The sequence below is a fragment of the Eulemur rufifrons genome, chromosome 21 (assembly GCF_041146395.1).
Source record: "Eulemur rufifrons isolate Redbay chromosome 21, OSU_ERuf_1, whole genome shotgun sequence".
NCBI lineage: Eukaryota > Metazoa > Chordata > Mammalia > Primates > Lemuridae > Eulemur > Eulemur rufifrons.
Window position 1 is genome coordinate 21,019,299 of NC_091003.1, and position 144,179 is coordinate 21,163,477.

The 144,179-nt window shown below is 48.4% G+C and overlaps 2 protein-coding genes across 5 annotated transcripts; one reads left to right on the forward strand and one right to left on the reverse strand.

Annotated features, from left to right (window-relative positions):
- Positions 1-2,330: 2,330 nt before the first annotated feature.
- Positions 2,331-5,848, forward strand: LHFPL7 (LHFPL tetraspan subfamily member 7). The gene is made up of 3 exons (XM_069497639.1): positions 2,331-2,531; positions 3,486-3,624; positions 5,586-5,848. Exons 1-3 carry the CDS (start codon positions 2,331-2,333, stop codon positions 5,846-5,848), a joined length of 603 nt encoding a protein of 200 aa, XP_069353740.1.
- Positions 5,849-14,096: 8,248 nt separating this feature from the next.
- SGSM1 (small G protein signaling modulator 1) lies at positions 14,097-73,865 on the reverse strand. 4 transcript variants are annotated; one of them, XM_069497103.1, is made up of 24 exons: positions 73,787-73,865; positions 70,909-71,071; positions 68,243-68,395; positions 64,702-64,769; positions 64,282-64,427; positions 64,034-64,165; positions 60,876-61,000; positions 56,559-56,626; positions 55,178-55,341; positions 54,870-55,002; positions 49,929-50,093; positions 47,884-48,022; positions 45,436-45,500; positions 42,568-42,713; positions 39,278-39,406; positions 34,921-35,103; positions 33,575-33,643; positions 31,563-32,153; positions 26,802-26,926; positions 25,229-25,311; positions 21,239-21,348; positions 17,490-17,586; positions 16,171-16,338; positions 14,097-14,185 (listed from the first exon to the last, which is right to left on the reverse strand). In XM_069497103.1, exons 1-24 carry the CDS (start codon positions 73,848-73,850, stop codon positions 14,097-14,099), a joined length of 3,375 nt encoding a protein of 1,124 aa, XP_069353204.1. In that variant the 5' UTR covers positions 73,851-73,865. The 4 variants fall into 4 exon arrangements, with proteins under 4 accessions (XP_069353204.1, XP_069353205.1, XP_069353207.1 ...); XM_069497104.1 differs by lacking the exon at positions 49,929-50,093; XM_069497106.1 differs by lacking the exon at positions 34,921-35,103.
- Positions 73,866-144,179: the final 70,314 nt, after the last annotated feature.

Consider the following 144,179-nt stretch of genomic DNA (forward strand, 5'->3'; position numbering starts at 1 on the left):
TACAAATGAGGACGTGGCAGCCCAAGTCCCTAGCAGACACTTCTAAACTGAATCTCCGCTCTGCTCCTAAGATTCTGCCTGTGGCTGACTATGACCCCTCTGGAACCATCCACGCTCCCTGGCCAGAGCAAGTGGGGGAGTTGACCATGTCCTAACCCTGGGCAGCCCTGGGAAGCTACTGGGGTATTTGGCTTTTAAATTAATCTCCTAATATCACTCTGGGCTTAGGGCCCAGAGTTGGAGCCTGATTCCCTGAGTCCCAGCTCCACCGCTCACTTCCTGAACCTCAGTTTTGTCATCTGTAAAATGGGAATGCTGATAGGAGACTCTGCCCTCATCAGGTGGCCGTGAGGCTTACACAGAAGAGGCACTGAAGGCGCTTAGAGCGGGGCCTGGTGAGTGCTCAAAAATTGCTGGCTGCAGTTAAGAGTTAAGTACTGAGCCGGAGAAGAAAATATTCAGTTCTTTCACGCTTCCCTTAGGTGGATTCCAGCGAATTGGAGCCTGGCCGGATGTGGTTTCGGGTTATAGTGCCTCATTTAGGTTTCTGGGCACCTGGACGGTTGGCGTGATTTTCCCAGGTGACATTGAGCATTATCTGGAGAACAAAACTCCTTTCAAGGTCAGAAACGCCTGGAGAGCCACCGGTGCAGCCAGAGAGAGGCAGAACCACCGGTCTCAGAGTATTCAGCCCTCCCCGGCTTCCTGGCTGGAATTACACCCCTCGGGATCCTGCCAACCCTAAGGAGAGCCCGCTTTTGGTATAGAAGCGGGGGAAGAAAAGACCAACGAAAAACCATCCTCTCTCGCTCAGGGGAGCACATCTCACTTGCTGGCAAGCAGCCAGGAGGTTTTGCTAATCGCGGAGTAGAAAGCCCACGTGCAACTTGACCCTGGCCTACCTGCCCAGGCTTATCTCTGCCCCTCCCCCTGCAACACACACATGCATTTTATTCCCTGGAACCTTCACGACAACCCCGGCTCCTATTTTCCAGAGAGGTGAGTGTTCCCATTTTCTTAGCTCACACAGCTGGGAAGGGGACCCTCGGGCCTCTCTGCCTCTGTCCACCACATCCCCCTGCCCAGTGATCAAACCCAAAACTATCTTTCCCCGGGGATTTATAATCTCCTTGTACAGAGGGAGAAACTGAGGCCCAGGGCAGTGGAGCAACTTGCACCGGGTCCGGGATAGAGTGGTTGGTCGGCCTCCCAGCCAAGAATTCCTGCCACATCTGAAGTGCTGGCTGGGCTTAGATTGCCAAAGTGAAAGCCAAGGTTGTAGCCCAGTGGTCTGGGAGGTCTGCGTGGGTGCCCTCGGCATGGTTGGCGGCTCAGCTGCTTTTGACTCTGGCTGTCCTTGGGCAGATTACCTCTCCAGGCCTCCCTTGTGGCCATCAGTGACAGGCTTGGCTATTTTAGCAAACCACCTTCCAGCCTCAGCCATGTCAAACATCCACCTCTATTATTATTTAAGTAACACTTGACTTGAAATTGACCTGCTTGTTTATTAAAGTAAATTTTCCCTGGAAAACCAATATCATCCCCAAAAAACAGAACAATAAATACAAGGATCATCAAACCACATCCACAAATTCTCACTAGACTCTTGCTATGGACTGAATATTTGTGTCTTCCCCCAAATTTATATGTTGAAATCCTAACTCCCAAGGTGATCATATTATGAGATCTGCCTCTGGGGACCCCAAACCCATGCAGGTGAAATAGGTGTACACAGGAGAACATGTATCGATCCTGAAAACGTTATGCCTAGTGCCAAAAGCAGGAAAGAGAATGCAATACGTAAAATAATACTATTTACATACGTGAAAAAAAATGCATGCATATCGTACAATACCAATTTTGCAAAAATATCTCCAAACCAAATCATGCACATCAGACAATTCAAAGCTGATTGGGAGGCTTTAGCTAACAGGCAGGGGGGCTGCTAGAAGCAGGCTTGTGTGTGAATTAAGTGAAACCACTGCCCTCAGGGTAGAAGCAGCCGTTTTGGACAGAGAAGGCTTGATGGGCAGAGAGAATGAATGAATGACCCAATGAATGAATGAAACGAGAGGGGTCTGGCACGGATCAGGGATGATGATTGGCTGTGCGGAAGGTGGAGGTCTGTTCCAAGCACTAACGTTTATTCTGGGATTTTGGAGTTCTACGTCCAGAGCGTGTTAGGGCAAAGTACCCCGCCCGCCACCCCACTGCATCACCGGGTTCAAGGGGGGCTGATGATCTGGGGTCTGACCAGAGCCCCAGATCCCCGGTCCTGGCAGTCTCCATCACCAATCTTGCCGGTTGACCCCAGGTCAGCGACACTCCTGATGGTGAGCAGCGTGTGGGCAGCTCTGGGGCTGTCCCTCACCTGCATCTCGGCCCTCAGCCTCATCTCCCCTGCCTGGTTCCAGACCCCCACCTTCTCCTTTGGCGTCTTCACCTACTGCGCCTGGCCTCAGGGGGACAGCTGGAACCAGAGCTGTGTGACCTTCAGATCCCTGGAGGATATTCCTGACTTCGCCTGGAAGGTAAGACCGGGGCTCCCCAATTCACTGGGTCCCCTGGGGCACAGCCAAAACCCTCAGGGCAGGGAAGCCGGCTGAGTGGGAGTTGAAGGGCCTTTCCTTGCTGCCTGGGTGTCCCAGAACCTGTGAAGCCACCATTAGTCTCCCCTTTGAACAAAGCACAGAGGTTCCTAAGCCTGACAGCCCTTGAGAAACACCTGTGGAACTTTGCTGCAAAAATGCCAACTTCTGGGGTCCATCTGGAGCCTCTGACTCTAGGGGTGGGGTGGGGTCTGGCTACCTGTATTTTAGCAAACACCCAGCATGATTCCAAAGGCAGTCGCCCACCCATATAGCACCTCCGTGCACGTTAGGAAACAGCACCCTTTCTTCAGTACACTATACTGCCATCTGCTGGGAAATCGCTGTAATCAGTATGCAAATCTATGATGACCCCAAATGCGTATCTTAGAGTTGTGCAGTGTACAACCTGCACACTCCTACCTGGCCACCCTCTAAGCACTGCTAGGTTCAAAAATGAAAGCCAAGGTGTTCAAGTTCCTGTTATGATGCATATTACCAAGAGTAACAATGGGGAGAATGGGTAAGGACTCCCAGGCCAGCACTTCTAAGGAAGAATATACAGCCTTCAAAACTGACCGTTGCGAAGGTGATGTAACGGCACCTACCAGGTGCCCTTCCTGGTGACCCTGACATGTAGCAAGTACTTAATAAAGTTACGGTATGGTGGCCAATCTGGATCTTAATTCTGGCTCTCCGTTTAACTAGCTGTGCGTCCTTAGGCAAATGACTCCCCTTTCATGGACCTCTGTTTATTTATATGTAAAACAGAGATAATAATAGCACAGACCTCATGGGGCTGTTGTGAGGACTCTGCTGCTGGTCACATAATAAGCAGAGGCCGCATCCACCTGCCGCGTCCCAGCCAACACCCTTCCTCTCATGCCTTCCCGGCAGGTCTCAGCTGCGCTGCTTCTCGGAGGCTGGCTCCTGTTGGCCTTCGATGCAATTCTCCTCCTGTCCTGGGCCACAGCCCCCAAAGGGCTGTGCCCGAGGAGGGGCAGTGGCCCAATGCCAGGGGTGCAGGCAGCGGCAGGTAAGTCCACTGGCACATAGTTAAGTGCTATAGACATATTTATGGAATGAATGAATGAATGAGCCTGTGAGCAGAGCCTGGCCTCCTAGGTCAGATCTCAGAGATAAACCCTAGGATTGTCCACTATCCTGGTCCTTCAGCAAGCCAGAAATTGGGGGCAGGGAGAGATGGCATCCTTAATGCCATCCACTCCTGCCCTTATCCAACTCAGTCCTAATAATCTGTCCCCCTTGGTTTCTGTCTTATCCATCCACCTTGTGTCATCTTTACCAGGGCCACCATGGCTGGGCAGGCAGGTTGTGCACTGCACAAAAGTGCACAGCTGAGAGCTGAGAAGATGCTCAAATCTAGCCCATGCTCAGCTTACTAAACTGTGAACCTGCAAGGCTGCGTCTGCCGAGGAGGACTGCTTTTCTCTAACTCACACACAGCCTTCGGAGGCAGCAGCCTCGGTCTTGATCGTAACCCTCGTTCAATTAATTCTTCACCGTCTCTCACGAGGATTAGAGCAATAATCCACACAGATCTCCCCGCTGCCACCCTTGCCCCCAGCACCTGTCTGCCACACACAGAACAAATGGGTCCTGTTGAAACCGAAATCGGATCCTGCCACTCTGACTGGCCTATCTACCCCTGATGGCTTCTCGTCACCCTCCGAGTAAAACCCCAAGTCCTTTCCCTGGCCTGTGAGGCTCCACCTCATTCCCTCTTCAACCTCAGCTCTTCCCCGCCCTGCCAGGCTCAATACGCCCCAGCCGCATTTGCTCTCTGTTGCTCTTATACACCACGCTTGCTCCCGCTGCCTGGAATTCTCTTTCCCCGGATCTTGCATGTCTAATTCCCCGCTTCATTGAGGGCTCTGCTGAGATATCACTGCCTCCACGGGGCCTTCCATGCCCTCCAGCTGAGGGAGCTTCCCTCTCCTTGCGTTCTCCATCCTCTTACCTGGCTTTATATATTGCACAGTGCGCCACACGTCACAGATGCCCGATAGGCAAGTGCTGAGTCAGCAGGTGAAGATGCGCTCCTTGCCCTAGGCTTGCTTGCACAGTGTCTACTTGGCAGGGGTTGGGGGGATCAGAGAGTTGTAACTCAGTGGATATTTGACACCACGTGGATGGGCACAGGATGCTGGGAAAAACTCCAGGGGGGACCTGACCAAGTGCATGCAGGGTGTTAAGGTGAGCTTCCTGGAGAAGGTACCACTTGAGCTCAGTCTGGAAGGATGAGTAGAATTTAGCCTAGGGGACAAGGGCATTTCAGGTAATGGGAAGTTCAGGGGCAAAGGCATGGAGACAGGACAGCCATGCATGTACAGGGAATGGAAAGTGGACCCGTGTGGCTGGAGACAGCGAGGGAGGCTAGGAGTCATGTGACTCCTCTGCACCACCAGCAGTTCCTGGGAGTCCAGGAGGTTCACTTCGTTAGCATCATTAATGCCCACCACAGCACCTCGAACAGTTTTGATGAACGAATGCATGGATGGATGGGCAGGTGGTTTGGTCAATGAATGGATGAACTGATGGTTGGATAGATAGATATTTTAGCAGATGGATGGATGGGTGGATAGGGAAGATGGTAGACTGGAATATGGCTGGATGGATGGAGGATGAGGGATGGATGGATGAGTGGGTGGATGGATGGGTGGAGTCAGGTGGCTAAGTAGGCAGATGGATGAGTGAACAGATAGGCGGATAGAGGGATGGAGAGAATAAGTAGGAAGGAACATGGTTGAATGGATAGATGAGCGGATGGACAGATGGGTGGAAGTGTAGTTGAGTGAGTGGGTGGATAAAAGGAGGATAAGCCACTAAATAAGTAAATGAATGGATGGTTGGGTGGGTGAATGGACAGGTGGGTGAGTGGGGAGATGGTGGGTGGATAGCAGGGCGGACGAGTGAGTCCTGGGATGTAAGGTTAGCCCAGTGCCCCTGACTGGCTTTCCTTCCCACTGTCTCCAGCCACTGCCACCATCGTGGGCCTGCTGGTTTTCCCAATCAGCCTGGCCTCACCGTTCGCCAAGGAAGTCTGTGACGCCTCCTCTGCATACCATGGTGGGAGGTGCCAGCTGGGCTGGGGCTACATAACTGCCATCTTCAACGCAGTCCTGGCCAGCCTCCTGCCTGTGATCAGCTGGCCCCGCGTGACCAACGTCCAGGGGACGACCATCCTGTTCTCCAGTGACACTGAGAAAATCATCCTGGTGCCAGAAAGGAACAAATAAAAATCTCCCCAGAGGAGCAAGAGGAGCAAAAGCGCAATCCAGCATTGTACGAAAGCACCCATTTCGTACCCAGTTTCAGATTCCGCCCGTACTGCTTCCTTGCCGTGTGATCTCAGGCGAGACACTTCACCCCTCTGGACCCCAGTTTTTTTCTTCTGCAAAATGGAAGTTGAAATAATGCCCACCTCATAAGGCTGTTCCGGGAATTAACTTGAGATTCTCTGTATAAATAAAGCACTTCGCACCCATGTCTGGCACATGGCGCTCAATAAATGTTAGCTACTATTATTATCGTCTCTACCTCGCAAGACTGTGGTGGGAGTTACATGTATTTATGAAAAGTGCCCAGGCCGATTCTGAGTATGTGGTTGTCACTCAAATACTAAACCTTTCATTAGGCGCGTGCACATTCTCTTTCTCTTCCTTTCCTTTTGATAATTCCTCCTTTCTTGGATAATTTGAAAATTATTTATTTCCTCATCAAATATTTAGTGGTGCCTATTATTTACAAGATTCTGTGCCAGTGTTGGAGTGTGGGGGTGAGGAGGTTAAGGACCTATCTCACCCCTCCGTGCAAATGCAAACAATCCCGCTGATGTAGAAACTTCACCGTTAGTTGGGGCACATGATGCTCTTTACAATCCAGTTCCAACCACTCTCTTCAGCCTTTATTACTTGTCATCCACCCAACCCCTGTGCCACTCCCTGCAGCCACAACGAACTTCTGAGCCCACGGGAGGCCTCTCCCCACCTCCATACCTTTGCACCTGCTGCTTTCTCTGCCAGGGGTGCTGGGATCCACATGTTGGTTTTGCTTGTGCTGACCCATCGCCCCTCTTTGGAAGCAGTACCCCAATCTTCCCCTGGGGCTATTCCCTGGCCACCCCGGGCTTTGAGATGGACAAATGAGCCCTTCTGGAAAATCAACCCTGGTCAGAATGATTGATTCATGGGCGCTGTGGGAGCCAGCAGGCCAGCATGGAGGGGAGCAGAACCATGGGATGGAGGGAGGTGGAGCTTAGAGGACTTCATCTGAACACCTGGATCCAGCCATTCTTGACCCCTTCATGCAGGAGACATGGTCACAGGCAGCTCCAGGCTGACATCCCTAGCTTGGCTGCCCCAGAGGAAAGAGGGAACTTCCTTTTCCTCTCTTGGTATATGTAAATTCCAGGGAAGGAGTCTGATTGGCCAGCACTGGGTCACAGGTCCACCCCTGTGGGCATGTCAGCAGTCTCACTAGAAGGCCATAGTTACAGTGGAGAAGATATAGTTACCGATATCTGGGGGAAGGTGCTTGCTGGTACCAGAATGGGGAAAGGATGCTAAGCAGGCAGATACATGCAATGGCCAGCAGCTCTCTCCTTCAGGGAGGCTTTAGTACCCCCATTTCACAGAAGTGAAAATTGAGGCTCAGAGAGGTAAAGTCACTCACTCAAGGCCACAGAGCTGATCAGTGGCAGAGCTGGGTTTGAACTCAGAACTGTCAGACTCTATGGTAGATGCACAATAACTAGATTTGCTCCCTCTCCCCCCACCCACCCAGCTCATCTTGATCAAACTCTTGGCTTCAAATGCTCACCCAAGAATATTGTGAACTAAAATAAAATCTTAAATCTTTAGCATCCCCCAGCTGATTGAATGGATCCTCTCTTAGCCAAGGGGACCCCAGAAATACCCTGACACTGAGTTGCTGGCCATGAGAAGGGAGATCAGACATGCTTCCTCATTCCCCCTTCTTGGAGAGATCCTTTGTAACTCATTAACAAGCCTAAGGCCATACAGGGTGGGGCTTGAACCATACCTGCAGGTCCTCAATTTACTTAACAGATCACTTGAGTCTGAGTATATGTCCAGTGGCTTGTCTCTGATTAACAGACTTCCTTATCTTACCCTAAAATATCCCAAGCCTTGAGACAAAGCTTCATTTCTTTAACCAATTAAAAATCAAAGAATCTTGAAAACCCACCTATAACCTGTAACACCCCCCACCGTGCTTTGAGATGTCCAGCCTTTTCGGGTCAAACCAATATACACCTTCCACGTATTGATTTATGACTTTACCTGTAATCCCTGTCTCCCTAAAATGTATAAAACCAAACTGTAACCCAGCCACAGCGAGTCCACTTGCTCAAGGCTTCTTGGGCATGGCTCCGGGTCATGGTCCTCACACTTGGCTCATAATAAACCTCTTTGAACTATTTTACAGAGTGTGAGTTCTTTTCCATTGACAATGTCCACAAACAACCCCCAGGAGCGATTCTATTATTCCAAAAGCACATAGATCACACAGAACATACCTGGTATTTATCTTTCCGAAAGAATAATAAGAATGACTTTAGAACTTTTTTTAAAGTAATAAAATAATTGAATAAAGTATTAGGAAACCTAGGAAGCCACCACATGATGTTCAAATGGATTCAAAACCCAGCAGTTCATGTTGAATGTCATCAGAAGCGCTTCAACGCAAATCAGTCTCATGAGAGAATATTCCTTGAGCCCTGGGCAGATTCCAGTACCAAGAGCAGCAAGTAGAAACTACCAAAGCAGGAGCCCAAATCTATGTGTCATCCCTTGGCGCTTGGGATGTGCTGTTTCCTCTCTTGTAATCACCTCCTAATGGCCCCCAAGTTCCCTAATTTTCTGTTTGAACTGTTTCAGCAATGCCAAAGGGAGTGATTCTCTAGCCCATAAAGCAAAATCATTTACAGAAAGACTCTGTCTTTATTTGGTAATAGACAGAGAGGTCTCTCTGTTATTTTCTCTTCATCAAGAGACACCCACTGTTTACAAGGAGCCTTGTACCTACAAAGTTTGGAAATCATTGTGCACAGATCTGAAAAAAGAAAGCCAGGAAGATACTGGAGGGTTCCTCTACCACATCCTAATGTAATGGCTCGTCTCCAAGGAACTGCATGCTCCTGTTGGGTATTTGAGTTCTGCTAGGTTGACGGTCAGAAATGGATCATCAAGTTGGCGCTTCAAAAAAGGGCTCAAATTGTGTTCCTCTAGAGTCTGTATCTGTCCTGGGGGCAAGCTCTTAATGTACCCAGTGGCTTAAAAGCAAAAAAAAAAAAAAAACAAAAAACACCACCACCAGGAGACCAGGGCCCTTTCCTGACTCAGCAGAATCGGATGCAAACTGCAGAGTCACCGTGGATGCTGCTCCTGCCAAGAACTGATGGCCTCACCACACCTAACGCCAGTGCTTCTCCAAGACACAGACTTAGAGGGCTCAAGGCTCACCCCTTCCTGAGTTTTCCGCCTGGGGCCATATTCTCTTAAGTTTCAAGGACTCACCTGAGGACCTGAGACAGGAACTCTGGGAAAATGGGTTCCCATCCCCATCCCCAGTGATGCTGAGAGGCAGAGGTTCCCTCGAAAGAGCGGGGCTCAGAACTGAGTCCAGAACCAAGGGAGGCATTATTATCCCCATTTCACAGAAGTGAAAACTAAGGCTCAGAGAGGTCAAGTCACTTGCTCAAGGCCACACAGCCATAAGTACCAGATTTGAAATCCTAAATCTTGGCTCACCAAATATGTGGATGGAGATGGATGACACGATTTTAGGTGGTACATTTAGTTAGTCATTCGTGTTTTAATTCTACTTTAAGTTCCTCCAAGAAGAAAGGCTCTCTTGGCTGGTGGGTCTAATGTCTGCCAAACTTAAGAGTATCTGACGAGAAGAAAAGAATATAAATCTCATATTGATAGGTATATTATAATATATTTGAATACACTGATTTGAAATGTAAAGAAAATTCTGAGCCAGGTGCAGTGGCTCACACCTGTAATCTCTGCACTTTGGGAGGCCGAGGTGGCAGGATTGCTTGAGGCCAGGAATTTGAGAGCAGGCTGGGCAACATAGCTAGACCCCATCTCTACAAAGAGAGAAGAAAAATTAGCTGGGGGTGGTTGCGTGCACCTGTAGTCCCAGCTACTTGGGAGGCCCAGGCAGGAGGATCGCTTGAGCCCAGGAGTTTGAGGTCGCAGTGAGCTATGATTGCATTACTGCACTCCGGCTTATCACTTCCCACCCTGTTGCTGACCACACCCTCACCTCCCTCCCCCCCGGGACTACTGGGAGAGACAGAGAAAAGGAAAGAAAGAAAATGAAAGAATATGGCTTAACATGGCTTCCAGCCGTTCTGCAATGGAAAGTGAGGGCCTCCCGAACTCTTTGCAGAAGTTCCTCTCAGCAGCCCCGCGGCCTCTCCTGCAAGCCAAAGGGGAAGCTCTAGGTGAAAAGAAAGTGGAGGATGGTTTCAACGGAGGAGGGTGGGGCCGCCGGAAGGGCCTTCCCACTGCAGTCTTGTTCTGAACAAGACTAGTGTAATTCAGGTAGAAAACACGGGCACAGACACTATCCAAGTTACAGTTATTAATAATACAAGGAGAAGCAGCAGAAGGAGGGGAGAGAAGAGGGGGAGAAGGAGAGGAATAGGAATGAAAAGAGAAAGAGGTGGAGGAAACGGGGCTGATGAGGAGAAGGAAGAGCAGGAAGAGGGTAGGAGGCAGCGGCCTCGACGCCAACTACACACACGTGCGGGACTGAGACCGCTTCTCCAGCCCCACCGAGTGGTGGAAACGTGCCTTGTGTGATCCAAGACTTACCTTGTCACCTCTAGGCAAAGTTCAAGTGCATGCGTTTAGGAAAGCCTTGACACAAGCAAAAATGTTCTCTTGGGATTTTTTTTTTCCCCATAAGAGATATTATCAATGAACAGAGGCCAACAGTGCATGTAATCAGGCATTTGAGGCCACACGACAGGCACCCTGGTGTTCCCAGGTCTGGCAGTGCCAGGCAGCTGCAAGCAAGAGTGCAGCCATCCTGGAGGAGGGCCACGTGGGCCGAGTAAGGTGGAAGTCAGAGAAATGAGATGGTGACCTCAAAGGACAGCCGTGGAACATCAGGACCAGACTTTGCTCTGAGACGCTTCCCTCAGGAAGAAGCAGCGGAGCTCGCAACTAACACAGCCCCCAGCTGGGCTGGCAAAAGGACAAATCGCCACTGGCCTGCTTCTGCGAGTGGCTTCACACTTGCCTCTGCTGGGAATCTTCTGAGAAAGTGGTGACGGGCACAGCAGCTTCCTGGCGCCATCTGCAAACTCCTCCTGCACTTTGCAGGCTTAATTTGGAAAATCTAACTTTTTCTATATAAAACACGAAGTTTTGACGGGTGCTCGTTAGATGAAATCGAGCTTTGCTTCTGCAGTTGAAAACCAGAAGTTTCCCTCAGGCCGTGTTTAGAAACTGCTGGGGGCGCAGACCCAGGCAAGGTCCCTATTGCCTGATGACTGTGGTTCTGAGCGACAGCCACCAGTGAGAACCAGAGATGTCTTGGAGATGGGAGCGTGGTCTGTGGGAATGTGAGAGCTGAGAGATGAGCTAGCTCAGCAGTCAGGAGGCAGAGAGATGTCAACTTAGAGGGATGCTCCCATGTCCAATGGTTGACGGACTGGGGTCCCCAGTGGCACACCAGACCTTGGGGGATGTGGCAGACAGTTTGCAAACAATGGCCGCCATGACTTCCCTGCTTGTATCCATGCTCCTTTTCAATGTCATGTTTCAAAGCCTCCTATCAGGAAGTGGAGTCTATTTCCCCACCTCTAAATCCAGGCTCAGTCATGTGACTTACGCTGACCAACAGAATGTGGCAGTAATGACTTTATGCCAGCCAGGCTGAGGCCTTCAGAGGGGCGCTTGCTTCTGCTTGCTTTCATGGAATCTGCCATCACGGCCACGTCAACAAGCCTGAGCTGGCCTGCGGGAGGATGAAGGACACATGCCCCAGTTTCCTCCATCGCCCCAGCCAACAGCTGTCACAAGTGGAGCTGCCTCTCTGGCCATCACTTGACCACAGATGCATGAAGAAGTCAGGCTGAGACCAGAAGAACCTCCCAGCTGAACCCAACCCAGACTGTTGGTCTGTAGAATCATGAGCTCAATAAATAGCTATTTTAAACCATTATGTTTTGGGTGGTTTGTTACGCAGCATCACTTGTGGTAACAGCTAACTGATACAAGGGGTAAGGAGTGATTCACCCTTCTGGGGAAAGGCCAGGCAACTGTCACGACAATCTGACCCCATCTGGGTCACAAAGGTGGAAGTGTGAACATAACTGAGAAGCAAACATTTCTTTCTTCCCAATTAAAAAAAATAAACCCAAACAAAGAAACAAAAAAAAACCCCAGATTCACATATTTCTCTGTTTATAGATATTTTCTCTCCATATAGACACAACTCTTCAGTAAACATTTACAAGATATGTGGGCCACACTGAAAAAAAGAGGGCACTCCACAGACAGAACGACTCCCACGCACCCAATTCCAGGACACACACGCACAATGTACAGAGATCTGAATAAGCACGATAAACAAAATAAATATCAATTATTCCAAACCACAATCACAAATGCTCTCTGGAACACCACAAGAGAAGGCAGAGAAGAGATCTTGTGCTGTACTTTGAAAGACTAGTCAGTTAAAAAAATAAATAAGAATCCGAAGGTCTGGGACTTGGGACTTGGGTCTTGCTAAAATAACATCCTCTGTAGGGAACAGCTGAGTGGCAAAATAAGACTTTTATCCCGAGGGCCCTTTCGCACGTTTCTTCCCATCTTGGGAAGCTGGGGGGGGGGTTCGGGGGGAAGGTGGGGACATTCAACTCTAATGGCAGCCAGAACCTTGACTGTGTCCCTTTCTGCTTCCTGGCTTGTTCAGGGTGGGAGGACTAACTCACGCCCCTGCAAACACTTCAGTATGCTGCTGCTTTCCCTGTCTCCTTCCCTCTCCAAAACCCCAGCTGTCCTTCTTTCACCGCCCTAGAGGCAGCAGGTGGCCTGGGAAGAACCTTCCTCCCTGACACTCACTGTGTCCTCCCATTCTGGGTGCATCCTCAGAACAGAAGAACTGGCAAGACTGCTCTACTGAAAGGACAGGCAGGCAGAGTGAACTAGCCCGTTTAGGGTCTGTTTGCCTCTGTGTGAAGACATGGAGGTGGCTGTCCCCAGACCGAGCCGCAGCCCTGGCCCCAGTTCATCAACAGATGTTTCCTTAGGAAAACACACACCACACTCTACCCTGGCCGACCTCTTCCTCCTTCTCCTTCATCCTGAGTAAGCAACGGTGCTTAGAGGAAAGCCGGCCTCCCTGATCAAGTGGCTTCTGCCAAACCTACGCCTTTCCAAGACCCCATAGGTGGAAGAAGAGGCGAGGTCCCCCCTCGGAAGAAGGCATCAGGGTGTGGACTCCGCCCTGCCCTCTTTGGGCAGGACCCCAGCGAGCCTCGGACTATCTCATGCCTGACAGACACTTCTCTGGTTTTATCACTGGTGTAGGAAGATGCATTTCTTGAAAAGAAGAAAGGAAGTATCTCCTAGCATCAGACAAACGAGAAAATACAACAAAAGGAATCCTGGCCCCCAGGGGAGATGTGTGAAGGACTCGTGTGCCTTTTCTAACTGAGGGAGGGTCTCAGGACATGGGGGGCTTCGTACAAAGACAGTGGGCAGGGAGGCACATTTGTAGCCCTCCATTAAGCCAGGGGTTCTCCAATGGGGGCAACTGTGCCCTGCAGGGGGCATCTGGCAATGTCTGGAGACATTCTTTTTTGTCACGATCACAGGTGGGGACAGGGGATGGTGCTTCTGCCATCTTGTGGGTAGAGGCCAGGGATGCTGCTCAACACCCTACAATGCATAGGACAGGCCCCTCGAAAAGAATGACCCGGCCCCGAATGTCAGTAATGCTGAGGGGGAGAGACCCTGCTCGGAGCCAGCCTTCCAGCCATGTTCCAGAACCTCTCCAGAGGCCCCTTTCAGAGCACAGAGCTAGCCCCGTAGACCTCTCCTACACCAATTAAAAAAAAAAAAAAATCCCTCCCAAAGTCTCATCTGATGAGACAGTTTGGAAGGTTCGAGAAAGAAGAGGAGACCATTCTGGAGACCAGGAACGAAGATGCTTCCTCCATCAACGACAACCCCCAGCCCCCGCCAGGGAGAAATGCCAGGCATGGGTGGGCGATCTTTGGTCAAACAGGAAAACGTAAGGCTGAACTGAAGGGGGGCCCCCTCGATCCCACCCGCCCGGCGGCCAAAGTCAGGGCAGTTTCTCTGTGCTCCGAAGTCCACGCTCTTGGACAGACACCAGGACCCGGCTCCCGGGGCGGCCCTCCGGCCGGGAAGAGAAGTGGGCAGAAGGACAGGCAGGGGGTGGCTCGCTGACGCTGCCTGGGCCAGGGGTCCCTCACTTGTTCTCAATCAGAGTCTGCACCTTGTACACGAGGTCCCGGGCCAGCTTCAGGACTTGCTTGGTGTTGTGTCGCTCGGCCATTTCTGAAAGAGGAGAAGGCAAAAATCTCATGAGGCTCCTTCTATGTGCGGCCTTGGGACACACTTCTAGCCCCCGGGAGGGTCTCTGCAAGCAGAGACTTCAGGGAAGGCCTACACCTGCAGACCTCAGTTTCCTCATCTGTAAAATGGGGACTGTCACAGTAGCCACCTCACGAGGTTACTGAGGGGATCAAATGGGATGAGGCTGGTTCACAGCATGTGCCATAAAAGCAAGAAGTCGTCCCACCCCCTCCTACAAACGGAATGAGGGAGAGCAAGGCCGGGCACATAGCAGATGCGCAAATATATGAAAAGGAGGAAGCAATAGAAGGAGGAGAGGGAAGGACAAAAAAGCAAAAACAATCATTTTATCAAGAGCCACACAAAATGATCAGACCTGGAAACTAGAATAATTCTAAATTTGGACGTTTATCATAAAGAAACCACTCTGTAGACGGAAAACAAAACGCTAAGATCACGGTTCCCAAACTGGGTGCCGAGGTACCTTAGCGTGCGGCCGTGAACTCACAGGGGCACCGTGGGATATTTAGAAGTTTTGAGGGAAACACAGCTATCGATACTCCACATCAACTGCCCAGTGGAGTGAGTTCACAAAGTGCCCGACATTCCTATCCATTGCTTTGTATCTCTGCAAAGCTAGATTTTCAGGGGTTGTTAGGATTAAAAAAAAAAAAAAAAAGCAAGAACCATGTGAAAATCAATGTGGAACAGAAAACAAAGGTGGGAGTGTTCATTCTGATTCCAAGACTTGAGAAGTTGTGCAAAGCCTAACTGATGCACACATCCCATTAGTAAGTAATTGTACTTACTTAAGAGTGAAATAAAAATGTTATTTTCTTTCAATTCATGTGTACTATGTTTTCAAATAGCGATTAAGTTGTTAGGACATAAATACTTATTAGGGGGTTTGGAACTAACTAAGTCTTTGCTAAATGCAACTTTTGGCCTTGGGTGCCGTAAACATTTTAGAGAGACACTGAGGGTGCCCGGAATTGAGAAAGTTTTGGGAACCTCTACACTAAGATATGAATGGCTTTGGGTGCCCAATGACACCTCAAACTAAAAACAACCTAGATGCTGATGGCAAGGGATGGTTCCGTAAGTTATGGGACAGTCACTAGAGGTATATTCTGTAGTCTTATAAAATTTATTATATGGAAGACAATTTTTGAAATAGTAAATTTAAAAAAAAAAACGCTACACACAGCTGGTGAAATAAGAACCCTCATAATGTTTCAAAAGTGAGATCACAGGTGGGCTTTTACTTCTTTGGGTTTTTCCAGAACCTTCTTTAGGTTTTTTGATTTTAAATAGTGATAACAGTAGCAATAGCTTTCATTTACCGGGGCCCTCATATGAGCCAGGTACCATGTGACGCAACTTATCCGTGTTGTCTCATTTAATCCTTTGGACCTCCCTGGGAGGGGGGGGAGGTGCTGGCACCATTTTATCTCTGAAGAATTTAAGGCCCAGAGATGTGAAGTCACTTGGACAAGGCCACACAGCTCCCGAGTGGCAGAGCTGGGATCAGAATCCACATCTGTCCGGTTTCGAAGGCTGTGCCTTTCTCGTGTTACTGCAATTGCCTTTCTGTGCCCGCTTTCCCTACGCATGTGAATCTTCTGAAACAGACGCTGCTGCCCCATTTCACAGATGAGGAAGTGGGTGTTTAGAGAGAGGGGAAGTGACTTGTCCACTGGCATAGCTTGTCAGTGGCAGAGCCAGCTTTGCCCCTGAGCTGATTTCAACACCCAAGCTCCCTCTGCCAGGTCCCTGAGTAGACGCACCCTCTGCGTTACAAAATGTCAACTTATCCTTTTCAGAACAGCCCTGAGAAGTGGGAAGAACCCTCTTCATTCCCATTCACCGTGAACCAATTTCAGCAAATTTCCATCCCTCCCGAGGCCCCAGGAAGGGGCCTTCCAGAAGCCCACAGCCCTCAGAAGAGACCCGAGTCCTGCGGGTACCATTAAAGAATTTGATGATGTCTGTGAAATCCATGTTGTTCTCCAAAATGATGTCACGGTAGACTTCCACCAGAGCCAGCGCGATGAACAGGACATAGTGGGCGGATGAGACGTGTTTGGCGGCCCAGATGGTCTCCCAGACCGAGAAGACATCATCATAAACGAGTTCTACCGAAACACCAACACACACACACACACACACACACACACACACAGACGCACGGGGAGAAAGAGAGTCAGCGAGAGGGAGCATCGTGCTGCCCTTCCTTGTGAAAATCCCTCTGCGAAAATCCCAGGCCAGCTCTGCTTTATGCTTCTGCGCTGGTGCATTGGACAGAACTCAGGCCAGGAGGCAGGAGACCTGGACTCTGTCACTTGACCATTAGAAGCCTCAGTTTTCCCCATCTGTAGAACGGGCTGTGCAAACCAGGTGGGTTCTAAGTTCCTTCCAGCTCTGACATTCTGTGAATGGAGGAATGGAGCATGTGCAGGTTTGGTCTACGCAGGCCTGGCCCTGCCCTGCCCTTTGACCAGTGTCCACCCCTATCCCCGCACCTCCATCTCCGCTAGCACCCATGGAGTTATCTCTACCCCGACCCCCACACACAGGCAGAACTGGGGCTGCCTCGGACTCTAGAAAAGAGACAGAATAGAGCAGTGGTTACAAGCAAGGCTTCCTATGCCCAATACACTCAGTGCAAATCCTTCCTCCATCACTTGTGCTAGCAAGGGGACCTTGGGCTCGTTTCTTCCCCATGAACCTCTTTCTTTCCTCGTATGTAAGGTGGGTGAAGCTGATAGTGTAAGAGGACTGAAGAGATAATACATATCAATGGGTCAGCATGGTGTGTGGCACTTAATAAACACCTCCACATATATTAGATATTATTATTATTGTTAGCATCCCCCAAATTTGCCCAGTGGCAACAATGCACTGTGTTATACATCACTTCTAAGCCACGTTTGAAATGTGTACGAAATAACCCCTGCCCCGTGGGCTTTAGAGTTCCTGGTCTCTGATAAGCAGAATAACTGAATGGAAGGGAACTGGGCTTCGGGGGTGGGCAGAGGCGGGTTCAGATCCTGGCTCTCCTCATCCTAGCTCTGAATTTAATTCTTCCCAGCCGTGGTTTCTTCCCGGTAAAATTGGGATCCTCGCAGCACCTACTGCCGAGTGTTGTTGCAAGACAAGGCGGGTGAACGGATAGAGCTCTGCCGCCTTTGCCCCAGCCCCCCTCGGCTTCCCCTCCTCGGTACCTTTTCCCCTCGGGTTCTGCTGCAAACGGTCTGGAAAGAAGCCCCCAGTTTAAAGTCTGTACCTCGCTTGAAGTCCAGCAGGAACCAGCGGTAGCAGAAGTAGAAGTGCGTGTAGTCCCCGTTCTGATGCATCAGCTCAAACAGCTCCGAGTCCAGGATCTGCGGGAGGAAGGAAAGGGTGAAGCAGACGGCACAGCTGAGTCGACAGTGGTGCGTCCACTCGCCGGACCCCACCCAGCCCTTGGCAGACAGGGGGAGTTAAAAAATGGGCAAAGGATCTGAGCAGACATTTCTCCAGATTTACAAAAGGCCAACAAGCACAAGGAAGATGCTTAACATCATTAGTCATTAGGAAAATGCAAATTAAATCACAGGCCGGGTGCGGTGGCTCACGCCTGTAATCCTAGCACTCTGGGAGGCGGAGGCGGGAGGATCACTTGAGGTCAGGAGTTTGAACCAGCTTGAACAACAGCAAGACCCTGTCTCTACTGAAAAGACAAGAAATTAGCTGGGCATGGCAGCATGCACCTGTAGGCCCAGCTACTCAGGAGGCTGAGGCAGGAGGATCGCTTGAGCCCAGGAGTTTGAGGTTGCTGTGAGCTAGACTGACGCCACGGCACTCTAGTCCAGGAGACAGAGTGAGACTCTGTCTCAAAAAAAAAAAAAACAAAAAAAAACCACACACAAAAAAACACAAGATACCACTTCATACTCACTAGCATGGTTAAAATAAAAACGATAGACAATAGCTAGTGTTAGCAAGGATGCAGAGAAACTGGAACCCTCATACACTGCTCCTGGGAATGCAAAATGGTGCACCAGTTGTGGAAAGCAGTTTGGCAGTTCCTCAAAAAGTTAAACACAGAATTTCCATATGACTCAGTGATTCCTCTCCTAGGTATAGCCCCAAGGGAAATAAAAACATATAGTCGGCCGGGCGCGGTGGCTCACGCCTGTAATCCTAGCACTCTGGGAGGCCGAGGCGGGTGGATCGCTCGAGGTCAGGAGTTCAAGACCAGCCTGAGCAAGAGTGAGACCCCGTCTCTACTAAAAATAGAAAGAAATTATATGGACAACTAAAAAATATATATACAAAAAATTAGCCGGGCATGGTGGCGCATGCCTGTAGTCCCAGCTACTCGGGAGGCTGAGGCAGGAGGATCGCTTAAGCCCAGGAGTTTGAGGTTGCTGTGAGCTAGACTGACGCCACGGCACTCACTCTAGCCCGGGCAACAGAGTGAGACTCTGTCTCAAAAAAAAAACAAAAAACATATAGTCACATAAAAATCTGTACGTGAATGAATGTGTGTAGCAGCACTATTCATAACAGCCAACTTGAATGTCCATCAACAGATGAATGGATAAACAAAAAATGGTATATCCATATAATTTAATTTAATATTATTTGGTAATAAAAAGGAACAAAATTCTAATACATACTACAATGTGTGTGAACCTTGAAAACATTATGCTAAGTGAAAGAAGCCGGTCACAAAGGCCACAAACTGTATGACTCCATTTATATGAAATGTTTAGAAAAGGTAAATCTATCAAGACAGAAAGTAGATAGTTTCTTTTGGGGGTAATGAAAACGTTCTGAAATTGGTGATGGCTACATAACTCTGTGAATACATTAAAACCCACGGAATGGTACACTTTACAAGGATGAATTTTATGATATCTGAATTATATTCTATTATGAAAAAAATGGTGGTGGAAGAATACCTCCAGCTATTAGATATGCTGTTAAGCAAAAAGAAAAAAAAATCAGGTTCAGAATAGTATGTATAAAAATAATGGAAAAGTATGTAGAAGATGATTCTAATTATGGAAAAAAATTATACATATAAAATGGGCAAAACATATGAACAGGCAATTCATAGCAAAAGCACTCCAAATAAACAGAAAAAGAAAAGAAAAAAAAAGAAAAGATACTCAGTCCCACCGTTAATCAAGAACATGCAAATAAAATCCCAATGGGATGCTCTACTCACACCCAAGAGATTGGCAAACATTACGAAGTGTGACAATATCAAGTGAGGGTGGAATGTGTCAAAAACCCTTACAACACTGCTCTTGAGCATAGAAACTGGTGCAGTCACTTTGGAGAGTGATTCAACCGTGTCTGCTGAAGATGTGTATGCTCTCTCTAATCCAGCAATTCCACTTTAGGTACGTGCCCAAGCAACGCTCTTGCATAGATGCACAAACAGATGCATGCAAGAATTTCAGCGCACCATTGTTTATAAAGGCCAAAACCAAAACCCCAAATTCCCCCAGAGCAAAAGCAAAAAAACAAAACAAAATGGAAACCACCTAAATGATCACCAACAGGACAATGGATCCAAATAAAATGTGATATAATGTGTTATACTCCTCAAGTAGAAGACTGTACTTCTGGAAGAACGGAATGAACTTCAGTTTTGGAGATGAGCATCATGAACTTGTTACTGAGAATAAAAACAAGCTGCAGAAGAATTTATGTCATTTACAACTATTTATGGTAAGTGGGGAAACTTGAGAAACATTATATGTTATTTAGACATATAACATCTATATGTTATAAAAGAATTTTTCACAATGCATTTTAATGATAAACATCCCATTCTAGAAAATGCTTATCATTGGGAGGACAGAAGTAGGGAAATGCCACCAAGAAGGGGTACATGAAGGCTGGAAAATTTATAGTTAATATTTTTTTTTTTTTTTTTTTTTTTTTTGAGACAGAGTCTCACTCTGTTGCCCAGGCTAGAGTGAGTGCCGTGGCATCAGCCTAGCTCACAGCAACCTCAAACTCTTGAGCTCAAGCGATCCTCCTGTCCCAGCCTCCCGAGTAGTTGGGACTACAGGCATGCACCACCATGCCCGGCTAATTTTTTCTATATATATTTTTAGCTGTCCATATAATTTCTTTCTATTTTTAGGAGAGATGGGGTCTCGCTCTTGCTCAGGCTGGTCTCGAACTCCTGAGCTCAAACGATCCGCCCACCTCGGCCTCCCAGAGTGCTAGGATTACAGGCGTGAGCCACCGCGCCCGGCCAATAGTTAATATTTTATTTCCTGGGCAGGTGCAGGCAGAAACGTGGGTATTCATTGTATTATTCTTTCTACTTTTCTCATGCCCAAAATATTTTGTAATATTTTTAACTCCACCAAAGAAGCTTTCAGAGCTAATGTGATTATGGCTGTAGCTCCATTGCTGGTGCATAGATAATTATGCATCCCTATCATTTACTTGGCTTAATGCATTTCCATTCCTTCCACTCAAAGGGGAGAATGTCTTAATTCCTCTGGGGAGCAGATATACTAATCACTATGGACGCTAAAGAGCTAGCATTTATTACAGCACTTCTCAAACTTGAGCTTGCATGAGAATCACCTGGAGAGCTTCATACAGCACAGATTCCTTGGCCCAACTCTCAGAGATTCTGATTCAGTGGGGGAAAGTGCCCAGTAATTTGCATTTCTGAAAGTTCCGAGGTGAGGCTGATGTTGCTGGCCCATGGACTGCACTCTGAGAGGCATCGGCAGGCATTGGCTAAGCACCATAAATGCATTAGTTGGTCTCATTTCCATTATAACTGCAATGATGTATTGGGAATCCCATAAATGGGAAAAGAACCCATTTTCCAGATGAGGAAACTGAGGCTCGGGGAGATTAAAAAGCATATACCTGAGGCTAGACAGCTAGCGAGTAGCAGAAATAGGATTCGAACCCAGGTTGGCTCCAAAGTGCTCACTCTCAAGCCACTAAGGTATACTTATGGTTTCCCAAAAAAACTCCAGAGCAGGACTAGCCAGCGGGTCATACCTGGATCAGCGACCTCATGTTTGCAAAGTGCGTGTCCATGGCGCCTCCGTGGGGGAAGTTCTGGTTCATCCTCTTCATGAGCTCGGTGAAGCAGCTGAAAGCAAGGGCCTCTGAGGAAGCAGCACAGGACAGTCAGCTGTGGCACCACCCGAGGGACCGGAGCTCCCAGAGTGGTGGGCCAAGGCCCCAAGCTGGTTCACAAAGTCCACAGCCAAATAAGACACATACGGGCAAGGCCGAACCAAGTGTATTTCATTTCAAGGGATGCTTTCCAATCTTTAATTACATACTTCTCACCTTAGAGGTATTGCAATATCTTGTTTTAGGAAATGATAGTTACAGCAGATGCTCTTTTTAAAAGATCCTTATTTGGTACGATAAAAAGATGATAATGTTTTGTTGGTCCCAAACTTTTTTTTTTTTTTTCTTTTTTGAAATTCTACTGGTTCGTAAAATTCTCAAGTCTGGGAACCACTGTATTTGAACAGCAATTGTCAATACTGGAAGGGCTTTTACAGGTGATATGCAAAGAAAGGGTCAAATAACTTTGTGAAATGCTTACAATATCTGCTGCTTAGGGAATCATTACATGTAGTTAAGAAAGTAAAGCCTCTGACAAGTCTTGCAATAAAGAAATTTGTTTCGTATTGTTTAACTTGGTGTTTCAAAAACTTTTTGTGAGAATGGTATTTTCTTTTCTCTTAGGAATTGGTAACTTTAGGGAAAGCTACACTGGACTGGAAAGTTTCCCAAAGACAGTAGGATCTCGTTTATTTTTAAAGGACTTTATTTTTTGAACAGTTTAGATTTATGAACAATTGAGAAGACAGAGCAGAGTTCTCAGATACCCCAGATCCAGTTTCCCGTTATTAACGTCTTAACATTAGCACGGTAAATTGGTTACGCTTCATAAACCAATATTGGCCACCATTAACTGAAGTCCACACTTTACTCAGACTTCCTTCATTTTTATTGAATGTCCTTAGTCTGTTCCAAGATCCCTTCCAGGACAGCACATCACATATGGTTGCTGAGTCTCTTTAGGCTCCTCTTGGCTGTGGCAGTTTCTCCGGCTTTTCTCGCTGTTGATGACCTTGACAGCTTGGAGGAGTCCTGGTCAGCTATCTTTGCAGGATGCCACACTATGAGTAAGGGAATCTGTCTGATGTTTTCTCCCAGTAAGACTGGGATGTGGGTTACTGGGCAAAAGACCACAGAGGTAAAGTGCCATTTTAATTGTATCGTATCAAGGGCATGTACTATCAATGTGATCTGTGACCGACGTTGGCCTTGGCCAACTGGCTGAGCCAGTGTTTGCCAGGTTTCTCAACCGTCAAGTTTCTCTCTCACCCCTCAGCCCCCGTTCCCTCCATGGTGCACTTTTTGGAGGAAAGTCACTATGTGCAGCCTCTGTCTAAAAGGTGGGGTTATGTCCCCATTTGTGAACAGTCTTATTGAGATTCACATATACAATTTATCCTTTAAAATGAATAACTAGGTGCTTTCAGTACATTCACCATGTCGGGCAACCATCACCACTGTCTAGTTCCAGAACATTTCTTCACTCCAAATGGAGAGCCTGTACCCATGAAGCAGCCACTCCCCATTTCTCTCTCCACCCAGTTCCTGTCAATTACTAGTCCACCTTCTCTCTCTATGGCTTTGCCTCTTTTGAACATTTCGTTGAAATGGAATCGTACAATATGTGGTCTTCTGTGTCTGGCTCCTTTCACATAGCATAATATTTGCAAGGTTTATCCAAGTTGCAGCAAGTATCAGAACATCATTCTTTTAATTACCAAATAAGATTCCATTGTACAGATACATTACATTTATTTATGCATTCATCAGTTGATGGGCATTTGGGCTGTTTCCACTTTTTTGGCCATTATGAAGAATGCTATTATGAACGTTCTTCTACAAGTGTTTGTATGAACGTATATTTTCAATTCTCTTAAGTATATACCTATGGATATCTTATTATTGAATTGTAAGAGTTCTTTGTATGTTTTGGAGACAAGCCCCTTAGCACATATATGACTTGCAAATATTTTCTTCCATTCTTCGGGTTCTCTTCACCTCCTTGATGGTGTCCCTTGGGAGTACAAAAGTTTTTAATTTTGATGAAGCCCAATTTGCATATTTTTTCTTTTATCATTTATGCTTTTGGTATCATACTAAGAAATCATTGTCTAACTCAAAGTCACAAAGATTTACTCTGTTTTTTTCTAGAAGTTTTACAACTTTAGTTCTTGCATTTAGATCTATGATCCATTTTGAATTAGTTTTTTGTATGTGGTGTGAGGTAGGGGTTCAACTTCAATCTTTTGCATACAAATATCCAGTTGTTCCAGTACCATATGTTGAAAAGACTATTTTTTCCTCATTGAGTTGAATTGTGTCTTGGCATCTTTGTCAAAATCAATTCACCATTAACGTCAGGGCTTATTGCTGGACTCTCAATTCTATTCCACGGATGTACATGTTCTTCCTTCTGGATGTACCATACTGCTTTGAATACTGTAGCTTTGTAGGAGGTTTTGAAATCAGGAAGAATGAGTCTTCCAACATTTTATCCTTTTTCAAAATTGTTTTGGCTATTTTAAATACCTTAAATTTCTGTATCAAGTTTAGGGTCAGCTTGTCAATTTTTGCAAAAAAAGGCAGCTGGAATTTTTGATAGCGATGGTACTGAATCTGCAGATGCATTTGGAAAGCACTGCTACCTTAACAATGCTGAGTCTTCCAGTCCATGAACATGAGATGTCTTTCCATTTATTTAGGTTTTCTTTAACATCTTTCAACAATGTCTTGTAGTTTTCAATGTACAAATCTTGCAGTTCTGTTACATTTATTCATAAATATTTTATCCTTTTAGATGCTATTGCGAACGGAATTGTTATCCTAATTGCATTTTGGAATTGTTCAAGTGTATAGAAATACAATAGACTTTTGTTTATTGAGCTTGTATCATATCCTGAAACCTTGCTGAACTTATTAGTTCTATTTTTTTCTTTTATTCCTTAGGATTGTCTATATTTAAAATCATGTCATCCATGAACAGAGATAGTTTAAATTCCTTTCCATTCTATACGACTTTTTCTTCCTTAACTGCCCTGGCTAGAATTTATAGCAGCAAAAGTAGACATCCTTGTCTTGTTCTGATCTTAGGGGGAATATACTCAGCCTTTCACTGTTGAGTATGATGCCATTTGTGGCTTTTTCATAATTTCTTTTATCATGTGGAGTAAGTTCCCTTCCATTCCTGGTCTGTTGAGTGTTTTATCATAAAAAGGTATTGGATTTTGTCATGTTTTTCTGTGTCAGCTGAGATGATCATGTGGGTTTTTCCCTTTAATTTATTATTAATGGGGTGAATTACCTTGATTTATTTTTGTATCATGAATCACCCTTGCCCTGCTGGAATAAAGCCCACTCGGTCGTGGTGTACAATCGTTTTTGTATCTTGTTGGATTAAGTTTGTTGGTATTTTGATGAGGATTTCTGCATTTATATTCACGAAGGATCTTGGTCTGTAGTTTTCTTGTGATGCCTTTGGCTGGTACTGGTATCAGGGTACCAATGAGTTACCCAGTACTCACATGAGGACTGGCCTCAGAGTGAGTTGGGAAGCATTTCTTCCTTGTGTATTTTTTATTTTTTGAAGAGCTTGTGAACAACTGTTGTTAATTCTTCCTTAAATGTTTGGTAGAACTAGCCAGTGAAGCCATCTGGGCCTGCGTTTCTTTTTGTTCTCATTTAGATTCATACAATCAGTGGCTAGCAGAGGCCTAGCTGTGTGTTAAATGCTGGGCGGCGTGGGACACAAGGAATTTTTATTTCACTAGGATCTTGATGTGCTCATCAGACAGGTCTCCTGAGCACCTGTCCTGACCCATTCCATGGAGTCACGAAGTGAGGTTCACCTCCCTGCCCTGCAGTGGGAAGTAAACTGTACCCCCAGCCCTGGGGCAGGGAAGACACACTCACCATCATCCAGAATGACCAGCAGTGGAGCCAGAAGGTCACACATGCCCTGGACATAGCCGATCTCAATGTGCTGCCAGATGTAGCTATGAAAGATGCAAGGGACTCAATGGCGGCACGCACAACCTGCCTCTCCAACCCTCTCTTCCTTTCCCTCCTCCCTAGTTTGGTCTCCCATCCTTCACCTGGACCATTTCCTCAGCATCCTGTCCGCATCCCCATCCCAGTCTTACTCTCTCCAAATACCCTATGTGCAGCCACCAGGGTCACCTCCCTAAAGTCCAGCTCTGGGAGGACTGCACGGGCTCAAAAACCTTCACAAGTTCCCTGCTTTCTGATGGGTGGATGTACAAACTCCTTTACTGACGGTACAGAGCATTTATAATCTCTGCCCAACTCATATTCACAGCTTATACATCACTTCCTGGTTCCTCTCCCCCTCCAGCCACACTGAGGCATTCACTTTGCACAAATAAACCACATTTATGTCTCGGTGCCTTTGCCCTCGCAATCCCCTCTGTCTAGAATTCTGATCTACCCCTTACGAATAACAGCTTATATTTCCGAACATTTCCTGCATACTCATCCCACTATACATGCATTGCACCATTTAATTTTCAAAATAATCACATGAAATAGGTACCATTATTAGCCCATTTCACAGATAAGGAGACTGAGGCATAGAGAGGTAAATGACACACCCAAAGTCATATACTTAATAATAAGTGGCAGAGACAATATTTGAACTCAGGAAACCTTAGCTGAAGATACGTGATCTTAACTTCTATGATAAATGGTTTCTTTCGTTTTCTTAATTTTGTCAAAACCGATGTTGAAGGTCACCAGCTCTGTGAAGCCTTTTATGATTTCTCCCTATGCCATAACCAGGCAAAAGTCAGTCTATCTTTCCTTCTCCCTCAGCACCATTTTCATTTCAATATAACATCTATCAGACTATATTATAAATACATTATATAATATACAATCGATTAGATATTACTAAATGGTTGGTAGTTGTTAATTCTGGGTGAGTGACACTGATAGGTGGAGAAGAGAGAAGTTTCTTTCTATATCTTAGGAGCTTCTAATCTCCTCGATTGAATTAGATTTTTTAACAAGCAGGGGTTACTTTTGTATTTTAAGAAATGTCAGTAGTACTTTTGTAATGAACAGTAATTAAGCCTTAGATCTTGGCTGAAAGAAAAAAAGAAAAAGAGGGCAGGTTCTAGAGCCAGAGAGACGTGACCATGAGCTCAGGCATGGCCCAGCTGGGGGACTCTGAGTAACGTGGCTCCTCCCTGAGCCTCCACATCCTCACGTATAAAAGCGGATAATACGCCCCTTTTAGGGTTATTTGAGGGCTAATTGAGCAATGATGGTAAAGAGCTCAGAACAGTGGTATACAGTAAGTGCTTAATAAATGCTTTATATTATTATTTGTCAGTGTGGGCTGAAATAAGATTCCAGGTGGGTATGGTGCCAGTTTTAGAGGCTGAAATAAATTCTAGCTGGGCCGCTTAGAGTCCCCACCTCGCCCTACCCCTCCCCGCCGCCCCCCTCCCCCACTCCCAGCCACCTGCACATGATGTTGCGCAGCTTCTCCAGGTTGGCAGGGGTGAAGTACCAGTAGTTGCGGTCGCACCTCTGCACGTCCTTCTCGATGCGATGCAGATTCACCGTGTACAGGTCTAGCAGCTCCGGCTGCGGGGCCCCACAGGGGGAAGAAATGAAAAATTACACTCAGCTCCTCACCGGAACACAGGGATCCTCTCTCCTCCTCCTAACCCTCTCCTGGACCACTCGGCTGTTTGATTTTGTTTGTTTTTAAATTTTTTAAATTTCAATAAATTTTGGGAGTACAAGTGGTTATTTGTTACAGGGATGAATCGTATAGTGGGAAGTCTGGGCTTTTAGTGTACCTGTCACGCGAATAGTTTGTTTTCTGGGAAAGTGCCTTTTACTCTGTAGGATAAAATTCTTGCTCAAAGAGTTACACCCCTCTCTGCTGAAAACTGGTGAGGAGAATGGAAGAATTCAGTTATACAGAATCCAATTCTGGTAATATACTGGACTAGATGCATTGGCCAACAGGCCTGATTTTGAAATGGCTCAATGATACGGCAAGAAAATAGGAAACATTTAGGGACCACAACCTAAGCCACAAAGGTGAGAAAACACCAAATCTGGCTTTCTCCTTGAGGGAAGCTGCCAAACTGGAAAAACTGAAGCTTAGATTTAATTGTTTTTTGTTCTTCCAATCCAAAAGTGAGGAGTCTCATAAGAGACCGTCTTGCAGGATGGTAGGACCCCAAAGAGTCACACCTTCAGTAAGGGAAGACTAGAAAAACTACTAACATCCTGGGGTCTCAAAACAATTACCTTATTACCTTGAACATACGTACACAGTTAAGTGTAAATGGCATCTCCCTTGATAATTAAGAGCCACAAGTCAGGTTTATCACTCATGCAGATTTGTAACCCAAATTTCCACTACCTGGGTGGTCTAAAAGATCAGAGAATTAAGTTCAAAGTCATCTTATACTTGTTATTCCTCTAGTACTAGGAAGAAGCAAAAGAAAACCATCTATTGAGAGGAATCTATCTTCCACCTAGGCCTTAAATAGTGCAACAGATAAAATTCCAAGAAATACAGGCTTGTGCTCAAAAATCACAAAACGCTCAGAGAAAGAAGGCGCCACGAATGACAGTCAGCATAAACAAAAGACGGCAGAATGAGACCCTTCCTTGGTTTTTAGAATTATCAGGAATATAACATAAATAAGTATATTTGCTGTATTTAAAGAAATAAGAGCAAGAGTTTATAAAAATAAGCACATTGTTTTACAGCACATTTGAAGAAAAGCCACATAAAACTTAAAAAAAAATTAAATGCTCATTAGAGACAGGTGACAGAAAATTAGACACTCTGAAGAATTAGTAAATTGAAAATATATCTGAATAAACTATCTAGAATTCATCACAGAAGGACAAAGAAATGACAAAATGAAAGAGAAGTAATATACATGGATAGTGTGAGAAGGTCTAACACACTTTTAATCAGAGCTACCGATGGAGAGAGAAAATGGGGAAGTAGGAACAGCTAGATAAGCAATAGATGAGAATTTTCCAGAACTGTCTAAAGACACCAATTTGCAGATACATACAAACCCAACACACCACTAGCCAGGAAGTATAAAAAGAAATCCACAGATAGGCACATAATGGCACACAGCACCAAAAAGAGAATATTAGAAGTAGTCAGAGAGAAAGGAGATTATTTGTAAAGAAATGAAAATTAGATCTTTAAAGATCCTTTCAAGGAATGACAATTAAGACAGCTGACTTCTCAACAGCAACAACGGAATTTGCAAGACAGTGGAACAGCATCTACTGAGAAAAAATAACTGCAATCTAGACTTGCATATTCAGTGAAAATACCTTTCAAGAATGGGGGTGAAATGAATTCAAGATAGACACCATGGAGAGATACTCTTCTAAAGAATGAATTTCATACAAAAAGATAGTTCTCCTAGTACTAGAGGCCTGTGATGTAAGAAGGAATGAAAAGTTAAAAATGTGGACTCCACTGAGGTCTGTGCTCCACCTAAACAAGAGAGTGGGCCGGCGCGGTGGCTCACGTCTATGATCCTAGCACTCTGGAAGGCCGAGGTGGGGGGATCACTCGAGGTCAGGAGTTCGAGACCAGCCTGAGCAAGAGCGAGACCCCGTCTCTACTAAAAATAGAAAGAAATTAGCTGGACAGCTGAAAATATATATAGAAAAAATTAGCCGGGCATGGTGGCGCATGCCTGTAGTCCCAGCTACTCGGGAGGCTGAGGCAGGAGGATCGCTTGAGCCCAGGAGTTTGAGGTTGCTGTGAGCTAGGCTGATGCCACGGCACTCACTGTAGCCCGTGCAACAAAGCGAGACTCTGTCTCAAAAAAAAAAAAAAAAAAAAAGAGAATAAACCAAGAAAGAGGTAAACATGAGACAGAAAATAGAAGAGAAGCAGAAGGAACCTTGACACGAGATGGGGGAAGATCGAGGATGACAACTGTGGATCAGGTACAGTGGAGGACAAGACCAGAAAGCTCTTGGGAATCCTTTAGATGTACAAAATAAAGAGAAAACCTGATGTGTTTGAATGCTTGAGAAGAGATTTAGAAAAGATTTGGGGAAGTGAATTGATGATAAAAACGTAGCAAACTAAAAAAAAAAAAAAAAAAAAAACAGGCCGAGTTTGGTGGCTCATGCTCGTAATTCCAGCACTCTGGGAGGCTGAGGTGGGAGGATCGCTTGAGGTCAGGAGTTTGAAACCAGCCTGAGCAACATAGCAAGACCCCATCTCTATTAAAAATAGAAAAAAAATTATCTGGATGTGTTGGCATATGCCTGTAGTGCCAGCTACTCAGGAGGTTGGGGCAGGAGGATCGCTTCAGCCCAGGAGTGGGTGGTTGCAGTGAGCTATGATGACACCACTGGACTCTGGCTAGGGCAACAGAGCGAGACCCTTTCTCCTCCACCCCCCAAAAATGTGAGAGAATAAAAACACATCTAGGAAAAACAATAGTTTTGCAGGAAAGAAAAAATAAACACAGCTTATTACGTGGCTTATAAATTATATTGTTATAGCAATGTACACCCTGATATTTACATTATATGTATAAAATGTTATAATATGTAACACTTATCGATAATTATTATATAATTATATTGGAGGAATGGGGATGGGAAGGTGTCACTTGCGTGTCGGGGTGGGGGTGGAAACAGAGCAAGGTCCTCCCCTTCCTTAGCAGGGAGCGAACAGCTAATGTCTAAAACTGGAAACAACCAAGATTAAGAAGCACCAATACAAGGGTGTTAGAGACATGGGGGCAAACACCAAATAATTTGGGCAGGGTAAATAAATATGATCACCTCTGGGGAGGGCTACCTGGGAGAGGTGGGGGCAGACACTTTCTGGGTTCTTGTATCTGGGCTTGTCTAAGTGTTTGACTTTTTAAACTGTGCAAGCTTACATATCTTTGATAGAAATACATCACTAATCATCAGGGAAATGCAAATTAAAACCACAATGAGATCTCACCTTACCCCAGTCAGAATGGCCTTTGTTAAAAAGTCCAAAAACAGCAGACGCTGGCGTGGACTCAGACAGAAAGGAACACTTATACACTGTTGGTGGGACTGCAAATTAGTACCTCCATAGAAAACAGTCTGGAGATTCCTCAGAGAACTAAAAGTAGAGCTGCCGTTTGATCCAGCAATCCTACTACTGGGTATTTACATAAAGGAAAAGAAGTCATTTTATCAAAAAGACACCTGCACTCGAATGTTTACACAATTCACAATTGCAAAGATGTGGAATCAACTGAATGTCAATCAATTCATCAGTGGATTAACAAAATGTGGTTTATGTATACCATGGAATACTACTTAGCCATGAAGAAGGATGGATTAATGCCTTTTGCAACAATTTGGAGGGAACTGGAGACCATTATCCTAAGCGAAGTATTTAAAGAATGGAAAAACAAACACCACATGCTCTCACTATGAAATTAGAACTAACTGAGGAGCACAGATGTGCACAGAGGGAAGTAAAACTCAAGAGAAATCAACCATGGGGGAGGAGAGAGGAAAAGATGGCTGAAAACCTACCTAATGGGTATAAAGCACCATCTCGGTGATCAACACACTTGTAACCCTGACTCAAGCATTATAAAAGGAACCCATATAACCAAAAACCTATGTACCCCCGTAATACTTTAAAATTAAAAAAAAAAAGAAATAATAAGTTCTTTAAAGGAAAATAGATATATAGTGCCCGGCTCAGACAAACCACCCTTTCAGTTGATGTCCTTTGGCTTGGACTTTCTGGCAAGAAAGCAAACTTGAATGTCTAAAAGATACAGGATCTGAGTCTAAGTCACAATGCTCATTGTCAAGGTTGCTAGTGATCGAGTGCTTACAACGTGCCAGGCACATGGGCCTTTAACTTGTGAATTCTGGACTTGACTTTAGCATAAAGGCTGAGAAGCGATAACTTGATAGTTCTGAAAATAACTCAGGAAGGAATAGGCAAATTGAGGCTCAGCAGGATAAAGTGACTCACCAAAGCTGGGATTGGAACCCAGGACTGTTTACTGCAAAGCCTGTGTTCTGTAAATACTCTATTACCTTCTCTCCCCAGTGGGTTTCTACAGTGAATCCTCCGTGATGGGGAAAATGCAAAAAACCAGAGGGCTCACTCCTGGGTTTTTCGGGATAACAGGTTTGTTGTGTGCCTCTCCCTCCCGCAGCTGGAGGTAAGAAAACTGAGTGGAGAGTCCGGGTGACTTACAGAGTAGGTGACACCGCTGGAAGACACAGGGGACACCTCGCTGTTGGCGGAAGTGGTCACGGCCAGAGAAGCCAGGGCGGGGAAGAGACTTTCCATCTCAGGCTCCTCCGAGAGGTTGTCCTCACTGTCCACTTGGCTGCGTTTCTCCGCCTCGCTGCCCCGCCAGCCCTCCACCGCGGCATCGTCCTTTTCCGGCAGGGCCGCGTCCATGCTGCCCGTAATGGACATGAACTCGTCCATGCTCTCGTTGGCGAGGAGGTCACTCTCCAGGCTGTCCTGCACGGCCAGCTCCTCACGGGGGGCCTCGTCCTGGGAAGTGGTGGCCTCGCTGCTCTGCCTGTCATCCATGCTGCTGTCCCTGGGTCGCAGCACCGGGGGGACATTCCGCTGGGCATCCAGGACGCTGTCTTCCGTGCTCAGACTGGGCTCCGAGTGCTCCGAGAGGCCCGAGGAGAAGTTATGGGAGGAGGGATGACCGGAGTCCGGGGAGCAAGTGCCGTTCACCAGGTTCCCATTCGGGATCTTGGGCTGTTTCTCTTCCAACCTGCCTTCAGCCTCCACCTGCTCCACTTCATCCACAGACTCGAACACCTGAGGACAAGGCGCACAAAGACAGATGGGACTGGGGTGTCCACACTGCAGCACTGCTCACGGCAGCAACCTGCATATCCAACAACAGGGGATCGGTTTAAATATGGAACATGCACGCAGAGGGATACCACGGGTCAGTGAAAAGACTGAGGCAGACCACGGTGTGATGTGTATTCCCACCTGTGATAAATAAACAAGTGATCTACGTGCTCTGGGTTATTCTGCATAGAATAATCCAGAAAGAAACAAGACAGTATCACAGCTGACTCTGAGGAGGGGGTCCTAGGGCATTGAAATGGGGGGAGAGAATAACTTTTCATCATACAGACTTCTACCAGGTGCACATAATTTTTTTTTAAGGCAAAATTAGTTAATATAAGGAACAGGCTTTGAAAAAGCACTTATATCCACATGGTTGACTATTATGGATCAATTTTTAAATGTAGTTAGAGGTACATGAAACACTATGAAGAAATCTCCAGAACACATTTTAAAGATTTATTTGCAGTTCTTTGTGTCCTCAGGTCACATCCCATCAAGGGTAGACAGCAAAAGACCATGTTCCAAAGTCACTTGAGATTTTCTTCTCTACGTGGTGATGTCACCAACTTGATTTGTGGTTAGTTTCATGTGTCTCTGCGTTTTTAAAAACTTCTTTATGATTTAATTGATTTAAATTATGTAAACAATTTGCCTAACTGCAGAGTTAAAACTAGAGTTTTTAAATTCAAAGTCAAAATTAGAAGCGGGGAGAGAAAAGCATATTCAGGGAATTGTGGCTTCTTTCCCTGTCCCCTCTCCCCTTGGTGATTATTTTGATTCATTTCCGGCTTATGTTTTGCTGGTTTCACAAATGGATGCAAAAATATACCTATATTAATATTTCCTCTTTTTACACAAAGGGTAACATACTATGCTTTTTTTGCACTTTGCTTTGCTCTTTCTGAAGGAGATTGAGTTATCTCTTTTCATTGAATGAAACGGAAAGTTCTTGAACGACACATAGGATGGCATGGATGTAGAAATTAAAAAAAAACTACCAAACGTTGCTACATATTATCTACATGTTTCTGTGTATGTAAAGGCACACAGACGGTCCCGAAAGGACACACAGAAAGTCCATGATAATGGTGTTATTTCAAGGGCGGGCAGGCTGGCAGGGAGTAAGGATGATCAAAGTAGACTTTGACTTCCTTTGTAATGTTTTAGTTTTTTACAGAGAGAATAGAATCATATGTTACTAAAAAAAATATCAATTTTTAATGCTAGTATAAAAAACTAAAACCAATAACCCAAAAAGTGACCCGCAGATGATGGACATTCAATCCCCGTCATCCGAGGTGGGCGGGGCGCAGGTGGGCGGGGCGCGGGCGGGCAGGGGCGGGGCCGGCGGAGGGGGCGGGGCCTCCGGGAGGCGTCACCTGTGTGCTGCTGCTGGAGTCGCTGTGCAGGCGGATGTTCTGGTGGCCGGAGCTGCAGCTCTGGGAGGACTGCGAGAAGGAACAGGGGGGAGAGACGGTGAGGCTGCATCCCGGCCCACGGCAGGAGGGACCGCTGGGCTGTGAGCCACTCTCCTGTCTATTCCTGACTTGCACAAGTGTCCTCTCGGGGCCTCAGCTTCTCAGCTATAATATGAAACGGGGGACCCTCTTCCTGCTTCCGGGAGCCCCCTCAGAGACCACCCTGGTCTCTGGGCCTCCACCTCCCACCTCCACAACTGGAACACCCACCTTTAACTGCTCCGTACTCGAGACTTCTGCCTAATATTTTAGTTCAACTCAGAGTAACTGGTTGTATCTATGGCTCATTTTTTTTTTCCCCACTCCCCGTATACGTGCCTTTTGCCCTGTAACTTTGCAGTCCTTGCCTATTCTGATGCCATGCCTGGCCCTGTGCCTTGCTTCGGTCAAACCCCGCAGAGGCTTAAAACACGCTTGTGCATTTCTGCCTTCTCTCTTCAGCATCTGTTCTCACCGCGACAGCGTGCCCAGGTGAGCTTGCTGGGCGATGAGGCCCCTGGAGCACAGCCTTGCCATCCCAGACAGGCGACAGAGCCCAGACGAGATCAGTGAACCTTTCAGTTGACCAGCCACGGACAGCGGGTGTGAGTGAGCCCCGCCCCCAACCCAGCCCAGCTCAGAGCAGAACTGCCCAGCGGACCCATGGACTTGTGAGCAAAAATAAGTGTTGGCTGTTGGAAGTCACTGACTTTCGGTGTTTGTTTGTTATGCAGGGTTATCATGGATACTGGTGACTAATAGAGATTACAGGTGAAGAGAATTAACTTTTTTCTGAGCTCCTGCTTGGGGCTGTTAAACTGGAGGTTCTGGGAGGGCAGAGATGTTGCCCTTGGTCACTGGAATATTCTTGGCATACCAGGACATTTCTGACAGTACTTGGCACACAGCAGGTACTCCATAAGCATTTGTTAAATCAATTAAAGTCAGGCATTGTGCTAGGGGCTTTATATACACTGTCTCATTTGAGCTGTATGCAAACCTCCTTGTATACCTGATTATTCCCACCTTACAGATGCAGAAACTGAGGCCCAGAAGAAAAGGTGCTTGCAGGAGACCCCAGAGCTAGGAAATTGTGGAGTTTGAACCCAGGTCTGATTCCAGAGTCACCCTCCATCCTCAAAAGCAAAGCCAAGGGTGAGACTGTCCCAAGGCCCCAGACTCTTAGCCTTCCCCACTCTTGGAACAGCCTGATGAAGCAGGTCCTGGCCTTCACCACCCCTCCTGCTCCCCGAGGCCACCGCCATCACCTCGTTGCTGATGGTGGAGTCCCTGTGCATCATCCGGTGCAGGTGGCTGTCCAGGCTGGCCCCTGAGGAGCACTTGGCCAGGGCTGCAGCGTGGGACTCCCGCTCCCTCTGTCGCACGATCGCCTCGCAGCCCAGCCACTCGGCCATGGTCTGTGCGTAGCAGGCGTGAATCTGCTCGTCCACCTGCCAGGGCAGAGGTAAGGTCACCTGAGGTGCTGGGGCCCTGGGGAGAGCCAGCCTGACCTGGAAGAGAGTGGCTCTGACCATCCGACATTCGTGCAGTTAGCACCCAACAGATACACACTGAGCACCTACTGTATCACACCCAGCACTGGCTGCGCCCTGAAGACACACAAAAAGGAGCAGAATGCTTCTGTCCTTCATTTTTTCCTTCCTTCATTCTTTCTTTTCTCCCTCCCTCTCTTCTTTTATCCATTCATTCATCCATCCATTCAACTATTTCTTGAGCCCCTACTATGTGCCACATAGTATATTATATAGGCCCTGGGCATACCAAAGTGAAAAGACTATTTCTTTCCCTTTTTACTACTTTCCTTCCCTTCTCCTCATTGCGACATTCATTCACTCATTCACCCCCGCTGATCGCCATGGCCCCGACCACACCAGCACGGACCTCACCTAACGCACCTCTGTGTCTCCAGCTCTGAGCACAGGGCCCACCACACGAGAATCCTCAGTTACTATTAATATTGGCCCAGGAACACACCAGGCGTGGGGTGGAGCGTGGCTGGGCCTCACACTGGCACTGAGATCACTTTAGACAGTTCACCGGCCTGGGTCCTCGTGATGCGGAAATATGGAAACTTTCCATTCTCAAGTCTTCTTGAACTGTTCCGATTACACCAGGGAGGAGGGGCCAGTCCGGTGCTACTGTGTCTTCAACACCTCCACAACACTTTATAGTCCGCCTTTTTTTTTTGTTTTTTGGAGACTCTGTCACTTGGGCTAGAGTGCTGTGGTATTAGCCTAGCTCACAGCAATCTCAAACTCCTGGGCTCAGGTGATCCTCCTGCCTCAGCCTCCCGAGTAGCTGGGACCACAGGTGCATACCACGACACCTGGCTAATTGCTTGTTTCTATTTTTAGTTGCCCGGCTAATTTTTTTCTATTTTCAGTAGAGACGGGGTCTCACTCTTGTTCAGGCTGGTCTCAAACTCCTGACCTCCAATGATCCTCCTACCTCAGCCTCCCAGAGTGCTAGGATTACAGGCGTGAGCCACTGCACCCGGCCCTATAATCTCCCTTTTTAATGAAGAGAAAGTGGACCTTGGACAGAACTGAATTACATCATTTAGTCTTACTCTATTTATTTTTATAGTTTCATTCTATGTCAAGTCACATTGGCTTCCCATTTATGGAAGAGACATAAAATATGTTTTAAAATAAGTTATATAAATTTTAAGTGAGTCAACTTAAAGACAAATGTTTTTTTTTTGTTTTTTTTTTGTTTTTTTTGAGACAGAGTCTCACTTTGTTGCCCGGGCTAGAGTGAGTGCCGTGGCGTCAGTCTAGCTCACAGCAACCTCAAACTCCTGGGCTTAAGCGATCCTACTGCCTCAGCCTCCCGAGTAGCTGGGACTACAGGCATGCGCCACCATGCCCGGCTAATTTTTTGTATATATATATTTTAGTTGTCCATATAATTTCTTTCTATTTTTAGTAGAGACGGGGTCTCGCTCTTGCTCAGGCTGGTCTCGAACTCCTGACCTCGAGCGATCCACCCGCCTCGGCCTCCCAGAGTGCTAGGATTACAGGCGTGAGCCACCACGCCCGGCCAAAGACAAATGTTGAGTAAGTAATAGTGCAGGTGGTACATGAATATGGAGTGTAAAATGCCACCAAATTTTGAAAACTTAATATGAATAAAAGAATGTCAACTATCTCATTAATATTTTATTGGTTACATGTTGAAATGGAAATAGATTGGATATATTGGGTTAAAAAATTATATTATTAAAATGAATTTCACCTGCATGAAATGTAGAAACACATATGCACACAACACAAGTGGATGCAAAATCTGGCAAAATCTTAGTAAGGTCTATAATCCAGCTAGTTGTATCATGTCAATGTTAATTCTCTGGTTTTGACAGTGCACTCTAGTCATACAGAATGTTACCATTGGGGAGAGCTGGGCGATGGGTACATAGGACCTCTATATTATTTTTGCAGCTTCTTGTGAACTTATGATTATAGATACTCTTTAACCTACAATGGGGTTATGTCCAGATAAAACTATTGCAGATCAAAAACACCATAAGTCAAAAATGCAATTCATACCCCAATAAACTCATCATAAAGTCAAAAATTCATAAGTTGAACCACTGTAAGTGGGAGACCATCTATATTTCAAAATAAAAACTTTTAAAATATTAATTGCATCTGTTTCTTTTTACTTTCTAAAATATAACTACTAAAACATTTAAAATTATAAATGTTCTACGATGATCAAGATAGCATGGTATTGGCAGAAGGACAGACACATAGAACAAGGGAACAGAATAAAGAACCCAAGAAGAGACACACAAATATGCCCAATTGATTTTTGACAAAGGTGCGAAAGCAATTTAGTGGAGGAAAAACATCAACAAATGGTGCTGGAGCGATTGGACACCCATAAGCAGAAATTGAACTCAAAATATTCTACATTGAATGTAAAATACAAAACTTTTAGGGAAAAACATAAGAGAAGATCTTCAGGCTCTAAAGCTAGGCAAAAAGTTTTTAGACTTGACACCAAAAGCACAATCCATAAAAGAAAAAATTGCTAAACTGAACATCATCAGAAATTTTAAAAATTGCTTTCCAAAAGATCCTAAAAAGATGACAAGCTACAGACTGGGAGAAAATATTTGCAAACCACATGTTTGACAAAAGACTATTACCTAAAGTGTATGAAGAACTCTCAAACTCAACAGTAAAAAACCAAGCAATCCAATTAGAAAATGGATAAAAGCCATGAGCAGACATTTCATCAGAGAAGACAGACAATGACAAATAAATGCACGCAAAGATGGTCAACCTCCCTAGCCATTTGAGAAATGCAAATGAAAACCAGAATGAAATATTGTTTACATACTGTCAGAGTGGCTAACATACAAACAAATGATGACATCAAACTCTCGTGAATATGCAAGGGAAGATCACTCATATGTCGCTGGTGGTAACATACAATGATACAGCCACTGCAACCGTTTGGCAGGTTCTCATGAAACCAAACATGCAACTCTCATATTGCAACTACCCAGCAACTGCATTCTTGCACATGTTTCCCAGAGAAATGACGACTTATGCTCACCCAAAAACCTGTACATGAATGTTCTTTGCAGCTTTATTTGTAATAGCCAAAAAAACTAGAAGCAATCCAGTTATATCCATCAACAGATGTACAGTTAAAGTGTAGTACATCCATATCACGGAATACTACTCGGCCATGAAAAGGAATCAAATCCTGACACAGGCAACAACTTGGATGAATCTCTGGAGATTTATGCTGAGTGAAGAAAAGTCAATCTCAGTAAGTTATATACTGTATGATTCTAGTTATACAACATTCTTGAAATGACAAAATTATAGAAACGGAGAACATATTATTAATGTTTTCCAGGAGTCAGGGACAGGGGTTGGGGTGGACGGAGGTGGGTGTGGCTACAAAAGGACAACATATGGAGTCCTCCTAGGATTAGAAATGTTCTATATGTTGACTCTGGTTGTGGACACAAATCTCCACATGTGAGAAGATTGTAAAGAATGACACACACACACACACACACACACACACGACTACAGGTAAAACTGGGGAAATCTGAATAAGGCTAGTGTATTATACCAAAGTCAATACCCTGGTTGGGATATTGTTCTACAATCCAGTTTTGCAGGATGTTACCATTGGAAGAAATTGGGTAAAGGATGCATGACAGTTTTATGCACTATTTCTTACAATTGCATGTGATTCTATAGTTATTTCAAAATAAAAAGTTTATTTAAAAAATTACACGTGGGCCGGGCATGGCCGCTCATGCCTAGTACTTTGGGAGACTGAGGGGAAAGGATTACTTGAGCCCAGCTGTTTGAGGTTGCAGTGAGCTATGATGATGCCACTGCATGCTAGCCCAGGTGACAAAGAGTGAGACCCTGTCTCAAAAAAAAAAGAAAAAAAAATTACCTATATAGCCTGGATTGTATTCCTATTGGACAGCACTCCCCTGGAGGTTCCTGTCCCCCCCATATCTCCCGGACCCCTCTTGGTCCAACATGCAAACAGAGTTCCCCCAGCCTCAGAGTATTCGGCTCCTTTTGTTGCCAAAGATCCTGCTGCCCACAACAGGTAACCAACCTCCTTCCTTTCTGTTTCCGTCATCCCGAACTGGTAGTGGCCCAGGAGGAAAGGCCACACGGCCTTGCGGATCTCGGGCTGGATGCCCCCGTAGTAGATGAGACGCAGCAGCTCCTGCTCCTCGTAACTCTGCGGTGGGCAGGCAGGAAGCACAGAGTTTGGTCAACAGAAAATCAGGGAGTAGACTCTGTGGCCTGGCAGTGCAGCTCCCTGGACCTAGCCCTCGGCTATCCTGGCGTGAATATGCAAAGCCACGTGTACCTAAACATTCATCATGGCGCCATACGATAAAGCCAAACCCCAGCAACTCCCCAGCTGCCCACCACGGTGGGCTACTGGGTACACCACACAGAGATTTAAAAGGGTGGGAGGCATATCTATAAGGACCTACATAAAAAGATGTTCAGTGTGTATTGTTAAGTGAAAAACAACAACAACAAAAAAAAAAAAACAAGATGCAGAACATGTCTAGTCTGAACCCATTTTTGTCAAAAGAATAAGAAAGAAAGGCCAGTATATAATGAATTAGCATTTCTACTTTTCAATTTCCCATACTGTGCTTATGTAGAAATAGTATCTTGGAGTTATTAATTTTGATTCAGCTCTAAGAAAACATCTCTAAAGCAAATCAATCCAAAATGAACATTTCCAGCTGCTACCTCATATGCTAATAACTTTTGTGCGCAGTAGGATGACTTTAATAGCTGTCTGCTGTATCACGGAGTTGATTTTGTCTGCTTTCGTTTTTTAAATTCATTTTTCAGGCAAAGGCTTTGCAGTTAGTTAGTCCAGCTGAGGGACCAGCAGGTCCTAACCACACCTGCGCGTGTGGAAGTCCTGATGGTGCTGGAAGGCTGCTCTGAAGGGCTTACTTACATTCCAGTACGAAAAGCCTATTCCATCTTAACACTAGTCTTAGGTGCACCCTGGAGCCCACTGCTGACTCCATTTCCCACCCTCCTTTGCGGTTAAGTACGGCCATGTGATGGGTTCTGGCCAATAGGGTGTGACAGGAAGTGATGTCAGCCATTTCCAGGCCAGGGCCAGGAAGCACAGGTGTGCTCCTCTGTACTCTCTCTCTCCCCTTCTGCGGGCTGGAACAGAGGAACATGAGGCCCTGGAGGATGGTGGGGCCACAAGACTGAAAGACCCTGAACCTCTGGGGGAAAGGGGAGATGCCCACTCACCAGGATCACCCACCCAGAACTACTGAGTGGGTGACAAATAAACCCCTATGGTGTCAGGCAACTAAAATAATGGGGACTCTTTGTTACTGGGGCTCAGTCTACACTAACACAGCAATGCAAAGTGAAAACACGGCCCAACAGGCTGTGAAAGGTGTGAGATGAAAAATATTCGTTTTTGACTAATTTATTGTTTCCACCAATTTGTCCTCAGACTGGGGCCCCCCAAGTGGGGAAGATCATCAGAAACACTTGTGGAATTTCCAAAAAATATAGATTCTTGGGCTCTACTCCCAGAGATGCTAAATTAGTAAACCTGGAGCCGCCCCCAGAAATCTATAAATCTTTTAAATTCTGCAGGAAACACGCATGCTCAGAGGCTGCTGCGGATTAGGAACACCGTGACCTTTCGAGAAAGTAAGCTGGTGTGTCTATTTAAATTTTAAATGCACATCCATCAATTCCACTTCTAGGAATCCACTCTTGGAATAAAAGCGTTAGTACAGAAAGGTATGTGCTAATGAAGATGTCGACAGCAACACCGTTTGAAATAATTTAGGGAAGATGCAAATTAATTATGGGCCCTCCATCTGTGAGGTGCCAAGGTTCAATATTTCACCTAGGATTTGAAAGATGTCCTTGACATAAATGTAAGTTGGTCACTTAAAATACAAATATAATATACCTCACTTTAAAAATAAGGGATAAGATAGACATAGATATTATAGAGATATAGCTTTATATCTATATATTATATATAGATATCATATTTCTATATGCATTATCTATATATAAATCTATATAGGTATAGATAAAAGATAAATAGACATAAAGATGTACATCTATAAATATAAATGTATACAGATATATAATAATAGAGATATAGAGATATAGATATATATAGAATATTATATATAGATTTGTATCTACAATATAGATGTATAAAAATAGATATCTATGTATATAGAGAGAGCTATATACAGATGTTCATGTGCATAAGCACAGGAAATATGTGGAAGAATCTATACCAAACTGAGGCTATTCATTCATTTAGAGGATCGAAGGAGAAAGATAATATTTAAAATTTTTAAATTCTATACACTTGCAGTCTTCACTCTGTGAATTGTTACAGTAGTTTACTCCTATAATTAAAAAAAAAACAAACAAGTATTTGTAGCAAAAAGAAAAACAATCCTTTGGTTTGTCCAGGTTTGGAATCCAGTTTGTCTTTGCCACCGAATCCCGTGGCATCCCAAGAGTAATGTACAGAATAGCACCTTCCCTTACGGTGTGGACACCAGCCTGGCCCAGGTGCTCACCAGCTCAGCCCTCCTGAGTACCTGGGTGGGAAGGTACCTGGGCCACTAGATTCACCCCAGTGTGCAGGAAACAGATTACCACCTCCTAAATCCTGTTCTAAATCCTTTCCAAAGTGGATTCTACCTTCCACTAGCATGGGAGGTACTTTGCTAGTAAAGGTTTCTGTGGCCAAATACATTCGAGGCAATGTTTTATATCCTCTCTCACATGCCCCCATTTCTTAAGAGTGACAAGGATATTAGCATAGCCAACGCTCTGAGAAGTCCTGCAGAATACAGAGAACTGTTTAACTTAGTTTCCCAACCTATTTGACTCTGAAACATTATGTAAACACAAACTTTTCCTTCCAGGAACATTTGTATTCTACTAAGAAAATTCTAGAAAGCATTCCAGGTGAACTATCTCATGGTAGAACCTCAGGCCCCAAGGTAGAGATGGCAGGTGTGCAAAATTAGCTCCCATAAACCAGTACCAGCCATCTCCAGCACACAATGGACTCCAAAAACACTCAGGGTTTCTTTTTTCTCTCCTTCCTAAAATGCCTGATTCTTTCTCCTTCTAGGCGAGCATATGTTTTCCATCCCTCTCAACCTCCACCCTAGAGGGCAGACGTGACCCGTGGGTCTTAGAACTCTTGAAGAGGAGAAGGGAACTTAAATTTGTCCATGCGGAATCCAAGCATGGCAGCTTGAGTCCCCACAACCAGGTCGGCTTATTTCTTAGGTAACAAGATGCCCCTCCCTGCAGCCTCTGCGCCACCGCAGGCCACACCCAGTCGAGCCTTACCGTGCTGTCCTGAAGGTACTGCTCCCAGATCCTGGCTGTCAACCCCTGTCCAGCATCACAGGGCAAGTCTGGAGACACGATCATGTGATTGACCAGGGCTGACAGGTGGGTCCTCACGGTGGACAGGTGTCTGCAGTAGGCAAGCCCTGGCAGGGGAGGAAAAGAAAATGTCATCATCTGCCATCTGATACCCCCTCACCTTGTCTCGTGAAGTCTCCAAGTGCCGCCCTATTCCCCATCTTACTGAACTCCCACGATTCAGTGAATTCTTGTCATCGCCCTCCCCTTCTTTTCTAGACAAGGAGGCGTGAGGCCGGTGGGGGGGTGGTGATGTCATTTGCTACTTGACTGCGCAATGGCTCTGTGACCCTAGGGAAGTCTTATCTCCTTTCTTAGCCTCTGTCGGGGTGACGCCACCCTCCTCTGCTGGAAGCCAAAGCCTTGAGCTAATAGGCTGGAGTCAGAGAAGGGGCAGGACGGAAGGGACCAGTGACCCCACGGGCTCGTTGTGCCTCTGTCTCCCTCCAGGCCATACGGAGAGAACGAGAATGCAAGACATGGATGCCTCCCACCCACACTGCAGCTGGACGGGTATATATCTCAGAGAAAGGGAATCAGTACATCAGAGACATCTGCACTCCCACGTGCGTCACAGCACTGTTGGCAATAGCCAACAAACAGAATCGCCCCAAGTGTCCACCACCAGATGAATGGATAAAGAAAATGCGGTGCGTACACACAGTGGAATACTATTCAGCCATTAAAAAAGAGTGGAATCTGCAGCAACATGCATGAAACGGGAGGTCATTACGTTACGTGCAATAAGCCGGGGACAAAAACACAAATATCGCCTGTTCTCACTCCTAGGTGGGAGCTAAGAAAGTGGACCCCACGGAGGTAGAAAGTACGGTGGTGGTTTCCGGAGGCTGGGAAGGGAAGTGGGGGGCGGGGAAGAGAAGCTGGTTCATGGGTACAAACATACAGTCAGATAGAAGGCGTGAGTTCTCATATTTGATAGTATACTAGGGAAATTATAATTAATAATAATTTATTGTATATTTCAAAATAGTTAGAAGAGAAGAATTGTAACATCCCAATACAAAGAAAAGATACATGTTTGAGTTAAGGAGTATCACAATTACCCAGACTTGATGAATACACATTGTATACACATATCAAAATTATCATGTGTACTGCCAAAATGTGTACAACTATGATCTATAAAAAAATACCAAAAAAAAAAAAAAAAAGAAAGAAAGAAAAGAAAGAAACCCAAATTCCAAATTGCAGCTGGATAGAAAAGGCCCCAGCAAGAAAGTAACCACTGGGGAGATGCCCAGGGCACCTAGTTTGCTTTCAGAGATGGCCCCGCCCCCTTAAAGGAATAGCTCACACTGTGACACCCCTTATCTGTTCCACCCTGAGCACCTGGAGGGAACTGGGCAAAGTTCCTGGCACACAGGAAGCACTCAGCAAATGCCAGCCAGTGCTATCTGCTCGGATCGTGCCCCTTCCTTCTGCTTCTTTTTGACCATTTCTTCCCCAATTCCCAGAGAGAATTCTGGACCTTCCGGAACCTGAGGACTCACCCCTAAAAAAGTCCTGAAAACAATGGGTATAATCATAATGACCATGATGATGATATGATAGCTAACACATACATAGCATGATGTGCCAGGGAGCTGTCCCCAGAGTTGTCATAACTTAACCCATTTAATTCTCACCACAACCCTATGAAGCAGGAACCAGTATCATCTCCAGTTTACAGATGGGATAGACTGGGGCACAGACTGGTTATGTCACTTGCACAAGTCGCATTGCTGGGAAGTGTGGAGTTGGGATTTGAAACCAGGACACCTGGTCCCGGAACCTGGGCTCTCGGCCACTGCCAGGGATGAGCCACATTGTCCAATGACATCACTGCAGACTCATCTCAACCCTTACCCCTTCCTCCAGGAAGATCTTCAATTTTGGGTCCAATAAATATTGCCCGGTGACTGCTCCATGCCAGGCTGCGTGTTAGGCGCTGGAATGGGTGGCCAAAGAGCAGGCAAAACCTTGTCCTAGTGGTGCCAGCACTTTACCTGCCTTTCCTGGCACTTGGGGATGAGGCCTGCACTGCTATTTCACAGGCCCATGGGGGTTGTATTAAGACTTTTCTAGAATTCCTGAAAATACACACGTTTGATCTCCCCCATCTAGGCTGTGAGGCTGGGGAAATAAAACCTGCTAAGACTCGATAGAGCAGAGAGGAAAAAACAAAGCCTTAATTTAGAGTCAGGCAGGCCGGGGTTTGAATCCCAGCTCTGCCGCTTCATAGCTGTGTGACCTTGGGTGAATCACTTTGCCTCTCTGTGCCTTTGTTTCCTCATCTTTTAAATGGGAATAATATATTAAGAATACCCGTATTATGAATCTAATTCTTAAGTTTTGGGGAAGGGATCAGACTACCTACTCTTCTGCCTTTGCCTACAGGAGAAGGGAACTGACATTTATTGAGCACCTATGACATGCACTACTAGGTGCTAGGGGCTTTGTACACACTTGTCATTCAATCCTGAAAACAAACCCTCCAGCGTGGGCCCTGGGGATGCAATGGTGATTAAACCAAACCTCTGCCCCCACGGGGCCCCCACTGTTCACTGCCCTTTCTTAGGACCCAGGGATAAAATTGATCTCCAATCTGTAGATGAGGAAATTGAGGCACAGAGAAGTTAAAGCAACTTCACTGAAATCAGACATCTACAAAATAAAGGAGCAGAGGTTCAAACTCCAGAGCTGATATCCCCTGATATTACTGCTGGCTTACAATAGGCACTCAATAACCGCTCCTCAGAGACCACACTGACAACGAGGACCTATACGTACATCCATAGAAGGCTCTGGAAAGGATCTGGTACTTCATATTGTCACAGAGAAGTTTCAGGGGAGCCCTGCAGGTGGAGAAAGAGGAAGATGCTTAGAGTAGATCCAAACACAGCCCAGGTTTTCTGGAGAAGAGCAGAACTCAGAGGGCAGATTAAAACCAGACCGTCAGGCGGACCAGAGGGAGAGCTGCTGTTATTTCTACCCACACAGCAACATTGCCCCTTCTTCTATCAGTGCCCCAATTTTCCTTTCAGGAATCAACCCGTCCATAACTCTGTCCCCGTGGTCAGATGGAGCTGACTCTACTCAGCACAGGACCCAGGCTGGCATCACAGTGATTGGGCCAGAGATGGTCATGTGATCCAACCTGGGGCAATGAGAATCAGCCCTGGGGCTTTTCATGGAGCTACTAGGAAACAGACACCCTTATATTCTGCTTGAGTCTCTAAGCCAGTGGGACACAGGGCAGTGGCTCCTGGGAGCCAGCTTTGCTGCTGCGTAGGAAGGGCCTACCTAGGAATGGAACCATCACAGAGGCAAGCAAAGCCAAGAGCTAAAGAAACAGAGAGAGATTCCTGTTTTCAGCAGCTGGATCCAGCCATGCCTGAAGCCACTGTGCCTCTGAACTTCTCAGTTATGTCGCCAAATTTTCCGTTTTACTTGAACCAGTTTGAAGTGGGTTTCTGTCACATGCAGAAAGGGTTCTGACTTCTAAAGGGACACAGGTGAACCAAACTGAGCCAAACTGGGACTCAGAGTCTGGCTGATTGCAAAGTAGGGGATGCCTCAAAGCTTCTCCTTGAATGGACATTTTGGGGGGCCTTTTTTGGCTGAAAGAGGAGAGAGGAGCAAGGCCCCAACATTGTTGGAAAAATACAAAAGACTGCTGAAGGGAGCATCGCGCATTCCTGCAGAGGACAGAATGGAAGAATATCTGCATGTTTATTCTCAGGACATCTCAAGAGACACCTAGAGAAACCTAGGGAGCCTGGAGGGGGAAGAGTAGCTGAAGTCCAGTTATACACGTGGCGGCATTAAACATTAAAGTGTCTCCCTTTGTGTCCCCAGGTTGGTGAGGCCCAGACTTGCTCAGGTTACATGAGAACAGGACCGCACTGACAGCTGTCCCACAGTGGCTTTGGCTTTCCGTGAGATAGTGAGCTCCCCGTCACTCCAGGTGTGTAAGCAGATGCTATGAGAGGGGGCAATAGGTTGAAGCAGCATTACTAACTGGTCCATGGATCACCGGCCTAAGAGTTACTTGGGGTTTCTCCAAAATGTAGATTCCTGGGCTCCCCTCAGACCTCCTCAATCACGACCTGTAGGAAGTAAGTAGCCCAGGAACTAAGCTTTGATCTCCTGCAGTAAAGTTTGAGAATCTCTGGTTCTATCGATGCTTCTCAAACTTGAAAGCACATACGTGATCTTGGGATCATGGTAAACCCAGATTCTGATCCAGTAGGTTTGGGAGGAGAGAATGAGAAGCTGCCCAGGTGATAATGGTGGTTCCCTGACCACACACCGTGGAGCCAGGGGTTGGATGACTTCAAAAACCTGATGCCGGCTCCCACCCCTTACACTCCTATGGCTGACGGCTGGACCACCCACTGGGAGAGACACCCAGCCGGGACAAAAGGATTCCATTCTCCCAGGCCAGGCCGAACCAGTGGGAAACGAGACCCGTCTCATGAATTGGCTCAATGGTTCCAAAGAGACAAAATCTCTACGGGCATAAAAAAGAGAGATGAGCTTAGATTTAACTTTACATAATAAAGCAGTAAGTGCCATTTATCGGATATTACTGTGTGCCAGACACGACACGCTGGCCACTTTAAACCATTGTGTGATCTGGTCCTTACAACAGTGACATAGAGTAAGCATTGGAATCTCCATTTTGTGGAGAAGCGATCTGAGATGCACGTGGTTGTCATTAAATAATATTTCTGGTATTCTGCCTTCGGGGCACGTGGTAGGGCTGCACCTCCTGGCCCCCTGTGGGTGGGGCCAGTGAGCAGAAATGGCATGGGCTGCTTTTGAGGGGAGCATTTATTGTGGGTTCAGGCCCCTCCAGAGCTGTTTCCCTCTGTCACTGTCACTGAACATTCCAGATGGCAGTTGCTCCATCAGTCAGGCCCTTTAACATGGAGGACAACTGACCCCCAGCTGACCCATGATAGACACAGAGCACACATGAAATATAAACCTTTGTTATAAAAAGCCACCGAGGTTTTAGGACTGTTACCATGGCATAACCTTGTTTATCCTGACAGATACACATAAGTAAACTCCACCAGCTAGGACTCCACGAAGCCAGGATTTAACCTAGATCTGGTTGGTTCTATCGCCTGTGTTCACACCTCTGAATCCAGGGCAGGGAAAGAAGTGGGCATCCACAAGTCTTTGGTGAATCCTTCAGTTCCCTCCATCTACAGCGCGAGACCCTCATACCTCTCGTGGTTGCAGCCGTTGGTTGAGCTGCCCTCGGCCGAGCCGCTCTGTGAACAGGAGGAGCAGGAGGATTTCCGGGGGCTGGGTTGCCATAGGGATGGGAGGTTGCTCACGGAGACATCCATCAGATCCTGGGGGACTACGGTGGGTAGAAGAAAGGGCAGAGGAAGAGCCCTGTTAAGCCTATGTCGATCACAGAAAGCTCACCCCACAGCAAGAAGCGTACCCCCAGGCCAGCACAGGGATAGGGAAAGACCCCAAATGTGACAGTAGGAAGCCCCAATCATCATCTGACCCAGGCCCTTAAGCCTGCCTGATCCAATGAAAGCCGCCACCAAATTGTGGGGGCCCCAGAAAATGGGGCAGAGCTGATAACAGGCAAAAAGAGAGGAAGAAAACTGAGAGAGAAAGAGAGAGAAGAATCAAGAAAACAGGCCCAATCCCAGAGCAGGAGGCCAAGCCTCGCCATGTTGTCATTTAGTCATGCTCATAAGATGCTGCAGGAAGGAAGGGGAGCCTGCTGGGTGCTTCTGGGGAAGGCTGATGGTCTCACATTCCCAGAGACAGACCTCATGGGAGCTCCTGGTGGGGAGATGGAAGGGGGCCTGGCTGAACAGACAAGGCAGGGCACCCAAGGTCAAGAGAGCAATAAGGTCCCGGGTGACGAAGGAAGAGGGTGCCTGCGCTGTCCATGGTCCTGAGCTACAGAGCTGCTGCACCAAGCAGGTCTCAAACAGATTGGCGACCCCCTAGAATCAGGTGAGGGGCTTGTTAAAAAGCCATATTCCCATCCCACACCCCTGCCCTACTGAACCAAATCCTCCTGGAGACAGAGCCCTCAGATCTCTATTTTCAAAACACTTTCAGTACAGCAGCCATGCTGGAGAGACCCTGATCTCCTAACTCTTGGACACTGGTGATTCCTGACCAACTGGGCTCCTGGGATACAGCGCTCATAGTTTCCCTTATTTTGTTTTTCTTTCCCAGCTTCATGAAAACTTCAGTGTCTGTAAAACTGCATGACAAACGTGCATGACACAGGCAACCGAGGACACATGCATCACAATTTCTATAGTCAACTTCCTGGCCTCTTGGCAGTCGTAGACAGGTGGGAAAGTTTTAACTTCTCTAAGACAGGGCTCAGTAAAGTTTTTCTGTAAGGGGCCAGGTAGTAAATATTTTAGGGTTCGCGAGCCATTTGGTCTCTATCACCACCACTCAGCTCTACTGTTGCGCAAAAGTAGCCATGAACAAATGTAAACAAATAAGCATGGGTATGTGCCAATAAAACTTTATATATAAATACAGAAATGTGAATTTCGTATCATTTTCACATGTCACAAAATAGTCTTCTTTTGGTTTTATTTGATCATTTAAAATTTTAAAAACCGTTCTTAGCTCATGGGCTGTACAGCAAATAAGGCTAGATTTGGCCCAGGGGCCTTAGTTTTCTGATCCTTCTTCTAGGAAATTAAGAGAGGTGCACATTTTTCTATACATCACGTGCTGCACGGAGAATTGGTGATGCCCTTCCTCTTCCCTTGGGCTCCAAGGAGAAGGCAGTTGTGGACCTGGCCCCTCTTGTCATCAGAGCTCAGTAGGGGCAGTCCCTATCTATGGACAGAATAGGAAGCAGCCTACAGAATGCTGTTCTTGTGGCCACCAAATGTGGCATCTCACACTATTCCACCCCATGAAGACTCATCCATGAGCTAACCAAGACAGACCACTATGCCCCTATAAAATGTTTTAGAAAAACATCCCCAGTTCTTAGCCAGTCTCAGGGAAATATTGATCAGTTCAGCCCAGGTGTGGCAACCATGTCTTCACCCCAGCCCCTCACACCCATGCAGACATCACCAATGGATCCCTGTGCTACTGAGCCCACAACACTCCAGGCTGCCTTCTGCAGGGTGGAGGCTGGACAGCACAAGGGTATTGATTTGTCTCCTGCCTCCATCTCCTGCAGGACCAGGACTCAAATGACAACATGGCAGAGGTGGCTGGCACCCAGCCCCTGGAAAATGGGGGAGCCCGAACATTACTGGGGGGCTGCTCCTTCAGGCCTGGTGTGGGGAGGGTGGCGTCCCAGCTGGCTCGTGCCCACTGACTCCCCCTGGCCACCACCAGCATGGACCGGCCTACAGGAACCATCATCCAGGCAGGGCCCACGGAGGCAGGGGAAGTGATGCCCAAGAGGTCGGGGGCAACTTGAGACACAAAACAGAAAGAACTGGTGAGATGGGAGGTCTGAGGTGGGCAGGACGCTGAGACAGCTGGAAAATCCAATTCCCGGGGGCTCCCACCCTTCCCCTGCCCTGCTCTACACAGCCCCTGTATATATTGTGTGTGATCTGCAGAAGAAAGAATGCCAATAAAAGTACCTACCGCGTGCTGGGTGCTGGGCTAGGCAGTTGCCTTATTGTCATTAGCGACCCTGCAAGGGATGCATTTACCCACCCACCCATTTTACAGAAGAAGAAACTGAGGCTTAGAATGATGATGTAAATTAATCACCCAGAGCCCCACTAAGGTAGTTACGAGCATAGCTAGTCTTTTTGACTGCAGTCCCTCTTCTACTAACAGCTGTCCCTTACTGAGTGCAGATACTATCATTATCCCCTTTTACAGATTAGGAAACTAAGACCCAAAGCGTTTAAGGAACATAGCCAAGACCACCCAGCTAACAAGTGGCGGAGCCCAGATTCCAGCCCAGGGGATCTGGATCTGCCAGCCTGCTCAGGTCCCTCAGCTGTTTCACATCAGCTCGTCTCCCTACACCATCTGCTCTCAACTGGGGCGATTTCAGCAACACCTGGAGACATTCTTGGGTGCAACAACTTGGGGATTAGGTGGATGCTACTGGCATCTAGTGGCTGACGGCCAGGGATGCTAGTCAACATCCTACAATGCACAAGACAACCCCCCCACATAAAGAATTATTCAGCACCAAAAATCAACAGCGCTGAGCTTGAGAAACCTGCTGTGCGACAGGAACACAATGGAGCCACATATGTAATTTAAAACATTTTTAGCAGCCACATTCATAAGGAGAAAAAAAACAGGTGCAATCAATCCCAACAATATATTGTATTCAACCCAATCTATCCAAAAGGTTATCACTTTAACATATAATCAATATAAAATTATGAAGGAGATATTTTAGGTCTTCAAAAGCTGGGGTGTATTTTACACTTCCGGCACATTTCAGTGTGTGCCAGCTGCGTTTCACTTGCAGCCACGTGTAGCCTGTGGTTACCACACTGGCCGTACGGAGGTGACCTCAGCAACAGAGGAGGCTGCAAATGCCCTCGCCTGACTGTGGACCTGTCTAAATGTTCTAGAACTTGTCTTCAGTGCACAAGGGCAGACAAAGAACAAAGTGGACACAGGGGTAATAAGACACTGAAAGCCAGTTTAGAACCATCCACAGCCACCTCTTCTCTTCCACAGGGTGAAACTCTTTTCTTCTTATTTAAGGCAGGCATCTGCAATTTTTTTTCTCTAAAGGACCAGATAAAATATATTTTTGACTTTGTGGGCTATATGATCTTCATTGCAACTATCCTCTGCTGCCGTGGCGTGAAAACAGCCACAGGCTGTGTGTAAATGAATGGATGTGGCTGTGTTCCAATAAAACTTTATTTACAAAAGCAGGCAAGTGGGCCGAGTTAGTCCATGGGAAGGGGTCTGTTGACTTCTGATTTAGCTCCTCCTCCAGAAAGGACTTCCTACCTCTCGCAGAGGAAAATCACAAGAGAGTTATTTGTCTTAACCCTGTGTGGCCCAGGCCCCCGAGAAACCAACCAAGGATGGGATTGTCATTCCCACGTGGGGCTGAATCTGATCTTGAGGAGGAAGGCAGTGAACCACGATGCCCTCTCCCTGCCAATCAAAACAACATGCATGGAGTGGTGATTAGAGGCACAGGCTTTGGAGCCAGCTCACCTGTGCTCAAATCCCAGCCATGCCAAGAATTAGCTGTGTGACCCTGGACCGGTTGCTTAACTTTTCTGTGCCTCAATTTGCTCCTCTGCCAAATGGGGGATGGTGAAGGCAATGGTACCTGCCTGGGAGGGTTCTAGTGGGGATGACATGAATTAAGGCATGGACAGAGCACAGAAGTGGGCCTGGCACACTTCTAGCAGAGCTTAAGACATGGTATCTCCTATTCCCCACCGGGCATCTAACAGGCATCAGACCCTGCACCAGGTGACAAGGTGTTTTAATCACCCTGACTCCTCAGAATACGATCCTGATGGGGAGTGTTGTCGTCCCCATTCTACAGACCAGGAAATGAGGCCTGAAGAGGACGAGCCACTTTACCACGCTGCGGTGGCAGAGCTGAATACAGTGATGTATTCTTTTCTCTAAACCTGTGGTTCTCAAACAGGTGCAATTTTGCCACCACCCCCCCTCCCCAGAGGACACTAGGCAATGTCTAGAGACATTTCTGGTCGTCACAACTTGCAGGGAGGTGGGTTGCTACTTGGCATCTAGTGGTGCCGGCCAGGGATGCTGGTCAACATCCTACAATGCACAGGACAGACCCCTACAACAAAGAATGATTCCAACCAAAATGTCAGTAGTGCTAAGGCTGAGAAGCCCTATTCTAAATAAACTGATTAGGCTGGGCTCGGTGGCTCAAGCCTGTAATCCCAGCACTTCGGGAGGCCAAGGCGGGAGGATCGCTTGAGATCAGGAGTTCAAGGCTGCAGTGAGCTATGATCGTACCACTGCACTCCCGGACAAACATGCTGACTTAGTTGGGGTTTCCTCAAAGGCAGACGAGGATTCAGGTGCAAGTAGTTGATTTGGAAGGTGTTCCCAGGAAGCACTGCTGGGGGGAGGTGAAGTCAGACGGGGAAGGAAAGGCAGAGAGTAAATGACCACTAGGGGCCGCTGTGCTTACTCCCCTGGGGAACCTCTAGGGTAGTGGTCCCCACCCTTTTTGGTCCCAGGGACTGGTTTCATGGAAGACAATTTTTCCACAGGCCAGGGGGTGGGGGTGATGCAAGCACATTACATTTATTGTGCAGTCAAAGCTCTCTGCTAATGACAACCTGTACTTGCAGCCGCTCCCCAGCGCTAGTATCACCACCTCAGTTCCATCTCAGACCATCAGGCGTTAGAGTCTCCTAAGGAGCACAACCTAGATCCCTCGCATGTGCGGTTTACAGCAGGGTTTGTGCTCCTGTGAAAATCTAATGCCCCCCTACATCTGACAGGGGGCGGCGCTTAGGCGGTGATGCCAGTGATGGGGAGTGGCTGTAAATACGCTCCTCTCGCTCGCCTGCCACTCACCTCCTGCTGTGTGGCCCAGGTCCTAACAGGCAAAGGACCGGTACCAGTCTGCAACCCAGGGTTGGGGACTGCAGCTCTAGGGAACTGTAGGCAACACGCATTTCAGAGTTTGCTCTCCCCGGGGGGAGGGAGCTGGGGTCCTTCTACTCCCATCGGTGTGGGGCCGAGGGCTGCTCCAGGGAGGCACTGAATCCTTGACACTCCCACTATGCCCCACTCATGAGCAGAAGGGACCCTGGTCCCTTCTCTGGCCACCAGACAAAGAGACACCGAGGTGGGGAGCCGGCAGCTGATCGGCACAATGGGAAATGCCGGGGGTGTGGGTGGGCACAGCTGGCGTCTGTCCCGCTGGCCTACATCAAGTCACAAGAGGACAACATGGATATTTCCTCAGATAAATGAAACATCCAGCACCCAGCCTGGCTCCCAGCAGGAGCCTACAAATTACTGGTTGGATGAGAACCAGTGCGAAGGGATTCCTGGGAAGGCGGCTCTAGGGGGATGTGGCCCTCTCTGATTAACCAGTTCTCGCGTGGGGCGTACGAATTAATGTCGGTCTTCATGGGGGTGGGAAGCCCAGGTTCCTGGGAAACAGAACCGAGGCCGGCCCAGCGCCCAGGGAGGTTTCACCCTTACAAATGGAGCCGTCTCAGCACGGCCTTGGTGTCAGGCTGAGCCTGGTTCTGGGAAGAGGGCAGGAGAGCCCCAGATCCTGGGTGGAAACGGACGTGGTAATGTATATTTCAAGACACTCTGTGTGGCACTTAAGGGATTCCAGCCTCGCCAGGGAGGACGTCTGCTCTCAAGAGAGCCTCTCACTGCCCAGCACGTGGCCGCTTAAGCAAAGGGAGGCTCGGAGCTATTATCCATTGAGTGGGAACAACAGGGTTAAATAAAATGAGGTTAACAGAAAACCTGTAACTGGATATTGATTTAACGCACATCCATACGGTGCTTAATAAATGCCAGGCCCCCTTCCGAGTACTTTTCAAATATTAATTCATTGGATCCTCACAACAGCCCCGTGATAACGATGATCTTAATAGTGGGTTTCCATTAGCTAAGCGTCTATGTCATAGCAGTTGCCATGAAAATTATTTGACATATATTAAATGTCATCTTGCGTGCTGGTGCCTAGTGCTTTGCTTGCTCTCTGCTGTTCTAACAGCACTTATGGAGCGCCTGCTGTGTGCAAGGCCTTGTCCCTTTATCTCACTGAATCCTTACAATGGTGAGTTGAAGTAAAATATTTACTACAACAGCCGTATGATAGCAGCTAACCTTTGAGTGTTTGCTATGTGTTGAATGCCTTGTCTCATTTAATCCTCAGCCATAGGTCTATGAAGTAGGTGCCATGAATGTTCCCATTTTACAGATGAGGAAACCGAGGCACAGAGGGGCGAAGTGACTTGCCCAAGGTGAGCCAGGATTCCAGAGCCCCGCCACTGCCACTTCCCCATGCCACCTCCTACCTAGTGGCGTTTTTATTAGGCAAGGAGACAGTGGTGACCTGTTCTTATTTGGGGGGAAACTGAGGCTGCCAAGATACTGACTTCCCGATCCCAGGTATCCCTGCTGGCCCCGGAATCCAGACCTCTCGACTTCTAGTTGCAAACACCTGGAGTCGTTTTCGGGCTCAGTCAGCAGGCGGCTCCCCAGGGCCCGGGGACAGGGCGGCTTACCGAACTCAGACTGCAAGCCGGGGTAGATGATCCTGAACACGTAGTCTGTGGCCTCGTCGTCTTCCTTGTCTGAGGACGTGGACTCAGAGGAGCCCTGAGGGCTTCGCTTGCGCAGTTTAGGAAACACTTTACCCTGAAAGAACATGTCCCAGTGCAAGGTCCCTGGGACACACCGTCCCCGCAACCTGTACACGCTGGGGTATCGGCGGGGAGTGCATGAGCCCACAAAGCCACGTGAGGACCCACCGGCAAGAGGATCCCCCATGACGGCCCCACCCCAGCCTCCCGGGGCTCCCGCAGTCACTCACCTTCCCCCGCTGGGACCACAGGGGCGGGTCCAGCTGCCCGTGCGGGAGCAGCCCGTTCTCCAGACACGAGAGGAACTGCAGGAGGTGCCCGCCCTTGGGGAAGCGGAAGGGTGGCCTCTGGATCCCGTCCTGGCTGACCAACACCACCGTCCCGCCGCTGTCCACTGCCACCGCGACCAGCCAGAGAAGACCCAGCGGGAGGTCACTATGAGGCGTGGTGACAGGGCCCCCCAACAAACACGTCCCCCCATCGAAGGCCAGGCCTGACCCAGGGGCCCTGCTCCGAGGCTCTGGGAAAGGCCTGGGCAAAAGGTCAGGGGCAGTTTTTATCCCCCGCCCCCACCCTGAGTCCTTCTCATCCCACCCACCATCCATCCCTGACTGGGGAACTACAGGACAAGGTCAGGAAGAGCGTGCTTGACCTCCTGAAAGTCAGCCACCGTTGGAAAAAGATGCCTGCAAACACCCTACGCTCAAGAACCCTCTACAAATCTACCTGTCTGCTTTTTGTATGGAGGGCTTCAGACTGACCCCTTCTCAGGGAAGTAGTTGACTCTGGCTAGCATGTCTTGAGCACTTACTGTATACAAGCACAGCATGTTAAAGGCACTGTCTTATTGTAATACTCACAATACCCCTAGGAGGCATATCTATATTAATTATTGCCTGTCTTACAAATGATGAAACCGAAGCTCAGAGAGGTGAAGTAACTTCCCCAAGGTCACACAGCTGATCAGTGGCAGAGTCTGGATCTGAACCCAGGTCAGCCTCATTAAAAAGCCTTAAACCAAATAGTGCTTTGGTGAGGCACAGACCACTTGCCTTTCTAAAGCAGGGTGGGCCTCTGCTTGTTCTGCCTGTACCTCCTTCTGTCTTTAAAAGAGTGCTGCAGTTACGGGTCCCAGATCTTCAGAGCACTGACTTTGGAGTCGCAAAGACCTGGGCTCAAGTCCAGGCTCTGAAGCTTGCAGACTGTTCGCCTTTGTGCCAAGCTGCTTCCTCACCTCTACAGTGGGAATGATGTCACCTCCATGACTGGGTCATGGTGACAATTAAACAAAAGGCACATGACTACTTAGAACTGTGCTTGGCACATTGTAAGTGCTCAATAAGTGTCAGCAGCTAATGCCACCCGTTTGATCTTGAGCCCTTAACACGTCATTTGATCTTCACCGTAACCCCATGAGAAGGTGCTGTTATAATCCCATTTTACAGATGGGGAAACTGAGGCTCAGAGTGGCGAAGTCGCTTGCTCAAGTTTGCACAGGGAATAGGAGATGCCCACCCCCTTGTATCATGATGCTAATGAGTGGGCAGGGGTGGAGGCAGGCAGGGGCTTCAAGAGGAACGCCCAGCGCCCTGCTGTCCCCACAGTTCCTACCTTGCTGGTGGCAGTGCAGGTAGACAATCTCTTCCAAGCGGATGGTCATGGCATAGTCCCAGTAGACGCTAGAAGGGGAGGGAGGGTCAGGCTTGCAGGACGCCTGCCTATCTCACGGTGGCGAGGGGCTCAGGACGCCAGAAGGCCACGCCCACAGCCTCCCTTCTCACCAGGACCCACCCGTCCCCGGCATCTGTGTCCCAGGCTGCCCAGACTCTGCCTCCCGTTCTTCTGGCCCCAGCACCCCCATTTTCCCCACTCCTAGTCCATGTGGCTAAGGTGAGGCTGAGCCCGCTGACTTTCTACTGCAGGACTCCAGGAATGGCCACCGGCCCAGGCCCAGCCACAGTGGCAGCGCAGGGAGGGCTCCGTGACCCAAGCAGAACCAATGGGACTCAACTATTGGACTTATGTCAGAATGACGGGGAAAGAGCTACTCCCCTCGCCGGGAAAGTAGCGACAAGAAGTCTGGAGACGAAGGGACCACAGCCTGAGAATGGCGTCCACAGACGGGAAGACAGCCAAGAGATGGGAAAAGCGCAGGCGCCCGCCACCGGAGTCCCCGGATCCACGCACGCCTGGGCCCGCTGTCCTGGATATTTCGATGCATGTGGGCCCGCGCTTAAGTCTGCTGGAGTCTGGTTTTCTGTAGCCGGCACCTTGACTAACCCACCCCCTGAGCCCAGGCCCCCGCGTGTCCCAGGACAGGAGTCAGGATAACCACGCGACAGCCTTGACTCCACAGCTCCCAGCAGTGTGACTGAAGGGACTCTCTGAGGCTCCACTTGCCCATCTGTGAAACGGGCACTGTAACAACACCCACCCCACCGCGTCGCCGTGGGGATTAACTAGATCATGTATTCGACCCCATGATTCACTCAAGTGTTCCCATTTCCACCCCAAAGCCTGCTGCTGTGCTGAAACCAATGGCTTTTCCCGTAAGAACACAGCGGGAGGGGGAGGCCACAGGGACCTGGGCTCTGTGGCAGCCACGGGAACGCACCGCTCGGATTGCATCTCCGGGAGACCTTGCTGCAGGGAGCTGAGCTAAGCTGACTAACTTCAGGGGCCACCCCTGGGGATCCTCCGCCAGGTTTGCACCTGGTCACGCTTCCCCAGGATGCTCGCAGCCAGGACGGAGCACCGGAGGCCGCCCCTGTGTGACCAGGGACCCCTCTAGCAGCCGACAGTCCACTGGAGACTCCCAATGGGTCCAGCCAGACGTTCTGAGAACTGTGCTGGGTCCGAGACTCATCCTGCCCCATCTTCCTTCCTTCCTTCCCCTCCCGCTCCCAGCATGGACGTCTGAGGGCTCTCCCGGCCCACCCCTGCCCCTCCCTTACCCTGCACAAGTGCAGCCCCAAGAAATCTGTGCTCGTCTAGTCCTCTCTCGGCACCTGCTTCTTGGAGGACTCGACCTAACATAGGGTTCAAGGTCAGACAACGTTCACATCCCACTCCCACCACCTACCTTGGACCAGTCCCTACGCCTTCCTGGGCCTCAGTTTCCCCAGCTGTGAAATGAGGAAGTTGGAATAGAAACGTTGAAAGCCCTTCCTGCCCTGGTCTGGACCAGAACGAGCCTCACCAGGGTTCACGGAAGTGAACGTCCTTTGAGGACAGTCGAGTGCACACGAGTAGCAGCCTCTGCCGGGTCCCTCCCATGCCTGGTCTAGCCAGTGTGTCCCTCCCCGGGCCACCACAGAGCCATGTGCCTGTCACACAGAGTGGCGACTGCCTGCTCTTCCCCTCTGACTGTCCAAACGCCGCTGAACGCCCGGAGAGGGGCTCTGTTTGTTCACTTCTCCGTAGTGCCCAGGGAACGTTTCTCGTGCTGGGCACTGGAGATGCCCCGTGCACGAAGCCACTTACAACGGGCCTGTTCAGAAATCGAGCAAATGATGCACCAACACGCAGTCTAGATGATCTGGTGGCGGTGGTGGTGGAGAGGCTTGGCCACCATTGGATCCAGTGCCTTTCTCAAGACACTAGCATCAAAAGTTTCCTGCCCACACAACCCTGGGCTTCAGTCCAAGCAATAAGCAGGGTTCTCGGGCTGTTTGAAGCTCTGACGTTGGGTGGAAGACACTTCGATGTTAGAGAAGTCCCTAAAGCTCTTGTTGGAGTCCCTTGAGTTCTGGGGAGACCCCATCTTGTCCTGCTCCCTCCTTTGATAGAAAAGGAAAACTGAGGCCCAGAGAGGTGGAGTAACGTGCCCCAGGTCAACCAGCTAGGTGAGGGCAGAGCAAGGACGTGGTCCCATAACATACATTTATCCATTTACTTGCTCACTCGTTGTCCCCCGGTATAATGTGAGCTCCGAGAAGGTAAAGACTGTCCCGTTCTTCAATGGCTGTCTCCCTTGGATCTAGCACGGTGCCTAGCACAGAGTAGGTGCTCAGTAAATATTTGGGGTGTGAACCCAGGCCCCCTGACTTCTCTGCTTCATTTCACAAAGATGATCTGAGCAGCTACTACGTGCTCCAATCCATGGCAGGTGTTGGGTATATGAGCAAGTCAGGACCCCCTTACTTAGACGATCAGAGGGCTCCAGGGTGAGACAGTAGGTATACGAGTGGGCACAGATCGATTATGTGACCACAGTGTTCAAATATTAAATAAAAGCTATGAAGGAGATTAGGCTTGTGTGATCCAAACTCTGCAGGGAGGTCAGGGAGGGCCTGATAACTAAGGTCTAAGATAAAGAGGCTGAGATAAGTTTTCGGGCCAAGAGCATCTCCTTGATCCCTGCCCTGTCCCTCCATGAGGGCCTCTTGACCGGAAACTCCAGAGTCTGGTTGGAGCTGATTTACTGGACCCAGCCTGGGACCAACTGTGTCACCCACTGACTATCTCTGGGGACAGATGGTGACCCCTGAACAGGACGTGACCAGCTTAGACAACGCTATTCATCACTCCAAGGCCTGATTGTTGAGAAGACAACAATAATGTTCTGGTTATGTTTCTTGAAAAGAGCCCTTATCTTTTTTAGAGATGCCTATTAAAATATTTACAGATGAAATCCTACAACGTCTGCATGTTGCTTCAGAATGACAGATAGCAGAAAAGAGGGTGGGCTGACGGCCATTAGGACGGGGCGATGGTCCCTGAGTTCTGTCTGTCTTTATGTTAAATATCCATCACCTGTGGTCCCAGCTACTCGGGAGGCTGAGGCAGGAGGATCTCTTGAGCCCAGGAGTTTGAGGTTGCTGTGAGCTAGGCTGACATCACTGTCCTCTAACCTGGGCGACAGAGCCAAACCATGTCTCAAAAAGATAAAATAAATAAATAAAATTCATCACAAAAAGTGTTTTTGTTTTGTTTTGTTTTGTTTTTTGAGACAGAGTCTTGCTTTGTTGCCTGGGCTAGAGTGAGTGCCGTGGCGTCAGCCTAGCTCACAGCAACCTCAAACTCCTGGGCTCAAGCAATCCTTCTGCCTCAGCCTCCCGAGTAGCTGGGACTACAGGCATGCGCCACCATGCCCGGCTAATTTTTTCTATATATATTTTAGTTGGCCAGATAATTTCTTTCTATTTTTTTAGTAGAGACAGGGGGTCTCGCTCTTGCTCAGGCTGGTCTCGAACTCCTGACCTCAAGCGATCCACCCACCTCGGCCTCCCAGAGTGCTAGGATTACAGGCGTGAGCCACCGTGCCCAGCCAAAAAGTGTTTTAAGAAAGCAAGAAAACAGAAGAGAAAAACAGGATTGGATGTGGACCTGGAGCAGCACAAGCCATTGCTTCGCTTCCCCACCAGTGGCAGACAAGACTCCGTAAGCTGAACTATTCGGACTGGCCACACCTTTGCACTGTGGCTCCCTCTGACCTTCCTGGAGGCTTCCCTGACTGTGCTGGAACACAGACATCGTAGCACGGAAGTCCCTTTCCTGGCATTTCTTTCCTGTGTGGTTTATATGGCTTTTGCCTGGGTCACAGGGATTCGCAGGAGACGCAGCCTTGGGCCAGCTACTCGCCAACATCTCCCACCTCCCTGTTTTATGGAGTGATGAGAAAGGGTGGCTGGAGACCGGGAGTGTTTGGCCATTTGCAGGCTTACGAGATCTTTGCCAGGATTTCTCTCTCTGGGTGGTGTTTGGAGCAGGGCACTGCCGACCCCCTGTGCCCTTAGAGTCTTGCAGCTGGTTTCCAGATCCTCCTGAACTTCGGGTCCCAGCTGCAGGGAGACTGAGCCCCGCAGCCACAGCAACCAGGCAGAGCAGCAGGCAGGGCCAGGGCACGAGCCTCCCCTGCCCAGGGCAACTCTCCCATGCCAAGGGGAGTGGAGGGACCAGGGGACACACGCTGGCCCAGTGTCCTACCTCTTCTCATAGTCCAGGTCCCCCACGGATCCGTTCATCAGCTGGTTGGGCGTCCACTTCAAGGTCATGACGTCAGCCGTCTGGTGCAGGGACAGATACCCCGGTACGGCCTCCATGTCATCCCTCTGCAGAAAGAGGAGGACTCAGGCCCAGCGACAGTGCTGGAGTCACAGTGGACGTAGGCCCAGGCCCACTGGGCTCACGGACACACAACCTGAGCCTGCCAGGCTACAGCCATTTGGAGGACCCTAAACCTCCTTCCAGGTGGCCGTGCAGAGCAAAGCCATCTGCAGCCAACCCTGCAGGACAGGGTCTGCAGCATCCGGCTGGGAAGGCCACCCACCCCTCAACACTTCCACATTCCTGCCTCCCTCCCGAGGTCCAGGGGCTCCACCTCAAGGTTCCTTTAGGACCAGGAAGGGGGCTCTGTCCCTTGTAACATTACCGTTTTCAAAACAGAAGGCATTTGTCTTGCTCAGTCTTAAGGGGGAGAGACAGCAGCTGAGCTCTAAGGCCCGTCCCGCAGACCTTACCCAGAAACCTCCTCCCCAGTGTCCCCCTACAACCCCCGCCCACAGTGCGACCCGTGGCCTTCCCAGAGTTTTCCTAGGGGACTTCTCATCTGCTTCGTTGTAGCCCAAGTGGGGATGTAGGGGAGGGCGATGTTGCCATCTCTCACACATATAGGGGAGGCAGCCCCTCCCCCAAATCCACCTCAACGACATGCAGAGACAGACATCTAACACGTCCTGAGCACCAGGGGTGCACCAAGCATGGCCCCGTCTTCACACACATGTCTCCATTCAATCCCACATGCGTGCAACCCCCAGGGAGCACGGCCGCAGTATGTCACCCATCCAAAGAGGCACGGCTTGTGTTTTTGCATTTTAATGTACCTAAAATGGGGATGTGTCTCATAACGGGTGGCATTTCACAACCGTGATGTAGCTGTCATCGCCTGACCTCACACAAACTCAGTCATAGCTGTTCATGCTGTCATCACTTCAGTTAAGTTTTACACACGGTTGTTACTCCATAAGCAGGGTGTGGGGGCTATTTTAGATGTCTTCAAAAAGATTGGACTGTGATTCAGCTTCGAGTCGAAAGGCTGTCGTGAACACAGGAAGGCTGAGAACAGCTCGGCAGAGGGCTAATGTGATATTGGCGAGGCAGGAACATCATTCATCCCTGCAGGGACGCCCACAACTCTAGATTTTTTTTTGCAAAGCAACAACCAAGCACTTTACAAGACTTAAGAACCATCCCAGAGATGAGAGCGGAAATGCTACACTTTCTGTGCTCTTGGATAAGGGGCCACCAAACTTTTTGGGTAAAAGGCCAGAGAGGGACTATTTTTGGCTTTGTGAGCCATACAGGCTCAGTTGCAAGCACTCAACTCTGTCGTCACAGCCTGGAAGCAGTCACAGACAGCATGTAAACTAATGGTCATAGTTGTGTTCCAATAAAACTTTATTGGCAAAAACAGTTGGAGGGCCACCTTTGGCCCATGGAATATAGTTTGTTGATCCCTTCTCTTGATGGAACAGAAGGTGATATGTGGAAAAATAAGGGCATCGAGGACTCTTAGTCAAAGAGTGATACAGAAGATGGAATTCTGAACTGGAAGAAGTTTTAGGACTATCGCAAAAAATGTATTTCAATGGTATTTTCCCTTATGTGTACTTATAAAAGTGATGTATGATTAAGAAAAAAAAAAACTATGTCAAAATAAATCCCAAAGATCTCTTTCAAAAGCATAAGCTAAAATTTCCAAGTACTGAAAAAACACTGTATATACTCTAAACAGCATTTTTAATTTCTCAATGGTTATGTTATAAAATGGTGTATCTTAAGTACATGGCTTCTTAGATTTAAGGAAATAGTCTTTTACTCATTATGATGAAAATACTGTGGCTTGGAGGAGGAAGTGACTTGCTCAGGGTCACCAGTGATTGAAACTGTGACCAGAGAGCCGGAGTGGCTGACAGCTCTCCCTCTGCTTCCTCCAAGTTGGGCCCCAACACTATACTGGCTCTGTGACTAAATGGCCCTGGGGAGGGGACAGCCAAAGGAGACACTGCATGAGGTGCACATGCCTGGCTCACCACCCATCTCTGCAGCCCGGCCAGGTGCTGGGACATAGAAGGTGACTGCGTGGTGGGGCACACTCTGGCACCAGCTGGCCTGAATTCAGTTCATAACTCTGCCCCACACTTTGCCTGCACTGGCCTCACCAATACCATCTATAATAATAGTACCGACCTCACAGGGCTGTTGTGAGGTTTAAATGACTTAATATAGTTAAGAGCACTTCACACAGTGCTCAACACACAGGAAACACTCAGTAACTATCAGTCATGAGGATGCTGGATGAATGGACAGATGAATGGATAGATGGGTGGGTGGATGGATGGACGGATGGAGAGATGAATGGATAGATGGATGGGTGGGTGGACGGATGGATGGATGGAGAGATGAATGGATAGATGGATGGGTGGATGGATGGATGGATGGATGAATGGATAGATGGGTGGGTGGGTGGATGGATGGATGGATGGATAGATGGATGGGTGGGTGGGTGGATGGATGGATGAATGGATAGATGGATGGGTGGATGGATGGATGGATGGATGAATGGATAGATGGGTGGGTGGATGGATGGGTGGATGGATGGATGGTTGGATGAATGGATAGATGGGTGGGTGGATGGATGGATGGATGGATGGATGAATGGATAGATGGGTGGGTGGGTGGATGAATGGATGAATGGATAGATGGATGGGTGGATGGATGGATGGATGGATGAATGGATAGATGGATGGGTGGATGGATGGATGGATGGATGAATGGATAGATGGGTGGGTGGGTGGATGGATGAATGGATAGATGGATGGGTGGATGGATGGATGGATGGATGAATGGATAGATGGGTGGGTGGGTGGATGGATGGATGAATGGATAGATGGATGGGTGGATGGATGGATGGATGGATGAATGGATAGATGGGTGGGTGGGTGGATGGATGGATGGATGGATGGATGGACAGATGGGCAGGTGGGTGAATGAATGGATGAGCAACTGGATCCAGAGGGAACTTCTCCTCTAGAACCCAGAGCCAGACCCTCAGTGCAAGTTCTGGGCCCAAGAAGACCCCTCACCGGCTGAACCAGAACGTTGTTCTTGCCATAGAGCAGGGTGGCACGGGAGTTCTGGTGCAGGGACTCCACGTAGTCACGGGCAGAGAGGGATGGCCGGTCGTCCATGCTGCCACTTGAATGCCTCTTCTGGATCTGGTAGCATGAGGGGAGATAGAGGGATGAGGTCTGGCGTGGCCTTCAGGGCCCCCACCCTGTTCCCTGCCCCCATACCAAGCCCTGCCCAAAGCCCGACTGTCCACCCCACTCACGCAGAGGGCTGGCCGCTTGGTGGGCGAGTCCTGCCGCAGGCGCGAGCTGTGGATGCGGTGCCTCTGCACCAGCTCATCCGCCGAGGGGTCGGTCCAGAAGTGATCTGCAGTCTTCATCTTGGTGTACTCAAGGGCACAGGGCCCCACTGCGGAGCACACGGGGGCTGGGAATCCACAGCCCCAGAAAGCCCATCCTCCCGTCCTCCACCAGGTGGGCCACGCATTTCACTGCCCCTTCCCTCCAGCCAGCTAGGGCGCCCAGGTCCTGCAAAGGACAAGGCCCGGCCCGGGGAGCAAGAGACAGCAAACAGCTAAGCTGGGAAGGGCCAGGCTGGCTGGGGGTGAGAAAAGCCCCCAGGAAGTGCCCCTGAGACTCAAGAGCAGACGTCCAGATGAAGCTCCAAGCACGGGGCCACTTACCCAACAAAGACGCCAGGATTGGGCCGTCCACAGGGTCCATCAGGAGAGCTTCCTTCTCATAGTATTTACTAGCAAGAGAGGAAAAGCCATGCAGGTTTAGACGGGGACCAGCAGAGGGCGCTCGATGGACAGACTGGGTGCCATCCCCACCTGTCATCCAGTTACGGCTCAGAGCCTCAGCTGCCCATCTGTAAAATGGGACTAATAATGCATCTCCTAGGGCATTTAGCATGGTGCTCAGCATGTACCGGGTTAATACATGGTCATGACAGAGCCTTTATGAGAGCAACAGGAATAATAATGAGAAGGCTGCTGAGGTCTGGCTGATGCTATCTGCCTCCACATCTTCCATTTGAGACTCGAAGTCCCTTCGAGGCTCAGATGATGTCTGCCTTCTATGCTCGAGGCAATAATAAGCTGTTTAGCTGCAGTGGGTACTGAAAGGCTATGTGAACAGGCTTTCCTGCTCTGATGACTAATGTTGATAACGCCAGCCTGAGATGCCCAGAAATGCTCCCTGGAATCTGGCTCTGCAAAATAATACGTGATGCCATCAGTACAACATCCCTGCTGAATATTTTTTGATTTGTTTGTTTGAGTTATCGTGTAGCAGTTGCTAATTCCTTGAAAACTCATACAGGCTAGAAACAAACAGAATTTCCAGAATTTCAGGGAAGAAAAGGACCTCATGCTAACCTCCTAAGGGATCTTAGGCTCAGAGAGGGTAAGTGACTTGTTGAATGCCACACAGCAGGAAGGTGCAGGTTGGGCTACATCCAGCTGGCCCGGCTCTTGCTATCATACAAGAGGAAGTCAAGGACACGGGATCTGGGTAGGAGCTCAGATCTGCCACTCCCTGCCTTGCTGTGTGTCCCTGGGCAAGTGACACCCCTCTCTGAGCTTCAGTACACTCAGCTGTAAAATGCAAAGAATGACAGAACTCAGCTGGGTTATTGGAAGGATTAAATGAAAAGTTACCTGTAGAGCAACAGCACAGACCCTGGCATCAGGAAATTCTCACTAAATAGTGGCAACTAAATAGTGGCAACATTATTGTAATCTTACTCCAAAGAAATCTTCTATCACTTAGAATATTGGATGATCCAGAACTGACATGCTCTGTACTTGCTCAATATCAAGGTTTTACATTTTGGTGTCAAATCTGAAGACATCAAGACACTTGCCACTTCAGCACCACCCAATTTCCGTGCCAAAAATCAGTACAGTTATGTGATTATAAACCTTGGAAATGCTGCCTCAAAAACAGCAGGTAGAGTTAGAACCAAGATGTGATTGTAAAAAGTAGCCCAAGAAAGTCTCTTTAGGGTGATGAGTTTCTTTGGAACAATTCTGTATCCCGATTGTGGTATTAGTTACATGAAACTATACATGTGTTAAAACTTCATAGAAATCTCAACAAAAAAAATGAGTGCATGTAAAAGTGCTAAAATCCAAATAAAGTTTGTGATTAGTTAACAGTATGGTACCAATGTCAATTTCCTGGTTTGGATCATTGTACTATGGTTATGTGAGATGTTATCACTGGGGTTAGGCAATTAGTACTCTCTGTACTAATTCTACAACTTCTATATAAATTAAAAATAAAAAGTTTAATGAAAAAAACAGCAGGTTGACGTTGCTGCTCAGGTAAATTACTAAGTCCTTCACTGACTTAGCAGAAAATCCTAAGGTTGTATCCCAAAGGCAGTAACTGACGAGGCCCAGGACCATTCACAGAACAGGGAGCAGAGGTACGTTACTATTTCCTACAACGTGAAGAGGTTAAATGGCGACCCAGAGCTTGGATGCCAAAAATCAGCACAGTTATGTTTACCATAAACCTTGGAAATGCTGTCTCCAAACACAGCAGGTAGAGTTAGAACCAAGATGTGACTGTGACTTTCTTTCAGTCTCTCTCCTGCCTCCAGGCCTTTGCACCCGCTGTTCCCTCCACCAGAAACACTCTTTTCCATGCCCCCTTCCCCGGGCTAATGCCTGCATGCCCTTCAGATGGAAGCTTCACTGCTGCACCTTCCAGGGTGCTTTCCCTAAACACCCAGAGAAAACTAAACACCAGCACACCTGCTCTGGAACACTCCTCTCCTCTTACCACCATCGCGATTTGCCCGTTTCCCTGCTGGAATGCGAGCTTTTTGAGAAGAGGGGCTTTGCTCTGTACTTTTGTACAAAGTACATGTTTGTATTTTGAAAATATGTAAGTATGAAAATCATATGTATGAAAATATTTCATCTTTTCCTCACAAAGGGGCAAAGAATGAAAAGATAATAATAATAATACGCAGTGTGTGTGCACATGTGGTTGAAGGAGCACTTTTATGTACTGAAAGATGGAGAAATTCTCAGATACCTCTCTCTCCCCCTCTGCCCACTGCCTTGGGAGCTGGAGAGGCATGCTGGCCATGGGGAGTCTCAGATTATAGATTCTTCAGTGGCCTCCCACTGCTCTTGAGATAACACACAAGCTTTGTAATACATCAGGCATCACCACTGTATCCCCGATAACTAGGTTAGGGCCTGGTACACAGCAGGTGCTCATTAAATATTTATTGGATGAATGAATGCATGCGTGAATGCTTGCCGGAGGGGATTCATACTATAAACCTTCACATCCGATTAGTCTGAGCTAGGGGAGAAAATGTAAAAAGGGTCACTGTGCGTTTTCAAAACGCTGAATATTCGCCCAATTCCCCTTCTCATTTCTTACCGGGGGTGGCTACAATCCCCATCCCATTAACCAAAAGAGACAACAGTGGGACAAAGAGGGCTAAGTGATCTTCCTCAGGCCACACAGTTACTCACTAAAGGAATCAATTGGAGAAAGAAGAAACCCAAGATCCTTATATCCCAGAGGTCCCTGTGGTCCCCAACCCCTGGGCTACAGACCGGTGCCAGTCCTGGTTTGTGGCCTGTTAGGAACCGGGCTGTACAGCAGGAGGTGAGCGGCAGGCAGGCGAGTAAAGCTTCACCTGTATTTACAGCTGCTCCCCGTTGTTAAAATCATGGCATAAGCTCTGCTTGCTGTCAGATCAGCGCGGGCATTAGATTCTCATAGGAGCACGAACCCTCCTGGAAACCGTGCACGTGAGGGATCTAGGTTGCGGCTCCTTATGAGAATCCAATGCCTGATGATCTTAGGTGGAGCTGAGGCGGTGATGCTAGAGCTGGGGAGCAGCTGCGAATACAGATGATCATTAGCAGAGAGGTTTCACTGCACAATAAATGTAATGCACTGGCATCATCCCAAAACCATCCCCGATGGAAAAGTTGTCTTCCATGGAACTGGTCCCTGGTGCCAAAAAGGCTGGGGATCGCCAAAAGACCCTGATATTGAACACCTGAGTCTTCCCAAGGTTCTAAGCTAGCCTCGTTCATGGTCAAGCATCCAGGAGACATTTATTTAGCCACTTTCAAACTTAAGTGCATGTCAAGGGAGAACGCAAGCAGTTTTGGGCAAGGGGTGCAATTCCTGCACTGGCCAGCAGGTGGAGGCAGAGCACGCCCAGGTTCTGGTCTTTCTCACCTGCTGTTTTCCACAAGGTAATGCACAATTTTGTCCAGGACCTTCTCAAACAAGGCGGTGCGGATCCACAGGTGCTTGATGGCGAGTGGGGACAGGTTGGGCAGTTTCGGAAGCTTCCGCACATTCTCCTGGAGGCCCTGGATCTGGTTTCGCCTTCAGGACCAATAAAGGAGAATAGATATTCACAAAAGAAGAAATCCACAGGACCAACATATTGATACAAACGGGACAATGTTCAGCCTCTGTAGGAAATGAAGGCATGGCAACTGAACAACAAGAGCCTATACTGTTCCAAGCAAACAGGCCAAGAGTTGGAAAGATAATAATACCCAGTGAGTGTGCAGATGTGGTTAAATAGACAATGTGATACACTGTTAACAAGCAAGCCAGATTCTCATACTGATCTCCGCCCCCCACTCCCACTCCCCCTCCCTCTCCTGGAAAGCAGTGCTGGCCAAGAGGAGTCTTGGATTATAGATCCTTCAGTGGCTCCCCACGCCCTTGGGAAGCAAGTTCTTTAACATGACTTGCAGAGAACCTCATGACCTCACCCCCATCACCTCTACACCAACTCCTTACCACCAGCCACCTCACTCCAGGATCCAGACAGTCAGAGACTTCTGCAGACCCGTGAGGCTGCCAGGCTCTCATCTGAAGCCTTTTCATGAGCTTCTGCTTCTTCCTGGTTTCCCTCCCCACCCCGTGCCCAAGCTCATCCCTTTTCACTCTTTAAGTCTCAGCCAGGGCATCCCCTCCTACAGGAAGCCCTCTCAGAGTTGCTCCCCCAGCCTCTAGAGCTTAACTTCCTGCTCGCTTTTCTGTCTTCCCCTCCACCTGGTGATCTTGAAGGTACGAACTAAGTGATTCAATTTATTTTTAAATAAAACACTTACTGAGAGTCTACCACGTGGCAAGCCCGGGCCCTCTCCATGTCTGTATCTCCAGGGCCTAGCACAGTGCCTGGCATAGAGGCTCAGTAAATGTGCTCATCAATCAGTGATTGCACGAATGAATGGATGGTTCTCCCTTACCACGTGGCACAGTCATCTCTAATTCCTCCAGTAGGAAGTCACTCCCAACACTGTGGAAGACCCATGGAAAGCCATCCCTTTAAGGAGTTATCTGCAAACACCGGGGACTTTAGCAGATGGATTGGAAGGTGCCCGAAGACCCAGTGGCTGAGAAGTCATTCCAAATGGGAGCTGGCAGAGCCAACCCTGAGCTCTGAGCACCCTCCAGTTCTGGCCAGCAGCCCTGGGCAGGCAGGGCCTGAAGGGCAAGGAGAGGGCTGTTTCCGATCTGGTCCAGTGGAGTGACCGCCCACAGCAGAGACGGCAAACCTGGCATGCTTGTCTTTGCCCTGCCCTTGCCTGTGACAGACATGACCAATCAATCCATGCACTTTTCCCCAAGACGCCCAATCGCAGCTTCAGAATCTTTCACAGCACAGTCCTCTGGGCAGCCACTGGCACCACCTGGAGTTGAAACCTACTTGCCACCCCTGACCAGGCTCCAGGCTGGGGGTTTGGCTGTGCAGTTGGGACTCCAGGGGTGGCTCTGGTGGCAGGTGCTTGTGTACACACACTCAGTCTGTGAGCCTCCCCCAAACATATGCAAACAGTCACTAAGACAAGTGAGTGAGGCCACCTCTGCCTTTCAATGGTTGCTTCAATACCAGGCTTTTTTTTTTTTTTTTTTTTTTTTTGAGACAGGGTCTCTCTCTGTTGCCCAGGCTGGCGCGTAGTGGTGCAGTCATGGGCTTGAACTCCTGGGCTCAAGCGATCCTCCCGCCTCAGCTTCCCGAGTAGCTGGGATTATAGTCGTGCACCACCATGCCCAGCTAATATTTTTATTTCTTATTTTTATAGAGACAGGGGTCTCATTATGTTGCCCAGGCTGGTCTTGAACTCCTGGCCTCAAGAGATCCTACCCCCTCACCCGCCCAAAATGCTGGGATTACAGGCGTGAGCCACCATACCTGACCCAGAGTTTTGTTTACATGCCAAGTCAGTGTGTTCAAATACTTTATAATACACCTATCAATATGAGTGTTAACCAAGGCCCTAGCATCTGGGCCACGTGGGCGGAGACCGTATTGATTCTATCACACTTTGGTCGTCTTGCATTTAGAACAGAGATTGGCTCCTAGCAGGCACTTATTCACTCAGCAATTGTTTCTCAGGCATTTCCCAGGTGCGAGACACTGTCCCAGACGCTGGGGACATAAGGGAGAAACATAGATGTAGTCCCCTGTTCTCATGGAGTTCAGAGTCAAGCAAGGTAGGCAGACGACAATCAAGTAGACAGTAAACAAATGAAAGAATTGCTACTTACAGATGGCAATGACCATTGGGAAGAAAGCGAACAGGGTGATATGAAGGAGAAGATGGGGTGAGGGCTGGAATTTACTGAGCTGGAGGAAAGTCTGAATGATGACAAGGAGCCAGCCATTGAAGATCAGGTGGGTGAGCCTGGTGGAGGGTACAGCACAGCATGTGCAAAGGCCCTGGGGTGGGAAAGAGTCTGGCAGGTGTGAGGAGCAGAAAGGAGAGGAAGGAGAGTGCTGGGGGAAGTGGGAGGAGGGTGTGGGCTCCCCTTGAGCCCGGGAGAAGTGTGGACTATCTTCCGGGGAGCTGCCCACCCTGCACCCCACACTCCACACTCACGCGCTCTCGATCAGCTGCTCCAGGTCCTGCACCTTGTGGCTCAGATCCTCAGCCGGTGGGAAGCTCTTGCCCACTTTCATGAAGAGAGCCGCGATCTTATTGCTCCTCAGGAAGCCGGCCGCCCGCCGCCGAAGCCCGTGCAGGACGCAGGCCTCCACAGCCGCTGCGGGAACACAGTGGTCAGCCGGCCCTGCCCTGCCCACGCTCCCCGGCACCCAGCACGGCCTGGAGCTGCAGCCAGACAGAGACCACTGGGAGAGCCGGGGCGCCCAGAATCACAGAACTGAGGACAGCATCAGGGGGACAAACACAGGTGCCACCTGCCTTCCATAGTCTCCAAAGCGGGCAGGAGAGCTTAGAGGTCAGACCATCCCTGCCACTAGCCAGCTGTGTGACTGTGGGCAGTGACTTCCCCCCTCTGTGTCTCAGCTGCCTTATCTGTGAAATGGGGATAGTGTGAACATTAACCCCATAACATTGCTGGTAGGATGAGGTGGAAAAAAATGCACAGACAGTACTTAGCAAAGAGGCTGGCGCAGAGCAAGTGCTTTAAGAGTGTCGGCCACTATTTCTGCTGAAGAGGGAGGGAAGTCTGGACCACACGCCTTTTGAGCTATGTCTGGATTAAAGAATCACATCACCATCATGATCGTCATCATTTATATTGTGATTACAGTAACAGCTGACATTTACAAATCTCCTTCAATCTCTGCCATGGCCGGGGAAGAAAGGAAAACTATCCCCATTTTCCAGATGTAGACACTGAGTCTCAGAGAGGTGAAATGAATTGCCCAGGGCCACCCAGCAAGTAAGTGATGAAGCCAGGATTCAAACCCAGGTCTGAGTCATAACATAACAGGTCTGTGCCATAACAACTGTGCTTCCACAAGGACTTCTGAAGGGAGGATTTAGTAGTCACCATCCCACTTCTGTCTTTCCCCTGGAGGCCCTGCCCCGTTCTCCTCAAAGCAGGAGGTCTGGGCTGCAGCCTGGGCTCTACCACTAACTTGCTGTGTGACCTCAGGCAAATCACTTGCCCTCTCTGGGCCTCAGTGCTCCCTTCTGGGAAAATGGCCCTGTGCAGGCCATTCTGATGGCTGCTATCTTCCTCCTGGTGATTGCAGCTGCCCTCTTTATCTTCTTACCTTCTGTCTTACACAGCAGACTAGGAACTCACGGCGGCATACAATAGGTGCATAATCAATGTTTATTGAAAGAGTATATAATAAGAGCTACTCCTTATTGGGAACCTGCCAGGTGTCAGATAACTGTTACAATTTACCTTCCCTAATTCTTGGGACCAAAAACTATGAGGTAAGAGCTCTACAGAGCAAACTGAGTCAACCAGCACTCTCGGGGGTCCGAGCAATACTGAGACGTTTTGTTTCATTGCTTGTCTTTGTTTTTTTTTGTTGTTGTTGTTTATTTGTTTTTTGAGTTAGCAATTACTTGGTTTTGAATGAATGTCCAAATATTGCCTAATCTGCCCATGGGTTTAAAATATTCCAGGTGAGGGTTTTTAAATAGCTTAATTTTAAACTTACAATCACAGTACTTTCCATTTGCATATATTAAAATAAGTCAATTGTCTATTCAAGCTGCGTAGACATTGTTTAATGCTTTCTGATAATGGCTCATCATGGACGATGAATAAAAGAAACCTCAAGGAGATGCTTTAGGCCTCGTTTGGGGCTAACCAAATTTCTCCCACCCAAAAACGTTGTGCAGAGTTGGAGAATTATTATAATTTTTTAAATCATTATCTTTCCTCTAAGTCTTTAAATGGTAGGTACGTTAGCAAGTCCTGACATGGACATGCATATGATTTTATCTGCAAATAAAAATATCCAGGAGAAAATAAAACATTGGGAATATATATATATACACACACACACATATATACACATATGTATATGTATAAACACATTCCACTTAAAAAAAATCATATCTTGCCCAAGGTCACCCAACAAGGAAATGGCAGAGATGGGATATGACCCCAGGTCTGTCTGGCTGGAAAGGGGGTGAACCAAGAACAGTGGCCTCCCAGGTTACAGAGTGTGCTCGGCATGTTGGGGGCCCCGCGGGGCGGTGCCCCAGGCATGTGGACAGCAGCTGACAGACCGGCCAAGTCTCCTGTCTCGGACCTCCCTACGGGGCCAAGATCACAGTGGGGGAATTGGAGCATGTCTTCCACTAGGAGACACCCCAATTATTAAATCAAAAAGTTTTCAGGGAGAAAGGAAGACACACTCCCACTTACACGTGCACCCTGATTATGAGCTGAATCTTGACTTCAGAGACGTGCAAAACGCATGTCTCTGGCCACTGTCAAAGTAAGAACCTGGCAGCGTGGTTATTTCTGGAACCACTGTGAGCACAGCGGCCCAGGGAGACAAGCGTGAGTCACGCTCTGGGCCCCGGGCCTGCCTCCTTTGCTGGGCCAGGTGGACGCGATCCCACAGGATGTGTCGCTGGCTCTTAATTCCCTTCCTTGTTTTAAGAGTCCCGATCCGCCCTCTACCTGCAAATAGCTCCAGGCAGAGCAGAGGAGAGGACAGGGAGCCTGATCCTCAGGGGCAAGACCACTTGTCGCTGGGGGCGGGGGTCAGTGTGACCTGAGCCCTCAGGGGAGGGACCTTAATCAACTCCTCTGCTGTTAACCACGACAACCTCTTTACGGGGTGCAAAAGTCATTTTTAATTGCCTCCCTAGACTTCTCTGGATTTGGAAATTCTCCAGTGGAGTCTCCTTGCGATTCAAAAATAACTTCAGAGCCAAACATAAACGTGAGAACCCCGGCTCAGAGACGCCACCTCCCTGAGGCAGCCCGCAGAGAAAGAAGCCACCTTTCCGGGCCACGGGAGGGCCACAGACTCACCACAGAAGGAGATGATGTGGCTGCTGTCTTCGTGGACAAACTTGCGCGTGACGGCTTCTTCCATGATCTGCTTCACCTGGAAGGCAGAGGCAGCGGAGGGGGAGGGACCCAGTGTGACCCGGGGTGCAGGGGCCCTGAAAGGGCTGTGTCACTCCCCGTGAGCCCTCCAGGATGTCTGGGACGTTGTGGCAACTACTTTCCTTCCACACCCTCCTCTTCTGCGATATTGTCACCTTCCCGTTGTACTTAACTGTTTATTCAGGCTCTTTGCACAACGGGCTGCTGCTTCTCTTGGGCGTCACACAAAATGTCACCTCCTTCCCTGACCACACTATCCAAGGCAGCCCCCTCCCCAGTCTCGCCCCTACGACACTTCCTTAGAGTACTCACCGCTGTTCCTGTTCTATGGGTTGATTTGTAGACTGTTTCCCTTTCAGAGAATGTGAGTTTCATGGGGGGGTCGAAACCCTGCCTGCCTTATTCACTGATGTCCCCAGAGCCTAGAACAGTGCCTGGCACATAGTAGGTGCTCAATAAATATTCTCTAAAGGAGTGAATGAATGAATGAATCAGGCATACAAAGGACTCAGCAGGATGTAGGGTAGGAAATCAGCCCTGGAATCTGGTAGACCTGGGTTCAAATCCCTGCCTGGGTACCTACTAAGGGGGTTTGTGGTCTTATTTTGGAAAACGGGGCTCAGAGAGATGAAGCAACTTGCCCAGGGAGGCAGAGCTGGCCCAGGGCACAGGGAGATTCCAGCTCAGGGCGGACACTCCAGCTGCGTGCTTTTCTCATTGTACTTACTCGCTCTACAAAGATTTGCTGAGTGCTTCCAACGCGCAGGTGTGGAAGACACAGTGGGAAAGGCAGCCACGCCTCAGCCCATGGAGCTCACCCCGAGTGGCCCGAATGCCTTTCTGCTTCACTGGACGCTGAGCCCCAATCTGCAAAGCCCTCCTCCTCTCTGGGCCTCAGTTATTGCACCTCAAGGGTGAGGTCAGAAGAGATGAACCCAGCTCTAAATCACCCCCAGGGGCTCCGACATGGGGCTGAGGGAGCAAAGTCCTCAATCGTCCCCACCCAATGGGTCCCAAGCCGCTTTCCCACTGTCCTGTGTCCCGTCCCGACTCAGCCGGGCCAGCACATCCATGCGCCCGTCTGAGCACGATCCTGGGCCCTCGCTGCCCCTCTCTCCCTTCTGGCTGCGTCCTGGGGATGAAGACAGAACTGAGAGCATCCCCGGCCACCTTCTCAGGAAAAGCACATGGCAGCGCCCGCCCCAGAGCTGGCACGCTGCCCCCGCCCCACACAGCCAAGTCAGCACCAGCGCTGTGAACAGCTCCCGACCTCTGAGCTCTGCGAGCTCCAAGCTGGGCTCTGCTGGCAGCATTTCTAAGTCTGAATACTATCTAGTGAGGCCCATGGAATTGGTCCCATTTTACAGGTGTGGAACCTGAGGCTCAGGGAGGCCAAGTGGCTCACCCAAGGTCACACAGCTATGAAGGAGCAGAGCTGGAATTCAGACTCTCACGGCTCCAGCTCCCATATCCTGGCTCTTCTGGCTATTAGCTGTATTCTCAGGCAAATCACGTCACCTCTCTGAACCTCAGTTTTCTCATTAGTTACAGGGTTATAGGACTAGCACCAACCTCGAGGGAATATGGGAAGACTGAACAAGGTAATGAACATCATGTGCTGAGCCCAGAGCTTAGCACATAGTGTGCCTGCAATAAACATTAGCTGCTTGCAGGTCAACACCCCTGCCTGAAACCTTGCCTGGCCTCCTGTTATCATTATTCTAGACCTGGCTGAAATTTCACCTGTCCAGGACATTAAATTCCTCTGCGTGGGTTCCCACAGCAGCCACTTTTATGAACATCCGTCAGACGTAGAGCCATTTGGTCTGCACCTGTCTTCCCTGCCTGGCTGTGGACCCCATGAGGGCAAGCACTCTGTGTCACCTTGCCTGACAGCTATGGTGCCAACACCTACCTTGAGTTCTGGCACATAGGAGGAGCTCGGTAAGGTTCTGTTTGAGGAATGAACGGCCTGAAGAATCATGATTGACGTCATCCTTTGGTAGAAAACTTATCTGAGAAAGTGTTTTCTTGTCCCCATAATTGTGGCTAGTAGAGCAGTGACATTATGATCCCTGTTTGTCAAGGGAGGAAGCAGAGGCACAGAGAGGTGGTGCAACCTGCCTAGAGTCACACAGCTGGTGAAGAGCGGAGTCAGGGCTTGGACCCAGGTTAGTCTGACTCCAGGGTCTGAGCTTCGTCCACAACATGTTATTAAGCACACGTGGTCTCAGAGCACTTGCCCACCTCTCTCCCTTCTGCAGGACCCTGCCTCCTTCTTTCCCCTGCTCCTCTGTGGCAGGACACTTTGATGCTGAGAACCTGCTAGAAGGGAGCTGCCAAGCACCCAGACCTTCATGTCCTTTGGGAATACAGGGGCAGAGGGCGTGCGTTCAGGCTCAGCAGTAGACGGCAGAGCACTGTCAAGGAGGCACTGGGGGTGTGGGGTCAGGAGAGCTTTCAGATAAACATATGGTTAATTAAGGGCTGAGAATTTGGGGGCAGACGCATCAGGGTTCAAATCCTGGATCAGCCACTCACTAGCTGTAGGACCTTGGGAAAATTCCTTTACTTCCTTAGGATAACAGTATCAACTTTTTAAAAGTTGTCAGTGAGTCAGTGAAATCTGTTGCCTGTGCCTTAAAAATATCCTCCTATTCCAACCATTTCTCACCCCCTCCACCATCACCTCCCTCGTACAAGTCACCATCATCTCTCCCTGGATCAACACTGTGGTCTCTCACTGGTCTCCAGGCTTCCACCTCCAAGAGGCTCATCTCAGCACAGCCAGAAGGATCTTGTTAAAAGGCAAGTCCACAGAATGGCCCAACAGAATACCCATTTTGTCAAGTGCACATGGAACATTCTCCAGAATAGAGCCTATGTTAGGACATAAAACCAATCTTAATAAAAAAGATTGCAATCATACAAAGCATCTTTCCCAATCACAATGGAATGAAACTAGAAGTCAACAGCAGAAGAAAAACTGGAAAATCCACAAATAAGTAGAAATTAAACAATACACTCTTGAACCAATGGGTCATAGAAGAAATCAAAAGGGAAATTAGAAAATATCTTGAGATAAATGAAAATAAAAATACAACATGCTGAAACCTACAGGATGCAATGAAAGCTGTGCTACGAGGGAAATTATAGGTGGAAATGCTTATGTTAAAAGAAGAAAGAATTCAGATCAATACTTTACCTTTACACCTTAAGGAACTAGAAAAAGAAGAACAAACTAAATCCAAAGCTAGCAGAAAAAAGGAAAGAATAAAGATTAGAGCAGACATAAATGAAATGGAGAATTAAAAAATAGAGAAAATCAACAAAATCAAAAGTCTGTTTTTCCAAAAGATAAACAACATTGGCAAACCTTTACCCAGACTGACTAAGAAAAAAAGAGAGAATACTCAAAAATAATTAAAATCAGAAATGAAAAAGAGGACATTATAACTGACACCACAGAAAAAGGATTATAAGATAGCAGAAAAATTGCATGCCAACAAATTGGATAACCTAGATAAGATGGATAAATTCTTACAAACATACAACCTACCAAACTAAATCATGAAGAAACAGAAAATCTTCACAGACCTATAGGTAGCAGGGAGAGTGAATCAGTAAGCTAAAACCTCCCAGCAATAAAAAGCCCAGGATCAGATATTTTCACCGGTGGATTATACCACACAATTAAAGAAGAATTAAACCAATTCTCCTCAAACTCTTCCAAAAAACTGAAGAAGAGGGAATGCTCCCAAACTCATTTTATGAGACCAGGACTGCTTTCAAATGAAGGCCAGTCAAAGACACAAGAAAACTACAGACCAATATCTGTGATAAATATTCATGTAAAAATCCCCAGTAAAATACTAGAAAAGAGAATTCATCAGCACATTAAAAAGACTATATACCATGACCAAACGGAACTTAATCCTGGAATGTAAGGATGGTTCAACATACAAAAATCAATCAATGCAATACACCACATTAACAGAACAAAGAAAAAATCACTACATAATCATCTTAGTTGATGCAGAAAAAGCCATTTGATAAACTTCAATACCCTTTCATGATAAAAGGCACTCATAAAACTAGGAATAGAAAGAAACTACCTCAACATAATAAAGGCCATATATTAAAAGCCCACAGCTAACATCAGATTCAATGGTGAAAGACTGAAAGCTTTTTCCTCTAAGTTCAGGAATAAGACAAAAATTCCTGTTTTTACCTCTTCTATTTTTAACATAATACCGGAAGTCCTAGGCAGAGCAATTAGGCAAGAAAAAGAAATAAAAAGCATGCAAATCTGAAAAGAAGAGGTAAAACGATCTTTGTTCAAAATTGACATGATCTTTTTATGTAGAAAACTAAACATTCTATGGAAAAAACTTTTAGAACTAATAAACAAATTCAGAAGAGTTGCAGGATACAAAATCAACACAAAAAAATAAGCTGTGTTTCTATACATTATACTAACAATAAACAACCCCAAAGGAAATTTTTTTTAAAAATCGATTTTATAATAGTATCAAAAAATAAAATACCCAAGAATAAACTTAAGCAAGGAAGGTAAAGAAAGACTTGTGCACTGAAAACTACAAAACATTGCTGAAATAAATTTTAAAAACATACAAATAAATGGAAAAACATCCCATGTTCAGGGATTAGAAGACTTAATATTGCTAAAATATTAATACTACCAAAGCAACCTACAGAGTCAATGAAATCCCTAATAAAATCCCAATAGTCTTTTTTTTTTTTGAAGAAACAAAAAAATCTATCTTAAAATTCATATGGAATCTCAAAGGATTCTGAATAGCCAAAACAATCTTGATGAAGAAAAAAGTTGGAAGTCTCACACTTCCTAACTGCAAAGCATATTAATAAAAAAACTATAGTAAACAAAACAGTGTGGTACTAGCATAAAGACAGACATCTAGACAAATGGAATAGAATAGAAAACACAGAAATAAAATCTCACATATATGATCAAATGATTTTTGACAAGCATGCCAAGACCATTCAATAGGGAAAGGGCAGTCTTTTCAACAAATGATGTTGGAAAAACTGGATAGCTACATGCAAAAGAATGAAGTTTCACTCTTACCTAATACCATACACAAAAATCAACTCAAAATGGCTCAAAAACTTAAATATAAGAGCTAAAACTATAAAAATCCTAGAAGAAAATATAGGAGAAAAGTTTCATGACCTTGGATATGCAATGATTTCTTGGATATGACCTCAAAAACACAGGCAACAAAAGTAAATATAGGTAAGTTGGACATCAAAATAAAAGACTTCTGTGCATCAAAGGACACAAAAAAACAGAGTGAAAAAGACAATTCATGGAATGGGAGAAAATATTTGCAAATGATATATCTGATAAAGAGTTAATGTCCAAAATATATGAAGAACTACAACTCGACAACAACCAACCTGATTCAAAAATAAGCAAAGGACTTGAATAGACATTTCTCTAAAGAAGATATACAAATGGCCAACAAGCACATGAAAAGATGCTCAACATCACTGATCATTAGGGAAACGGAAATCAAAACCACAGTGAGATACCACTTCATATCTATTTAGCGGGACAGCTATTATCAAAAACCAGAAAATAACTGTTGGTGGGGATGTGGAGAAATTGTAATCCTTGTGCACCACAGATGGGAATGTAAAATAGTGCATCTGCTATGGTAAACGGTATGGTGGTTCCTCAAAAAATTAACCACAAAATTACCATGTGATCTAGCAACTAACTGGGTACATACTTAAAAGAACTGAAAATCAGGGTCTCAAAGTGATACGTGCACACCCACATATCATAGCAGCATTATTCACAATAGCCAAAGGAAGCAGCAACCCAAGTGTCCATCAATGGCTGAATGGATAAACAAAAGTGGTATATCCACGCAGTGGAATATTATTCAGCCTGAAAAAGGAAAGACATTCTGACACATGCTAAAACATGGATAAGCCCTGAAGACATTATGCTAAGTGAAGTACATTTAAAAATGGTCAAGATGGCACATTTTATATTATGTACATTTTGCAAATTCAAAATGTGCATGCTATGTGTTCAGGTAGTATAAATAAATGTTTTGCAGTTAAAAAAATGTTATGCCAGACCACACCCCTCCTCTGCTCAGAACTCTCCTGGGGCTCCCATGTCACTCAGAGTGACAGTCCAAGTCCTCACCAGGCCCCTGCAGGACCCGGAGCCACCGCTGACCTCCCGAGTCCCCCTCACACTGCTCCCACGCTCACTCTGCACACACCGGCCTCCTTGCTGTTTGCCCAACTCACTGGGCACAGTCCTAGCCCAGGTCCCCTGCACTTACTGTGCCCTTTGTCTGGGACACTCTTCCCCCAGAAATCTGCGTGGCTCAAGTCTTTGCTCAAATGCCACCGTCCCCAATCATTCTATTTAAAAGTGCCTTTCATCCACCCCAGCCAATACTCAACATATCCCTTTTCCACTTGATTTCTCTCCAAAGTCCTTACTGCCTCTACCACTTTGTATGTTTTACTTAGTTACTTTATTCTCTGACTCTCCCATTTAGTGGCACCAAACGCTCTAGGAGGCTCAGGATTTTGTCTATGTCACTCGGTACCCCATTCTCAAGACCCAGCGGAATGCCTGGCACATGGCAGGTGCTTAGTAACTACTTGTGGAATGAACGCCCACCTCTTAGGGAGAGGTTTAAATGAGGCAATACAGGTAAAGCATTTGGCACAGTGCCTGGTACACAGTATGTGCTCAATAATCAGTAGCATTTTAATAACGATGATGAAGACACTCCTGCTTCCCTGGGCCTGGAACCTTTCACAGCTGGTCTGTGCACCCCAGTTCCCTGCTCATCAGGCAGGTCTATTCATGGAAAATCAACTGAAGAAGAAGCAACAAAATTAACCCTGCAGGGAAACACTGCCACCAAGGGCAGTCTGAAGAGGATACAGAAAGAAGGATTTTTGCCTGGGCGGTGAGGACGGAGAGAGGGTTACAGGCAGGTCGAACACAGACAACAACAGCTATGCATCCTAAGTGTGGCAGTTTGCAAAGCTCTCTCCTGCCCACCTTGTCTCATTGGATCATCACAACAACGTTGCAGAATATTCTCTCCACTGGCAGAGAAGGAAATTGAGACTCTGCAGGCAGGGGATACTCCTCCAAGTCACCCTAACTAGGAAGTTCCAGGGCCAGGCGTGACACCCACGGCTTTAGACGCCAAAGCACAGGAGCACAGGTAGGTAAATCTTTTCTGTAAATATATGAAGAGTAAATATTTCCTGCTTTGCAGGCCATATGGTCTCTGTGCCAACGACTCAGCTAGGCTCTTACAGTGCGAAAGCAGCCATAGACGATACGTCAGTGAACGCACATGGCTGTGTCCCAATAAAACTTTACTTACAAAAACAAGTGGAGGGCCAGATTTCGCCTGCAGGCAATGGTTTGCCAACCCTACACAAGAATGTTGGGCTCCACCGGGCTGGCCAGTCAAGGGAACGGCTCCTGTGTTCTGAGTCATGGTCCCGACTGCCTGCCCAGGTGGCCCAGGGTCTGGAATAGTTTTGGGGTCAGTGCTGACGCAGCTGACAACTCCCCACACGGTGGCCAGCCCTCTCTTGAGCAGGCTGGAGCCCTCCTGCCAACCTTCTCCTGCTCTTCGGAGGTGGCCATCTGCTGTTGCCATCCAGACTGGCTCTGACACAAGGGCCCTGCCACCTGCCTGTGTCCTCCTCCGTGGTGAGCGTGAAGGCCACCAGGTCCCATCTGCTCTGTCCACAAGGAAGCCGTGAGCCTCCTCAGTACACAAGGCAAATCCGCAGCTTTCTCTCAGAGCGCGTGGTGATGGGGCGGGGCAGGGGCGGGGGAGCACCAACCTTGGAAAGTTCTAGCTCTGTCACCAACTCGTAGGTGACCCTCAGGGTGGCACTACCCCTCAGAGCCTCAGTTTACCCCTCTGGCCTCAAAGACATGCCCAACTCCCACTTTCTTGGATGCCTTGACCTTCTTCCATTCCTGCCCCGTGAAACACCTCACCACCCTTGGGAAGCTGATCCTGCCAAGTGTCACCTTACCCACTATTACGGGGTGAGCTGTGTCCCCCCAACCCAAAATTCATACGCTGAAACCTTCACCCCTAAGACCTCAGACTGTGCTCATACTTGGAGATAAGATCTTTTCGGAGGTGACTAAGTTAAAATGAGGTCGTTAGTGTGGGCCCTAGTCCAATATGGCTTGTGTCCTACTACGAGGAGGAGATTTGGACACAGACATACAGAGCGAAGGTCATGCGAAGTCACAGGGAGAAGATCTAAAAGCCAAGGAGGGAGCCCTGGGCCAGACCCTTCCCTCACAAACTCAGAAGGAACCAACCCTGGGGACGCCTTGATCTTGGACTTGCAGCCTTTAGAGCAGCGAGGAAATTAATTTCTGTTGTTGAAGCTGCCTGTCCCTGGTACCTTGTCACGGCGGCCCCAGCAAACTAACACATCCGCCATCAGCACCGTCAGTGTCTTCATCTTCGTCCTCCTCGTCCCTCTGACTGAGCCCCTCCTGTGTGCCACACTCAGCTGAACGAGTGGATCCCGGTTTCACCCGTATCGCTAACTCATCACGCCCTCCCCACAGTGCCGTGGGCACAAGCTCTACTTTACACCTATTTCTCAGATGCTGCGACTGAGGAACGGAGAGGTAAGTGCCATCCCCAGGTCATACGGTGCAAGCGGGGCCGAGCGCACACACTCAATTGCTACTCTAGAAGCTACGACCAATGATCGCCTCTGAAAATAATAATAACGATATTAGTTACTCCCATTTGTCATGTGCCTAGCGCTGTGCCGCACACACCTGGCAAGCCTCACATAGCCCTGGTAACTTAGGCCCCAGGTAATTGCTATCAGCAAGTCCAGCGATATTGGTTACGATGTGATCAAGGTCATCAACTTATCCAAGGTCATTCTGCTGAGGTTTAAACCCAGGGCACTCTGACTCCAACGGAGGAGGAGGGGGTCTCTTCCCACCACTCCCTGCCCCAGATCTAGGGGTCAGATGCACTAACTCCTGGAGTCTCCAAACCCCAGGACTGTGACGGACAGCTGGGGTGGGGGTGGGGTGCCTGCCCCAAGACAGCTGGGGGCTGAGGCAGGAAGCAGGGGTCCCGGGAGGCCTCCCTGCCGCAGACAGCCGCAGCCCTGACTCTGAGCGAGGTGGAGGATGGACACGGCAGATCTGGGCCTCCTCTCCAGGCCTCGGGGGTATAACAGAGAAGAAACAATCTTTCTCTTCCTTTCTTTCTCTCCCTGCAGGGCCTGGAGGACTCTCTAGCCCCTGTCTGTGGCTAGCCACACCGATGTGTTGTCGTGTAGCGCAAGCTAGGATGGCGCCTGGGGGCTCCGGCTTCTCTGTATTAAGGGACAGCCTGGGCGAGCAAAATTAAGATTCAGCGGCCGGCTGTTGGCAAAACCTTGGGCAGGCATCTCCAGTGGGGGCCTGTGCCTTTGAGGGACAGCAAGAGGGCTTTTTGGCTTGGGGTCGAAGGAGGAAGGAGTGGGGGGCACAGGGGCCAGGGGCCCCAGGGATGGGGAAGGGAGGGCAGTGGGGGGCCGAGTTCTGCTGATGCGGTAGGTGAGACGCTGCCATGCGCTACCCAGATGTCGTCAGAGCTGCTGGAGGAGGCACCCGCTGCTGGAGACCCTCAGCTGCCAGCCCCCCTCCTGAGCTGCCAGCATGCCCTCCCTCTCCTTCGAGGACTGCAAGCTGCAGTGTAGACGCATCTGCGCAGCAGTCAAGAGAGAGAAGTTGCAAACGGTGCAAACGCTGGGTGGGAGGTGGAAGGCCAGCCCCGCTAATCCAGTCCTGTCCTGGAGGGGCTTCCAGCGTAAGGAGCCCCGCGGTAGGGTCTGCGGGGCTGAGAACTGTGCTATGCAGGAGAGCAGAGCCACTCGCTCCCCATTCAGCCACCATCAGAACCACCTGGGAACTGGTTGGAAATGCAAATGCTTGGGCCCCACCTGAGAACTAGGAAGTCAGAAACCCTGGGGTGGTCATCACACCGTCCAGGTGATGCTCCTGCACTAGAGAATTTGAGCAGCAGGAAAAGAGAGCAGGGGAGTGGAGGGCAAAGAGGAAGGGGAAGGGGCAGGATACACAAGGAGCTGCCTCAAGCTTCCCTGAGGAGAGAGGGGACTTAGCAGTCCCCGCTGTTGTCCCGGCCCCTCCCATACCCCTAGCCTCCTGGGGTAACCTCTCCCTCCCACCCCTTTCAGGCCTGGGGTGGTAAAGGTTCCTGGTTCCCACTGCCAGCAGCCACCGGGGGCTCCATCCTTCCTTGTAGACTCCCAGCATTCTCCCCTCCCCCCTTAGTCAACAGCCCCTTTATTAAATTTGCCTTCATGCACTGAGTTTGGAGGAAGCATCTGTTTCCTCTTGGCACCCTGACTGTATACAAGTCCAGACACCACAGTGTGGAGAAGGTGTCTGTTTATAGCTGTGGGTCTGGAAACTCAGAGAGGTCACACGGCCGGGAGGTTGGCTGCAGCGAGGACCACGGCTGTCCAGCCGCAAAGGTTTTACCTTGGGGATGGATCCGGTGGGGCGTGAGTGGAGGTGGGGATGCGGCAGGTAGGGGGCGGGGGGGGGGTGCTGTCCTCAGTCTGGGGCGGGGCTCCAGCAAGGGAGGACCCCTCCCCACCTCCGCTGGCTCCCAGCTCCCAGCCAGGATACCTCCCCAGGAGTTAATAACAGGCGGACAGCCTGAGGCCAGGAGAGGAAATTAAAAAGGCTGGTGATTAGCAACAGGGGCGGAAGCCTCCCTCAGAAGGTCGCTGAAAGCTTTGCAGAAGAGGACATTGTCTCCATGCAGGAAGGAGGAGGCTGCTGCCCACTCTCGCCATCCCGGGGGACAGACCAGACCTGTGGGCAGGGGAAGAGGGCCGGGCGGGAAGAAAGGGCCAAATTTCAGTTCACCCACTTTGCCCCCGTCAAGCTCCCAGCCATGGCCCTGGACTTGGTCCCTTTTGGAGGCCGACAGATGCCAGGGGCTCTGGGGTGATCTGGGGGCAGAGGTGGTGGTGTGGCGCCCTGGCTCATCGAGGCCCGTGGGGTTTTCTAAGCCTCGGCCCGGGAATCACGCCTGGGTTAGGGCGCACAGAGGCAGTGGCTGTGGCTACTCCGGGGCCACACAGACCTGCGTTCACATCCCAGCTCGGCCAAGTGGTGGCTCTGCTGGCACCTCTGTCTGCTCTTCTGAAAAGTGGAACCTGCCGCCCTTCGGGCTGTGCTGAGGATCAAACGTGATGCGATGTGTGAAAATGCAGGCGGGGCCCGAACACAGGAGGAAGTTCGTGATGGCGAAGCCCCCTGCTCACCTTTCTTGAGCGCTCACTGTGTCCCAGGAGCTGTGTGCCAGCACAACCACCCTGATAAGTTCCCAAATCATTCCATTTTACAGATGGGGAAACAGAGGCACAAACAGATTTTTTTTTTAATATGACCTGTCTGCCCAAGGTCACGCAGAGGTGGCAGGAATCAGACCCAGGGCCCTCGCTCTAACAAATACCTTCTACCTCACGGCAGAAGCTGGAGGCCACTTCAAACTCAAAGCCTTTGTTACCCCTGAGCTTGAAGGACTAGAGGATGTGCACCAAGCACCTTCTATGTGCTTTGTGTAGAATACCTTATTTAATCGTCACTAGAGCATCATCATCCCCATTTTAAAGATGTACACACTGAGGCTCAGAGAGTTTATGCCATTTCCCCAGGGTCACACAGCCAGGGAAGGGCACAGCTCGGACCCGAACCTAGGTCCATCTGACAGTCTAACTTAGAGCTGTGCCTCCAGCCCCGCCCAGCCCTGGATAATCTGAGGACGCAACATGCTGGGAAACCAGTGGAAGGGACTCCTCGGCCTCTCCCAACTTGGTGACTAAAAGAAACACTGAGTTGGCAGTCAGATCTGGGTTGCCCAGACAAGACTCTGCCACCCTCACTCTATGGGGGTCTTTCAGGAGAAGGGGGAAGCTTTTATTCCTCCCCAGAATCCATTCTGAGGGGGTCCTCCAACATCTGCTTGCATTCCTCCAACGATGGGGAGCTCACCCCTTTTGGAACCAGTGTATTAGCACTAAGGACAGGGGGTCAGGAGGCAGTTGAGAGAGGCTAACAGCCCAGAATGTGGTGTCACTGACCCGGGCTCCAACCCTTGGCTACTCACTGTCTGTGATGTTGGACAAGTTTCCAGCATCACGTGGGTATCTACGCAGTGAGGTGGATGATAACAGCAGCCCTCCCGCACGGGGGTCATGTGCGGCTTAAATGGGGTCCTGGAGACAGTGCCTGACACACAGCAGAGGTTCTGCAAGTGGCAGGGACTCTTGACATGACACTGACTCTCCAGCTCAGCACCCGGCCCACAGCAGGTGCTCCTGAGCGGCAGGTGCGTGGCCACAGCTGACGAGCTTGAGTCCGCCTGCCCCGAGGTTCCCACCCACCACGAGTCACCCGTCAGGGCCCGGCTGGTCCCTGGGGCTGTGGCCTGGCCCCGCCCTTCCACAGGGCAGGTCTCTGAGCACCTGCCCGCCACCCGTGGCCCCACCCTGCAGCCATTCAGAAACCAGCCCCGCCCTCCCTGCTCTCTCCCTCCACCTGCAAATATTTAAACAGCATAAAAGGAGGAATAATCTCCGGAGGGAGTCAGGGCTGCTGGGCGCTGGTTCCAGGCAGGGAAAGCCGGGCCCGTCTGTGAAGCCGGAAGGGGGTCTCTAGGGGGGCCTACAGCCTGCCTGTCTTTTCTCCTCCTCTCACCTGCCACCTGTGCACACCCAGGTGCCCTCACGCTGGCCACCTTGGACGCTGCCAGGCTCCAGATTAACTTACTGCTCCTCCCTGCCTCCCACCCTGCGCTGGGTTTACTCCTCCGAGCCGGGGACGGGACCCACGTGCCCCAGTGCATGGGGCTGTCGTGAGGATTATGGAAAACATGGGCAGACGGACTGGGACAGGGCCCAGAGCACAGCCAGGGCCAACTCAAGGGAGGCACCCCAGTGAAGTAAGAACATGAACCTGGGAGAGCCACCAGGCCCAGGCCAGACTGCAGCTCTGCCATGGGCTGGGTGACCTGTGGCCTCAGTTTCCTCATCTGTGAAATGGGGATGGTACCGCATTATCCCATGGGGCTGCTTCATGGGGATTCCATGAGTGACATACACAGTGCCGGGCACTCATGTGGGGCCGGGCACATGAGTGCTGAGCACGTGGTACCCCCGGCCATGTCCCCAGCCCCTTCGTTCAGGGGGTGGCTTACAGGTCTCCCCGTCGGAGGGGCTTCCTGATCACCCCGTCTAAAATAGAACCTCATGCCTGCCATCTCTACCTGCTTTGTCCTTTTCCTTGGAATTTATCATGGCCTGAGCTCTCTTTATACACCTGTGGGTTTATCCGTTTAGCATCCATCTATCCCATGAAGTCCTTGAGCCCCTAGGAGAGCACCTGGGCACACAGAAGGTGCTCAATAAATGTGGGTGATCACTCCGACTGTATCAATACCATGGATACCAGCAGCTACTGCTTAGCAAGCTCCGTTCTAGGCGGGCTCTTGAGCCCCTGTGGCTCCTGGTCACATAGGTGGGTGTTTAAGGCTGGGGTCGGCAACCTTGCTCCGTGCGGCATCAGACAGCAAATGTTCCAGGGCCTGGGGTGGGACTGCCAGGTCAAGTACGGGCCGCCCCATCAAATCCAAGTTTCAGATAAACAAGGAAGAATCATTTAGCATAAGTATGTGCTAAATATTGCATGGAGTAGTGCACGGATTATGGGTTATTTCTCTGAAATTCGAATTCAATGAGGCATTCTGAATGTTTATTTGCTCAATCTGGCAAATTATTTTTATTTGCTAAATTTCCATTTGTGAAACTTGGCAAAGCTATTTTCAGGCCACATATAGTCTATGTCTCATAGGTTTTTGGTTTTACAGCCCTTTCAAATGTGAAAAATAAAAATTCTTGGCTCAAGGAGGGACATAAACACCCACAGGAACCCCTGGTTTAAAGCACCCTGTGGCACACAGTCGGTCTAAATAAAAGTCACCCAAGCTGTCCCCTGCTCCTCCGAGACCGGCTGCCTCAGTCGTGACCCATGGTGGCCCTGATCCCCATGTGAGCTCTCAGGTGGTTGGCTCCTGGCCAGGGAGGGTGATGCAGGTCGGGAGAGTCCCCCAGACACCCTGACTCTTACCTGTGTAAGCAACGGGCAGGGGGGAGGATGGTTAAGTTAAAATGCCTGGAGGGTTCCCGCGGGAGGCTGCCAGATGCCCCTCTCTGCTGGCATGCTCCAGCCAGCTTACTGCAACTCAACCTTCCAGCTTCAGCCATGCGTTACCTCCTCCTGGAAGCCCTCCTGGACTGTCCAATCCCCAAATGTCCCTCTTCCAAGTTCTGCTCACACTTCCTTCCCAGCATGTATCACAGGACCCGAAACTGCTGTTCATTCATTCACTCTTTCTCGAGTGCCTCCTGGGTGTCAGGCACGGGGTGAGCAAGCGGACACAGTCCCTGTCTTCATGGAGGTTACAGTCTGGCAAGATGGCAAAACATAAACTGACTCACACAAATGGGTAAATAATTTCAAAGTGAGACCAGTTCTCTGCAGCAAAAGAACTTGGTTCTATGAAAACAAATAATAAAGAAACTAGACCTGACAGGGTAGGGGGGAAGGTCAGGGAGGGCTTCCTGGAGGTGGTGATGGCTCAAGATCCAAAGAACAAGCAGAGATGTACTCTCTGAGCCTCAGTTTCTCCAACTCTAAAGCAGAGGGAAAAACCCCCCTTTGTCACCAACCCCGCAGACGCCTTGCAGCCAAGGGAAGGAACAGATGTAAGGGGACAGAGAAAGCTCTCTATGGAAAGCACCCGAAGGCTTTAATGCTTTAATTTATTTGCAAGCAGGAGGTGAGAGTTGGGAGGGGCTGGGTTAGGGCCACTGCTGGTGGGGGGGGGGGGACAGGAGTATTTTAGGAAGCTCCAAAGCACGAACAGACTTGGGGTGAGGGGAGGGATGGTGCCACCCTGCAAGCTGTGACTGTTTCCATGGTGCGGCCCAACCTTCCTTCCCTGCTGACTCCTGTCCCTCCCCACACCCTGAGCTCCGGTCCCACCTGCCAGTCCTTCTGTGCCACCCACGTGATTCCCACCTCCTGGCCCTTGCTCCTGCAGTTCCCTCCATCTCTGTCTCCAGCTCTGGAAAAATCTCCCAATCCCCAAGGGCCAAGTCACATGCGCCTCTCCTCATTCCCTCCTGGGCCGCCCACCCCGAGGTGATGTGATTCCCCCTCTCTTCCCAGCCCCTGGAGTAGTGCCTGCCGCATGCGTTCGGTTCTGGGAGCAGACTTCCAGAATCGCAATTCCCGCTCTTACATGCTTGACCTTGGGCAAACCACGTCCCTTCTCTGAGCCTCAGCTTTCCCGTCAGTGAAATGGGTGATAATAGTATCTCCCTCACAGGTGTAAAATAATACATTTAAAGCATGTAACACAATAGCTACAGCAGAGTAAGTGCTTTAGACATTTAACAGCCAGCATTCATTTGTAAATGTCCACTGTGTGCCTGGCACTATGCTATGATCTCACCTAATCCTCATGGTAACTCAGTGAGATGGGTTCAATTAGCCTTTCCATTTTACAGATGAGGAAACTGAGTCTCGCTCGGGTGAAATGACTTGTCCAAGAGCACGAGACTTGGGAATAGCAGGGCGGGACTGAAACCCAGGACTCTCTGTCCCGCACCAAGCCTGGCACATAGCAGGCGCTTTATACACATGAGCCCAAAGAGTCACAACAACTGTAGGTGTCACTGTTATGATTCCCATTTTCCCACTGAGGCAGCAGACCCGGAAGAGGCAAAGGCCATCGGACTTGTGAGGAGGCCAGGATCTGAGTCAAGGTCTCCTGCCCCAGAGCCCCCGGGTTGCACTGGGCCCCCCGCAGCAGGGCGGCCAACGCACCTGCTCCCGGAGCCAGGGTCCAGCGGCACCTGCCAGCCCCACCTCCGCCCTTGCCACCATTTTTCAGAGTTGCCCTCTCTCTGCACCCCTGGCACCTCCTGCCTCTTTCTCTCGGCCACAGGTCTGTTCCCAAAGGAGAATCGTGGTTAACAAAGAACAAAAAGAAATATCCAACCTGAAATGCCTACCACCTGTGAAAGAAGCCAACCTGCAAAGGCCGATCACGGTATGATTCCAACTGTAGGACATTCTGGAAAAGGCAAAAAGACAGTAAAAAGATCACTGGTTGCCCCGGGGGGTGGGGGGGGGTGGCGGATGACCAGGTGGAGCACGGGATTTTTGCGGCCGTGAAAACAGCCGGGGTGACACTGCCGTGGAGGATCCACGTTGTCACGCACTTGTCCAGGCCCACGGAATGCACACGACCCAGAGTGAACCCCAACGTGACCTGTGGACCCCGGGTGATGGCGATGTGTCAGTGTAGACTGTCACTCGTGGCACAGGTACCACTCTAAGGGGGATGCTGATGGCGGGGCAGGCCGGTGTGTGCAGGGGCAGAGGGCATATGGGAAGTCTCTGCACCCGCAGCTCCATTTTGCCGTAAACCTAAAACTGTTTTTTAAAAAAAGTCCACTAAAAAAAAAAAAAGGGAAAGAAAAAAGAAACGTCCTTTTGTCACTCTGCCACTAATGGAGGATGTTGGCAGGGACCTTCCAGCAAACAGGCGCTCAGCAGGCGCCTCCTTCCAGACAGCCCCGCCGTGCCCTCAGCCCACTGCGGCCTGCCATGGGCTTTGGCACCTTCACAGAGAAGGTGTCTGGCGGTGTCATGTCAGCCCAGAAGCCTTCCTCGCCACCTCTGCAGGGGGACACTCTGGGAACACTCCGGGTCACAGGGACCCCGTCTGTCTCTGACCTGTTGTCCATCTCTTTCCTCCTCACGCCCCGCTGCCAGGCTTTTGTCCAATGCTGCAAGCTCCTCTCTGCCTCAGGGCCTCTGTTCTTGCCACCCCAGCTCTCTGCACAGGTATCAGCTCAAATGCCACCTCCTCAGAGAGGCCCACCCTGACTGCCCAGGTAAACTGCTGCCTGCCTCGGCCCCTCTCTCCCCTCATTGCTCTCTCATCCATTTCTGAATTAATCAGTCTTCATCTGTTCGCTGTTCACCACCTGCCTTTTGCCCCTAGACGGCCAGCGCCGAGCAGGTAGGGACGTCACCTGTTGTGTTCACTGCTGTCTCCCCAGTGCCCGCCAAAGAGCCCCGCACAGAGCAGGAGCTCAGCAAATGCTGGCGAATGCATCAAAGCTCCCTTTTTGGACTCTTTCGCACCTGCAGTTCCAGGACAGACCGGTCCCACCCTCCTGCCCACACCCTTCTATTCTTCCTGTCCCCTCCACCCGGCACAGATCACAAAAGCAAAGCCCCAGGAGGAGGGCGTCCTGCAGCCCCTGCGATGGGCGGGAGTGGGGAGCGGAGGGGACGGAAAATGATAAAGTGGTGGCCAGTGGATCTCCAGAGTGTTAGAAAAATCCTTCCTGCGCTCCCTGGCCCCCCTTGGCCTGCCCTAAATGTGATGGCTGGGGGTTCTAGGAAACGCAAACGCCTCTAGCTCGGCTGCTGCTTGCCTGGCCCCAGTTAATGGTTTACTGGCTGGCTATAAATAGGTGCCAGGCATTGTTCCCTGACAGTTTGGGGACCGGCCAACCCGCCACCACCCGGAACGGGGGGCATGCTGGGGCTGGGGTTCCTACAAACAGGCCTCCCCTTGCTGCCATGCCCAGGTTCCTCAGACACCCCCTGGCAAGAAGGTTCCCCCAGTGCCTGATTCTGGAGCATTCGCCTGGGGGCGTCTGGGCACAAAGGTGCTACAGGCTGGCAGGCCCATGCAGGGCCACTGATGGAGAGGGAGGAGCTAGGAAGACAATGCCCCGCCTCCTTCCACTCCCGGAGAAACCGCCTGCAGGATTCGCGTTCCCAGCCCACGCCCTGGCCACCAGCCAGTGCTCTCCTGTCCACTGCATGTGGCCAGACTCCCGTGGCAACTCATGCGTGAGGAAGACACACACAGACTCCGGAACACACCCAACCGCTGGAAGATTGCCCGAACTTGGGGCGGGGGAGGGGTCTGGGCAGCTGTGGAAAAATAAGAAAAAAAATTCCCAGGTGGTTGCTTAAAACACACAGGGAAACCAGAAAATGGACTATCCCCTTTCCCCTGACCTTAGAAGGCAAAGCAGTCCAACATCGATCGTGTCCAAGGGCAGCTTCAAATCCTGTCTGCACCTCTTGCCAGCTGTGCAACCTTGGGCAACTCACTACACTTCTCTGTGCTTCAATTTACAGTACTTGTCTGTAAATTGGGATAATAAATACGACTTACCCTCCCAAGGTTGTTGTTTTTTTTTCTGACATTAAATACAATAATGCATATAAAGCACATAGCATGAAGTCTAGGACGTGATAGAACTTTCTGGAAATACTCTACACCTGTGCTGTCCCACATGGTATCACTAGCCATTATAGGGCTCCTGAGCACTTGAAATGTGGCTAGTGTGACTGAGAAATTGCATTTCAAATTCAATTTAATTGAAGTGTAAATAAGCTCTTGTGACTAGTGGCTAACAAGTTGGACAGGGCAGGTCTGGAATACAGTGGGTGCCCACGAAATGCTAATTATTATTATTAGGGGTTGTTATTCTATTTATTTATTTATTAGAAATTTATTGTGTTTATTAGAAAGCTCACTGGTTTAGAAATCAGAGGCACTAGTTCGTTTCTGAGCAAACTGAGGACAGGAAACTCTATCGCACTCATCTCTGTACCCCGTCATCTTGCAGGGGGTTATAGGCTGAACGCTTGTGTCTCTCCCAAGATTCATATGTTGAAATTCTGCCCCCCAAAGTGATGGCATTAGGAGGCGGGGCCTTTGGGAAGTGATTAAGTCATGAGGGTGGAGCCCTCTTGAATGGGCTCCGTGCCCTTATAAAAGGCACCCCAATGACCTGTCTCCACCGCTTTCCACCACGCGAGGACGCAACGAGAAGTCAGCAGTCTGCAGCTGGTCATGCTTTGGCACGCTGATCTCGGCCTTCCAGCCACCAGAACTGTGAGAAATAAATTTCTGATGTTTAGAAGCCACCCAGTCCTGGTCCTTGGTTATGCACAGACCAAGACACGGGTGATCCTGACCTACGTTTGGGTGTTCGGGTTGTGGACCCCTTAGAGGTCCTGATGAAAGCTTAGGATCCTCTCTCCATACGGAAAGCACAGACTGCTTGTACAGTTTCAAGGGTTTGCACATCCCTAGAATAGAAGTCCTTGACCCAGCAGACACCGGGCACACAGTATGTCCCCAGGCAGCACGTGGGACATAGACAGGCACAGAGCCCGGGAGAGGACACCTCCACCGTTAGAGGCTGAGCTCCAAATGCAGGTGCCTGACCCTTTGATGTGGACATCTGTGTTTGTCTGCCTGGATTCCATCTCCCTGTCTGGTCATTTCACCTGGACTGTCCTCTGGTGCCCCTTCCTTACTTCACAGGGCTGACTCCACCCCTCGCCCCTCCAGGCTTGACCAATCAGAGCAATCTGTCCTACTGTGCTGGTGCAAAAGCAGCATGTGACCCAGTCTGGTCCAGTGAGACCTAATCCTAAGACTTTTGCAAGAACCATTAGGAAGGGGAAGCTCTCTTTTTGCTGTGATGCCAAGCTGGTAGATTGTGCCCCTAGAGCTGATGGAAAACACTCTACCTCCCCACAGAGATAGGCAGAGCATAACCACAACGCAGAGGAAGGCAGCGCAGAGCCGGAGAGACAGTGTCCTGATGACATCATTGGAACCCCTGGATACAGCCGTACCTGGAACTGGTCACCCCAAACTTCCCAAACACTTGAATCAAGAAACCCATTTTTAAGTCTCTCTTTCCCTTTTCACTTTATGTTTATATGCTTATTTATCACCCTAGCTAGTTTTATTAGGGTTTATCCAATTTAATACGTGGAGGATGGAGTTGACCAAAACCCCCTGCTCTACTGCTCCTCAGCTCTGTGACCTTGGTTCTGTTTCTTAACCTCTCTGAGCTTTAATTTCCTTGTCAGTAAAGAGCAGTTGCTACTTGCACCTGCTCTACTGGAAGAATGCTTTGTGGATTAGATGAGGTAACGCAAAGCACTTAAAGAAATGTTTGGTAAGCAGCAGTTGCTATAATTCTAGTTTACTAATTAAGCATAGTTTACTAAATAACAATAATTAAAAAGGAATTCATTCAATGCCCCAAGTATTACCAATCTCTTCATTCTTGGGGCCTCAGTTATCTGATTTTTATTTTATTTAAAAAAAATTTTTTTGAGACAGGGTCTCACTCTATGGCCCAGGCTAGAGTACAGTGGCATCGTCATAGCTCACTGCAATCTCCAACAGCTAGGCTCAAGCAATCCTCCTGCCTCAGCCCCCCAAGTAGCTGGGACTACAGGCATGTGCCACCATGCCCAGCTAATTTTTTTTTATTTTTTGTGGAGACAAGAGTCTCACTATGTTGCTCAGGCTGGTCTCAAACTCCTGACCTCAAGCGATCCTCCTGCCTCAGCCTCCCAAAGTGCTAGGATTACAGGCGGGAGCAACCTCGACTGGCCAGTTATCTGATTTTTAAACAGGGCCTTCCTACAAAAGGAACAGTTGTGCTCCTTTGTAAACACCCACGATCTGAGTTCCTGCAAAGTTGTGAAAAGAAAAAAGCACAAAAATCTACTTATCTCCCATCTTCTCATATCACTGAAAGAAAAAAAAATACACCATCCCCCCCCCAGCTGAGTTTAGCCCTCTCAGCCCCCTCGCCCAGGGGTGCACAGCAATACGCAGCAAGGCCAGGGACTCACCAGGGACTCTGGCCTTCTAGGCCGAGGGACTGTCCCTATGAGCAACCAGACCCAGAGGGAAAGCCCAGCTGCCCACCCCAGGGCGGCAACACAGCCCGTCAAGACTCAGCCCTCCGGCTCCCGCTCGAGAGCTTGTCCCTGTGGACCTCAGGAAGCAGCCCGTCCCATTCCCTCTGCAGCACTGCTCTGGGGGCTGCAGCACCCCCAGCCGGGGCTTAGAGCAAGATCCCAGGCTGGGAGCATCTGCAAGTTCAGATGTGACCAGAAAGGGACGCAAAGTGTTCTTCTGTGACTGCGTCCCTCTTGCTCCCAAAAAGGTGAGCCAAGCCCTGTGCCTGGCCCCTCCATAGACACTGCTGACTGCCTGGCAGTGACAGCACAGTGACGCTGCTGTGCGGTAGACAGTGCCCTCGACGTGTGACACACGAGGAAACTGAAGTCAGAGAGGTTCACGCGGCCACTAAATGGCAGGGCCACAGTTCGAACCCACGGCCGTCTGGTTCCAAAGCTGGACCCTCTTCCCCACTCCACACCGTTAGCGGAACTCATAACCACTCATCACCATATATGAAATGCTCAGTATATGCTGATTTAAAAAAAAAATCTTTATCCCATTAGGATGGTTTTCGTTGAGCCCTGGTTTTCCTTGAATGGACTGAAGGTCCTCATAAGGCCGTATCAGCTACTGAGTTTTAACGAGGCTTGCACACAGACTTGGCAAATTCTCAGGAGACAAAACACGGAAGACTTGGCTCTCAGAAAGTGACGCTGGCCAAATTAGATGAGCTGAAGTTCTTAGAATCCTGGAGCTCTCTGACCTCGTCCACTTAGAAAGCAGGAAAATGAGGCTAAGGAACCTGCCGGGAGCCACACAGATTGTCAGGAGCAGAACTGTGACAGGGACTCAGATCCCAGCACTTCCTATCCTGGGTTCTGCAGCTGGCAACTGTGTGTGGGCGCCTGGGGTGACCAAATGCCCTTTCCTACCTGTCAGCCAGCAGCAAACGCTACCACCAGCTCCTGGAGCACCTCATGAGGTCACTGGGGTAGACTCAGCCAGACACTACAAGAGACACAGTCAAGCAAGAGAGCTTGGGTCCCTCCTGCCACCTTGCCACGTTGAACCAGGGTGCCCAAGCCTGCAGTCCCCCATCACTACCAAAAGCTCCCAGAAGCCTGGTTGCCAGAGACCCGAAAATACATCAAAAGGCAGGGGTTGGGGAGGGAGGAAGGGAGGAAGTTTTCTTCTACTGGCAGAAAAAACATCCATCCTAGTTCCAGCTATCAGCTGAAATTTCCTGAAGGAGAGCTTTCAGCAAAACCTTCCCTTGCTCATGAATCTTCTAGAGCTCCCCACTATCTGCTGTGGCAAGTCCAAATGCTGCAGCCTGGCACGCAGAGCCCTGCACAAACGGGATGAATAAATGTTCCCTGCCTCATCTCCTTCCCCGATACAGTCCTGACCCCAAACTGTGTTTCCAGGGACTCGTCTGAAGCTCATACTCCCCACCGCTGCCCTCTCTAAGCCAGGAGCATGGGCCACCCCTGAGATGCTGGTGAGGTTTGAACCCCGGCTTCTCCGTGGACCTGGCTTCTCCGTGGACCAACTGCGTGACCTTAGATTGAGCTGTGTGAACTCTCTCACCTCCAGTCCCTCGTCTGTCGAGGAAAGGGGGTGATGCCTGGCCTCGCAGTGCTGATGTGAGGAGTGGAGGAGACAGCACTTGGGAAGCATTTGGCGCCATGCCCAACAAAGACCAAACCCTCCACGAACAGGTGGGAAGTCGGAATTACTCCCTGCTGTGGCCCAAGCCCATCGTACAGGTAAGAAACAGCTGCATTCTAAAGAAGTTTGCCCCAAATGACATGGCTGAGGAGCCACTTCCCCCCGCTCTCCCTCTGGACCTCAAATGTGCATCCAAAACAATTTTCAAGCAGCAAGAATGAGTTGTTCAATAATAAGATGTCTGCACCAGGCCAGCCCAGAGAGGTGAAGGGCGCGGTGGGCACACACGGGGACCGCGGGGTCAGGTTAGAGCAAGTTTCCCAGCCGGAACAGTGCTGGCATTCCGGGCCGGACGCGTATGCGTGGTGAAGGTGGTGGGGGGACGGGGGAGGGACGTCTCGTGCATTGCAATGGGAGCAGCATCCCTGGCCTCTTCCTACGAGATGCCAGTAGCACCCCCCCAGCTGTGACAGCCAAAAATGTTTCCCGACATCGCCAAATGTCCCTTGGAGCAGGGTTGACAGATTTAGCCATACATACTTACACTAAAAACTTACTCATTGTTTACCTGAAAGTCAAATGTAATGGGGTGACCTGTATGGGATCTTGCCAACCTAGGGGTGGGAGACAAAACTATCCCCCTCGTTAAGAACCACTGGGTTGGAGTAAAACGGTGGGGTTTCCATAGCAACGTCAATTGCTTCCCTTATCTTCCTCCAGTTTTCTTGGCATGTCCTGCCCTTCTCTCCTAACCCATCGCCCCCAACCCAGGGGCTGGGAGTCTGGGTTCCCCAAACTCACTCTGCTCAGCGCCTGTGCTGAAGGATGCATAACCAATGCCCTTCCCCGAGCTCCAGGGTGCACGGCTAAACGCAGCTCCCTGCCTCCCTCCTGGGGTCTCATCTGCTGCCCACCTTCCCCCCCTCCAATTAAGAGGCCTCCTAGGCCCAGCCCTGGAGGCAGGAAAACAAGACAGTTAGTCACTTTGCTTCTGTTATCAACTGGCATCACGTGGCTGGCTCCTTTAATGGCAGTTGTCATGGCAACGAGAAGCCAGTCGCTGCTGTCTCCCTGCGGGAACCAAAACAAATTAAGGGGTGGCATTGGGAGGGTAGAGCGAGCCAGGAAGGAGCCAGGATAGAGCTGGTTGGATTTAACCGGAGGAAACCACGCTGAGGACACCCTGTCTCCAGCTCTCCCTTGGTGGCACTGGGGAGAAAGAGAGAGAGGAAAAAAAATACGCCTGCCCGCCCTGCAGAGGCTCAGGCTAACACGGGGGGGTGTTTTTGCAGGGTTTATCCTGCCAAGCGAATAATTTTCATCCCCATGACGAACAGACTGAAACCCAGACGCTTGGGAGGTAAAGACGGGTCTCGTCCAGGAGGGTGCAACGAACAAGCAATCAGTGTCAGCTCCGCCATCTCCGCCCCCTGTTCCCCGTGTCCTCCCCATTCCTCTTCTTTGGTTTTAGGGTAAGACCACGTGCTCTGCCTCCTCTGCAGCTGCACTCTCTCCTTCCTCTCTGCTCCAGCCACTTCGATTCCTTCAAGCTCACAGTGTTCTGTCCGGCCACAAAGCCTCTGCGATCCGGATGCCTCTGCCAGGAATGGTTTTCCCTGACCCTCCTCCATCCCATCACACCTTCACCTACTCATCTTTCACCTACCTTCCTAAACATCCTGTCCTGGGCCCCTGATCCTGGTCACTTCTCCCTGTGTTGCGTTCTTGTGGCACCTGGTACCTCCCTCCAGACCTCTGTGCGCACTGTGTGATTCTCCTAGTAATTCGGACTGAGTGTCTCTTGGGGTCTCCCCCGGCCCCCGCTGCAATGTCAGCCCCAGGAGGGCAGCGATGGGGCCTGTCGTGTTCACTGCTGTATCCACAGAACCTAGCCCAGTGTCTGACACACAGCCGCAGTGAATAAATGCATCTGGGATTTGCACCCAGCTCTGGGTGAGCCCGAAGCTCCTTCCTGGCCGGCCTCGCGGGCGCTGGGTCCCCCTGGTTGCCCAGGTCAGCACTGGACAGAGCTTCCAGCCCTGGGTGGCCGAAGTGGCTCAGACAAAGCTTGCAGAGCTGCCCTCTTTATCTAAAGAAGTTGATTGTTGAGGCACCCCTTCTAGAAAGAAGGGTGAGAGGTGTGTCTGGGCGAGGCTGTGACAGGCATGGATGTGGCTCCTCTGAACCCAGAGGGTGGGGAGAGGGAAGACAAGACCTGACACTCAGATTTCTAGCAAAGAACTTTTTTTCCCTTCCATTCAACCGGAGACTGGCTCTCCGACACTGGGGGAGATGCCCCCCAAAGAGGTATGCAAAGGAAGGAAAGGACACGGGAGGTCTGTTTGGGGGCACATGGAACAGTCACCATGCTAAACAGGGGGCTCAAAGACAGAAGACTGGAACCTGTTCCCGCTCACTGGTTCTGTGCCCTTGGAACATGACTCATCCTCTCTGGGCCACGGTATTCTCTTCTGCACAATGGAAATTATGCCGCCCACGCACCCCGAGGTGAGGCATTGTATAGCTAGGGGCGGGCATGTGTGCGGTATGGGAGGGTAAGAGCTCGCAGACAGACCTGGGTGGTAAGTCCAGACTCTGCCCCTTCTTGGCTGGGTGCTCTTGGGCAAGTCGCTCCTCTTCTCTGAGCCTTCCCAGAACCCAAACTAGACTGACAAAGACTGGACCTCAAAGGGCATCGGGACAAATGCATCTTTCTGCAGATGGGGAAACTGAGTCCTAGATGGGGGGGGGGAGGACTCGTGCAAGGCATTGAGGGAGCCAGAAGCAGGATCTCAGCCCACGCCCTCCCCGGATGCCTGGCTGATGCTCTGTCCACAGCCCCCTCCCCAATTGAACCAACCAACCATTTCCTTAAAAACAAACCCACCCCAGGCAAAGACATCTGGGAAACACATATTACATCTAGATCTGGTTAAACCATGAACAACAAGACAGCAGGTTTTTAACCTAAAGGCTTTTGTGGGTCCATATACACCCCTCCCCCGAAACGGTCACGAGAATCTTGTGAGTCTGTGCGTTTTGTCGGAAAGAGGCCCTCAACAGAGCTGCCTTCAGTTTCCTCACAAGGGTCTCTGCAAGGGCTGTGCTGAAAACTTCTGGGCCTTTCTGAGGGATACTATATATCTTGCACGTCTCCTTATTTGAAAACACTAGAATGTACAAGCAGCTCTAGAGCTGATTCTTTAAACAAACTAGGACGTGTCACACACAGAGACATATACACACAGACACACACCCACATCCCCGAAGAGGGAGGGACAGCAACAGGTCCTGGCCTCGAGGCTGCCCTTGGTGGCTGTCTGCCACTGTGCAGGGAGGGGCTCCTCGGTGGTGCTCAGCGCCGCCACCACAGCCGACATTCCCAGCACACACACACGCACACACAAGCACAGAGAACCAGGCACAGGGACCAGGCCAGCGCACAAGGTCTGCAGCCATGCAAGGTCTTGGGCTCAGGACCCATGAGGTTCAGAGGTGACGCAGACGCGGCAGCAAAGGGGTCCCAGGCTGACATAGAGAGGGCAACACACACACACGCAGTCACAGCCTGAGTCATTCACACAGACTCACGCATCACACGTTACACACCCACTCAAGACCCACACGCACACGGTCACAGCTTCACTCATTCACACTGACTCACGCACCACACAAATGCACGCACACAGACCCGTACTCACACAAACAGATACACACACAGACGTACACACGGTACATAGGGACACACAGATCTCTCCAGACAGATGCACGTTCTCATACACACACACTCACAGCCACCGGTCCTCACCCACACAGTCGTGTGCATGCGCGTACACACACGTGCCCACACAGTCCGGGCATCCAAACCCTGCCCCAGCCCCCCCACTATGAACCCTCCCCTTCTACGGGGTCCTGGGAGGTCACTGGCTATGAGCCCTAAAGCTAGACTGGGCTCCCCTCTTGCTCCAGGCTGGGGGTGGGGGGAGGACAGAGGGGCAGCTCGAGTCTGTCTGATTCTCACCCTCCTGCGTGGAGGGTGGGGCGGGGAGGTGAGGGGACCCTGACTACCAGGGGAGCAGCCCGCTGACCAGGGACTCTCAGGGAGGGAGTCCCCTGGCTCCAGGTGGCTCCAAGGACTGAGAAGTCTGGGCGGGGAAGGGAGGCTTTATTTTCCCATGTCGAACCTCTCCCTTTTCCTGAAGTCTGGTCCCCCTCTGCAGACAGCTCCATCAGCGCCCCTCCCCCAGCCCGCCCTGCCAGCCCCCCAGGAGCTCCTCTCACCTAGAAGATCGCCTCACTGAAACCCACCCACCCACCTGCTCCTCCACAAGAGGGGGTCCTACAGACACACCCAGGTATGCCCCACACCTGGAGGGCCCTCAGGCTGCACGCGCCCCCGCATACAGCTTCCAGACATCCAGAGTCCCCCCACAACTAAGACCCCCCCCAACCCACTCGCCATGCCCCCAGCCCTGCGGGAGGTAAATGCCCACCCAGGCGAGCCCCACTCCTGAGGCGGCCGTCCCCGCCGCCAGGCGCCACTCCTCCATGGAGACTCTTGCCCCCGCGTGGCCGCGGCTGTCCCCTCCACTGGGGTCACGCCCGGCGCCCCCACCCCGCCACCTACCTCCTTCTTGACGGTGCGCAGCAGCCTCTGCCGGGTCTCCGCCTCTGGGGGACGAGACGGGGAAGCGGGGGGTCAGCCACCGGGTGGGAGCCGGGGCCCGGGGCCGCCCTCCCGCCGCCCGCGCGCCCCGCGCCCCCTTACCCGCGGGGACCGAAGCCATGGCTCGGCGCGCGGCGTTCCCAGTCCCGGGCGGCGGTGGCGGCGGTGGCGGCGGCGGCGGTGGCAGCGGCGGCTGTCGCTCGGGCCTGGGCGACGCTGCTGCAGCCGCGGCGGGGCGGGGCCGAGCGCCGAGTGACGGCCGGAGGGCGCCGACGTCAGGACCGGCCGCGGTCGCCCCACCCTCCGGAAAGCCGCCGCGCGGCGGGCAGCCGAGGTCGCCCGCGCGAGGATCCTCCGCGCAGAACACACGCCCTCGTCGCGCGCATCCCGCGCCCCAGCCTCCAGCGGGGCCCGCACACCCCGTCCCCGACGCCCCGCGTCCCACCCTCTTACATGGGGCAGGGAAGGAAAGTCTCTTGTTTACTGGCCATCTGCTATTAATATGCGCTAGGCTCGAAGAAATGATGGGAGATGGTGGAGCTGCTATTAATATCCTCCGAGCTTCAGTTTGTGCATCTTTAAAATGGGTATAAAATGGCATAAAATGGGTATAATGGGTCTCAGAATGATCTGAGCTGTAAATGAGATATTCACTGTAATAAAGGGCCAGCGACCATAAATGTTAGCTGCCAATGCTGCTATTATTACTGTTGTTGTTGTTGTTCAAGGTCTTTCAAGAGATACTGGCTCTCTGTCCAGGAGAGGCCAGGACTTAAGCGCCTCCCTACCCCACGTGCAGGTAACTGGGGGTGTGGGGTCCTCCCCGGAGTCAGCCCCCAACAGGTGGCATCTGTCAGCCAGGATCTCCAGGGCTGGGCAGGCAGTGGACTCTGCGGGACAGAAAGGCACGTTTCACCAAGAGCACCCTGCCTTCCCGTCCCTGACTGTGTCCACCCAGCATGCAACTCAGGGCAACAAATATTTATGGAGCACCTACTACGTTCCAGGTAACTGTGCCGGAAATTTCTAAGTGAACAAGACAGACAAAAAGCCCTGCCCTCCTGGAGCTTAGGAGGCAGACAGCAAAATAAGTAAACGAATGATATAGTATGTTGTGAAGGTTCTGGAGAAAAAATAAAGTTAGGCAAAAGAGACAGGGAGGGCTCAGATGGGTGGGGTATGTATCCTAATGTAGGATGGTTGAAGGAGGCCCTATTGAGCAGGTGACATTTGAGCAAAGAGGAAAAGGAGTAGATGGTGGGGATTTCTGGAGGAAGAACAATTCAGACAGAGGGAGGAGCAAGTGCAAAGGCCCTGAGGTGGGACCGTGCCCACTGAGGGTGACAAATAGCAAGGAGGCCAGCACAGCTGGAGTGACAGGAGCAAGGGGGAAGGTAGAGAGGTGGTGGGCCATGATCCTGTAGGGTCCTGAAGGTCCCTTTAAGGATTTTCAATGCCTTTTAGAGCCCCTCAGTATTCAATTATCCCTTCATAAGGACTGGGGGACAGCTCAGAGTGTCCCCTCTCCCTGCAGCAGTGGATCCAGGGCCCCGTCTTTTCCACTGGTCAGTGTCAGGGGTCTTTGGCCATAAGCCACAGAAGCCAACTTGGGCTTACTTAGGCAAAAGGAAACAGATTGGAAAGATAATGTGTGTTTCCAGAATCCACGAGAGCAAGGAAAGCTTGGAAATGGGATGAAACCAAGGCAGCTCCAGAGTGCCAGAAAGGGGAACCCTTGGGAACATTCACTTGGCAACGACAGTGCGGTTGGGGTGCCACCACTCGGGTGAAAGGAACACCATCTGTTTAGGTTCCTGTTCCAGGGAGGGAGCATCCGACTGGCCGGACTTGGGACACACGCCTGCCGCTTGGCTAGGAGAGCGGATTCTCAATCACAATCCCACCTCCCCACGATCTCCAGTGAGGGTGTAGAGAGTCCCCCAGGAGACTGGAGAATGGGGAATGGTTGCTTGGCATAAAAAAAAGACAATATATTAAGGACCTACTAGGTGCTCATCACTGCACTAAGTAAGGGCTTTGGGCTTTGCTTTCATGATCTTATCGAATGCCACCCCCCCTGCAACCTGTCCCCCCAACCCTATGATACTATATCATAGATGAAGAAAGCCAAGCCCAGACAGGGTTTTTTTCCAAGTTCGTACAGCCAGTGAGTGGCAGCCAGAATTCTGAGCTCAGGGCCAAAGCGATCGATCCAGTAGTTCTCCCCTTTGGCTGCACCCTTAAGTGAACTGGGGTGCTTTAGAAAGGTAGGGTGTCTACGTCACTCTAGGGAACCAATGTTTGAAACCCATGTTTTTCCTTTCTCTGCCAAGCACCAAGCCTGGAAAGTTGATCTGTGCTGATCTTTCCTTGAAAACCTGGAGCTTTTCCTCCAAGATAAAGGACTTGGCAGTGTTTGCCTGAATAGCAACAGGAACATGGGCGAGGCGGAAACCAGAGATTGCCCCGGTTCTGAATCCGGATCCTCCACTACAGTAGGAACACTCGCCACTGGGGGCATCATCACCTAAGATCAGCTTGGGAACAGTTGGACTCTCCGTGGGGCCAGAGCAAATAAACTTACCTGGGTCCCAGAGCTTTCCCCAGAGTCTGAGAGTCCCCATCCCCGGACTCATGCTAGCCAGGCTGCACCTCCTACCTCGCCGCTGACCAACGGTGCAGCAGCTGGTAAGAGAAGCCTCTTCCTCCTTCCATGTTCTTACAGCGCCCTCTACTGAGGAAGCTCAGCATTGTGCTCAGAATAAGTAAATGCTTAAAAAGTCCACTCTTACGGAGCAAACGCTGAAGAATGAATTCGGAGCTGAGTGGCCATCCCTTGAGGACGGACACAATGCATAACCTCACGGTTCGTAATATAACGATCACATTAATAACAGCTGCAGTTTGTTGAGCACTTAATGTATCTGACACTGTGCTAGGAACTTTACATATCTTATTTAATTCACCAGTCAACCCCATGATGTAGGTTCCTCCCGTTATCTGCATTTTATAGTGGAGGCTCAAAGAAATTAGCTTAACCAAAGACATGTGGTTAGACGGTAGCAGAGGCTAGATTCAGGCCAAGGCACTCTTAACCAACTTACTACACACAAAAATCTTAATTAGCATTGTGTTGCGTGCTCTATACAATAGATGCTCCTTGTTGCTATGGTGCTTAATTGTATGTGTTTACTTGACTGGGCCACAGGCTGGCCAGACACTTGGTCAAATATTATTCTGGGTGTGTCTAGGATGGTGTTTTTGGATGAGATTAACATTTGAATCTAGGGACTGGGTGCAGCCGATTGCCACCTCTGATGCGGTGGGCCTCATTCAATCAATTCAAGACTTGAATAGAACGAAAAAAGCTGAGTGAGGGGGAACTACTCTTGCCTGACTGTTTGTGCTAGGACATCAATCTTTTCCTGCCTTCTGCCTCGAATTGAAACCTTGGCTCTTCCTGGGTCTCAGGTCTGCATAAGTCCTAGGTCTTCAGCATCTTGATTGCAAATCTTGGGACTTCTCAGCCTGCATAATTGTAGGAGCAAATTCCTTACAATGCATCTCTTTATATGTATGCATATATACACATACATATGTGTGTGTGTGTATACACATATATACTTCTTGTTGGTTCTGTTTCCCTGGAGAACCATAACTAATACAGTGGTCACTTCAATATCCATTCCCTTTCCCCTCTTCCTAATGAAACTGAATTTGTCCAGATATCTACCCTCCTCCCCTCGGCCATGTGTCTTGGAGGAGGTGTTCCCTTTTCCCGTGCTGGGTAGGTCCTGATTGGTCTAAGCCAATCATGGTGCTCCTGTTTCTGTTGTCAGTGATTGCTTTAAACATGAGCATGTGACACAGTTCTGGCCAATGAGACACAGGGAAAGTCTGATTGTGCCTTCTGGGAATGGTGTTTCTACTTTTAGAGAGACCCACAGAACATACAGCGCCACTTCTCGGCATTGGCATTATATGTCCTGCCAACATCTGACAGCCTGAGATCATGGGCAAACACAGGGAGGTGTGTAGAATTAGGAGAATCCCGGGGCAGTGGAGCCGAGAACCTCACCTCTGGTTTTCTTATTGTTTTGGAAAATACATTTCCTCATTGTGAAGTCATTGAATTAGAGCTTTGTCTTACTTGCAGTTGAAATCTTCTTACTGATACAATTTTTTTGATGTAATACACTCATCTGTTTCCATGACTAGAAAAAAATTGACCTGCTTTTTCCCTTAAACAGTGAATGTCTATGTTAATATAGATCTAATATAGTTAATATAGATGAAAATAATGGCATCCATTTTCATATCTGCAAAAGGATTTCATAAGTATGGAAACTTCATAATTTATACTGTTTTCCTCTATTGCATATTTGGATTGATTCAATTTTTGCTATCGTATACAATTTTGTGTTCGGAGAGCACCCTTAATTTTTCCATAGGATACAATTTCGTCAGTTGGTACCAGGTTTAAAACTGTAACAGGTAAGGTTTAGAGTAAATGGTGATGCAGCCAAGTATTTTGCTAGTTAGTTTGGAGTTCAGACACCACAAATGTGGACGTAGACTCCTCATTTTAAGCTACACACCACTGTCCACTGGCGTCCGTTGACATGGCTGGGGGAGAATGGAGGAGTATAGAAGTGTGGGCCTCAAGGAGGGGAGGGGTAGGGAAGAGAATATGGCCAGTAGGTTTTTTTCCTTCTGATTTCCAAATAAATTAAAACATTTTCACAGGCCTTTGAAATGATTGTGGGCCCTGGGCACTGTGCCTACTGTGTCTAATGGATAAGTCACCCATGCATTGATTTATTGGCTAATGGAAGGCATCACTGACCAAGGCTCTTGGTGTCTTATACCATCATTCATAGTCTGTGGCTTGATGCCTCATGGCCTCAAGATGGCTGCCACAAGTCCAGAGCTCACACCCAATATCAGTGCAGGAAGAAAGGAGTGTTAGTTGCATCTGTTCCTTTTACTGGAAAGCAAAAACAGTCCCAGAGTTCCCCCAACAGATTTCCCTTTCAGTCTCAGTGGCCTGAACTGGGTTGCATTGTCACTTTTACTGCAAGGGATGCTTGATCATTGGGTATCTGACAAAGGGGAACAAGATTGTCCCCATTAGATTTAATCAGTCATGGTTCAGCAGGTGGAGGTGTGCAGAAATGGAAATTTGGGGAGCATCCAGAGACCTCTTGCCAGGGCAGGCATCTCATCCATTAGCACTGGCTCCTATGGGGTTCCTGCTAGTGATGTGTGAGCGTCAGGCATTGCCCGGGTCCCTGGTGGGAGACAGCACAGAGAAATGTCAGCCTGGCAGATGGTGAGTGGTGGTCGTAGCTACAAGTAGGTTTTTGGGACTCTCAGCAAAAGAACAAGGAGCTTTATTCAGGATGAGATGCAGATGCTGTGTGAACACGTGAAGATTAAGAACCGCAGTGGGCGGTTAGTGATGTGAATGTGACTTCACAGATCGCTAAGATGTGGTAACATCTGGGTCGTGGTGAGTAGCAGCCGTGGGCTCTGAGGTTGTAGAAGCCCTGGAGCCGAGGAATGAAGGTGGGAGGCTCCAGGGGAATTTCAGGAAGATTGGTACTTCCCTTTGATGGACAGCCCTGGTGGCCAACAGGTTGACGAATGAGATGACTTCACCACAATAGATCTCCAAGTCTAAAAATTGAGGACAAAAAATTCTTGCTTCCTCCTATAGATAGATAATGACTACCAACCTCAACATTTCTCTGCTTGAGTTTCACTTACGCAAGGTTGGATTTTTTTTCTTATTTTTCCCAGGTACATTTCATTCATTCATTCCTTTTTGGAGAGCCCACAATGTGCCCAGCGTGGAGGACAGAGTGTGCGTAAGTCATGTGACAGTTATGTTTCTCATGAAGCTCACATTTGATCGGGGGGCGGGGGGGGAGATAGGCTATGCATAAGTGATCAAATCAGTAAACTGTCAGATTTCCATGAAGCATGTGAACTGAGTGGTGTGGTAGCGAGTGTCCATGGGGTGAGAACTCTGAGGAGGTGACATTAGACCTGAGATGTGACAGTCAGGCCTGCGGAAGCATCTGGAGAGGTGAGAGCATCAGTGAGTCATGAACGCAGAGGGCGGCAGCCGGGCTGAGAGCTGGAGGAAGGTCATTCCGGGCACGTGGCAGAATGGGTGCAGAATCCCCGCGGTGGGGATGAACGAATGTGCCTAGACAAAGAAGAGAAGGACGCGCCCGTGACCAAAGCGAGAGCTTAGGGCCCCTCCAGCCCAGAACTCCCCAAAGGTAACCAGGAAACTCTTCATTTCCCTCCTACACTCTCCGCCCACATTCTACCCATCAACAATCCTTTTCAAATTTATTATAGTAATATTCGTATAACATGAAATTCACCATTTTAAAGTGGACAATTCAGTGGTATTTAGTATATTCGCCATGGTGGGCAACCATCACCACTGTCTAGTTCCAGGACATTTTCATCACCCCAGGAGGAAACTCTGTACCCATGAATCGGTCACTACCATTTCTACCTCCCCGCAACCCCTGGCAATCACCAATTTGCTTTATGTTTCTATAGGTTTGCCTGTGCTGGACATCTCTCGGATATACACCTGGGAATGGAATTGCTGGCTCACATGGTAATTTTCTATTTAACATTTTGTGGAACCTTCAAACTCTTTCCCATAGTGACTACATCATTTTGCACTGCTATCAGCAATATAGGAGAATTGCAATTTCTCCACATCTTTGCCAAAACATTTTTTAAAATTACTATTATAGTCATCCTGGTGGGTGGGAAGTCATGTCTTGTGGTGGTTTTGTTTTGCGTTTTCCTAATGACTAATGGTGTTGAACGTCTCATGTGCTGGTGAGCCATTTGTATGTCTTCTTTGAAGAAGCGTCTATGCAAGTCCTTTGCCCATTTTATAAACTGTCTTTTTGTTGTTGAGTTGTACAAATTCTTTACGCATTCTGGATACTAGACCCTTATTATATAAATGATTCACAAATATTTTCTCTCATTCTGTGGGCTGTCTTTTCTGTTTCTTGAGGATAATGGCCTGTTAAGATAGTGTGCAAATGTTTTAAATTTTTCTGAAGTCCAATTAATCTATTTTTTCTTTTGTTGCTTTTATTCTTGATGTCATAGCTAAGAACCCATTGCCAAACCCAAGGTCATGAATAGTTGCCCCTGTATTTTATTCTAAGAGTTTTATAGTTATCGCTCTTATATTTAGGTCTCCAATACATTTGAGTTAATTTTTGTATATGGTGTGAGGAGGGATCCAACTTCATTTGCATATGGATATGCAGTTGTTCTATTACAGCACCATTTTTTGAAGACACTATTGTTTCCCCATGGAATGGTCTTGGCAACCTCTCAAAAATCAGTCGTAGATGTTTGGATTTATTTCTGAATTCTCTGCTTAGTTGTTTATGTTGCTAGACTTATGCTAGTGCTGCACTGTTTTAGTTACTGTAGGGAACTGTGAATCATCCAATTTGGATCTTTTCATACTGTTTTGGTTATTTGAAGTCCTTGATATTCCATATGAATTTTAGTATCACCTTTTCCATTTCTGCAAAAATGGCTCTTAGAATTTTTATAGGGGCGGACTTCACTAAATCTGTAGATAGTTTTGGAGATTATTTCCATCTTAACAATATTAAGTCTTCCAATCCATAAACATGGGATGTCTTCCCATTTGTTTGTATCTTCTTTAATTTCTTTCAGTCATGTTTTGTAGTTTTCACTGTAAAAGTCTTGCACCGCCTTGGTTAAATTTATATCCCTAATCACTTTATTCTTTTTGCTGCTTTTGTAAATGGAATTGTTTTCTTAATTTCCTTTTCTGATTGTTCATTGCTGGAGAATAACAATACTGCTGGTTTTAGTATGTTGATCTTGTATCCTGCAACTTTGCTAAATTCTTTTATTAGCTTTGGTAGTTTTGTAGGTGTGGATTCTTTAAGAATTTTGATATGTAAGACCACGTCATCTGCAAATATCAGATATGTGTAGTTTTGTGTCTTTATTTCCACTTTGGATGTCTTTTATTCCTTTTTTATAAATACAATGTTTAATTGGCATGGCTAGAACTTCCAGCACAAGACTGAATACAAGTGGTGAAAACAAGCATCCTTGTTTTGTTTCCGATCTTAGGAGAGGGTTTTTTTGTTTGTTTGTTTGTTTTGTTTTGTTTTGTTTTCATTGAAGCCAATACTCTTGAGACATGGGGAGGACTTTTAATCTCCCATCATGGAGTATGATTCGGCAAGCCTTTGGGACCTTGAACCTTTTCACTTTCCTCTACTCCCACTCACACACAGCAGCCCGTACCACCACCTCTTACCTGGACGACCGCCCCAGCCTTCTAAAGTGCGTCTCCACTCTTCCCCCCATCCTGAAACAGCTGCTGTCAGTTCTTGCGTGGGTCAGCCTCTTTCCTCTCTCTCAGGCTCAGAGGCTTCAGTCCCCTTCGGGTCTCCTCTTCCCAATTTGCTATTTCATAGCGCTTATCACAACTTCTCTTTATTTTTTGATTTTTTACTTTTACAAAGCTTATTTCTATCAGTAGACTATAGAACAAATCTGCACCTACCAGTTCGACGTAGCAGCTATTTCTATCTCTATTTCTATCCCTTCTTCCTGTCTTGGCCCCAAGACATTCATCATTTTGTACTGTGTTAGCTAATATCGGTACCGGACTTTAAAGTCTATAAAGTCCTTTCACAGTCATCACTTGGGCCTCCATTGGCTTCGTGAGGCTAAGTGTTATCATCAGTGTGCTTCCCATTCTGCACACAAAGAAACTGGGGTCAATGAGACAGAGTGGCCCCCCCAAAGACTGTCTGCTAGTAAGTGGCAGATCCAGGAGGGCGTGAGGGGCTCAGAGGTGACAACCAGTATGACACATTTGGGGAACCGCTAGTTGTTTAGTGAACCATTTAGTGGAATATAGAATACTGGGGCAGCTGAGGGAGAGCTAGGTCCCCTAAGGTAGTGACAACCTGAAATAAGTGACTGAGACAAAGATCTCAATCAATGAAAGTTTATTAAGCCAAAGGTTAAGGACGTGCCCGGGAAAAGCACAGGCCACAGACGCAGCTGTGACTGTTTTCTTAAATACTGAGTGGGAACTCAGTATTTAAGGGGAGAGAGCACACAGAAAGAATGAGGAGGAGGGAGGGTGGGTAGTAAGCCAAATGGTTATTTTCTTGTGAAGCCCAGGAAATCCACATTTTACATAAGATAAGGTGAATTTTTGAAGAGAGAAAAAGGGAGTAAAGGAAGAATCAATTATGCGGATGTCCCTGGACGTGTGGAGGGATGACTGATCTCATCTTGTCTCTGTCCTGCGCCTGGGGAGATAGCTTGGAATCACCATCAGCAGTGCGGAGTTGAACAAACTTTAGCTTTAGGAGCTGGATTTAGACTGCAGACCTAAAGCTGTGCTTGGCACGTCCTTGTGTAGGGGGCTGGCAAAGAATTTCCTTATGCACGATCTGTGGGGGTAGTCCCCACGGATACCTGAGGCCTTTTACCTTTCTGTGGGGAATCTGGCTAACAGGTGATGTTAGTAACGGTTATTCATTTGAAAGTGGGTGTTGATGGCTCAGCCTCCAGGCTTGGCCTTTCCTTTTGCACAGCGAGTTGGGGGGTCCTCCTGAGACTTTCATTTTCCTTTACCGGAGGCAGCACCACATAGTGGTTAAAAGGACAGCCTCTGGTCGGACATAAATGAGGTTGAATTTCAGCTGTTACTTGCTAGCTGCGTGATCTTGATCATGACCCATGGCTTTCCTGAATTGCAGTTTCCTCACCTGTAAAATGGGGGCAATAAGTCCATCTAAGCCTGTTACAGAATAAAATGATGTGATAAAAATAAAAAGGAATTTTATTAAAATAAATTAATAAAAATCTTACATGTAATTATTAACAAATGAATGTAGTGATTTAAAATTTTAATTATAAAATCTGAAAAGTAAACTATAAAGGCATTTTATGTAATAAACAGAATGCCAAGTGTTCTGTGCTGTTAGGAAATGCTTAAGAAATCACAGCGCCTAATCTCCAGAATGCAAAATCCGATCGGCTTAGCCCAGCCAGTAGGTTACGCAATTTTTGGAGTGAGTTTGTAATTGTGTTTAGCTGTTGTTATGGGAACAACAATATGTATACCAAGCCTTTCATGTTTTAAAGTGAAATGTAGTCACCTAACAGCCACATAGATACTGTTACCCGACTCTTCGCAGTTGTCACATGTACTACATCTGCACGACAGAACTCTGCCCTCTGAGACTGTGCGATAACTTTTGCTTTCACAGGTCATACTCAAAGTCCGGAATTTAAGATGAGAAAAATAGCCCGTCACGTGTACCCCTATAGTTACCATTTCTCTTGCTCTTCCTTTATTCCTGAAGTCGTCGCCAGCTTCTCTCCTATATAATTTTATTTCAGCCAGTGTGCGTTCCCTTCGCGTCATTTTAGAACAACTTTTCAGGGGATGAATGCTCTTAGTTTTTTTCCATTTCCATCAGTTTTTCGTTTTTTCTCCTCTTCAATCTTTAAGTATATTTTTGCTGCATATATTATCTTGGGTTGATGGTTCTTTTTTTTTTTTTTCCCCTAGCATTTAAAAATGTTGTTCCACTCTCTTCTGGCCTCCATCATTTTTCATGAAAAAACACAAGCATTCATATTGTTATTTCTTTATGCATAACATGTCATTGTTTTCTGACTGCTTTCTAAACTTTTTCTTTAGTTTTGATTTTCAGTAGATTGTTATGATGTATCAGAGTGAGGTTTTTCTGAGCTCTTGGGTCTGTGTTTCACTAATTTTTAGATATTTTCAGCCATTTTTCTCCTCAATATTTTTTTTTTTCCTGCATGAACTCTTTTCTCCTTTCGGGCACTCTAATGGGTGGAATGCTAGAAATTTTGATAGCATCTCACATATGTCTGAGGATCTGTGAATTATCACTCAGTCTTTTTTATTGGTTATTTCTATTGTATCATTTATATTGATCTATCTTCAAGTTCACTGACTCATTCCTTTTTTTCTCTAGTCTGTAATTGAATCCATCTAGTAAGTTTTTTAAAATTTTGCATGTTGTATGCTCAGTTAAAATTTCCATTTGTTTCTTTTTCATAGTTTCTACTTCTCTGCTGAAGACTTGTATCTTTCCATTAATTTCAAGAGCACTTACCTTTATTTCTTTGACAATGGTTGTAATAGGTGCTTTCTCTGATAATTCTCTTATGTGAGTCATTGTAGGGCTGGGTTGTTGATTGTCTTTTCCCTTGAGAATTGGTCAAATTTTCCTAGTTCTTTTTATGTTTTATTGTACATTTTTGAATAGTATCTTGGACGGTTTGCTTATTATATAGTGAGACTCTGGTTCTTATTAAAATCCATCAAAGAATGTTCATTTGTTGTTTTATTGAGCAATCGCCATAGTTTAGGTTAAACCATATGTTCTGTCTTGCCTTCTGGGCAATTGTTCCAGTCTCGGTGCAGTTTTCAAGCCATTGCTAGGTGGCTGTGTCCACATGGCTCATGTATCATTCAGGGGTTAATCTGGGAGTTGAGTGTTGGTTTATACTGTAGTGCAGTTCTCAAAGCCTTTCCTCTGCTTCTTTGGGTCTCTTCTGTGATCCCAGGACTTATGTTAAGTCACACATAGATGTAAGCGATCCCCTTTAAATGCTTCCTCTGCAGAATTCTGCCCACATCCTCAGGCTTACAGGGTTCCTTTTTTCATGTTCTGCTCAGTATTTCAGCTTCCCGTGCCATTGTGCAGTTCCACGTGACTAGGTTACCCTTGCAGGTGAAGCAGCAAGAGGAAAATAACAGGGACTTATCCCATAATCCTCAGGCAAAAGAAGTCTCTTTCCTCTTCCTTTGTCCTGTGAGCCAAGCAATTCCTCAGGGCTTCAGGTTCCTTTGCTACTGCTGAGGCTGTGGAACAGCTTTGTAACTGGGGAGAGAAAAACAAAACAAATGGGGGGCGACCCCCACCCTGTCCCACTAACCTGGCTGAAGTGTTGGTGGCTTATCCCAGAGCATTCACTTCCAGTGCCTGCTGGACAGTTCCATGCCTCCACCTGCCCGTGGGTAAACCAGGAGAAAGAGGAGAAAAATTAACCCACTGCAATCACCACCTACAGGTTGCTATTCAGGATTTGATTTCAGTCCCCATCTGCCAGTTATTAGTTATTTTACAGAGTTCTCAGATACTTGCTTTTGTCCACTGTTCAGAGTTTTAGTTATAATCTTTGAGAGAGAGAGAGAGAGAGAGAGAGAGAGAGAAAGGTTGTATGAGGCTAACTCCATCGTGGACCAATCAGAAGTCTACAGTCACTTTAAAAATAAATGTACTTATAAATGCATATGAAATAAAATGTTCTGTAGTTCTTTAAAAATAGTTTAAATGTCACCATAGTATATTAAAATGTTAATAGTGCTTACTTATGAATAGCGATTTGATTTGTGATCTTCCATATGTTTCCATAAATTGGAATCTAAGGGTATTACTGTGTAATTTTTAAAAATCATGACATCATTTTTACCTTAGAAGTGCTCCTATTTCCTATGCAACCTTAATTTAGGAATTGGGTATCTTGACCTGAGGAAATGGAATACTAGAAAAAAGAACAGTATGGGTATCAGATGGTGGTGTGATTAAGTACAACAAGAGATGTCTTTGTACAAATCGCCACCATTCCCCAAAGACTTTCCAAGCCACAAGGAAATCAAAAGGAATCAACACGTTCTACTTTCAAAAACTATAGTGCTTTCATTCTATTATGAATGGGTGAAACAAGGAAAACTGAATGTAATAGGAAAAAAAAAAAAAACAAGTGCTGAACAAGTCAAGAAAGGCAGGAAGAAAAGAAACGCTGAATTACGTGCACTGAGCGTAATGTCGCTCCTTTCTCATAACATAAAAACTGAAACTTAACGAAGGTGTGTCCTTATTGCTATGGCTTGTTCACCGACATTTGGTGAAATGAGATCATTAATTTATTAATTTATTATTCATAAATATTGGGTTCTATGCATTTTCCTTTCTGCTGAAAATAGTTGTAGACATTTATTCTAAGGATGTCTCCACTTCTAGGCACAGAGATTGTTGAGATGAAAGGGAAAAGAAATGTTTTCTTATCACTGGCAAATAAACTCCACTGGAAGCATAAGCCAGTATCCCTAATAAAAGTGGGCTTGAGGACCTCGAGACATTGCCTGCCGTCTGTTAGAACACAGCACACCTGAATCGACAGAACTCATCACACGCAGCCCTCAGATTTGTAGGTCAATTTACCCCTTAACAGCACTTCATCCATTTCTTATCATATTTGCAGCTCATAACAAATCAGTTTCAAAGAGGAGGAGACTGGTGCTCAGAGAGATGAAGTGACCCATCCCCCAAAGTCCCAAAGTCCCACAGTCCCACAGGGGCAGAGCTGGGATTTGAACCCCTGGCATGCCGAGTGCTCACCTTGACCACCTTCAGCACCCTGACTTCTTGGTCCAGGATCAGCTCATCACCAAAGCACTGATCCCTCAAGAACTGCTTGATTCTCTGCCCGACATCCTTCCCTTCGTCCTTCCAGTACCCTGGGGCTGAAGGCTGTGCCTCGTGAATGTGTCTGGCCTGTCCCTGGGGGTGTCATACAGGTCCTGGGCGGCCACGATCTCTGCAGGACCGGGAAGAAATCCTCTCTGTTTCTGCCCAGCCCAATGGAAGGGGCACCTTCTAGCCTTTGTCCAGCAGGCTGAAGGACAGCAGAGGGGGAAGGGGACAGTGAGGGCAGAGAGGGACTTGTTCTCCTCTCCTTCGGGTGTGCAAAGGGCAGGGGGTGTCCCTCCAGGCAGCAGCCGGATCCTCACTCCGTGGGCTGCCTCAAGCTCAGTAGCCAGCCCCCCTACCAAATTTTTCCTGCTCAGCTGAAATTTGGAAACTGGGACTGAGTTTTCTGAGCTGGAATCTCCCTTTTCTGTTTAAGGCTGCCAGGAAAAATGGCCGGGATTGGGGGGCTATGCACCCCCCCCATGGGCCTTTCCATGAGCTCTCAGCCTGGGAGTTTCCCAGAGTGTCCTGCTATATGGAGAGGAGACCCCGACCCCCTACAGGAACTGGACTGTATCTGCCCCTGGGGTCAGGAGGTGCTGACTCCCTGGGGTGAGGGGGTGGTGGGCTGGGGCTTAGGCTGAGCCCGAGGGGTCCTGGGCCCTAGAATTGACCTAACTCTTTATTTTCTAATAACAAACGCAAACACAATCTTTATTGCTTGTTTTGCTCCTTATTAAATAAGCAATCCGTGCTTATGGCAGATTCATTCAGAAAATGAAGATCTACAAAATAAAATAAAGACCACCCCGTAAAAAATAATGCCTTCACCAGGAAACCCACATCATTACATCTGGGTGAACCTCTTTCGCCGCCTGTTTCTAGGTGAGCTCCTCCCCATCATCTGATAGGGAAAAGGGAGCCCTTCAAATTTCTTGGAATGCAAAGATTCTCTCAACGACTTAATTGTGAAACACAAAAGACGGTTTTGGGAAGACACATGGGCCTCAAAAGGCCTCAATTAAGGAGAGGATTAGAGGCCTAGAGAGGTGACCCTATGAAATCAGGAAAACAAAGAAATTGAATTCAGATTTAGCAGTGACTCCTTGGAATATGACCTTATGCTTGCATGCATAGATGCTATTGTACACAAATGATTTATAATTTATTTAAAAGAGGAATCTCATGTTATTTTTTTTAGAGATGGGCATCTTGCCATATTGCCCAGGCTGGTCTTGAACTCCTGGGCTCAAGCAAGCCTCCTGCCTCAGCCTCCTGAGTAGTTGAAATTATAGAGAAATTGTAATTTTAAGATGTTAATAAAATTAACATCTACAGGATTAATTTTATGTTGACTGGGCTCTATTGCTGCGAAGTTATTGTGTTCCTGGGGAGGTGTTATATTTCCTTGCTTTCTCTTGCTTGCTTCATCTTTGTGTTGATATCCGCACATCTGGTGTAATAGTTCCTTCTTCCAAGTTTTTGAATTTGCTTTCCTAGGAGAGGACTTTTTCCTGAAGATGTATCAGTGGTGTTGGTTGGGTGGGGCTCTTTAGCTTTGGTTCTTGGTGCATGCAGTAGCGTAGTCTTTTTATAACTTTTTTAGCTGTAAAGAGCGGTGTCTGTGATTTCTTCAGTCATTGAAGGTGTGGTTATTAGTGCAGGCTATGATAAAGTTTTGCTGGGGACAGGGATGCGAGGTAGGCTAGTCTTCAGGCCCTAGGAGTAGCAGCAGCGGCCTGAGCATTCCTGTTCCTGGGCCTCGGGGTGGTGTACACTGGCATGGGTGTTAGCAGTACTAGGTAGGCCCCTTCTTGCTCGCATACTGGTAGTGGTAGCAGTGAGCTGGAGAGGTGAGCTGGTTCTCAGATCCCTGGGTAGCTGGCATAGCGTAGGCAATGGCAGTAGCAGTGGCAAGATGATCTTCTGGATCCCAAGCAGTGCACGCTGGTGTTGGTGGTGGATCCCACAGCGCCTTTGGGTCCAGCAGTGCTATGTTGCTGTGCCTTCTAGGTGAACACTGTGGGATGTCAGTGGGAGATCCCAGGATGTGGAGACACGAGGGCTGTGATTCCTAGGGCGGGACGTGGCCCCACGGTGGCAGTGCTCTCACAATGGCACCCTTCTGTAGCCACTTGGGTCTCCGGGGGTGGTGAGCGACCCGGTAAAATTTCTCTGTCTGGTGCAATACCCTCACGGGGTCTCCAAATCACCACTCAGGCTAGTGTCAGGGTCCATGTGAATAGGGGAATTCTCCCATGGTTTGGATTGGGGGCAGGTGAGATTAGGGTGACAGGGCTTCCTCTTTCTGGTTCTTTGGAAGATTCTAAAGACCCCCAAAGCCCAGAATATGCTGGCACTGTGGCCCCTCACCATTGCAGGGTTGGGGAAGGCAGAGTGAACTCCCAAGCCACAGAACTCGCTGTGGCCCCTGGTCTACACACTGTCTCTTTCTTCATTCACCAGACAGATCTGAGGCTGGGTGAAGACCCTCCCTCCCACCATGCTGTGCCCCAACCAAGTGACTTCACCCCTCTGAGCTTCAGTCATCTGGCGTGTAAAATGGAGATGACAACAGGACTTTCACAGTGTTTTCAGGATTTAATGATAAAACAAGTAAAGTGCTTGGCACACAGTAGGCCCTCAGCAAAGGTGGCTGTTTCTGCTGAAGCTCATCTACCTCTACCCACCCCACCCCTCAGCCCAGGGGAGATCACTGCCTGGTCTACTCAGAAACCCAGCCCTGCTGGTTTGGGGGTTGAGCAGGGAGAATAGCTAAGGCCTCAGCTGAAACCAGATGAGCAAGATATAGACTCTATGATCTTGGAGTCACTGACCCTCTCTGGGCCTCATTTTCCCCGTCTGTGGAAGACAGGTGCTGTCCTGCAAAAGCCCCAAGCAGTAGCAATGATGAGTACATTCGTGAAGCACTTACTGTAGGCTGCAAGCTTCACCCACTTCCCAGCAACCCTTTGGGGCCGCCAGCCTTATCAACAGCCCCGTTGTATAGGAAGCGAGGCTCAGAGAGGTGGAGTGACACGTCCATAGTCACACAGCTACAAGCAGTGCTGGTAAGCTTGAATCCCACTCTCCTGTCTGAGTAGTGGGGCACTGGGCTAACTTCGGAGGGGCTTCCACTTCCCCAGTCCTCCCCTCTCCTTCCCACACTTGTACTTGTGTGCCCATCAGTTAGTTCCAATTTATTAGAGAGTACATGGGTGTTTGTTTTTCCATTCTTGAGATACTTCACCTAGCATAATGGTCTCCAGTTCCTTCCAAATTGCTGCAAAAGGCATTAATTCATCCTTTTTTATGGCCAAGTAGTACTCCATGGTATACATATACCATATTTTGTTATTCTACTAATGAATTGATGGGCACTTGGGTTAATCCCATATCTTTGCAACTGTGAATTGTGCTGAAATAAACATTCGAGGGCAGGTGTCTTTTTGATAAAATGACTTCTTTTTCTTTGGGTAGATACCCAGTAGTGGTATTGCTGGATCAAATGGTAGATCTACTTTTACTTCTTTGGGAAATCTCCATACTATTTTCCACAGGGGTTGTACTAATTTGCAGTCCCACCAACAGTGTATAAGCATTCCTTTCTCTGTGCATCTGTGCCAGCATCTATTGTTTTGGGACTTTTTAATAAAAGCCATTCTAACAGGAGTGAGGTGCTATCTGATTGTGGTTTTAGTTTGCATCTCCCTGTTGAGTAGTGATGCTGAGTATTTTTTCATGTGTTTCTTGGCCATCTTCTTTTGAAATGCTTCTGTTCATGTCTTTTGCCCACTTTTTAATGGGGTTGTTAATTTTTTTTCTTGCTGTTTTGTTTGAGTTCTTTGTAGATTCTAGTTATTAGCCCTTTATCAGAAGTGTAGCTTGTGAATATTTTCTCCCACTCTGTAGGTTGTCTATTTGCTGATTATTTCCTTAGCTGTGCAGAAGACTTTTTGATTTAATCAAGTCCCATTTATTTATTTTTGTTGTTGCTATAATTACCATTGGGTTCTTGTTCATAAATTATTTGCCTAGGCCAATATATAGAAGAGTTCTTCCTACATTTCCTTCTAGAATGTTTCTGATTTCATGCCTTACATTTAAGTCTTTAATCCATCTTGAATTAATTTTTGTGAGTGATGAGAGCTATGGGTCCTCTTTCATCTGCATGTGGCTCTCCAGTTTTCCCAGCACCATTCATGAATGGGCCTCTTTTCCCCAGTGTGCATCATTGTCTACTTTGTCAAAGATCAGTTGGTTGTAGGCAGATCATTTTACATCTTGGTGCGCTATTCTGTTCCATTGATCTGTCTTTATTTTTGTGCCAATGCTATGCTGTTTAGGTTACTATCACCTTGTGGTATCGTTTGAAGTCTGGTCATGTGATGCCTCCAGATTTGTTCTTTTTTCTTAGGATTGCTGTGGCAATTTGGGCTCTTTTCTGGTTCCAAAAGAAGCATAGAATTATTTTTTATAGATCTGTGGCATATGCCATTGGTATTTTGATGGGGATTGCAATCAATCTATAAATCACTTTGGATAGTATGGGCATTTTAACGGTGTTGATTCTACCAATTCATGAGCACGAGATATTTCTCCATTTGTTTGTGTCATCCACAATTTCTTTCCTCAGTGTTTCATAATTCTCCTTGTAGAGATCCTCCACCTCCTTGGTTAACTGTATTCCTAAGTATTTTATTTGTAGCTATCATGAACTGTATTGAGTCTGAATCTGACTCTCAGTTTGACTGTTATATAGAAATGCTACTGATTTGTGTACATTTATTTTATATCCTGAGACTTTGCTGAAATTATTTATCAATTCTAGGAGACTCTTAGCGGGGGCTTTGGAGTTTTCTAGCTACAAGATCATATCATCAGCAGAAAGCAATATTTTTACTTCCTCTTTCCTGATTTGAATACCCTTTATTTTTTTCTCTTGCCTGATTTCTCTGGCTAAGACTTCTAGCACTATGTTGAATAGAAATGGTGACAGTAGGCACCCTTGTCTTTTTCCACTTCTTATTGGGAATTCTTTCAGCTTTTCCTCATTCAGTATGATGTTGGCTGTGGGTTTATCATATATGGCTCTTGTGCTATGTTCCTTTTATGCCTAGCTTGTTGAGGATTTTTATCATGAAAGGGTGATGGATTTTGTCGAATGTTTTATGTCTAGTTTATTGTATGCAAAGCATACCTCAATAAATAAGAAAAAATACTTTTGCCATACAGAAAAACATTTGCAGGGTTCTAAATGGACAAATTGTCTCTCAGGATCCCTATTGCAGGGAAATAACAACTTCCTTTGATAATAAATCTCAATTATGAGCAGGCCTTTACATTCCCCTCATGGAATTTGGATTGATAATATGAAAGAAAAGAGTCCATAACTATTTATTTGACTTATGAGTGAAGAGAAGCTTGAGAATGTGGATGAATTCTGCAGAGTCGCACACCCAGCGAATGAGGAACCAGGCATTGAACATTAACCCATTCATTCCAAGTCCCAAGCACGTTCTCCATGCCTCTACTTCCTGAGCGAGACTCTGATTTCTTGCTCCTGAACCTTCCTGTATGGGCCACTTGTGAGATCAGAGACTGCAAGTACCCCAGAGTTTTGCCCCCTCAAATACTTTAGTATTTCGAAGGATATTTCCCCCCATTGATGCTTCATTCCTGTGCCTCTGCACATTCCCAGAGCCTTTTTACTACATGAAGGCTCAGATTTAATCCTCATCCCATCTCAGAAGCAAGGAGAGCTGGGCAGAGCTCCCCCTTTCCCTCTGCAGGGAGCCCCTGAGGGAGCCACATGCCACCCCCAGTTCTATCAGAATCTGGGAAAGGAGGAGCCTCCTGGCTGAGCTGGGGCGATTTCAGTCCAACTTTCTCAGTTGACGCCTACAATATTCCATTGCTGAAAATAGGACATTCCATTTCCACACGGAAAGCCTGTCTCCCATGACTGATACCAACCACAGTTGCTGTGCGGTGGGGCCACAAGCACTATGCAAAATGAATAGAGAAACGAGAGGGCTTCTTCAGGGACTGGGCGTCCGGGCGGGCACGTGGCTCCCTTCCTAGAAGGAGGACACAGTCGGTCATGCATTGCAAGGTGAGGAAAGGTAAACTCACCCATGGGGGACAGAACAACCCCCACTCAGGGCCCTGTTGAACCTGTTAAAATACTCCTTTGCAAGGAAACAAGTCAAGGTATTAGTTTAAGTAAACATAAATATAAAATGAGGCAAAGTACGGCTTGAGGATCCTTTTGGATCATGAATACTATGTGAAATACTTTGTATTTTCATAAAATTTGATTGCCCTGGAGTTGCTAATATTTTTTCCCACAAAACAAAAAGATGGGGCAGCTCAACTGAAAAATGTCACTCCTCCCCACCGCCATAAACATGCTTTTCATCAGTAGACTGTCCTAGAAGTCCTTAAACACTAGAACACCATTTCCCAGTATTCAAATGAGTGATGCCAAGACCAAGGGCTCCAGGACTCCAGAAACAGCCACCCAGTGGATTCCACGGGAGGAAGCAGGGCTCAGGCCCGTGGGCTGGACCTTGAGAGGGAAAAGACATAGAGGGGCAGAAGAAAGTCACAGGAACGCTCAGGCCAGATGAGGATGAAGTGGGGTTGGGAGCAGGTGGATTCCAGGGTTATAAGTTCAGGAGAAGCTGTACAGCCTCATCGCCTGAGCCCAGCCACAGCCGTCTGCACAGTGAGTTTTATGGGCCTTCTGAGTGAGGATGAGCAGGATGCAGGTCTCACAGATCCGATAAGCTCTACACGGACATCTCGATAGAGCGGCTTCTTTCTTGTTCTGTTGTCCTCTCCTGTGACACACCAGGCACTTTCCATCGTGGAAGGTGCTGAGAGGCAGAGAATAGAAGCCAGGTCTCCAGTGCTCTGACCCAAACCAGAAGGACGTAGGTCAGCATGGACGGACTAAAGATCAGGCCAGATGCAGCGAGGTCCCCAGGCCTGTTCTCCCTGGGGCTGGGACAGAGGCCAGTTTCCATTTTCACCCACTTCTGGAAGGTGCTTTGCAACCAGCCCTTGGGTAGACACCATTATCCAAGGATTATCTGGCCCTGAAACACCTTTAAACTCAAGGAAGAGGGGCACCACCCAGCCACAGCAGTCACCACAAGCTCCAGTTGCAGGGGAGGTGGGGACGAGGACAGGCCGCAGTGCGGGGCGAGCCCCCGAGGGCCTGGAGGAGGAGCCTTTACGGGCCTATCAGTTTCTGACACCACACAGGTCAGATGGGGAGGTCCTGTCCTTTGTCAAGGTAATGTCACCTTTCTTGCTCTGAGATAAAAACGTTGTTTTCTTGGTTTCTTTCTCTTTCAATGGAACTGAGCTATAAAAGTCTGACCTGGTCCATAAGAAATGACATCTACAATTTCCTGGTGGGGGCCATATCAGGTGAGAGTCCATTACCAGCTGACCTGATTCAACAGGGCATTCAAAAGTGACAGCATCAGTCACAAACTGTAGGTAGTGGGCATTTTCCTCAGTAGTAATTACTCCTTCTTGAAAAGGAATTTTGTAGTTGCCAGGCAACATAGACTTAAGAAATCTTTCGTGGAAATCTCCTGTCTTCACATGAGCCTCCTGTACGCTTTATCTGGGGGCATTGCCTCGACCACTGTTTCCCACCTGGTTTTCTAATATCATCCGGTGAAGAAAAGACCCCTGAAAACAGGACACGGCACGGCCTGATCCTCTTGGTTTTCTTGCTCTAATTTCCGGTGGACCCAAGAACAAAGGAAAACGGTACGTTTTCTGGGATCACTCCCTTGCTGTGGAAAAACCTAAGTGATGAGAAAAGTGGGACGCTCTTGCCTGCGTTTGTCTGGAGAGCCACCCCGGTTCCAGCTTCCTGCTGGAAACAAGGACTGGGGGTGTGGTGCAAGGAACCGATGGCCCAGTGAAGACCTGTGACCCTCAAGTGGAGTCCCCGGAAACAGCTGCGCCATTTGGATGGCACGGGCGTGTGTGCACGAGGGTTGGGGGTATCTAGGGGTACGTCTATGTGCCAGTGGTTATGAATGAGTCTGCGAGTGTGCGTATTTCCTCAAAGATTTGCACCGCACCGTCCAAGTGTCACTTTTCTGAAGGAAAAAATTGCAACAGCACTGCACACTTTGCATAAAACAACTTCATGAGTCCTTCAGTGCAGACACAGCTGAAGGTTAGAGTAATGGTTTCGCTTCTTAGGTGGAGATGGTGCACAGTTGAATGGCCCAAGCTTTTACCCTGAGAAGGGGCAGATGCAAACTCAGACTTAGGTCCCACTGTTGATGCTCTGGGATACTGAACTGCATTCATCACTAAGCCGTGGGGTGCCCTGTGCACGCGCCATGGAATTCCATGCGTGCATCTGGAATTATTATAGCCAACAGAGACCCATCATTGTAAGGTAGCCTCAGTGGTCACGGGGTAGCAGCAGACACGTATTACGGCAAACTTCGGCATGGTCGTTCATGTGAAGCACACATAGGGAGCTCTCAGGGCTCTGGTCAGCTCACGGATTCTGAGAAGTGGGAGGTACCACATAGGACAGTGTAGGTCAACACCTGTCAGTGCTGAGGTCATTCCCCAAAGCAGAGAGGATCAGGGAGATACTGCATGATCACCACCAGCCTTAGAATGCTCCAGTCCATTAGCACGCACACATGAAGGACAGTGCCACATGACAACTCAAAGGACAATTTGCCTGTGAGCCTGAAGCCCACCACGCTAGGTGGAAATCTCCTGTAGACCCCGGTCAGAGAGGGTCAGCACTCACCACGTGCTGGACCCCGCACTGCACTGTCCCATGGCCAGAGGCTCATGTGAGCACGAGCAGCAGCTGATCCAGAGACACACACACACACACACACACACACACAAGTGCGTTATACTGAAAGGGAAGACTGGGAGGAAAAATATCACAGGCCCAGCAGTAGTGGTTATCTAAGAAATGCTAGAAGTCAGTATTCCCAAATCTTTTTCATTATCTTTATAACAAAGGTTGGCAGATAAATATCATGGAATATTTTGCCTAGCATTGAATTCAGTCTCCCAATAATTGTTTCTTGTATAAAGTAAAAGTCTTCTAGAAGAGATGGGCTATACGGTAGCAGCAGGTGTGGATCGCAGAGAAAGAAATAACCCTGGAAGGTGTCAGTAAGGTAGTGGCATTTACCTTGGCTTCCCAGTGGACAGGAGTCCTGAGAGTCTGTCACTGAGTCGCAGGAAGCATGGTAGTGTTTACTTCCGTTTAGATAGATTATTTCCCACGGGTTTTAGGGGGCCTTCAGCTAGACAGCCAAAGGCTCTGCTTCTCATGTCTTTCCTGTTCCTTTCATTTGCTTTTCCCTTGTCCCGTGTCCACGTCAAGCAATGCCCCTGAATGACTCATGACCGACCCCTGCAAGGGACTGACCATCACTCTGTCTCCTAGTTCCACCTGAGGACCTGTGGGACGAGCCCGCTGGTACCAGAGCAGACGTAATTACATCAGCGACCAAGGTCAGACCACTTGTGTTTGTCTGAAATGAAAACGTTGCCTTCTTGGATTCTTTCTTTTCCAAGTGAAATGACATGTGAGAATCTGAACGTGGGTACTATAGACGTCTTCCACATTTTCCTTGGTGGGGGAAATTTCCACTGGGAGTGTGCTACTAAATGAGACCTGATTCCAGACATCATTTAAAAAAATGGTAGCATCAGTTATAGACTGTGTGCTGGCGAGCTTCTTTTCCTCAGCAGATTTTTATTTGTTCTGTTTTTGGAAAAGGTTTTGGTCGTTGCCAACCAAAATGGACCTGAGAGATTCAGCCCCCAGAAGAGCTGCCGTCTTTTGGCCCGAGGAGGTTTGCTCTGCTCTTGCATTCGGGTTCCCATCCCTCGCCCACTGTTTCCCACCCGGTATTCTGATGTCACCAAGTGAACAAAGGCCCCGTGTAAGCAGGACGGAGCATGGCCTGACGCTCATGCTAATTTTTTTTTTTTTGTAATTACAAGTGGTCTCAGGAGTCAGGGAAAGTGGAACGTGTTTCCGGAATCACTCCCTTGCTGATGGATAATCTAGATGATAAGAAAGCCGGCGCTAGCTCACTGGCTTTCTTGTGGACAGGCACGCTGATCACAGCTTCCTGCTGTGAGGGAGGATTGGGGGTTGGATGGTAGAAATTGACTTTCCAGGTAGAGAATTATGGCTGCATTCAGCAGGCCCTGGAATCAACTGTGCTCCCTTTAGGTGATGTGGGGCTGTGTGCACAGGGTGGATGGAATATGTCTACGTGTGAATCCACGTGTGCAATTCTGCATGTGTGTGTGTGTGTTTTTGGCATGTTTGTGTGTTTCCCTAGATATGTGTTCCCCCAGTCACCAGTGTCCACATTCTCAGTTAAAAATTCCAATTGTCACTGTAGTATAATGGAAGGCATTTGTAAAAATTAAACAAAGTGGAAGTTTTATGTGTTTGCACTTCCCTGCGTACCAGTGTACTGCAATTAACCAGTGGGAACAAAATCTAATCTGCACTTATGAAAATGTCCACAGGGTTCTAAAAAGACAATACTGTATTTCAGAATCCCTGGCAATGTGTCAGCGACAACTTCGTTTATTGATACGTCTCACTTCTTTCTATTTTTCTCGTGGCGTTTGAGTGGTCGTGACACGCCCGCTCTTGACACTTCCCTTCTTTGCAAAACTTTCCTAGGACAGGCCTCAGGATTGATCTTCCAGAACCATCTTCAGCATGGAGAGTGCGGCAGGCTCCTTCCTTTGCGGTTAGACCCTGGTGCAGCCACACGCTACGCCCAGTTCTTTCAGGAAACTGCAAAGGAGGAGCCTGCAGGCAGAGCTGGGGGGAATCACTCCACCTTTCTCCACTGAGCCACGTTCACGTGCAAACTCAGTCTCCCAGCGTGAGCCCAGTCATGCTGTCTGTGTGCTCTTCCCAGGAAACCCGTTAAAATGGGAAGAGAAACAAGAGGTTCGCTTGAGGGTCTGAGCAGCAGAGAGAGCACGTGGCTTTATTCCTAGGAGGGGGAAAGACAGGTCGTGCATTGCAAGGTGGGGAAAAGTAAGCTCAGCTACAGGACAGGAGAATCTCCACAGTGTCCCTGCAGAACCTGCCAGTTGAACTAGGTTCTTGTTTGCTGCTGAAGACCTTTGTGGGAAAAAAAAAGTCAAGGTGGCTGTTTTTAGTCAACATGAACATAAAATGAGCCAAGTGATGGCTTGAGTTTCCTTTTAGAGCATGCATTCTGTAGAAAGACATTGTATTTTTATAGAATTTGATGGTCCCACAAAACAAAACCAAGACAGAGCTTGATTTCTAAATGGCAAAACCCTAATTTGATTCCGTTTGAAAGCCCCATGTCCAGCTGCCCCTGGTTACCATCCAAGGCCGGCTGGAGTCCCAGGGGACGTGTGTGAAGGGCTACTGGGCTTGCTGCACACACCGGCTCTCACAGTCCCACTGGCCTCATCTCCTGGAATCAAGCAGGTGCAGGACAGGTCCCCTGGGCAGCAGGGACAGAGGTCACTGCTCCTCTCAGACCTACTGCTCTGGCCAGGTGGTGCTGCCCTGGTCCCCACACTCTGGTCAGACCCCAGATTGTTTCCTGTCCTCAGGCCTTCTGGGTCCCCTCCCCACCAGCCCTCCCCTGGCTCGGTGCAAACCCTGGAGGGTCCCCTTTATCTGTGTGGCAGCAACTGCCTGCCTGACTTGCAGACTAAGGGAATTTAGACACCTTACTTTGCACGTGTGTTCATCCCCTTTCATTGCTGAGGGAAGTTATGGGTTTGTTGTGAAGATCAAACACTTCCCAAGTTCCTAAGGTCACCTCAGGTCAGGAAAATTCCCTTCCCATGCCGGGTAGGTTGTACTTTTCTCCCACAGGACCCAACGCAATCCTACGCCCATGGCAGGTGCTCCCTGGGTTTGGACTGATTGGTAATTGATCAATCCATTGATTAGGGTGGGTGGCAGGGTAGCCTGGATCTTTCCACCAATGTTCCCATGTGAGAGAAATATGATGAGGGAGGGACATAGGAGAGGGAAGGCAGTGTGACATGCCCAGGAGGCCATGGGGACGGTGGCTGCCTCCGGGAGGGACAGGACGACACAGGCATCCCTTCCTGGTTATAGTTACAGGATTTGACCTGGAAATCCTAGACCCATTCCCCATTGCAGAGATGAAGGAAGGAGGTTCTGAGACAGGACTACAGAGATGAGGAAGAATCAGGCTCTGTCATTGGGCTGTAAAATGCCAGGAGCAGCAGGGCCCAAGTTCTTACCCCAAATCTAACTCTGCCCTTTCTTTCCCCAAGGCCACCTTGTAACGATCATAGCTCTGGTGCATGCGGAGGCAGGGTTCTCAGATGAAGAGTAGACCACCAGCTGACATGTAATTTATTTCCTATTTGCATTGCTGTTTTATTCTATTTCCTATCCATCAACTCCTCTTTGTGGCTCTTCCCCATGCCCTCTTTCCCTCTTTCCATGACTCTCTCCCTGGAGGGTCTGGTCTCAGCAGGCAGTTGATATACTTGCATCTTTAAAGCCTATGAAATCTCCCTCCATGCTGGGTCCTGCACACCCACCCTGGAGACCCCTGCTCCCCATCTCTGTGCCTCCCCAGTGGTCCCTGCACCTGTGTCTGTGCTGCACATTCCTGTGCCGACACCTGGGCAGGCCGTGATGTGCAGGTGTCAGCCTGGGCCCCAGGGGACCTGCAGCTGGCACAGGGTTGGGAAGCTTGAATCAGACACAAGGCCACAGAATAGCGGCCGGCTCACTCTTGTCCTCCCCAAGTCAGCTCACGTAGTTCCAGCTATTTCATTTGTGAATTGTATGTATTTAGAATTATTTTTAGAGATATTTGACATTTAACGTTGGACTTTGTTACACTAAATAATATCTATTACAGTTGTCTTTAAAAACCTTTTTATAGAGAAAATAAAATGCGTATGCAGAATAGCACCACAACGCGGGTAGGACTTTATAAGTTATTATGAGATGCTCACCCTAGTGACCATCACCCCGGTCACACCCTCTCATCACACCCTCATTTAGTTTTAGGTGTACAAGTAACTGCAAATTTAGGGCCCACGATCTGTCCTACGTCATTGTCTGTCTAGGCACTTTGTTGTCTGAAGTTTGCTCATCTCTCTGGAAGAGACCTACACCTCACCCAATCCAAAGTCTTGGGAGTAGGAATAAAACCTCTGTTTGCTGCCATCCGAGAGCCCCGTGTCCAGCTGCCCCTGGTTACCCTCCCATGCCGGCAGGAGTCCCAGGGGACGTGTGGGAAGGGGCTGCCGGGCTTGCTGCACACACCGGCTCTCACAGTCCCACTGGCCTCATCTCCAGGAAAAAACCAGAGACAGATTCCCTGGACAACAACAGCTGTCACTGCTCCTCTCAGACCCAGTGCTCCAGCCAGACAGCGCTGCCCTGGTCCCCACCCTCCAGTCAGGCCCCCGCCTCTCCCCTGTCCTCAGGCCTGCCAGGTCCCCTCCCTCCCGGCCCTCCCCTGGCTCTGTGCAAACCCTGGAAGATCCCTTTATGTACGTGCCCCAAAGCCACCTGGTGTAGGGCCTCTGTTGCCTCGCGTGCGGTGAATCTGGACAAGTTGCTTTACCTCTCCTTTCATAGCCACGCTCTGAAACGAGCTAGAAAACTTCATGGGGTGGTTGTGAGGATTATATATTTCCCACGGACCTAAGAACATCCCCAGGACACGACAGTCACTAGACATGTGCAGTTGGTTGTCCTTCTCTTCCCAGAGCTCATCATAAGCCTGGGACCGTGACAAGTGCTCCCTGGTTGCATGGCGGGGATGACTCATCAGTTGATTTGAGTGGAGAGGGCGGCCTCAGGCCCAGGCTCGTTCCTCCGATTTTCCCATACTGCAGAACAACAGGGTTGATGGAGGTTGACAAGGAGAAAGGAAACGAGCAGTCATTAGGAGACAGGAAAAGGCCAAGCATAGTGAGAGGGAAGAGAGAAGAGCGAGGGGAGTCCATGTCGTGCACAGGGAGACACGGTGACAGTGGCTGCCTCCCGGGGAACAGGGTGATGCAGCCATTCCCGCCTCCACACAGTCACGGCGCTGGAGGGCTGGAAGGGGCCCCTGGAGGTCCTAGACCCCCTCCCTCATTGCAGGGGCTCTGGAGACCCTGGGAGAGGACTGTGGAGACAGGGACAGAATGGGCTCCGAGGTCAGGCTTTCTCCTGCCACGCGCTCGGGGCCCCACGTTCTCACCCCGCCCCCCATGCCCCCCTGTCCTCGCCCGAGGCCACCGCAGGGCATCGCTGCAGTTGCACCTGCCAAACTTGACTTTGCAGATTTTGAGGACTCTGACAGAGAAACAGTCTGCCTGGAATTTTTCACCTCTTTTGCGTCTTTTGTATACGTCCTGATCCTTAATCGTAAGCTCCTCTGTGCAGCCCTTCCCCAGTCCCTCTTTCCCTCTGTTCATGATCGTCATCCTGAAGGTGCCAGTCACATCCAGGCAGTGGGTCCTTGGGCCTTCACTGTCCGTAAGTCTCTCTCCAGCCTCCTCCCCTCTTTCTCGGCATCACTCTGGTTTCTGCCCTGCAGGCTGCAGCTGGACCCAAGCTGAGCATCATGGAATGTTCCAGGCAGGGGGCTGGGCTGGGATCAGGGGAGCTGGGCCCACCCTGCTGGAGGGCCCCCCCAGTGAGTGTGGGTCTGCTCTGGGCCCCCTCCCTTGACAGAGCTCTTGCTGCACTGCAAGGCTCTGGGCGCGCACAGTCGTTCTCCCTCCAGGGGTCAAGAAATTCTTTAGTCCTGCAACCAGGAGAAGAAATGGAGGATATAAAAGATGGAGCAGGTCAGGAAAAGGAAATGTATGGAGCAGGCAGCGTGAAGAGGGGAAGGAAAACAAGTGCAATTGTTCCCCTGTGATTCCAGGACTTTCTTCTTGAACCAGCAGGAAAACCAGCGTGACTGGGGAGAGCACTGCAGTGGCTGGTCTTGGCCGTGACTGCACATGTGCTTATAACATGGTGCTAAAATCCACGCAGGCCCGGGAAGGCTGCCCTGAGAACATCCTGCCAGGAACGGAGGCTTCCTGCATGGAAGGCCCTAAGCCTGCTCCGCTAAGCCCCCCATGGGCTGCTTTAGTCGGGGGAGGGGCTGTGGGTGCTGGGAGGGCCACCATGTGCACGACTTCCCAGGGGAATCACTGTGTTCCTTGTGGACATGCACTAGAGTTGGTCAACGTCTTCCTCTGCAGGACCCAGCCCTGCCCACCCCACCCCCAAGGCAGCAGGAACATCCCCAGTTAATCATGAGGGGACATTAGGGCTGACCCACCCTGACCTCCCCTGTTTTAGGCCTCCTGGGGAAAGTATGGGGACAGAGGCACCTCAGGGCCCTGGTCCTGCAAACAAGCAGCCCACCCAGCCCAGCTGCGCCCGCCTGTGGGCTCGTAGCAGGTCCTGGCACCAAGTAGGGGACACTATGGGGTCCCAGACTGTCTGGGATTTTGCCCAACCCCTGGGGCCCCCCAGCCTCAGTGGGGCACCGTGTTTCAAGACGAGGTTCTATAGATTTTTCACCTGTGTATAAAAATCAAAGGAAACGCACACACAAAGGAAAGAAATGAAGGAAATTCCATGCAGAGCTTTCTTGGAATATGTTAAGGGGAAAGAATTACGAGTTACTTGTGCTTATTTTATTATTCATATGTGTCAATAAATATAATGGCTTTTACTGCATTTTAAATAGCAATGTTTTCTGTATCCTTCTCACACTAAAACTCTTTAAGCCATAAAATGTATTTTTTTAGTACCATAACGTTTTCTTTTAGTTGAAAGGCATAGGCGAGGTTTGGTGGCGGTGGTAGAGACAGTAATGATTATTAGCAGAGAGAGAAAAGAGCTCCAGGAAGCTGTGCGCATTCCCTGTGCAGGTCCCCTGCTAGATTGTGTCGAGGGTCCAGGTGGAGGGGCAGGGTCACCTCTCCCACCCCTGTGTCATCAGACCTCCTGCTCCTCACAATGCCCAGGTGCACGGGCCTCTGCCTTTTCACCCTGGAGTCCTAGAGACCTCCCTTTCCTTCTGCACCTGTTTCACCATCCAGGGACCCGTCACCTGAAGTCTGCCCAGGTGAACGCTCACGCTAATCCACTTCTGTAGGACATTTACAGACACTCCCTACGGACACACCACAGCCTCATCAGAGAGCAGCAAACAGGCCTCAGTATCCCGTGACCTGACTCCAGGGATGTCAGGGGCCAACGTCGCTGTCTGGGCCCAAGGAGCCCCCTGGGTCCTGCACACCCACTCCAGTGAGCCCCTCCTCCCTCCCTCTGCCTCCCTGGCAGTCCCCGCTCCAGAGTCTGTGTTGCACATTCCCAGAGTGACACCCGGGAAGGCTGTGATGTACAGATCTCACCCTGGCCCAGAGAGGGTGTGGAGCTTGACAAGTTTGGGGAAGATTAAATCGGACAGGAGCCTACTGTCCTCCCCAGCATGAGCTAATTTAGTGACAGGATCTGTCCCCAGGCCATCAGGCACCTGCCCCTTGCTCTCAGTCACTGCACTCTGCTGCCTCTCTGTGTAGCCTCCTGTCAATAGAGTTATGTCCCCTCACAATCAGCCCCTTGGTCAAGTTAAGTGCACACACACAGCAGTGGCCCTCGTTTGACTCAGGTGACTCTCCCCTAGGCCACTGCAGAAAGGAAGTGTGACCTGGGGAAAGATTATTAACAGTTTCCCATGGTCTTCTGCCAAACAAGATGCCAACAGGTATCTCTGTTTTGAATGTATTTTGCAGGAACGTGGCTCAAGGATGCAACAAGAAAAGACCACGAAGGATTCAAATGCAGAGAAGTGTCTGCACTCAAGGAAATCCACTGTCCTTCCCCAGAAGTGCGTCAGCAGCGTTGACATCCCCGTCTGGCCACGAAACAGGGTAGGGACACAAGCATCATCCCCTGCCAGCTACTCCATGGAAGGTGCTACGGAAACGAAGCCTTGAAGTAGGTTCCAGAGTGAGGATTGTAGTTTGTACAGCAGGGACTGAGTTTTGGTGAGGAAGGACGTGAGCAGGAAGGTGACACTCAGAGCTGGTGCAGCCACTGCCCCTTCTCAGATGGCCCTGAGTCCAGGCTGCTCGAACAGTTGCTCAGATCAATAGTCCTGGGGACGCTGTGAGCTTGGGGACATCATTCACTGACCCCCCTAAGCACCAGCCTGCAGGCCTCTCCCCAGTTAATTACCCTTCACTGCTCATCCAGAGCTTTTCACTTAAGAAGCTGATTCTCTGTGGATTTTTCTTGCGGGTGTGGTGGGTTTGGAGGTCCTGGGTTCTGAGCCCGTGGGGAGTCTGTCCCACCACCAGTCACTCAGGTGGTCACTTTCCCACCAGGAAACCTGCCCCCGAGGCATCTGATGGGTGTGGATGCTGGCAGAGGAGCACACAGAATGCACACCCTGGTCCTATGACGGGCCTTCGTTTGGGGCCAACTGCCTCATATTTGGGTCAGGGATGACAACAAAGAGACAGGAGCTGGGTCAGGGACCTGCCCTTCTCTTGGCTCAGACGCCTCCTGCAGGCCATCAGCTCTGCCTGAAGCCACCTTTGCCAGGAAGATGTGGGGAAAGGTGTGAGGACAGCTCTCGGACCAGTGGTTCAGAGCATGGGGGGCTCGGAGTTCAGGGGTCTCTGTCCCCCAGGGACCAACTATACTCCTGCCTCAAGTCCATCACTCCTGTGTTGGGGCTCTGGGCAAGTCACTTAACCCCTCTAAATTTCAGTGCCCTCAACTGTAGAATATGGGTCACAGCCCTGCGCATCACGCGCCACCTGTGGGGATCGCAGGAGATGACAACTGACACCCCTACAAGCTATAAAGCCCCCGCCCACGTCAAAGCTGCAAAGTGACCTCCCACCTTCCATGACTTGAAGCCATCCCAGCTTCCTCCCGGGAGGCAGCCACGACTCCACGTCTGGCTTCTGCTTCCAGACATTTAACATTTGGACAGTTTGGGAACACTTAGGGAGTGCCAGTCATTTTCATTCCATCTTCATTGGTACGGGCTCCTGATAAGCTTCGTTACCATGATACTGCTATGTAGGCCCCATTGGCATTTCCAAAACACACCGCAGGGAACCGAGGACGCAGGGGTTAAGTCACTTTCCCAAGTTCATGTGGCTTCTGAGTGGGATCCAACCCCAGGCCACCAGGCACCTGCCCCTTGCGCCCAGTCCCTGTGCTCTGCTGCCTTTCTGTACTGAGTCCTCTCAGTAATGTCCCCACGCGATCAGCCCATCTGGTATGTTCACACCACCCTGCAGCGTCCCTTTTCCTAAGCCCAACTTCCATTCAGTTGGCTCCTCCAGGCAGCTGGTGACCAGAAGTGTGACCTGGGGAAAGATTATTAACAATTTCCCAGGGTCTTTTGCCGACAACACGCCAATTGGTCTCTCTATTTGAAATGTATTTTGCAGGATCACACCTCAAATATACAAGAAGAAGAGGTCAGAAAGGATTCAAATACGGCCGGGCGCGGTGGCTCACGCCTGTAATCCTAGCACTCTGGGAGGCCGAGGTGGGCGGATCCTTTGAGCTCAGGAGTTCGAGACCAGCCTGAGCAAGAGCGAGACCCCATCTCTACTAAAAATAGAAAGAAATTATATGGACAGCTAAAAATATATATAGAAAAAAAATTAGCCGGGCATGGTGGTGCATGCCTGTAGTCCCAGCTACTCGGGAGGCTGAGACAGGAGGATCGCTTGAGCCCAGGAGTTTGAGGTTGCTGTGAGCTAGGCTGACGCCACGGCACTCACTCTAGCCTGGGCAACAGAGTGAGACTCTGTCTCAAAAAAAAAAAAAAAAAAAATAGAGGATACACCAGAACAGTGTCTGCATTCAACGAAACCTTATCTGCCCTTCCCCAGGGGTGGACCAGCAGCCTTGTGTAACTGGCTCTATAAGCAAAAAAACATCTTTTATAGTTTTTTTATATTTTAAGTTTTCAGGCCAGTATGATTTGTTGACCAGAACTTTGTAAACGTTCTTTAAAAAATGACTAATATTAACTAAAAATATATAATGTTCTAAAAAATGACCAGTGGTGTTCACTGGCCTCCTGTGTTATTCACTTCGCCTCCAAAAAACTCCCCCTGACCCCGTTGGTCAGTGAGGTTGATTCCAGGCAGTTCATTCCTCCCCCTCCCAGTTGGCACATCCACTGAAATAAATCCTTTCTTGACAATCCTCGCTGTCTCAGTAATCGGCACTCTGTGCAGCTGGCCACACTGAACCCCCCTTGTGGGTTCATTAGCAATTGACTTCCCCATCTGGCCCCCACAACAGGGCAGAGCCACCAATACCATCCCCTGCCAACTGCTAAATGGAAGGGACTGTGGACATGAAGCCCTTAGGTAGACAGCAGAGTGAGGACTGCAGGTTGTACAGCAGGGACTGAGCTTTGGTGAGGAAGGACGTGGGCAGGAAGGTGACACTCAGAGCTGGTGCAGCCACTGCCCCTTCTCAGCTAGGCTGCTCTGACAGTTGGCAGAACTGGAGTCAGAGGGACACTGGGAGCTTGGTGGCTTTATTCATTGGCCCACCTAAGCACCAGCCCAATAGGCCAGTTTTTCAGTTAAATGGTCGTAACTGCTCATCTTCCCAGTTTGGCCAGTTGAAGGCACAGCTTGTGTTTTGTGCAACTGTCACGTGGGCAGTTGGTTCAGAATGTCCCGGGTTCTGTGTCAGTTGGGAGTGGAGGGGACACGAGTCAATCAGGGAGGTCACCTTATCACAGGGAAGTCTCACCACAAGGCAGCTTATAGGGTCAAGTGCTGGGGAGATGGATACAAAATTGGGTGCTCCTGGTCCCTCAGGAGGGCCGCATTTGGGGGAAAGCAGTGCATTTGGGGTCAAGGATTGAAATGTTAAGCCAGGAGATGAGACAAGATTTGGGCAATTCTCTTGGGCCAGGCCCCTCCCCCAGGGCATCACCTGTCTCTCTGCAGCATCCTTGGGGGAAGGAGGATTTGGGAAAGGGAATGAGGAGGGTTCCAGGTTCTGTGTCCAGAGAGTGACCTAGTGGTCTCAGGTGTTCAGGGATCTCCAGGGAACCAACTACATTCTCTGCCTTAGACTCATCAGTCATCAGTGTCGTGACTCTGAGAAAGTCACCTAACCTCTGTAAATTTCAGTGCCCTGAACCATAAAATCGGAGTCATAGTCCCTACTCTGCCCACTCTACATCATGCAAGAGAGATTTTTTCCATGAGTTATAAAGAGTCAGAACCTGTCCATGGGTAGAGTGAGGCTCCGTCCTCCCCTGACCTGTCACCTCCCATGTTGCCTCTCTGGAGGTCACCAGTGCTGCATGTCTTGCTTATTCTTCCAAAAATTGAACACTTATATAGGTAACGCTCATAGAGTACCAGTAATTTTCTTCTGGTTTTGTCTGTATTTGCTTATTTTTAGCCCCCTCACATAATGGGAACAAGCAGGCCCTATTCACATTTCCACACCCCAGAACAGGGGACTGAGGACAGAGGGGCTAAGGGACATTCCCAGGGACACATGGCTTTGATCTCAGGCCATCAGGCACCAGCACCCACACTCTCAGTCACTGTGTTGTGCTGACTTTCTACATTGTCTCATCTAAATAAAATGATTATACTGACACTTTCTACATTGTATGATCTAAATAAAGTGATTAGTCCCACACAGTCACACCGAACTGCAGGACCTTCCCAAGCCCTACTTTTTTGGTGCAGGTGACTCGCCACAAGAACACAAAACAGAAAAGCAAAAGCTAATAATGGATTCAAACGAAGGCTACACATTGATCCTCGGTGAAGAGAACACGCTGCCTGTCCCAGGAGTCATTCAGCAGCATTGCAATGAGCATGTGGCCCAATGACAGGGCTGAGTCTCAGATGCCATCCCATACACCCTGCTCCACTGGAGCCACTGTGGGAATTCTTTCTCTAAGCTGATTGGAGAATAGGCTTCTGTTAGCCAGTTGTTCGCCCCAGCTGTTACCCATCACCTCAAGCAGTAACAAAGTTACACAATTGCCTGTAATTGTTTTTTGACATTTGTGCCCGGGGAAAGGCTTTTTGCTCTGGGAAAGCTCCAAATCAGGGTAAATACAGACATTCTAGCAAGTGGGGTCCTACAGGGTCCAGCAGACAGGTTGATGAATGACGACTCTCTAAAAGAATGAGGCTTTGGCCGGGCACGGTGGCTCACGACTGTAATCCTAGCACTCTGGGAGGCCGAGGCGGGAGGATCGCTTGAGGTCAGGAGTTTGAGACCAGCCTGAGCAAGAGCGAGACCCCGTCTCTACTAAAAATAGAAAGAAATGATTTATAAGGCTAAAAATATATATAGAAAAAAGAATTAGTTGGGCATGGTGGCACATGCCTGTAGTCCCAGCTACTCGGGAGGCTGAGGCAGAGGGATTGCTTTAGCCCAGGAGTTTGAGGTTGCTGTGAGTTAGGCTGACGCCATGGCACTCTAGCCCAGGCAACAGAGCAAGACTCTGTCTCAAAAAAAAAAAAAAAAAAGAAAGAAAGAAAAAGAAAGTCATTTTGAAATAAAATCAAATAGTAATTTTTGGTCATGTATATTTTGTCAAATATTATCTGTGATATATAAAAATACTATACATTCTGATCAATAAGTGTTGACCTCCAAAATGCAATGATAGGTTAAAATTGAAAATCCCATAAATATTTCTCATACATATATATATATTCAATGAATATAATTCACCTCTCTTAAGACATCAAAATAGAAAGCAATTAATATTATCCCAGTGAATCAATAAATACAGGAAAAAGAAAAGAATGGTATCGCATTAGAAATAACTTTATAAGACAACTATTCTTAGCCTCTTTAAATAACTTAAACATTGTAGTTAATGTTGCTTTAAGGGCATCATTCTATTTCTGGTCAAAGCCCAGACAAGAACATGCATGATATCAATGTACTTTTAATATGTATGTTGAGGTATGTACGTGCCAAAAGATTCATTCATTAAAAGTGTGTTAAAAATTCAATTATTTTAGTAAATAGATAGACCATCATCACAGCCCAGTTTAAAAACACTCCTAGGCCGGGCGCGGTGGCTCACGCCTGTAATCCTAGCACTCTGGGTGGCCAAGGTGGGCGGATCGTTTGAGCTCAGGAGTTCGAGACCAGCCTGAGCAAGAGCGAGACCCCATCTCTACTAAAAATAGAAAGAAATTATATGGACAGCTAAAAATATATATAGAAAAAATTTGCCGGGCATGGTGTTGCATGCCTGTAGTCCCAACTACTCGGGAGGCTGAGACAGGGGGATCCCTTGAGCTCAGGAGTTTGAGGTTGCTGTGAGCTAGGCTGACGCCACGGCACTCACTCTAGCCTGGGAAACAGAGTGAGACTCTGTCTCAAAAAAAAAAAACAAAAAAATACTTCTATCACCCAACAACTCCTTTATGGAATTTGAAGTCATTCACTTAGTGTAATGTTTTTGAACTTCAACCGTATTGTGATATTTATCTATAGTGTTTTCTTCTTCCTTTTTATTACTGTATAGTACTCCACTGCACAGATATACCACATGTGTTTATCCATTCACCAGTTGATAGACACTTAACATTCCTTCCACTTTGGGATACCATGAATAACACTTCTGGGAATATTCACGTACAGGTCTTTTGGAGAAAACACGCTTTAATTTCTTCTGGAGAAATTCCCAGGGGTGGAATTGCTAGGCCGAATGGTAAGTTTATGTTAAGCTCTTAGAAAGCTGAGGAACTCTCTCCACATTGGCTGCACCACTTTGCATTCCCACCAGGATGCACGTCAGCAGCTCTACACAACAGTGACTTGCAGGTTACAGCCAGTATCTGTTAATATGTTCCCACACTGTGTGTGTGTGTGTGTGTGTGTGTGTGTGTCTATGTAGGCACATAAAGACTGGAGAGAAATAAGATTCTCATTAATTACTATTGTTAGTATCCAAGTCACAAGCACAAAAGAATCTTAGAATTAACATATATTTGACAAGGTAGCTGAAACTAGAATTAGAACATCATGTAAGAGTCAGTTGCATGCTTTTTATCACGGACAATCAGTGAGGAACTTTACTTGGAAAATAACCCTTTCAATAACAACAAAATGTTAAGAATTCTAAGAATAAACATGAAATCTTTCGAGCCACCTTTGACAATTTCACTGACTGTGCAGGGTATTGCAGGCAAACGAGAGTCCACAGAGCATTTCAGCAGGGGAGTGCCCAGACCCAATCGGAGTTTCAGAAAGATCTCTGGGCTTACTGTGTGCAACTTCATGGCAGGGGCACAGACCCCAGGTGAGGAAGACGCTTAGGCACGTGTGGGATGCTGAAGGTGTGGCAGCTTCTCTTGGGTAAGGGCAGTGAGGGTGGGTCCCATCATTAGAAGACACAGTCCTGCTGTGACGTGGAGATGCACAGAGGCTGAAGTCACAACAGATGACAGCATTAAGTCATCCACTGAGGGTACCATCCCACTCTGATAAGGGGGGGCCAGTAATAAGTGTCTCAGAGGAAACCGATCTGTACTGGTGACCGACCCTGCCAGGGGGCTCACATGCACCTAGGACTCAGCCATCTCTTTATCAGAGATGCCCAGGTGATTCCGCTCTGCTCTCAGGGGGGAGGACTGCAGACACAGGAGGGACATGGACAAGCAAAATGCCGAAATTCAAATAATTCCCAATTTTCATGGACAACCACCTGCAAGGTCAGTTACCCCCGAGTTCTTAGCGAGGAAGGGAAGAAGGAGGACAGGGTCTTCACTGGGAACTTCAGCATCCCTGGGCTCATCTGGAGAGTGAGAAGGGCCCCCAGAGCTGGGGCTCCAGAGCCTTGATCTTAGCAACCAACTTCCCCACCGTCAAGTGACCAGACACCAATCTTCCCAGAGACCAAAGAGCACAGAGCATCTCCCCACAGGGGTCCTTATGCAGGAAACTGACACAGTGAAGACTGAATATTAATAAAGCTAATTTTTTTGCATCTTAAGAAAATAACACAGTCTAATTAATCAAAAAATGGGAGTTTTACCTACCATTGTGTGCTTTGCAGAATAAGCACAAACTATTTACATACCTATAGAGAGCAGTATTAATGAAGCTAAATGTACACAACAGATTTTGTCTACAAGCCAAGAAAAATTTTATAAATACTGACCACAGGCAATGTTCTTGAGATTTATAAATAACAGCTGACCCTTGAGCAATGTGGGAGGAATAGGGTTGCCGACCCCCTATGCAGTCAAAAATTCAAGCATAATTTTTGACTCCCCCAAAACTTTACTAATAGCCTACAGGTGACTGGAAGCCTAAATGATAACATGAGCAGCCCATTAACAGGTATTTTGCATGTTATATGTAGTGTATACTGTGTTCTTACAATAGAATAAGCTGGAGAAGAAAAATGTTATTAAAAATCAAAAGGAAGAGAAAATAGATTTACTATTCCTGAAATAGAAGTAGATCATAAAAGTCTTCATCTTTGTCATCTTCAAGTTGAGTAGGCTGAGGACGAGGAGGAAGAGCAGGGGTTGGTCTTGCTGTCTCGAGGGGAGCAGAGGCAGAAGAAAATCCACATTATCGGTGGACCCCTGCAGTTCAAAGGTCAGCTACACTCAAACAAGAAATTTCTGAACATACAATGCATTTTGAAATTTTGGTTCAATGTTGAGTTAAACCATTTGAACATGTTTGTGGTAAGCTCTCTATCATTAGTAAAAATCTTGTTTCTGCAAGAATTAAATCAAAATATAGTCAGATTAAAGAGGTGAGGCCAGGTGTGAAGAGGTGGGAGGAGACTCATGCTATTAAAAAAAAAAAAAAAAAAAAAAAAAACACTTGCAGGTCAATCTCACTTTGCAACTGAGTCACCTTCAGGAGGTGAGGAGAGGAGAGGTGAGTCCAATCTTATTTTGTTTTTACTTCTTAGATTTCTGCAAAAGTTAAATATAGGAGGGCAAGGGCCGGGCGCGGTGGCTCACGCCTGTAATCCTAGCACTCTGGGAGGCCGAGGTGGGCGGATCGTTTGAGCTCAGGAGTTCGAGACCAGCCTGAGCAAGAGCGAGACCCCATCTCTACTAAAAATAGAAAGAAATTATATGGACAGCTAAAAATATATATAGAAAAAATTAGCCGGGCATGGTGGCGCATGCCTGTAGTCCCAGCTACTCGGGAGGCTGAGACAGGAGGATCGCTTGAGCTCAGGAGTTTGAGGTTGCTGTGAGCTAGGCTGACGCCACGGCACTCACTCTAGCCTGGGCAACAGAGCCAGACTCTGTCTCAAAAAAAAAAAAAAAAAAAAAAAGGAGGGCAAGGTCTCGAGAATTGAATAATGTATTAATGCAGCAAGTGCCATCTGAGACCCCCTCAGTGCCAGGCACAGTGGGTGCACTTAGGGCCCACTGGGTCCTCTGCTCCAGGAGCTGCAGGCAGGACTAGATTCTCCAGACCCAGGCTGGAGATGTGACATGTTCTTTCTTTTCTCAATCAAATCACAGCTTTGGCTACTCTAGGAGACGATGAACTGAGTTTCCTCCAGTGACTCAACTCAAACTGGCAGCTGCTGCTGTGGGTCTGTGCCACGGCCAGGGTGCCCCAGCCGGGGAGTGAGAGGGGCTGAGTCTAGACCAGAGCTGTCCAATAGAAATATAATGTGACCCACCTATGAGATTAGAAATTTTCTAGTAGCCACATTAAACAAAGTAAAAAGAAACAAATCAAAGTGATTTTAATTTGTAAATTTTTTTATCATTTCAACATGGGTTTACATTGATGATGATACAAACATTTTTCAAAGAGTTTTGGAGTTTTTTTTGGCCAGATGCAGTGGCTCACGCCTGTAATCCCAGCACTTTGGGAGACCGACGTAGGAGGAGTGCTTGAGCCCTGGAGTTTGAGACCAGCCTGGGCAACATAGCAAGACCCCATGTGTACAAAAAACAAAATTAACTAGGTATGCTGGTGTCCACAGCTGTAGCCCAGCTATTCAGGAGGCTGAGGCAGGAGGATCACTTGAGCCAAGGATTTCGAGGTTACAGTGAACTATGATCACACTACTGCACTTCAGCCTGGGTGACGGAGCAAGACTCTGTTATTAAGCAACAAAAAGTTGGGGAGGGTTGTTTTTTTGTTTGTTTGTTTGTTTTTTAGACAGGGTTTCTGTAAGTTGCCCAGGCTTGTCTTAGACTCCTGAGCTGAAGAAATCCTCCTCTTTCAGCGTCCCCCTAGCTAGGAATACAAGCACACACCGTCACACCTGGCAGTTGGCAGTTTTAGGGTTTTTTTTAACCAAACTTGTAAACATGAATCTTCACAATCTTGAATAAACAGTCCTTTTCATAAAATGACTGGTCTGATGAGTGTGGCTTTAGGAAAGACCTCTGAGTAAGTTTGACTAATTTCCTTGATCAAAATATGAGATTTTATTTCCATGATCGAAAACTATTTGAAACTAGCTCCATTCGTAGATTAATTTTGATGCCCAGTATTTTATCTTAACAATTTCAGTCCTAATCCCAAACCTTATCAACACCTGTATTATACAAGACCTAATGTAGAATGATAATATGGCAATATTTGTCCTCATTAATATGAAAAACCCTTAAGTCAAAATGATATCCTTTGTTTGTGGCAATCTGTTTACAACTTCAGTAACAATCCAGTTTCTGGCATATTAAATCAAAACCTGACTGAGTTAAGGAAGATAAGCAGGGTGTGACTAGGGTGGAAGGAGGGACCCTCTCTATGAAAACCCCCGGTAAGTGGAGCTCACTCCACAACTGAGCTGTCGGTGGAAACAGGTGGAGGCCAGAGGAGAACCTAGGGGAGGAGACGTGAATCTGATCTTACGTGATTTCTTTCTTTACTTATTAGATTACTACAAAGGACAGATATTAGAGAGCAAGGTCTGGAGAATGTGTGGCTATTAATTCAGCAAGTGTCACTTGAGGCCAACTCAGTGCCAGGCACTTAGGGATACGGGGGTCCTCTCCTAGGAACAGAGCTTAGATTTTCAGTACCCGGGCTGGAGAAATTAACTGTCTTCAGTTTCTTTCGCCATAGCTTGGCCGACTCTATGAGATGATAAATGGAGTTTCTCCCTTTGATTTATTCAACCTCTCAGCTACTGGAAGGGGGTTTTGTCACAGCCAGATTGGAACAACTGGGCTTAGGGGTGGGAGTTTTGGAGAGTGTCTGGGTCTAGACCACAACTGCCCAGGAGAAATATAAAGCAACCTACATGTGCAATTATACATTTTCTAGTAGCCACATCAAATTGGGGGGGGGGAGTCAAATTTTAATACAGAAAGTGTGATGTTTCAGCACTTAATCAATCTCTGAAAGTTCTTAATGGGATAATTTACATTATCTTTTTCTCATTACATCTTCAAAATCCAGTGTACAGTTTTTACACTGAAAGCACATCTCAATTCCAGTAATCCCTATAAGTCCAATACGTCTCGACTCTTTCACCACACCAGCTTCCCAAAGAAAGAACCATGCCCTTCATTCCAACTAGCACTTCAAATATCAGAAGTTCAAGGCCAGGAGTCCTTTATAGACGTATTTATGTTGTGCTTTCATTACCTGTTACCAGGCACTGCTATAGCTATGCGTGTAAAGATGAAAGAGCCCCAGGGAGTATTGTCATTCAACTCATCGAACTCCAATATCATGTACGTTCTTCTGCAGACAGTGGCCATGGCTGAACAATTTAAAGAAGCAAGTAAATGTCTCATCTGCCTGTCTTATCTTGAAAAACCCATGCGCCTCGATTGTGGCTTCATCTGCTGCCTCCGATGCATCAGCTCACTCCGGAAGGAGCCCAGTGGGGAAGGTGTCTGATGCCCCTCCTGTTCCGTGGTCACTCGGAAGAATGACATTCAGCCCAATTGCCAGCTGAGCAGGTTGGTTTCCAAAATCAAGGAATCAGAGCCCCAGCTGAGAGCAATTCTATACCAGAACCCAAGGATGCTGAAGTTCCAAGGTAGGGAATCTGCGCAACCTGCTCTCAGCCCATCAATGGCCCTGGAAAAAGCAACTGTTACGCCCTCTGAGGAACAGTTCTCACCTCTGAGCATAGATCAGGGACAGCTGGAGATTTTGAAGGAAATATAGTATTTAAGTCATGTCCTAGCCTTGTGCCGCCAGGGACAACTGAGCTCTTGAAACATGGCTAATACCCCACATGGAAATGGGATATGTGGACTTGTATGTTATTTAAGGCATTTTTTGCATGTTTCTTATTACTTTTTTAATATGTCTACCGAAAAATTTTAAATGCCATGTGGCTTTCATTGTATTTCTTCGAGCAGCACTGACCCAAAACACAGCTTCTTAAACTTGAACATGCGTTAAATTACTTGGAGATCTTGTTAAAATGCGGATTCTGATTCCATAGGACTGGGCTGGCCTGAGAATCTGGATTCCTGATGCTTTCATATTTCACATTATTCTGTCATGAGCGGAATTGTTTTTCCATCATTCAAGATATTTCTTAGATGTCTATATTTGGACTGAGTCTGTGCTCAATTTTATCACTTTGAGTGTAAACAATAGCCATGATCTCTGTCTTCATGGATCTTATGCCCTAAGCCAAAAAAATCTTTCATAAAATAAAAAACTTACTGTAATAAGAAAGCCTACTCTAAGAAGGGCTTGTGACAAATATATTCATTCATTCTCTATATGAAATTTGCCTTAATTAGGGAATCCTGGGAAGTTTCTTCAGGAAAATCCTGATTAAGGGAAGAAGAGTAGTTTAAAGAAGTGTAAGTGAACAAGATAATTGAGCCTTTACATAGAGGTGGCTTATGGTCTGTGTATTTGCTGATTTTCCCCTTTTCTGTGTTTCCACAGTGGACATGACCTTGGACATTGACATGGCCAACAATCGACTCATCATTTCTGATGACCTGAGGTCTGTCCGTTGTGGACATCTCCAACAGAATCGCAGAGAGTGTGCTGAGAGATTCAAACAGGGAATCTGTGTCCTGGGCTCCTCTCAGTTCACCTCTGGACGCCATTACTGGGAAGTGGACATGGGGACAAGCACAGAATGGGACCTGGGTGTTTGCAAAGAATCTGTCGATCCAGAAGGGTCAGTTCTACTGTCTTCAGAACTCAGCTTCTGGACTGTGGGTTTGAGAAGGAAAGTGCTCCTCGCAGCCAGCACTGTGCCGCTAACCGCCCCCTTCGTGAGTCCCCGGTTACGCCGAGTAGGCATTTTCCTGCATATGGATATTGGAACCATTTCCCTTTATAACATCAGCGATGGATCCCACGTCCTTACATTCACTAAGGTGTCTGCTGCAGAGCCACTGCGCCCGTGTTTTGCTCCTGTAAATTCAGTTAACGATGATCGAGGCCTCCTGAGCATCTG

Bases quoted from the DNA above. Each gene is read 5' to 3' on its own strand.
- LHFPL7 (XM_069497639.1), top strand. From the start codon at position 2,331: ATGGTGAGCAGCGTGTGGGCAGCTCTGGGGCTGTCCCTCACCTGCATC. The intron at 2,532-3,485 runs GTAAGACCGGGG...CCTTCCCGGCAG, and splicing joins TTCCTGACTTCGCCTGGAAG to GTCTCAGCTGCGCTGCTTCT. The intron at 3,625-5,585 runs GTAAGTCCACTG...CACTGTCTCCAG, and splicing joins AGGGGTGCAGGCAGCGGCAG to CCACTGCCACCATCGTGGGC.
- SGSM1 (XM_069497103.1), bottom strand. From the start codon at position 73,850: ATGGAAGAAGCCGTCACGCGCAAGTTTGTCCACGAAGACAGCAGCCAC. The intron at 61,001-64,033 runs GTGAGGGGTCTT...CTCTTTCTGCAG, and splicing joins ACAACGTTCTGGTTCAGCCG to AGGGATGACATGGAGGCCGT. The intron at 56,627-60,875 runs GTAGGACACTGG...CTCCCCTTCTAG, and splicing joins GACCTGGACTATGAGAAGAG to CGTCTACTGGGACTATGCCA.